The 144179-nt window shown below is 43.9% G+C and overlaps 1 protein-coding gene across 5 annotated transcripts; it reads left to right on the top strand.

Annotated features, from left to right (window-relative positions):
- Positions 1 to 36360: 36360 nt before the first annotated feature.
- Positions 36361 to 100806, top strand: LOC144678964 (uncharacterized). 5 transcript variants are annotated; one of them, XM_078539101.1, is made up of 7 exons: positions 36361 to 36467; positions 72289 to 72431; positions 79110 to 80614; positions 81646 to 81771; positions 84691 to 84845; positions 85402 to 85474; positions 99875 to 100806. In XM_078539101.1, the coding sequence occupies exons 5-7, from the start codon at positions 84807 to 84809 to the stop codon at positions 100186 to 100188; spliced, it is 426 nt and encodes a 141-aa protein (XP_078395227.1). In that variant the 5' UTR covers positions 36361 to 36467; positions 72289 to 72431; positions 79110 to 80614; positions 81646 to 81771; positions 84691 to 84806; the 3' UTR covers positions 100189 to 100806. The 5 variants fall into 5 exon arrangements, 4 of the variants coding, with proteins under 4 accessions (XP_078395227.1, XP_078395226.1, XP_078395228.1 ...); XM_078539100.1 differs by having other exon boundaries at positions 79110 to 80640; XM_078539103.1 differs by lacking the exon at positions 36361 to 36467 and adding an exon at positions 56075 to 56196 and having other exon boundaries at positions 79110 to 80640.
- Positions 100807 to 144179: the final 43373 nt, after the last annotated feature.

Genomic DNA, 144179 nt, shown 5'->3' with positions numbered 1-144179 from the left:
TTCTCTACCACAGAAGGCTGTGGAAGCAACGTCATTGAATATATTTAAGAAGGAAATAGAAAGATTTCTGGGGGAGAATTTTCTTCCCGTCAGGCAGGCCGGTCAGGAGCAGGTGTGGGAGGGTGTGGAGCTGATCACCGCCCACGATCAGCTGCGCACCGCCATTTTATGTGGGCAGGCCAATTAAGGCCCACCCAGCATGACGTGTGCCCAGTCCGCTACCTGTGTGGGCGGGGAGGAGGAGGGACAGTCGGGTCCTACACTCTTTTGCGGATGTGCGTGTGTGCACGGAAGAGCGTAGAAATCTCCCTGAGACATGGAGCAGCCTCAGGGAGATTAACTTCAGTTTTAAAGTTTATAATGAAGGAGGTTGAAAATCATTTACACATGTCCCCTCATGTGACAGCATCACATGAGCTGGGACATATTTATTAAATGTTTGAAAATTTTTTATTAATTTAATGAACCATTCATGAAACCTCACCCCGCCCGTGGATGAGGTTTCATGAAAAATACGAAGGTCACTTGGGCTCCTCGCCTGTTCGCCAACGTTAAGGTTGGATGGACAGCCCTGTCCAATTGGTTAATTAGATTATTAATGGCGTTAACAGGCCTTTGACAGTTCGGCGGGCGCACAGCCGACTCTGGTGCACGTCCACCGAACGAAAGGTCGGAATGACATGCGGTGACATTGGGAAGCATGCACGACATCACTGCGCATCATTTTACCCATTGGCGTGTGGGGGTGGGCCCCACATGCCAAACAGAAGATTCTGCCCCTAGACTCTAAAGATGTCAATGGGTATGGGGAGAGAGCGGGAGTATGACATTGAGATAACAGACCAGCCATGATCATATTGAATGGCAGAGCAGGCTTGAAGGGCCAAATGACCTACTCCTGCTCCTATTTCCTATGGGCAGAATTTTCAGGTTGGCGTGCAGGCACGCACCCGACCCACTTGAGTGTAAAATAGCACGTGATGACAGGCGAGCATCCCTATGTCATCCCGCGCTAGTGTGATATTTCGGTCAGCGGGCGCACGCAAAAATCAGAAGTGAGTCCACCAACAATTAAGAGGGCAATTAAGCCCATTAAAGTTGTAATTGTCCCCGATTTTTCACGGTCTGTCCAACCTCACAGTTGGCGGACGGGCGAATCGGCCAGGCGGCTTTTGCATTTTTCATGAATAGCCATCCAAGGTTGGGATGAGGTTTCTGTTATTAAATAAAAATAATAAAAATCTATGGACAGAATTTTTATAATGTATATGTTCAGGTGACTGTTTGTGATGCTCGGACATTTTTGTTCTGATTTTAAAATCTTTATTTTATACTTTTGAAGCCTTCAGTTCCCTGAGGCAGCCTTCAGGGAACTTTCATTCGGCGCTCCCCCACACCCATGCTTACGTCAGCGCTTGTCCTCCTCCCACCCTACCTCGGCAATGCTGAGCATTTCAGCGCGCGCTTCAGGCTAGCTGGCCGTTAACTGGCCAGCCAGCATGAAATTGCGGTCGGGGGCTGATCGCGATCAGCACTCACTGATTGCGCCCGCCCGCCAACCTAAAAATTCTGGCTTATGTTTCTAATTGAGTCTGTTTACTATTGATGCTCACTGTGATTGATTACTTAAGCCTGGATATGGACACAGAGACAAGTAAACAAACTGTCGAAAGAGCTGGAAGCCAGAGCTGAAGCATGGAGTAAACCTTTCAAAGAACTGTAAATAAAATCTGTTAAACACAGAGAAATTAGGTCAACTCTGCAGAGATATGAGATATAAAATGTACAACACACCTGAAGTGGAAATCCTACCCCGATAAAGCTGCCAACAGCAACAAGGACAATACTATTGAACTTGTATCGCAATCAGCAAAAAAAAAGTAACTTGGACATCACAGTAACATAAGAGCAGTGTCGTGTACAGAAACAATGGGGAGAGTTTAACATTGAGGAGCTCAGAGTTTAAGTGCAGGGGGTGCTATAAACGTAGGAAATGTGATCCTGTCTGAAAGCCGGCTCCAACTCACCAACTTTCACATTTAACTCAGATACATTTAGCTGCATGTGTGTAATACCTTCCAGAGAGGTGGTTAGTGAGTTGAATATTTAAATTGGTGTTTTGTGGTGGTATTTTAACCAGCAGGTCAATTTAAAGGTGCATCCACAGGTTTCTTGGCCTTCCAGAAACTCAACTTTGAAACTCAGGTGAGAAGAGAATGGCAATTCATGGGGCCCATTAAAAGTCAGGCAAATACTGAAAAAATTCTCAGTGCTCACAGAAGCCTTCTTGCCTCCCGCTGGGGAAGAGTTTGTTGAGAGTAAGTGTACAGACAGGCTAATTTGTGCTCTTTGGAAGCTTTGAGACACACAAGATCAGTTTGGGTGGCATTATGGTTGAATGAGGAGAAAAATGACCACCAGTAGCATCAACAGCTGGCTACGGAGAGACCTGTAGGTGGTCAGCAGAGAGGGAAGCAATGGATATCAGGAAAGCATCAGGAGAGAGGGGAACGGGAGAGGGGTTGTGGCGGGGGAGGGTGGGGGGGAGGGGGGGTGCAGCAAAGGTGTTGAACTCAAAGGAAGCATTAGACATCCAACAGGGTGCAGAGTGGTTCTTGGAAGCTGAAATTGTCGCATCAGTTAATTACAGCCTCCTCGAAGGAGACCTGCTCTCTACCGAACTTGGTGGGCACATACTACCTGTGAGAGTAACCATCAGCTTCAAAATTTTAGTTTCCAGGTCCTTCCAGGACACTGATCGATACATATCCAGGATCTCCCTGTCGGCTGCACATAAATATATGAGGCAGGATACTGAAGGCTTGCAATTATATTAACTTCATTTGTGATGATGCCAATCACAATGAGCGGGCATTTGTGTTTTTGTCTCTGGCTGGCTTCACATAGATTCTGGGCATCATCGACTGCACAAAAATGATGATCACCGCATCCCCAGATAATCTAGGTGTATTTATAAAACACAAGTCAATAGATGTTTAGCTCGTGAGCAACCACAAGAAAAGATTTATATGGCGTGTGTCACATTTCCAGCAAGTTGCCATGATGCTTCCATCCTGCAGCTAGAAGACAAAGGATAACGCCCCCTCACCCCCGGCCACTCCGCTACCCGCCCCCTACCCCCCCACCCCACCACTTCAACCTTGACTGATGATACCTATTAGAAACCCAAACAATGAAGCCTTATGATAACTGGATGTGTCACTAAGCAAGCAATTGTCATGCTCAAGATGTAATTAAGCTGCCTGGACAGATCTGTAGGTGCCCATCAGTACTCAGAAGCCAGGTTTTACAGCATGATCGTGGAATGCTCTGCCCTTCACAATATTGCATAGTAGTGAGGATTGGAGTTACGGGAGGAATAAGGCCCCATTCTCTATGCAATCATGAACAGCATGCATGGAAGGGCTGCCAGTATGTCACAGATTTTCTGCTGCTCTTTAATGATTCTCCTTTTCATCAATGGCCCCTGGGGTCTAACTCAGCAAAGCTTGGAAAGGGCTGTGTCCTCCGACATAGACTTTCCACTGTTCTCCCTGATTCCACCATCCCTATTGGACGTCGGGCGGTTGGTGGCGTGATAAAATTAGGGCTTCTATGTTATTGTTCACGGGAAGAAAAATATGTCTTCGTTCAGGTCAATGGACTCCAAAGGTTCGTGAAGCAGTGACATTAGTGAAGAATTAGCTTCCGCCTTCCGCAACAGCAGTAATAAATTCCAACAGCCCCTTCTGTTATCATTTCTTCCTTCTAGTAGACAGAAGACAGCCTGTATGCCTTCTTGAACAATGATGTACTGGGTTACTGTTACTAAGAAAAATGAAGAAAAAGAAAACATAATTCTTTTGGTATTATTTTTCCTGAGTTTTGATCTCCAACGCTGACGTCTAACTTCTTCTGCACACAGTATGAGTATTTTGGCTTCTAAGTGCTCTTGAGTGTGTATGATTTACATCTCCAGCTCAGAGTCCAAAGGAAAAGACTTGTGCTCGAGTTTTGTTTTTTAAGATAAGTCAGAATCTTCAAGTCACAACTACCCGTGTTTGACAGACAAGGGGAAAACACATCAAAAAACCAGCGGGCCTATAAGAAGAAAATATCTTTGAAGAAAGACCACTGCAGTATATTCAGTGATTGTTCAAATGTGCCTAAGATATTTTATGTCAGTATAAGCCCAGGAAGAACCATTTTTAGTGATGGGGAAAACACTGGAGAAAATGCCTAAAAGATGAATTTTGCACGACTGGTGAAAGCTTCCTGAGGGTACCAATTACATTGTTAAGGAACATGGCAAAAAAAAATTTGTCTTGGATGGGAATTTAAAATGGGTGGTATTGGATTGATTGCCTCTTATACTCCCTGCTTGATTTTCAATTTCAGTGACTTCAAAAAAGCAGAATCTCAAGTGAGGTAAATAATAGGTGGCCAATGCGATACCTCCCATTTAGTGCAATCACCTAAGAAAAGGTTTCTACCCCTTATGTATTTAATCTGTCCATCCTTATTCTCATACCCAATTTATTCCTTAAACAAGTATTTAAGCACATTTTTTTCTAACTCTTTTATCTACTGATTGTTCTGTCAGTCAGAATCAGCTTGTGCTAGCCATATATCTTGATAAATTTGATATCTATCTATATATCATGTCTTAAAAGCCTTGCATATTGCATACACTTACTGTGCATTTCACAGGATTTTCAGTTTGCAGTATATGAGCGCTACCAAAGTTATTTTAAAAACAATAGGGCATATTTAGATAATGATTAGATGTATAAATGCATGGCCATAGGTGTATCAAAGTTTATTTGCCATCGTTATCCATGACTATTGAGTCAATTATACCTGTTTCGGTGGGCAGGCAACAGGTGAAAGTAGGTCAGTTACCTAGTCTACATCCTGCTCATTTTTTCTTTCCTATGAAGTGAATGAAAAGGAAAATCAAATAGGGTGTAAAACAGGTGTTATACATCATGCTACCCATTTCCCCCTTGGCAAAAAGGTGAATATTAACTGCTCTATGTATAAACTTGTGCAAGGTTCCCTTTCAAGTTTGGCTTTATGTCTTTCTTGATCCTTTAGTATTACTGTTTTGTGGGAACAAAATTCAAAACGCATCTTTATTTTTTTCTGATAGCAACTGATTCAGAAAATCATCTGCAAGATTTACATATTATACAGGACCAACTACATTGACCTTGCTTTTAAATTACTGTACTGTCCTGAAGGATTTAACTTGGAAAATTCTGTGGGGATTTCAATATATAAGGATAATGTATGACATGTTTTTGATGTAATCCGTGTATATAACCCACACTTAAGAAATTGATGTTCAGTCTTTCAGAATTTTATTTCTGCAATATGTATTTCTTCTGCTATCCGAATAAATGGATGTATTAGACTTTAACTCTGATTACTGGCTAACATATTGTACCCTCAGAAAAATTGCTGGAGGAGATGAAAGTGATGACAAAAGTGGATGTTTTGTTTACTGTAGTTAATTTAAGCGCGGCACACAGTCTGGCATATAGGTGTACAATGGAACTGGAAGGACATTTGCAATAGGTTTATGAGATTGTTGCTTGGCATTTGAAGAATGGCCAATGATTGCAAATAAAGATTGATTTCCATTTTTAAAAATGAGTCGGTTGCAATTTGGGTGTGAAAAAGGTACAGTCTGTCTCTGTGCTTGACGATGTTAAGTGTCAGACTTACATTTTTCATCACGTAGCTCATTGCGGTTGCTGGACAACGCACTACATCGCTGCAGCATGCACTACCTTACAATAAGTAATATTGAACTTTTGCTAAACAACTCAAACATCAGAGGAGAATGTGTCACTAAACTAACACAGAATATAAACATGCCATGTCATTAGTCAATGAAAGATCTTTCTTTCTCTATTTTTTGTGTGGAAATCTGTCCCAATTAATACATTAAACTTCAGAGAATGAAGTTTTAGCTGTAATATCTTACTTTAATAGCAAACATTTCTGAGGGAAATACCCTTTTATCAAGAGAAAATGAATCTGTTTGTCTTCTACAGAGTATGTTTACACCTGAGCTAATGTGTCTGTATTTGTGTGCTATATTTTGATTGAGTGAATTACATGCTTTTCATTTTTTTTTGTAACACATGTTTGTTGTAGCTTTTTCTTGGCAAGTTCTGCTAAAGGAGACTCTATCCCCCTACTGGTCTCTTACGATAGATACTGCGCTAAAACATTTATATTTTAAAGCTGTGTGTTGCCTTTTTCCTTCAATGTGTTATTAAGGCTAAAGGTAAATTGATTGCATGTTCTAATATTATAGATCCTTCAGAAGCATCGCCAGCCATGGTGCATTTGCCAACCCCTCTCGAAGAAGATAGAGGCATATTATCATCATCATCATACCAAATTAATAAGAAAAGGTATCTAATATTTAGTAGGATATGAGGCACTGGCGAGCTCAGTAAGAATAAAAGAAACAATTAAATAATTCACACAGTTCAAAAAAGCATGACAAACACTATTTTTAATACTCATTTATACATCAACTTCGATGTCAGGACAGTATATTCTTTATGGCTGTACTAATATCAAATATGTGGTTTGGCATCAATAGCCTGACCTCTAGGTGACTTACATTGCTATTACCTCATACTACAACAAAAGGTATTGTCAATTATTTAAACTTAACATTTAAAAATATCTGAAGGATTATGATGGTTCATCATTAAATTTGTAATAACAAAAGAAGTTGACTATCTCACTAGCTCACTTTCCTAACTTATTAATTATTCCTGATGGCTGAGTTGCCATTTGTCCATTTTCAAACTGAGCTGACTGGAAATCCATAAATATCTATAAATATAAATATATAATATGTGTTTAAGCTGGAGGGTTGGGGGTAAAATTCAATTTCAGTGTGGATGCAAAACAGGGCAGTTGTGGATTGACTGCTCATTATACACCCAGCCTGATGTTCCTGTCCTTTGACTTCAGTTGAGCTGGTATAGAATGGGGAGCTCATCTACTGCAACTCATTTTGCACCCCTGCTAAAATTGAACTTCGCTCCCCATTCTCACTAAAGCCTTTTAAAATGAATATCCATTTTTTCTGTGTCTTATCATCTGATGTATTAATTATTAAAGCTCTCAATAAATTTTCATTACCAGAAAAATAATCATCAGAACTCACTCCAAAACAACAGTATAATACTGCAGATGCTGAAAATCCAAAACAAAAGCAGAAACTGCTGAAAATACTCAGCAGTTCAGGTAGCATTTGAGTGGATACTGGTTGACAGGCTTTCTCCAGAAACTGAGATACAGCAGTCATGGATGGGAGCAGAAGATTTGGTGATGGACCATCTGGAAGCAGTGAAAGTGCAGGGAAATTGGAAGTGAAATTGGTTACATTTTCCAGGCACGCCAAGGGCAGTAAGTGGCACCGATACAACCATCAATGAAATGGAACAAGAGGTGAGGGAGGAAACCTGAGTAGGACTGGACCAAAGAATGTTCCATGCACCCTTCACAAAGGCAGGCATAGCGAGGATATGTGATTTCTGAAATATTGCGTATTTCCAACATTTTCTGTTTCTTTATCAGCACCATTAATTCACCCCTATTCCAATGCTGCGCCCTGTTGATTTTTGACTTGACAAAAAAGGTGCTGATCATAACTGGTGGTCAAAGGCTAGAGAACAGAGTTCTGTGCATATATTGGAGTCAGTATGCATTGTGGGCATCTCCTTTCCCTGCTCAGCAACAATCTAAGCAGACATGATAACAGCACCTTATCCTCTCAAACATACAACCGATAGTGCACTGCTTAGTCCAGTGTAAAGTGTGGTATGAGTTTCTTAGGAAGTGATAAAGCTGAAGTGTACTAAAAATGGATGAAATGTATAGTTTCAGAAAGGATTCAGACTGAAGAGGCAATTGTGAATAAATAACCTGCCAGATAATAACACTGCTACAATTCCAATATGGTCAATTTCATTACAGAAGCTGGTGAGGACTTAAAAATATGTTCAAAAAAAATCAACCTGTTCACTTTATATCCATACATCCATAATTCTGAGCAAACCAGTATGGGGACAATCATTTGCTTGGGTGTTGCGAAGCCTGATATAAAGCCATGAACAGATACGAATATATTACGCTAACTGTAGACCTGATATACAATTTTCTTTAAAAAAAGGGCCAAAATAAATGCAAATCTTCATTGGGTCTGTTAAGTGGGAGTTTATGACATGCTTGCATTTCTTTTCAATTTTCAAAAAGTTACATTTATATTTGAATATGTGTATATTTATATATGTAATATAGTAGAGCCATTGTGCATTTTGGTTGCACAGCGTTTGCAAGAATTGTGTTAATCCATTGCGGAAATATTTTAAAAAACAAAAAAGTTTTTGTTTTGTTTATTAGGGATGCAATGATAAGTATTTTTAAAGGAAAGCATCTGAAAAGTCGAAGCTATATACATTTGTGAACAATAACACTGATGACCCCATTCACAGCCCTAATTGCTGTAATCAGGGAGAGCTCAGTGTCCTACTGACATGATAATATTGTCATAGACCAATTCATTATGTTATTCAAAGTGCCACTGGCACATAGGCTAAGTGTGAGCAATTAAAAGATTAAGAAGGAGAACTCTGAATGCTGGAAATTGGTATTGAAGACAAAATTGCTGGAACTGCACAGCAGGTCGATCACCAACTGAAGGAAGAAAGAAGTGACTGTGTCCTTTAATCCTTCATCAGAACCGGAAATATTAATTGTTTTTCTCTTCCCAATAACACTCAGCATGCTGTGCATTTCTAGTATATTTTGTTTTTGGGAAAACATAAATATATTTCAGGGCTAATTTTAACTTCTGGGTAAAATTCCAGCAGAATACACAGACTGATGTTCATATTCCAGGGCATGGTGCGAGAGATCTGCTTCAGTTTAATGGCGGGGCCTCATTTAAATGCAGCAGCCATTCCACTTGCCTAAAACAGTCATCCAGAGTCAGTTCACTGCAGTTCTGTCTATAGAACCATTGGACCATAGTAAAGTTACGGCACAGAAAGAGGCAATTCAGCTCATCGTGCCTGTGCTGGCTGAAAAAAACTAGCCGCTTATTCTAATCCCAATTTCCAGAACCTGGTGCGTAGCTTTGCAGGTTACAGCACTTCACGTGCAGATCCAGGTACCTTTTTAATGAGTTGAGGGTTTCTGCCTCAGCCATCAATCTGGGCAGTGAATTCCAGACACCTACCACCCTCTGGGTGAATTTTTTTTCCCTAATATCCCCCGTAATCCTTCTCCCAATCACCTGATAAATGATATCTTCGCTAGGGGAAACAAGTCTTTGGGGCCAGGATTTTCCAAGCGTTGGGCGGGCTTGGCGGGAGCGGCTACGGAGCTGACCGCCCACGATCGGCTCGGCACTGCGATTTCACATGGGCAGGCCAATTAAGGCCCGCCCAGTGTGGATCGTGAGTGGTAGTGCTGAGCGCTACCTGTGTGGGCAGGGGAGGAGGGGGAGCTGGGTCCAGCGCTCTTTCGCGTGCATGCGCGGAAGAGCGCTTCAATCTCCCTGAGGCAAGGAGCTGCCTCAGGGAGATTGAAGCGCTTTTTAAGGCCATTATAAGAAACGTTAAAAATTTAATGAAACATGTCCACTCATGTGACTGAGTGACATGGGATGGGACAGGTTTTTATTTTCAAAATAAAGTTTTTATATAATCAGTATTAGCTTCAGGAAACCTCATCTTGTTCATGGATGAGGTTTCCTAAAAATTGTAAAGGCTGCTTGGCTTTTTTGCCTGTCTGCCAACTGTTAGGTTGGACGGACAGGGTAGATTTGGAGTTAATTAGTATTTTAATGGCCTTAACAGGCCTTTCAATTATCGGTGGGCGTGCAGCTGACTCCGGCACGCGCCCGCCGAACGAAACATCGCGATGACGCGGGACGCACGCCTGACATCATCGCGCGTCATTTTACGATCCGGCATGTCCGTCCCGCCCCCGCACGCCAAATGCAAAATTCTACCCCCTGTCAACTCTACCTAGGCCCCTCATAATTTTGTATACCTCAATCAAGTCACTTCTAAGCCTCGCCTGTTCTAAGGAAAATAACACTAGCCTACCCAATCTTTCCTCATAGCTGCAATTTTCAAGACCTGGCAACATTGAGCAGAATTTCCATCCCTGCACGCCGACGTGTAAAATGATGCGCGGTGACATCGGGCAAGCGTCCCGACATCACCGCGCGCCATCGCAATAGTTCGGTGGGCGGGCGCACGATGATCTCCGATGCGTGCCTGCCATTAATTAACGGGCCACTTAAGGCTCTTGAGGCACCAATTCACGGCGATTTTTCGAGGCCTGTTCGATCTTCCTGTTGCCGTACGGGCACAACGGGCAGGCGGGTAGGACACATTTGCGTAAACCTCATCCATGGGCGGGATGAGAGGGGTCAGTGGGGTCGCGAATGTCCTCAGTCAGATATTTAATTTGGAAAATTGCTGATACTTAACTGTGTGAGCAGAAATACTTCAAAATTCATACCAGCTGCTTGGACAGGACTCACAACCTTCAGGTCAGCACTCTACAGTGAAGGTCCTTTTTGGGGCCTGCAGGTTTCAGGAAGCCTTCCCTTAGCCTGGGACTGGGAGTTGTGCTCTCCACTGGAGACACCTCTTCCGAGGAGGAATGGAGGGCCAGAAGGCGGAGGAGGCCAGGAGTCCACATTCAGCCTACAGGGGAGCCACCTTTGGGAGGAGAGTCACAGGCACAAGGGGCATAGGGCCAACAGGAAGTCTAAGGCAGAAGGGGCCGCAGAAGAAGCCACTATCCTGCTGCCAGGGTTTACAGATGGTGATAAAAACAAAAAATTACTGTGGATGCTGGAAATCCAAAACAAAAACAGAATTACCTGGAAAAACTCAGCAGATCTGGCAGCATCGGCGGAGAAGAAAAGCGTTGACGTTTCGAGTCCTCATGACCCTTCAACAGAACAGCAAGGGTCATGAGGACTCGAAACGTCAACTCTTTTCTTCTCCGCCGATGCTGCCAGACCTGCTGAGTTTTTCCAGGCAATTCTGTTTTTGTTTTGCAGACGGTGAAGCAGCTACCTCAATATGTCTGAGGTGCAGTGCCAAAGGAGGCTCCATCTCTCAAGGGAGACAGTCAACTGTATCTGTCAGATGATAGGGCCTGAGATCTCCACTAACTGTATGGGTGGACATCCCATGCCAGTGGCTCTAAAGGTCACAGCTGCCCTCAACTTCTATGCCTCTGGCTCTTTCCAGGGCTCGGTGGGTGATGTTTGTGGAGTCTCCCAATCAGCTGCCCACACTTGTGTCAAGCAGGTGACAGGCGCTCTGTTCAGCCGTGCATTAACATTCATCCACTACCGTTGAGACCAGGCAAGCCAGATACAGTGAGCCAGAGGCTTCGCTGCCATTGCTGGCTTCCACCGCGTCCAGGGTGCTATAGGCTGCACACATGTGGCCATCAAGGCGCAAGCGGGTGAGCCCAGTGCCTTCGTCAACAGGAATGCTTCCACTCCATGAACATGCAGATAGTGTGTGATCACAGGATGCTGATTCTACAAGTCTGTGCAAGGTACCAGGCAGCTCCCATGATGCTTACATCCTCAGATACTCCCAGGTGCCGGGGCTCTTCAGTGCTCCAGCCCGGCTTGATGGATGGCTGCTGGGTGACAAGGGCTATCCCCTCAGAAGGTGGCTCATGACGCCTCTCCGCCATCCAAGAACAGAAGCTGAGCAGTGATACAATAGGATCCACGGCTCCACAAGGGCTGTGGTGGAGAGAACCATCGGTCTTTTCAAGATCCGCTTCTGATGCCTGGACCACTCAGGGGGCGCGCTCCAGTACTCCCCAGATCATGTGTCGCTGATTTTGGTTGCATGCTGCGCTCTCCACAATCTTGTGCTGCAAAGCGGGGACGCTGTGGACGATGAAGATGTGGACACAGTGGCTCCGGCTGCACACGATGAATCCAGCAGTGAATCCAAGGATGAGCACACAGAGGGAAATGCTGAGGGGGTAGATGCTGACCTGGGCAGGGACATCCGGGAGTCTCTAATGCAATAAACCTTCAGCTAGAACACCACAGATGGACCCCCAACAAAAGCCTGTGCTGTAGGCTCCATACTCGACACCTGGGTGCAAAATCTGCCTGGAAAGGAACATTAACTAAGGGCCTTGTTAATAAAGTTCAATGTGACACAACTCACTCATAACATCATGGGTAACCATCTGCCTGTAGAGGAAAAGAGTCACCCTCAGCCATGGTCACATGTCTAAATTTAATGATATAACAAAATTAACTTAAGGAAACAAAATGACAAAGATGTTAAACAGCACACCAGCTAACCATGACCTAATTGTGGGGCAACACAAAAGCACCAGTGAGAAACCCGTGGTGTGCCTCAGGTACCTTAAATTTACACTTTCGGGTGCTAAGTCCAGGTTCTCCCCCTTCACTGGCGCCGGCATCCGAGACAGCCTGCTGACTCTGCTGTCCTGTTGGCCTCAATGACCTTGGCGGATGTCCTCTGGCCCGTGGAGCCTGTGCTGGCCCCACTGGGAGACAACAGCTAGTTCCACAGTTGGTATCTCCCCAGTTGTCACAGCCTCATCGGATGATACGGTCACAGGCAGAGGGGCGGAGAAGCTGCTGCCCTCATCCGGAGCGCCCTGGGAGGAGCCCGCAGAGATGATAGGCAGCTGCTGGCCGACATGAGGTCGCTTCAGACCTCCTTGCTCACCGTAGATGGATGGGCACCAAGCTGGGAAACTTTGCGCCCAGACCATCTCCCACACTGGCATTGACCACCTGAGACCAATGCCAATGTGTGGGCTTGCTGGTCTGAATGCATCCCCAGGAAGCTTTGATTGGTCTCCTGGAGAAGCCTCTCCAAGAGAGTCGCCACTCTCTCCATGGAGGACACATAGTGCTCGGCCATGAGGATCATTGCATTGGCAATGGTCTGCATGGACTCCTCCATCACGGAGACCAGGCCAAGCATAGCCTCATGTATCTCCGCCAGATCTTCCTGCACACTCTGCTGGACTTCCAGCATTTGCTGCCTCATGGACAACTCCAGAGGCGCATCATCAGCCACCAACTGAGCATGTACCTGGTCCCCTGCAGTCCTCGGACTGCTGGCGCCATGGACACTCTCTGTCTCTGCCAGCTCCTCCAGCGACTGTGAAGTGACCTCACCGCTGTACCCCAGGGCACTAGCCGATGTTGGGGTGCTAGTATCTGCGCTGGTCCCTGCCTGGCAGAGATGGTGTGATGCTGGTGGATCAGAGACTTCAGGGCCCTCAGGTGTGAGAGGGGGCCCCTGCTGCTTCTCCTCCTGGCCCTGATGCTGAAAAGAAGAACAAGGACATTTGATTAGTTAACATGGAGACAATGCCAATGTGCATCCCTGTCCCCTGGATCACTATGCGCTCATCCTTCCAATGGTCAAGCCTTGCTGCAAACTTCAATCACTGAACATTCAGCAGTGCCATGGCTCCTGGGACACCAATGGTGACCTCAGTGCTGGGCAAACATACCTGCGTGTGGCACCCCAGCCTCACCAACACCAATGGACCTGGGCGCATGGTGCCTCTTCAGATCGAAGGCCTCCTGCTCAAACCTGGTAATGATCCTCAACTGGGCCGGCCCTCCGCCAGTCCCTCAGCCGCTCAGTGGCATTCTGAGCGTTCTTCTCCTGAAATGGAGAGAAGAGCATTGATTAGTGCAACTTGTACCTGGAATCTCTTCGCTGCCGTCCCACCACAACCAGAGTGGGACATTGCAGGGCTCCAGTGCCTCCTCACTCCACAGCTGCTGAACACTTACACAAAGATACCAGGCCTGTCCACCCCACTTGGCCAAATGCTGCCTACATCACATTTGGCACCACACGGTCTAACCTTGCAAAGCAACGAGGCCCAAGCACATGGAATGCAAAGGGCAGCAGATGGATCAGTGCCTCACCACCTGGAAGCTCCTCTCCAAGCATGTCAGCACCCTGACTATGACATGTTTTGCAGTTCCAGCACTGCACCTAGGTGCAGATCCTCCAGGTTGCCCACAAAACAGTAATGTAGGTGTCAATGTAACACATGCTGCAGGTGCAGAACCCATCTCATCACCACCCTCTCACGGTGACCTAGGCATGGGCAATATCTGTTGGCCCACCCAGCGAAGGACACATGCTGTCAATGATTCAATGCAGTTACTACACTCAGAGTTGGGGGGGGGGTGGGTGGCCAGGGGGGAAAGCCTACCTGCTGGGTTAAGTGACCAATGCCAACTTGGTACTCACCCTTCCCGAGCGCAACAGGTCCTTGAAGCGCTTGTGACACTGGATCCAGGTGCGCCGCACCACATCGTGGGAGCTCAACACCTCTGCCACCTCCCCCCAGGCACATTTGGTCATGTGGGGGGGTGCCCTCCTCCATTCCCTGTGAACGAGGAGCTCTCGCCGTGCTGCCACCTCCTCGAGGAGGGCAGCAAGGCCATCGTCTGGGAAACGAGGGGTATAGTACCCCCCTGCCCTACCCTCCTTCCTGGCCTGCTCACCAGCAGCGCTCTGGGAAGCCCTTCTGCTGGCCATGATTGACAGCCTTTGAAAGTCTGCAGGAGTTTTTTTAAACAGGCCGCCGGGTCACCATTGGACCCAGTGGTCACAGCAGTCCCGCTGCCCACCCACTCCCACTGTCCTCGGGAGCCATGTTTCCTGCTGGGTGGGCCTTAATTGCCTTATTTCCCACCTTATCTACCTGTTCTGCCACCTTCAGGGACCTGTGGACATGCACTTCAAGGTCTCCCACTTCCTCTACACCTCTCAATATCCTCCTGTTTATTGTGTATTCCCTTGCTTTGTTTGCCCTCCCAAAATGCATTGCCTCACATTGTTCCAGAAAATCTTGCCCTGAGTCAGAGCTGGGCAGTCTCCAAGCCCAGATGATCTACACTCCAGACAGAGACAAAGTACTCTTTAAGAACGCTGCCCACATCTTCAGCATTAATGTACAAGTTACCTTGCACATCCCTCATAGGCTTTATCCTTTCCTAAGTTATTCTCTTGCTCTTAATGTACTGATTAAACATATTTGGGTTTTTCTTGATTTGACCTGCCAATATTTTTAATTTCCTCTCTTTGGTGTCCCGATTTGCTTTTTTACTTCACCTCTGTACTTTCTACACTCCTCTAGGCTTTCATTTATAAGAACTAGGTGCAGGAGTAGGCAATTCAGCCCCTCGAGCCTGCTCCGCCATTCATTACGATCATGGCTGATCTCATTTCGGCCTCAACTCCAATTTCCCGCCCTCTCCCCATAACTTTTCAACCCATTACTAATTAAAAATGTGTCTATCTCCTCCTTAAATTTATTCAGCATCCCGGCATCCACTGCACTCTGAAGTAGTGAATTCCACAGATTCACGGCCCTTTGAGAAAAGTAATTCCTCCTCATCTCTGATTTAAATCTACCATCCCTTAGCCTAAAACTATGGGCTTTCATTCTAGAATGCCCCACAAGGGGAAACATCCGTTCCACGTCTATTTTGTCTATCCCCTTTAGCATCTTATATACCTCAATTAGATCTCCTCTCATCATTCTAAACTCTAGCGAGTATAGGCCTAAACAGCTCAATCTCTCCTCATAAGACAAGCCCCTCATCTCTGGAATCAATCTAGTGAACCTCCTCTGAACTGCCTCCAATGCAACTACATCCTTCCTCAAGTAAGGGGACCAAAACGGTGCACAGTAGTCCAGGTGCAGTCTCACCAATGCCTTGTACAGTTGCAACAACACTTCCCTATTTTTATACTCCATTCCTTCAGCAATAAATGCCAAAATTCCATTTGCCTTCCTTATTACCTGCTGTACCTGCATACTAGCTTTCAACGATTCATGCACGAGGACACCCAGTTCCCTCTGCACTGAAGCATTCTGAAGTTTCTCTCCATTTAAATAATAAGTCGCCTTTTTATTCTTCCGACCAAAATGGATAACCTCACACTTATCCACATTAAACTCCATCTGCCAAATTTTGGCCCATTCACCGAACCTGTCCATATCCATTTGTAAATTTCTTATTTCTTCTTTGCAACTTACTATCCCACCTATTTTGGCGTCATCTGCAAATTTAGCTATAGTACCTTCTATCCCTGATCCCTGTATCCAAGTCATTGATATAGATTGTAAATGGTTGGGGCCCAAGGACCGAACCCTGTGGCACTCCACTAGTTACAGCTTGCCATCCAGAAAAAGACTCATTTATCCCAACTCTCTGCTTTCTGTTGGTTAGCCAATCCTCTATCCAAGCTAATATATTACCTCTAACTCCGTGTGATCTTATCTTGTGTGTTAATCTTTTGTGCGGCACCTTATCAAAAGCCTTCTGGAAGTCCAGATATACTACATCTACAGGATCCCCATTATCCACTTTGCTTGTCACATCTTCAAAGAACTCTAGTATTAATATTTTTCTGACTGTCATAAGCTTTCTTTTTCTGCCCTATTTTACCCTGTGCGCTTCCAGATAACTAGGGGGCTCTAGATTTGGCAGTACTGCCCTTTTCCTTATTAATTATTCATCCACTTGACGCTCAGCTGAAGCATGGGGTGAACTTTGGTTTGGTTTTGCAAGCCTAGAGATGAGAGGACTCCGGGGTGACAGTGGCCCAACTTTCTTTGTGGAGCTCGGAGGAGCACTCCTGCTCCTTTTGGTTCACTTTGGCCTTGACTGCTTTAACTGAATGAAATGCTCATGGTGATTCCCTTACTCACTGGGCCATTAATTGGCTTTGGGGTCCTACTTAACTGAAAGGACCCAAATTACATATATTCATGAGGTGAATTCCTATGTCAGGCACGTGCCTCAACTGTTCAGGAAAATGTTTGCATAACAAATGCCACAAGTAGAATCAAAATGGTAGGCATATCATTTTCATTTTAACTTCTACTCTGCTCCATTACTGCCAGTGGGGAGAAGTCTTTTTGGAGGCCAAATTGGCATTACTGATGGATTGAATAGAGTTAAAATACATGCACCAGTAATTTCCCCAGAGGTTCTCTTGAACTTCTACCATAACATTGCTTGCAGATTAGAAGAAACTCCAGAGAAATGGCTCAAATGGCTAACCATTCTGTTTTTCCTTGGTTTTGACTGATTTATGGTGAACGGAACCTGGGGAACGAAAAGCCCCAGCAGAAATGTTCTTTACACTAAGTTTTTAAAGATTACCTTTCCCATATAAAGCCTAAATAAATGATTAAAATTTAAATCAAAGCAGATAAGGAATATTTTTTTGGCAGATTGCCAGTGAATCACAGACTTTTAAAGGCACAGAAGGAGGCCATTTGGCCCATCGTGTCTGCATCGGTTATCCAAATAAGCATCATGACCTAGTGCCATTGCCCTGCCTTTTCCCCATACCTCTACACATTGTTTCTATTCAAATAAACATCCAATGCCCTCTTGAATGCTTCGATTGAACCTGCCTCCACCACACTTCCAGGCAGTGTATTCCAGACCCTAACCATTCATTGTGTGAAAAAGTTTTTCCTCATGTCACATTTGTTTCATTTGCAAATCACTTTAAATCTGGGCCCTCTCATTCTTGATCCTTTTACAAGCAGGAACAGCTTCTCCCTATCTACTCTGTCCAGCCTCCTCATAATTCTGAACATCTCTATCAAATCTCCATGTAGCCTCCTTCTCTCCAAGGAGAACAGTCCCAACCTCTCCAATCTATCTTCGTAACTGAAGTTTTTCATCCCTGGAACCATTCTTGTAAACTTCTTTTGCACTCTCTCCAATGTGTTTACATCCTTCCTATATTGTGTCACCCAGAACTGTACACAATACTCCAGCTTAGGTCTAATGAGTGTCTTATATAAACTCAGCCTAACCCCCTTGCTCTTGTACTCTATGCTGCTATTAATAAAGCCCAGGATACTATATGCTTTATTAACTGCACTGTCCACCTGCCCTGCCACCTTCAATGATCTATGCACAAATACGCCCAGGTCTTTCTGCTCCTGCACCCCCTTCAAAATTTCACCCCTTATTTTATATTGTCTGTCCATCTTGTTCCTACCAAAATTCATCAGCTCACACTTCTCCGCATTGAGCTTCATCTGCCACCTATCTGCCCACTCCACCAACTCGTCTATGTCCTTCTGATGTTCTACACTGTCCTCCACGCAGTCTACAAACTCCCAAGCTTTATATCATCTGCAAACTTTGAAATTGTCCCCTGCACACCAAGATCTAGGCTGTTAATACATATCAAGAAAAGCAAGGGCCCCAATACTGAACCCTGGGGAACTCCATTACAAACCTTCCTCCAGCCCGAAAAATATCCATTGACCATTACTTTCTACTTCCTATTTTTCAGTCAGTTTTGATCCACTTTGTTACTGTCCCTTTTATTCTATGAGCAATACCTTTTCTCACAAGTCTGTTGAGCGGCACTGTATCAAATGCCTTTTGAAAGTCCATGTACACCACATCAACGGCATTACCCTCATCAACCTTTACTGTTACCTCGCCAGCAAGTTAGTTAAACACGATTTCCCCTTTAGAAATCCATGCTGGCTCTTCCTTATCAACTCATATTTGTCCTGAATAATTTTCTCTAGAAGCTTCCCCATCATAGAAGTTAAACTGACTGGTCTGTAATTGCTGGACTTATTCTTACAATCTTTATTGAACAAGGACGTAATGTTTGCAATTCTCCTGTACTCTGGCACCTCCCCTGAGCCTAGGGAAGACTGAAAAATTCTGGCCAGCGCCCCCACAATTTCTATTCTCACTTCCTTCAATATCCTTGGATGCATCTTGCCCTGTCCCAGTGCCTTGTCAACTTTAAGTACTGACAGTCTATTCAACACTTCCTCCTTATCAATTTTGAACCCCTCAAGTGACAGAGTTTCCTCGTCTGTCACCATGTCGTGGGTAGCATCTACCTCCTTGGTAAAGACAGATGCAAATTATTTATTTAATACCTCAACCATGGCCCCTTCATCCATGTGTAAATTTCCTTTCAGGTCCCTAATCGGCCATACTCCTCCCTTTACCACCCTTTTACTATTTATATGTGTTTAGAAGACTTTTGGGATTCCCCTTTATGTTGGCTGCCAGTCTTTTCTCATCATCCCTCTTCGCTTCTCTAATATGCTTTTTCACCTCCCCTCTGAGCCTTCTGTATTCCTTTTGGTTCTCAATTGTATTTTCTACCTTTAATTAAAAATTACGTGAAGACATTTTAAAAAAAATGAATGTCGGAAACCTCATCCCACCCCTGGATGAGGTTTTCTAAAAAATCCAAAGGCCTCCTGGCTGGTTTGCCTGCCCACCAACCATAGGGTTGGACTGGCAGCGAAAAATGGCGGCTAATTGAAATTATAATGGCCTTAAAAGGCCTCTTAATTGTCAATGGGTGTGCTGCCGACTCTCATGCGTGCCCGCTGACCGAAATATCACGCGAGTGCGCGGTGACATCAGGACGCTCGCTCAACGTCATTGTGCGCTATTTTACACCCGATCAGGTCGGGCATGCGCACGCTCGTAGGACGTAAAAGCCTGCCCATAAGCTCAAAAAAACAACTGGAAAATAAGAGATTAATCAATTTTTTGGCTGAAGTTGTGAAACAAGTAGGAATGAATGTTCCATTCTTGAAACATAAACTTCCACTTGCATCACGACGAACTGCACATAAGAAGAAAAACAGAATGAGCATTATAGACGAGCTGCGAGTTTGTTCTCCCTGCAAGGAATGGGATAAACCAATGTCCATTGATAACACCAGATGGTGAGTTAAGAAGGAGCAGTTCAACTCCAAAGAATGAAAAAAAAGAATTAAGATCAACCAACCAAACACCAGAATGACCACATTCAAAACAACCTCCTATTCATCAAAATTTACCCAGTGCAACAGAGTCTACCACTCTCCCAACTGTTGTAAAGACAAGATCTGAAAGAATTATAAAGCCTCCAGACCACCTGAAACTGTAAACACAAAGACCTGAGGGTGGGAGAAGGGGTAAGAGAAGTAATGTAAATATGTTGGGTAAACAGGAATGCATTGTAAATATGATAAAGACGAGGAGGGAGGTGTAATGTAAAGGTCTGGTATATAAAGGGTTAACTTGGGATTGGCACAATACCGCCCACACTGTTTTGTAAAGGAGTGCATGACCTGAGTTCAGAGGACAGTCTTGGACTGGGCAGAGACATGTGTAGAGGCAAGCATGGAGACAGCTCCAACCCTAGACCTCATACTATATATATGTATTTAGTTACTCGCGGTTAATAAACACTTACTGTTAAACTGTACAAGACTCAGAACATCTTCATGAGTCCTATCGAACTACACACAACATCTTACAACAAAGGGAAGATGCCTCCTTCCTGGGCCCCTAGAGGCCAATTGAAGCCCCCCATGCTCACAGTTTTGCCTACTCACATCCACCCCTGTCCAAAATGCCTCTCACCCCCCTCACTGGGGCCTGTCAACCTGGCCCCAATGAGATCTCGGACTTACCTGAATATCTGGGTCCATCTTTGAATGCCACCTCCTTGGCCTGCCTGCCGTACCAGCAGTGGCTACCGTTCAAGCTTGGTGCTGCCGGTGTACAAAGCTGCTGGCATCTGATTGGTCAGCAGTTCTATGAGGCGGGACATCCTCTTGGAAAAAGATGGAAGTCCCGCCTCATACTAATTAAAGAGCCAGCCCCTGAAAAATTTAAACGGAACAAGCCAGCTAATTGGAGGCGGGCTTGACACAGAAATTTACTCTGGGATGTGGGGAGTGCACCCTCAGCATAAAACCCAGCCCATGGTGTTTCTCTATTATTCTCTATTTACAAGGACAGATTGAGTTAGACCTCTGATCTGAACCTAAGCTGGATAGACGTTCCACTCCATCACACTTAATCAACCACGATTGTGAATGTTTAGACAGGGATAGTCAACGCAGATTTATAAGAGGCAGGTCATGCTTGACTGCTGTAATCAAGTTCTTTGTATAATGGATTGAAGATTTGCCTTTGTTTTGTGCCTTTCATCTCCTCAAGATGCCTGAAAGAAATTCAGTGCCAATTAATTCATCTTCCGGAGTATAGTCACGATTTGTTATGCAGGCAAACATGACGGGTTGGTTGAAGGGTGAATTTAGTCCAGCACGTCAAGAGAGCTGAGAAAGGTGGATTTTTACTAGGTAAATGTGCTAAGGGATATGGAACTATGGCGGGAAATGGAGCACATTAGCCATGATCTAATTGAATGGTGAAGTAAATTCGATGGGCTAGATGGCCTAGGCCTGATTCTGATATTTTTAAGTTCCAATATTGTGAAAGGTAAATTGGTTGTATGGATAGAGGAGGACTAAATAATGGAAAACAGAGACATGGAGCAAATAGATCTAAAATGGGCACTATCCTGGCATCACGTGGCTAAACTGCTGATGCAAGCCAGGATTGGAAATTGGATCATGTAGGCCCAGCCCACAAACTTGTGCATCATTCAACAAACATCTGGCATGTAGCTCCAAGTTGGGACCTGAACTTGTGCTAATAAAGGGCGACTCCACAAGTTGCTGGTGACGTTTTTTCAGTAAGGTTTGCTTAGGCACAGTTGGTGGAAGCACTGCGTTGGGTTTGTAGAGATGCTTCTATTGCTAATTTCTGAATGTAGTCAAGGAAGAGAGAGGATTACCTGACCCAGTTATGGGGCAAATTCTTTCATTGCCTGCTGATCTGCAGCATGTCCAGGAAATGGAAAAGAGGAGGCAGAGAGGGGAAGCCGTGCAAGGAAGGAAGGATGAGGAGGAGGAGCATGGGGTGGTATGGACGAGGCATCCTGGATCCCAGATAAGTGGGCAGGCTGTGAGAGGGCAAATTGAGAGGCTCGCCTTTCTGCTTTCACAACTTTCCTATCCCAACATGGAGCCACTATTTCATACTATCCATCACAATCTTCTCTTGACCAGCATTGAACAGTAAAAGCCACCATCAAAAATCTTCACAAAATACCTTGATGGAATATATACAATTATACAAAGAACAAAGAACTAGTTACCTTGTACATTCCCTTCATGTCTGCCCAATAGGTACCTTTGCCTGGCTTAGTGTCCTGTGAGGCGCTACACCAGTGGCTGAAGTATGGGTGGTGGAAAACTGTTGATGTGATATTGAGGAAACTGCAAATGGCCTTGAAGGGTAACTTCAAGCAGTTCAGGATCTTGAGGGTCTGGCTTTGAAGTATGCCATTTTGGCAATGGTGGCAGCAGTCTTAGTTGGCTGGTTAACAGGAACAGTAAGGGGACTGGCAGAGTGGCAGTGGTAAGAGCATGAATGTTGCCATTCTGGGAGAGAACAGCAGGTTTGTTCCCCACAGAACCAGTACCTCAGCCATGGAATGGTACCTCAGCAATCATAGTAATCTGTTCCAAGACTGTTGGACTACTGGAAGAGCCTGCAACTCCCTTTGTGCCTGAGATCCATATCCATGATTGCAGGAAACTTTACCTGCACAGCTGCAACAATGAATCTCACAACTAAGATTCATTTTGAGTGTCAGAATGAGTCTGAGTCTCCATTGCAGCACTGAGAAATCCCAAAGACTGCTTGTGCTGTACAGGAAGCTGAGACAGTGACCACCAGATACTCCATCATGGATCGGTTCACCAGTGCTGCCATGAGGTTGGCCACCACTTCCACACTGGAAAAGATTGGCTCTAAACTCTATATGTTGCCCTCTGCCATGTTGAAGCTGAACTCCTCCATCTTCTCAGATAGTGACAGGTGACTGTCTGGCAGGCAGATCATTGCCCCAGGCATCACTGTGTTCATCCTCATCAGCCACCCTATTGAAGCCTTCATTTGAGTCCCCTTCAACAGAACACGCCTGTGACCTTGTCCTCTGGGCAGCTGATACACTAGCCACTCTTTTCCCCTAGCCTGGTTGCAGCCCTCTTGTGCCCAGTGACTCACCACTTGTGCATCCTGACTCTATGCTCCCCTTGAAAGTTTGTGGAATTCCACTATCTGAATTGGTGGCTGTGAGTGGCAGATTGAATGATGGTGCTTTCTCATCACTTGCAGTTCGTCTTCCTGTTCTTCCTGGCTCTGCTGAAGCTGTCTAACTGACAGGCCTTTGGTATCTGAAAGCATACAAACAGAAGAGCTGGGATGATGGATAAGTTGGTGGGGAGGAAAGCAGGAGTCTCAAGGCCACACCATTTAAAGCTTCCACTTGATGCCACATTTCAGGATGAAGAGGATGTTCAGAAGGGGGACATAGTCACTTACCATCATCCTGTACAATCTATGTGGTGCCAGATGCCATGGGCTATTTCAGCTCCAGCCCATACTCTCAAGCACTATCTTTTTTTTGGGCATAAGAGATGAAGTCTTGGGGCCTCCCCTACCTGGTTCTCTGGGTTTCCTGTTTGTTGGGCACTACTTTTTCCTGCAAGAGAGAAGACAGACTGTTAGTGATTGTGTGGCACTGTGCTTTTGGATAATATCCTTTCCACAGCTGAAAGGCTGGATACCTGTGGAGAAAGCGAGCGGTGGATGTGATGTTGACAATGTTGGAAAATTTGTGTTGGCAAGGTGCAGTGTGCGAATGTAAGGAGTGAGAACTAAGTGTGAGGGAGTTCTGCTGGGTTAGTGATCGAGGCATAGTGCATTGAGCGGTGCGAGAGGTTGTTGGTACAGTAGGTATGTGATTTATTGTGAGGATATTTTCCACTCATCTTGATCATCCCTCTCAGGTCACAGTACTTTTCATGGCACTACTACCATGTCCTGGGGGCGAGACTCCGGGCATTAGCCTCCCAAGTGATGTGCTCCTATTCCCTCCTCAGGATGGTGCAGGAGCATTCCTGCCCGCCCAGGCAAATATAACATACCTCCTGGAGTCCAGTTCACTCACCAAGGCCTCCTGGTTGATGAACGGGGAAGCGGCTCCCTTGTGTGCTGTCTCACTGTGGTTCCTGGAATCTTCCAGGTTGATTTTTTTCAGCAGCCTTCAGTTCAAGTGTGCACTTTGTGTTTAGTAGGGAATGAACCATTAAGGAGAACAGTGGGTGCACCAGGTGGTCTGGAAGCAACACAGCTTGGGCCCCCTGCAGAGCACAGAGGCTGCAGGCAGCATGGAGCAGAGAGAAGCAATGCAGGAACTGCTCAGGCCAACAGTACAAACATAGAAACATAGAAAATAGGAGCCTGACTAGGTCATTCGGCCCTTTGAGCCTACTCCAACATTCAATATGATCATGGCTGATCCTCTATCTCAATACCATACTCTTGTGCTCTCCCCAAATCTCTTGACGCCTTTAGAGTCCAGAAATCTATCTATTTCCTTCTCAAACATATTCAGTGCCTTGGCCTCCACAGCCTCTGTGTCGAGAATTCCATAGGTTCACCACCCTCTGAGTGAAGAAGTTTGTCCTCATCTCAGTCCTAAGTTGTCTACCCCGTATCCTGAGACTGTGACCCCTTATTCTAGAACCCCCAGCCAGAGGAAATACCACCCCTACATCCAGTCTGTCCAACCTGTCAGAATTTTATATGTTTCACTGAGATCTCCTCTAAACTTCAGTGAATACAGGCCTAGTCGGCCTAATCTTTCCTCTGACGACAATTTTGCCATCCCAGAAATCAATCTGGTGAACCTTTGCTGCACTCCCTCTATGGCAAGTATATCCTTTCTTAGGTAAGGAGACCAAAGCTGCACACAATACTCCAGGTGTGGTCTCATCAAGGCCCTGGACAGCTGCAGTAAGACATCCTTGCTCCTGTACTCAAGTCCTCTTGCAATGAAGGCCAACAAACCATCTGCCTTCTTAACTGTTTGCTGTACCTGAATGCTTGCTTTCAGTGACTGGTGTACAAGGACACCCAGGTCCCTTTGTACATCAAAATTTCCCAATATATCACCATTTAAATAATACTCTGCCATTCTGTTTTTCTGACTAAGGTGGATAACTTCACACTTATCCACGTTATATTGTATCTGCTATGTATTTGCCCACTCACTCAACCTGCCTATATCACCTTGAAGCCTCTTAACACCCTCATCATTGCTCCCATTCCCACCAAGTTTTGTGTCATTAGCAAACTTGGAAATATTACATTTGGGTCCCTCATCCAAATCATTGAGATATATTGTGAATAGCTGGGGCCCAAGCACTGGTTCCTGCCATACCCCACTAGTCACCACCTGCCACTCTGAAAAATACCTATTTATTCCTATTCTCTGTTTCCTATCTGCTAACTAATTCTCAAACCATGCCAATATATTACCCCCAATCCCACGTGCTTTAATTTTTTTACACTAACCTCTTATGTGGGGCTTTATTAAACCTTTCTGAAAAATTCAGGGGAATACACAAAATGTGGGTGCTGCCCAACTTGATCTGAAAAGATGCAGACAGGTCGTAACTAGCAACCTCCATATTTAAAAAAGAGGGGCAATCCAATTTCTAGCCCAAAATGTACTCTGGGGGGATTTCAATGTCCATCACCAGAAGTGGCTCAGTAGTGCCACTACTGACCAAGCTGGACAAGTCCTGAAGAACATAGTCAGTATATTGGGCCTGCAGCAGGTGGCGAGAGAAACAACAAGAGGGAGAAACTTACTTGATCTCGTCCTCACCAACCTAAATATCACAGGTGCATCTGCCCATGATAGTATTGGTAGGAGTGGCCACTGAACAGTCTTGTGGAGATGAAATCCCATGTTCGCACTGAGGATTTCCTCTATCATGTTGTTTGTTTTAGGCAGACCTAGCAGCTTAAAACTGTACGTCCATGAGATGCTGTTGGCCATTCACTTGCATTTCCCCTAACTTAGTCTACTGCATTCGTTGCTCCCAATGCGGTCTCCTCTACATTGGAGAGACCAAATGCAAACTGGGCGACCACTTTGTAGAACACCTGCGGTCTGTCCTCAAGAAAGACCCAAACCTCCCTGTCGCTTGCCATTTTAACACTCCACCCTGCTCTCTTGCCCACATGTCTGTCCTTGGCTTGCTGCATTGTTCCAGTGAAGCCCAACGCAAACTGGAGGAACAGCAATCTTCCGACTAGGCACTTTACAGCCTGCTGGGCTGAATACTGAATTCAACAACTTTAGATCTTAAACTCCCTCCCCCATCCCTACCCCCTTTCCGTTTCTTCCCCCTCCCTTCTGTTTTTTCCAATAATTTATATAGATTTTTCTTTTCCCACCTATTTCCATTATTTTTAAATCTATAACTGGAATACCCTGTGAGTCTTTCCACCCCACCCCCACTAGAGCTGTACCTTGAGTGTCCTGCCATCCATTTTTAATTAGCACATTTTCTTAGATAATATCACCACCTTCAACACCTCTTTCTTCCTTTTGTCTGTGACATCTTTTGATTATCTGTTCCTATCACTGCTTGCTTGTCCCTACAACCACACCCCCACCCCAACTTCTCTCCCCCCCCCCCTCCCCCCCCCCCCCCCCCCCCACCTTAAACCAGCTTATATTTCACCCCTCTCCTAACTTTACTAAGTTCTGCTGAAGGGTCATGAGGACTCGAAACGTCAACTCTTTTCTTCTCCGCCGATGCTGCCAGACCTGCTGAGTTTTTCCAGGTAATTCTGTTTTTATTTTAGCTACAGCAGAATTGCATTCAACCAAAATCTGTAACCTCATAGCCTGGTATATCTTTCACTCTACCATTACCATTAAGCCAGACAACCAAGCCTTGTTCAATCAGGAGTGAATTGAACTCCTGATTCAATCAGGAGAGCAGCACCATGCAGGCATACCTAAAACTGAGATGCCAACCCGGTGAGGCTACAACACAGACTACATGCATAGTAAACAGCAGAAGCATCATGCTATAGACAGAGCTCAGCAAAGCCACAACCAATGGATTAGATCAAAGCTCTACAGTCCTGCCACATTCAGTAGTGAAAGCTGGTGGACAATTAAATAACTAATGGTAGGAGGAGACTCCATGAACATACCCATCCTCAATGATAGTGGAGCCCAGCAACTGACAATGAATTCCAGGTTTAAGGTGAGAGCCACTGCCCTTGGCTTCAAGTCATGATTAGACTGAGAGTGGCATTAATGGGAATTGGGAAAGCACTTCATTGGCTAAAGTCATATCTAGCACAAAGGAAGGTGGTTGTGGTTTTGGAGTCCTTCAGGACTTGTCCAACTTGGTTAGTAATGGTGTTACTGAGCCACTCTTGAGCATTGAAGTCCCCCAGCTCCAGGACATTGCGGTAGGAATTTTTTACGGTGGTGTCCTAGGTCCAACCACCTTCAACTGCTTCATCAATAAACTTCCCTCTCTCATAAGGTCAGAGTGTAGATGTTTACTAATAGTTGCACAGTGTTCAGTACCTTTCGCAACTCCTTAGATATCCACTGCAGCTTGTCCACATGCAGTAAGACCTGAACAATATTCAGGCTTGGGCTGACTAGTGGCATATAGCATTTGCACCTCACAAGTGCCAGACAATGGCCATCTATAACAAGGGAGAATCTATCCACCTTCCCTTGACATTCAATCATATTGCCATTGCTGAATCACCCCCCACAATCAACATCCAGGCGTTATAATTAACCAGAAAATTAACTGTACCAGCTATGTAAATACTGTGGCTGCAAGAAGTTGGGGATTCTATGGTGAATAACTCAACTCCCCGAAGCTTGACCACCATCTGCAAGGCACAACTCAATACTCTCCACTTGCCCAGATGAGTGAAACTCAATCAACACTCAAGAAGCTCAATACCATACAGGACAAAGCAGCTGGCATGATTGGCACCCCACCTAGTACCTTAAACATTCACTCCCTCCATCACCAGCACACAGTGGGTGAAATTTTACGGCAGCAGGATTTTACATTCCCGCCAAAGCCAATGAGGTTTAGAATGCCTCGTTGCATTTTACGGCCCCGTCCCCACCAAAACGGGGCCATAAAATTCTGCCCAGTACGTACCATCTGCACGATGCACTGCAGCCACTCACCTCGACCCCTTTGACAGCACCTTCTAAACCCATGGCTTGTACCATCTAGGAGAACAGGGAAGAAGATGGATGAGAATCCCACCACTTGCAAATTCCCCTCCAAGACACACAGCATCCTGACTTGGAAATATATCGCTGCTCCTTCACTGCCACTGGGTCAAAATCCTAGAATTCCCTCCTTAACAAGTGTGCCTACACCACATGGACTGCAGCAGTTCAGGAAGGTGTGGCACCAACACCATCTCAAGGGCAATTAGGGAAATAAATGCTGGCCTAGAGAGTGACAACCACATCACATGAATGAATAAAATAAAGATTCTCACCCGATAGGTGGTGCCAAGAGTGTTCCCTCATGGTGGCAAGGTTGTGCAGAATGCACCACAGCAACATCTTGAGACCTGCTCAGATAAATACTGCAGGGCTCCCCCAATGGGTTTCAGACAGTGGTTCATTGTTTCAGCACTGCAATTGTCTACGCTCTCAGATTTCTTAAAGTAACATGGCTGTCATTGAATGCATGCTGAGCACATATGCATGGCTTGTGAACGGAAGCTTTGAGTCAGGTCAGTAGTAGATAGCCCTTGATACCCAGTAGTCACTCTTTGGTTTGCTGTGGTGGCTGAAATACAGCTGGCACAGCAGACTGCAACAGATTGAAGACATCATGACTGGTTCCAGGATCCCTGGCATTGATTTGTAAAAGGCACTGTCCATAGTCACACACAAGCTAAACCAGATCCGTAAATGTTCACCTCTGCAGCCATTGGCAATACAGTCTTTGCTCCTACTGTCAGGCTGGAATTGTGGATGCAACAGTTGGCAGATTTCAATGAGGACCTCCATAGTGAAGGGAAGACAGCTCAAACATTGGCCATCACTGAGATTCAGCTCTGCGAATTACTCCCTAAACACGTTGGACAGAAATGTCATTCTGCTGAGAGCACTTGTCTTCCTCCTCTCTCTTCTAGCAGGTTGTCCTCCTCTGCATTTGTCTCTGCTAATTCTCCCAGACAGGCTTGATTCCAAGGTGCCTTCTAGTGCACCCATTAACAATTGGTTTATGCAGAAGATTTAAATTAATCAAAAATTACCTCAGCATCAATCAAACCACACCACTCTCTGGAGACTCTTTGAAACTTGAAACAACTAGAATTCAATTCAATTGAGCAGAATTGACGCAACAGCCAGCAACTAACATGTAAGTTGATGATCCCTTTAAATAGAATTGGTTGGGAATCGGAGGGCATGTTTCTATATGTTGCTTAATGTTGTATGCAGCTTATGAGGTTAAAAATAGGCATTGGTGGGTGTGTGGAGCTCCAAAATGGCAGCATTAGTGTTAAAATTGGTTTTGCGCTCTTCAGAAATTCTCTAGAGTCATAGAATTGTTAAAGCACAGAAGGAGCTCATTCGGCCCATCAAGTCAGTGCTGGATCTCTGCTAGAGAAATTTAATGAGCCCCACTCACTCCCCCACCCTTTCCCGGTAGTAATACAATTATATTCCCTTCAGGTCCTTATCTGATTCCCTTTTGAAAGTCACAATTAAATCTGCCTCCACCACACTCTCGAACAGACCATTCCAGGTTGTAATCATTCACTACCTAAAATATTTTTTCTTCACATTGTCTTTGTCAATTACCTCAAATCTATTTCCTTCATTGGCCCTTGCACCAATGGGAACAGTTACTCTCCATCTACTCTATCTACTCTATCTAAACTCCTTATGATTTACCTCTATTAAATCTCCTATCAATCTTTTCTCCTCTAAGGATAGATTCTCCAATCTATCCTCCTAACTAAAGTCCCTCATCCCTGGAATAAGTCTCACAGGCTTGAATTTTACCTTTGGCGACGCATGCGATCGGCGGGCTTGGGCGCAGTCGGGAAATGGGCTCACGACCGCGATCGGCCCCCAACTGCAATTTCACGCTGGCTGGCCAATTAATGACCGGCCAGCGTAAAACGTGTGCTGAAAAGATCAGCGCTGCCGGGGTGGGGGCGGGCGATGATGTTTCCGCGGGTGCGGGTGAGCGCTACAAGAAAACTCCCTGGTGGCAGACAGCTGCCTCAGGGAGCTGCAGACCTGAAAATCATCAAATGAAGGTTTAAAAAGCTGCAACAAAATGTCCATGCATCACAATCAATCACTTGAAAATGTAGCTGATAAAAATGCTGTCCACAGATATTTATTTTAATTTTATTTCATAACAGAAATTACATCCCGCCTTTGGATGAGGTTTGATGAAAAATGCAAAGGCCGCCTGGCCGATTCGCTAGTCCACCAACTGTAGGGTTGGACGGGCCACGAAAAATCAGAGACAATTGCGCCATTAATGGGCTTAATTGCCCTCTTAATAGCTGGCGGTCACGCTTCCGACTTTTGCACGTGCCTGCCGAGTGAAATAACTTGCGAGTGCGCAATGACGTCGGAACGCTCGCCTGACGTCTTCTCGCATGATTTTAAGCCCTATCGGGTCGGGCGCGCCTGTGGGACATAAAATTCAGCCCATAAATCTTTTCTGCACCCTCTCCAAATCCTTCATATCCTTCCTAAAGTGTGGTGCCCAGAATTGAACACAATAATCCAGTTAAGGCTGGACCTATGTTTTAAAAAGGTTCTTCATGACTTCCTTGCTCTTTACTCCACTTGTATGCCATTTGAACCATTTTCTCAACCTGCCACCTTCAACAATTTGTGCACATATACCTACACGCCCTTTAGAATTGTACTGTTTAGTTTATATTGCCTCTCTTCGTTCTTCTCACTAAAACATATCACAGCACATTAAATTTCATCTGTCACATGTCCCCTATTCCACCTGCCTGTCTATGTTCTCTTGAAGCCTATCAATATCCTCCTCACAGTTCACAATATGTCCAAGTTTTATGCCATCTTCAAATTTTGAAGTTGTGCCCTGTATATCAAAATCTTCGTCATTAATATGTATCAAGAAAAGAAGTTGTCCTTGTAATGTCCTCTGGGGAACCCTACTATATACTTTCCTCCAGTCCAAAAAACAACCGTTCACAAATACTCTTTGTTTCTTGTCACTCAGCCAACTGCACATCCCTGCTGCCAATGTCCCACTTATTCCATGGGTTTCAATTTTGCAGGCAATCTGGTTACATGGCAGTTTATCGAATGTCTTTTGGAAGTTCATATACATTTTTATTTATAATTCTACATACTACTAACATGATCTGTTTGCTCTGCATAATTTTGACAGATGTTAGCTATGCACACAATAACCCCTTTACCAATATGGCATTGGGCATGCTGCATGTCAGAAGTGTGCGCGCACGAGACAGCTGACATTTTCCGTCTTAAGAGGGCTCAAATAGCCCAAAGAATGAGTGTTATTAAGACAAATTTCATCCTGGGGTGCTCTACATATCTTTATATCCTTACATCTTTCAAGGTTTTGATTTTCATCAATTTCCTTTTGAAAGAGTTAGTGCAATGTTAACTATATAAAATTGTAAACTGGAAGAAGCTTACTTGAATATGTATATATTAAATATATTTTACGCATTAAATAAATTATATATATATATATATATATATATATAGGTTATATTCTCCAAGAAACGTGTTTGTGTCCTCACTGTATTGTTTTCTTTAATTGTTCAGTTGTTTGGTGTTTGATTATGTATGTCTGTTGATTGTTCTCTGTGCTGTTTATCAAGCCTGTGGGTGTGGTTGCAGAGAAAAAAAAGCTGAAATTAGCTGCAAGCTTGTGACTGCAGGCCTTTTAAAAAGACATTTGTAATCAAGCTTCTGTTCACATATAGAACCTGGTGTGTGTCATCTCTGCATATCTCTGATGTTCAAAACACAATAACTGAAAAGAGGATGGAGGATAGTTTAAACTTGCCAACTCCAGCATCTTTCTTTTCCCCACTAGGTGATCCACCCATGCCATGGATTTGATGGATTTCATGGTTCAACACGTACTTGATAGTGACAGGTATGGACAGTCTACAGGTAGCAGTGATCCACACAAAGGCGATACTCAGCCATTGCCTCAGGGCAGAAGGCCAGTGAGTAATTAAGCAGTGGATAGAAGACACATCTACATTTGATATGGCACTAAGTGCTCTTGCAAAATGCTTTGAAGTAAAGAAAATTGTGAAGATTAAACAATGTGTATTCTGCAAGATATGCCAGGAAAATGGTGAGCCCATAAAACCATAGGTGGTAGGGTTGTGGCAGTTGACTTCCACATGTAAATTTGGCCAACAAAACAAGCCAACAAACTAATTCAGGCCCAACTTATTGAAAAACTTCAATTTTACAAATGAGCAAATGCCTACACATGGAGGGTGATGATTTAACCTTAGGAAAAACCATGACCTTGGATGTCTGAATCATATTCGCTATGTTAGATTCAAAGAGGTTACACAGAGATGCACCTTTAGACTCAAGGTAACAGACGCAGCTTATCCAATGAGTTCAAGTGCAAGGGTTATGGACAAAGAGACCTCAGCAGCCTCATCAATATTTATCCCATCATGGTCAGATATTCTAAAAAAATATGTGCCCTAACAGCACCATGTCCAGCTTGAGGGAAAAAATGTAACTCATGCTTAAAGGTGAATTATTTCACAAAGGAGTGCATGTCGTTGAAGAAGAAGACTTCATCAGTTTGACAAGTGGAGGAATTTATTTCCAAGAGTAAAATACAGCATGTGTATATATTTTTTAATTCATTCACGGGATGTGGGCTTGGCTGGCTGAGCCACCATTTATTGCCCATTGCTAGTTGCCCTTGAGAAGGTGGTGGTGAGCTGCCTTCTTGAACCGCTGCAGTCCATGTGGTGTAGGTACACCCACAGTGCTGTTAGGAAGGGAGTTCCAGGGTTTTGACCCACAGACAGTGAAGGAACAGTGATATATTTCCAAGACAGGGTGGTGAGTGGCTTGGAGGGGAACTTCCAAGTTCCATGTACCTGCTGCCCTTGTCCTTCTAGATGGTAGTGGTCACTGGTTTGGAAGGTGCTGTCCAAGGAGCCTTGGTGAGTTTCTGCAGTGCATCTTGTAGATGGTACACACTGCTGCTACTGTGTGTCGGTGGTGGAGGGAGTGAATGTTTGTGGATATGGTGCCAATCAAGCGGGCTGCTTTGTCCTGGATGGTGTCAAGCTTCTTGAGTGTTGTGGGAGCTGCACTCATCCAGGCAAGTGGAGAGTATTCCATTACACTCCTGACATGCCTTGTAGATGGTTGACAGGCTTTGGGGAGTCAGGAGGTGAGTTACTCATCACAGGGTTCCTAGCCTCTGACCTGCTCTTGTAGCTACGGTATTTATATGGCTAGTCCAGTTCAGTTTCTGGTCAATGGTATGCCCCCAGGATGTTGATAGTGGAGGATTCAGTGATGGTAGTGCCATTGGATGTCAAGGGGCGATGGTTAGATTCTCTCTTGTTGGACATGTCCTGCACTTGTATGGCATGAATGTTACTTGCCACTTGTCAGCCCAAGCCTGGATCTTCACAGATGAGGTCAGAAAATGTGATAGAAGCTGCACTCTCACAGTGCATTAAAGGAAGCAAACTACCAATTATGTACACATCATATCCGTTGTTGGAAACTGAATGCAAATACTCCCCTGGAGAGCAGGAAGCACTAGTTTCCTGCTCTCCAGGTGAGTATTTGCTTGTGTCTATACTTGTGGACATTGGCACATGTATCTCTATGGTAGAAAGTTCAGTCTCCGTACCAATCATCAAGCACTGACTGCATTGTTAGCATGTCAGGATCTGCTTATTGACCTCTATGCCTCACAGATTCACGCAGGTTGATGGATTCTTGATAAGCATGGGGGTGAAAGGTTATCAGGGGTAAGTGGGAATGTGGAGTCAAGGCTACAATCAGATCAGCCATGATATCATTGAATGGCAGAGAAGCTCGAAGAGCCAAGTGGCCTACACCTGCTCTGAATTCGTACGCTTGTATGTACGACCGAGTAGCTGATATGCTTAGCCCTACCACTATTGCAAACAGTGTCAGCCGATAGTGAAGTGACCTGCGACTTTGAGGACTATAAAATCACAATGATTTCACACACAACTGCAAATCTTGTTATGTGAAAGGTGTTGAAGGCAGTGTTGGATATAGACTGTGTGCTGCAGAAAGTAAGCTGATACCAAAAAACTAGTGGCTTCCTGAAATAGAGAAAGATCTGTTCCCATACTAAGAGTAAGCAATGAACTCGCTTTGTTTGATGACACTATATTGCTTGTGGAACTCGAATGGTTATCCTGAAAGCACTATAGCAACGTGTATTGCATCTTGCCCATGAAGGATAGCAGGGTGTTGTTAAGCTGACACAATAATCATGTGAAGCAGTCTACATGGCCAGCAATAGATTGCTGTACAGAAGAGTTCATTTGAAACTGCGTGGCATGTATAGTCAGTGAAAAATCTGTTAAACCATGTCTTGCACCTCTACAATCAACCCCACGGCCAACAAATCCATGGCAACAACTTCAAGGAGATATTTTTGGAGATGTGTAAACAGCTCCTACCAATCAACATTTTTTACTTGTTGTTCATTATCTACATAACAAATTCCCAAAGACTATCACCACATACAATGGACCAGAGTTAGTTTCCAGTCAGTTCATGGAGTTCCTAGCAAGCTGCAGAATCCACCACCATCTGACATCATGATACAAACCGCAATCAAATGGTGCCATTGAGAAGTTCAGCAGGGTAATAAAGGACAGTCTGAAAGCTAGCATGTCCAAGGGAAAATGTTTGAATAATCCACTCATATCCTACTTTGCACATCTCGATCCTTCCTACACTCTCTGACTGGAAAGACACCAGAAAACTTATGACTGCTCATAATTTTCACATACCACTGTCCATTCCTAAGTGGTCACCACCATCCAATGAGAATGTCAGAACAAAAGCAGAAGAAATCACAAAGCGACCAGGTAAAAAAAAAGCATACTTTGACAAATGAACACATGCTAGGAAACCACAATTTGAAGTTGGAGATTGGGTTTGCATCAAATGACCAAATCATGACCACAAATCAGGAGCAAAGCAGATCAAGGAGTTGCTCGATACCAATACTTATCTGTTGGATGACAACACAAAGTGGAATGTGAGATGCTTGATAGCGAGCAGAGGAGGATATTTCGGGGACAATGATTAGGAAGATACATTTCCATTTCTGATGTGTGACCACGATGTACATCATCTGCCTCATCACGCTGACCACGCAAACCATAACCTCAAGCTTGTAGATCTCAGTGATGTCATCAGTGGCCTTCATATCTCAAAGGATATTTCTGTGCTTAGGGAAAATGAAATGTTGAACTCTAAGAACTCAATGTACATATGACTTTTTTTGGTGATGGTTTAATTTAAAATAAGGACATTTGGTTTTACAAGGGGAAAAGAGACCTCCCTGTCGCTTGCCATTTCAACACACCACCCTGCTCTCATGCCCACATGTCCGTCCTTGGTATGCTGCATTGTTCCAGTGAAGCTCAACGCAAACTGGGGGAACAGCACTTCATCTTCCGACTAGATACTTTACATGATTTCACACACAACTGCAAATCTTGTTATGTGAAAGGTCTTGAAGGCAGTGTTGGATATAGACTGTGTGCTGAATATTGAGTTCAACAATTTTAGATCATGAACTCTCTCCTCCATCCCCACCCTCTTTCCGATCCCCCTTTTTTCCAATAATTTATTTAGATTTTTCTTTTCCCACCTAATTCCATTATTTTTAAATGTATTTCCGTCCATTGTTTTATCTCTACCTTTTAGCCTATTTTGATCCCTTCCCCCCACCCCACCCCCACTAGGGCTATCTGTACCTTGCTCATCCTGCATTCTACCCTTAATGTCACCTATTAGCACATTCCTAAGATAATATCACCACCTTCAACACCTCTTTGTCCTTTTGTCTATGACATCTTTTAGCAATCTCCATCTATCACTGGCCCTCTATCCAGCTCTACCTGTCCCACCCCCCCTTAAACCAGCTTATATTTCACCTCTTTTCTATTTTTGCTTAGTTCTGTTGAAGAGTCATACGGACTCGAAACATTAACTGTGTTCCTCTCCACAGATGTCATCAGACCTGCTGAGTTTTTCCAGGTATTTTTATTTTTGTTTTGGATTTCCAGCATACGCAGTTTTTTGCGTTTATCTTAGTGTGCAATTGTTCAATTGTTTGGTGTTTGATTATGTGTGTCTGTTGACTCTTCTCTATGCTGTGTGCTGTTAGTCAAGCCTATGGGTGTGGTTACAGAAAAAGAGAAACTGAAAGTAAGCTGGAAACTTGTGACTGCAGGCATTTTAAAGGCATTTGTAATAAAGATCCTGTTCACACATAGGACCTAGCATGTGTCATCTCTGCATTTCTCTGAGGTACAAAATACAATATGTATTACCTTATTTTTACCCATCTGTCTCTCTTCTATCATCCTTCTGTCTACCTTTTGGTTTGTATGTCTATGCACATAAAGTGTGAGAAGATGCTGAAATAATACACACTGTGCCAGTATACAAGTGATGTAGGTTTGTGGGCTTATCCTTGCTTGAATATCATATGCTTAAAGTGTGAATGAACAACCCTTTTAAATCTATCTTAAATTTAAGATTGTGATAATTGTCTTCAATTATCATGGACATTTGGTCATTAAAGGGCCTTTCAGTATGTCAAGTCTGTACCTCAGCTGGAGAGAACACTGCTCTCCTTCACCTTATCACATTATTATATCAAAAACATTGTGCAGATTATAGCACCTCTTGCAATTTTTGTTTTTGAGTGATTTTACTGTATATTTGTGACTTAGAAAACATCATACAAGAGTCACAAGACATTCGGTATAAGCAGTGTCACCCTGCAGTGTAACATAAACAAATTTTGGAATTTCACCAGTTGACAATGGGTTTTCTGTCAGAGCTTTGATAAAATAGGTCTATTTTGTTACCTTGTCAATACTTTTGACTGCACATTTCATTCAGGTGGTGAATACTTTTAATCATATAGTGGTCCTTGGAACAGGATAAGAATGGCGTTATCATTGAGTGTTAATATTGTACATTAATTTGAACCTGAAGTTTACAGCACATAAAGACCCCATTCAGCTTTTGAGTCCATGATGACAATTTACGAGGGCAATCTTCACTAATAATCTTCTATCTACCTCTGCTTCAAATATTTATCCACTTTTTCCTCTGAAGAAGCAATGTTCTCCACTTCAGCCATTCCCTGCAACAAAGCATCCCATGCTTCAACAGCCTTCTGTATAAAGGGTTTTTAATTTCTTTCCTTCTAATCTCTTTCCTCATTCCCTTTGTGACAATTTTAAACTGATGACTCCTTGACATGACTGCCCAATTCGAAGCGATAGCCTTTACCTATTCACTGTATTAAAATCCTTCTCAATTGTAAAAATCTCTATTGAATCAGCTCCTAGTATGCTGTGCTTCAGTGGAAATGATCCCATTATCGCAAGTCTCTCATCATAACCCTAGGGCTGAATTTTAAGAGGTAGGAGCCCATGGGTTTGAGATCAGATTAAGCCTGGGAAATTGACAGCATGTTGGGAAGCTAGCTCCAATCTGTCAATAGACACATTTTGCTGAGGATGTGAGACTAGGAGAGAGCAGCCCGCTTGGGGGAGGCAGGTTGTCAATTTCAATATGTCAATCGCTCAGTAATGGTGATATCAACATGGCTTTTGCAATTTAACTGTGGGTCCATGGGTTTCCAGGGCTTTCTGGAACTTGCCAGTGATAGCAAGCAGGAACTCAGTGGCAATGGAGCAGGTAGAAGACAATGATAAGCAAATATGTCAATTAGAATAACTGCTTTCTTGCTTGCTTGTGTGAAAGGCTTTGCTCACAGTACTTGTCTACAAGGTTACTTTGGCAACTTTGGAGGTTTGTACATTTGATCTCCGCTTTGGAGCTCTGAGCTGTCAGCTCAACATGGGTGCTGCTTGTGCTGTGTCACTTTGAACCTCAGGTGAGGAACAAGGTAACCAACAGCAGCACCAGCACAAGCTGGAACAGGACCAGCAGGAGCAGAGGCAGCAGTAGCAACAGCAGCCTGTGCCTCACAGACCTCCATCTCCACAGGAGACAGGGCGGCTGCAACTAGATGCCGCTCGCAGGAGGCTGTACCCAGCACAGAGGGTCAGCAGGCAGAGAATAAAACTTCCCTGATGTGTCGGACCACCAGTGTGTCAGAAGGTTCAGGGTGCTATGTCAGCTGGCGGCAGATGTTTGCAACCTGCTGGAATAAGACCTGCTGCCAAATGCTTGCCACAGTTCACCAGTGGCTGTCAAGCCCTCAACTCTTTAACTCTGGATCCCTCCAGGGCTCTACAGGAGATTTTTTCAGGAACTTGCAGTCAAAACCCCATAAATGCCCCAGACAGAGGACTTGTTAGCTAGGGTCGACAATTATGTCAACTTTACCTGTAATGACACCAGTTAGAAATGAGTTGCCATTTAGTTTTCCGCTCTAGCCAGCCTCCCACAGAGGCAGGGCATTATTGACTGCACATTTGTGGCATTTAGGCACCCTTAGTTCACCCAGGAGTCAACTGCAAGGCCTTCCTCTGCTGAACAGCAAAAGCAACATTTAAAAAGGTTTTCAACAGAGTCAAGTAAAAATATATTCTGCTAAAATATAAGGTCTAACTAAAAGCTAATGAATCACCATGGTAACTATGAATAGAGGAGAAAATTGAGAGTAAGGAAAGAGGCATACACAGCATACATGGACAACAGGGGAGAGCAGGAAAAGGGAGAGTGCAAAGAAATTAGAAGACAAATAGGAAAAAAATACAAGGGAGGGCAAAGAAGAACTATGAAATAAAATGATCAAGGAACATAAAACAAAATAGTCAAAAAGGGCACATTAATGAAAAGGGAAACAAAAGCAGAAAATGCTGGAACAACTCAGCAGGTCTAACAGCATGTGTGGAGAGAAAAACAGAGTTAACGTTTTGAGTCCATATGACTCTTCTTCAGAGCCAAAAGGGAAAGTTGTGATGAGAATAGGGTTACTTATTGATGGACAGGATGATATCACAGGCAATGATAGCGAAATTGCAAACATATGAAATAATTACTTTGGCCAGGATCCTCTGGCCCCGACGTCAACAGGCATCACCGCGAGTGGGATGGAAAAACCTGAAGAGCTGTTCGGCTCTCCAAATTTTCCCATCCCGCCTGTGACAATGCCCATCGGTGTCGGGGTCAGAAAATCCTGTCCTTTGTTACTATAGTTGTCAGGCAAACAGGTGGACATGATATCGAATGAAGAGATTAAAAATAAGTTAATTGCATTTAAAATAAAAAGAGGCAAAATATTAAATAAACTAATCAAGCCTAAAGAGGATAAAATGGAATACATCTATGTATTTTGAAACAACCTAAGGAAGAGGTAGCAGAGGCATTACTATGCATTTTTCATAATTTGTTAGAGAAAGCTGTAGTGTCAGATGATCTGAAGATGGTTAACGTTTTACCTATAATTTGAGGTCCAGGTAACTATAGACCAGTCAGCTTAACCTCAGTAATTTTTTTTTTGTTTGTTCATGGATGCGATGTGGACGTTGCTAGCTAGGCCAGCATTTATTGCCCATCCCTAATTGCCCTTGTTCAGAGGTAACTCCCTGCTCACCATTGATGGACGGGCACCTAGCTGGGATACTGGGTGCCCAATCCATCTCCCACACTGACACTGACCAGCTAAGGTCATTGCCTGTGTGTGGGCTTGCAGGTCTGAGTCCAACCCCAGGGACCCCTGATTGAGTCCCTGGAGAAGCCTCTCCATGAGAGTCGCCACTCTCTCCATGGAAGAAGCATTGCGCTCGGCCATGAGGGTCAATGCCGTGCTTATGCTCCGCAGGGACTCCTCCACAACAGACACCATGGCACGCATTCCTTCATGTATCTCCACCAGATCCTCTCGCACACCCTGCTGGACATACAGCATCTGCTGCCTCATGGATGACTCCAGAGGCTCATCATTAGCCATTGACTGAGCATTGTCCTGGTATCCAGCAGTCCCCAGCCATCGCCCTGGGCACTCCCTGCCTCCGCTTGCACCTCAAGCGAGTGTGAAGTGCCCTTACCACTGTGCACCGAGATTTTAGACGGCAGTGTTATGCCCACCGAGGTGCTGGTATCTGCGTTGATGCCTGCTTGGCAGGCAGGGTATGACACAGGTGTGTGGTGAGCATGGTGGTCCTCAGGGGTCAGGGGTGGGCATTCATGGTCCTCATGACAACCACCTGCTGGTGAGCTAAAAGGGAGAAGGACATGTCATTAGTTTAAGTCATGACACTGTCACTGTGCATGCCTGGCACCCTGGTGAGACAAAGGTATGCATCATGGTGCCCTCGCCTTTCCATTATCAATGGGGATTCCAGGTTCAAGGCTCACATCAATATAGAGACTACACTGGATTTTTTGCAATAACGGACATTCTCATTTCAGTGCACTGCACTCTTACCTTCGTCTGGCACCCCAACCTCACCACGGCCGCTTGACCGAGGTGCATGGCTCCTCTCCAGCTCCAGGGCCTCCTGCTCGTATCGCGAGAGGATGAGGAGGTGTGGGGGCCCCCGCCATCCGTGACCTCTCAGTATTGTTATGGGATGTCTTCTCCTAAAAGGAGAGAGGAGCACTGATTAGTCTACTCTCTACCTGCAGCATCATTGCAGCCTGGCCAACCCCACCTGAGGAAGACCACGCAGGGTTCAGCCGATTTGTGATGCTGGAGCCGCAAGGCACTCAGCCCAAACAGCCAGGGCTCAGCCCCTTGGCCAGCTCCTGTCTCATTAACATTTTTCACTCACATTCTAACACATTTGAGGTCCACGAGGGATGGGCAGCTCTTACCTGTTCGGCAAAATGACCCATGCCAACATGGTACTCATTCTTCCCGATCGCAGGAGATCATTGAAGCGCTTCCAGCACTGCACCCATGTGCACCTCGCCGCATCGTGGCTGCTGACCCTGGTGCCACCTCCTCCCAGGCCTTTTTGGTGAGGTGGGGGGTCTCTTCCTCCTGTCCTGGGGACAATGGGTTCTCTCCTCGCTGCCACCTCCTCCAGGAGGGCAGTGAGGCACTCATCCGAGAAACGGGGGGCCGACTGCCCTGCTGATCTGCCCTCCTGCCTGCCGTGTCCTCCCGCAACGGATTCGATTGTGCAGACTTCAGCGTCCTTCCATGGCAGCCTTCCAGGGGCTGCTGAGGCCACTTTTGAATCAGCCGCTGGATCGCCATTGGACCCGGTGGACATCATGTCCCCCAACCCCAAACTGCCCCTTCTTGATCATTCACAAGCCATGCTTCACACTGGGTGGGCCTTAATTGGCCCACGCAGTGTAAAATCGCAGTGCGCTGTTGATCGTGGGCAGCGGTCAGATTTCCAACTGCCCCCGCCGATCCCGCAAGCCAAGGGCAAAATTCTGCCCCAAGGTTACTGACAATATATTGGCAACATGGAAGTTTTTATATTATGAGGAAGGTACAGTTTCAAAGACATATGGAACAATAGAATTTACATATTAAATGGAGAGAACCATATATAAAAGAGAATGAAAGGCTATGTGTTTGAAGTCCACGTAAGATCTAACAGGAGTGTGTGAAATAGCCTTAATGAAGCCTCCAGCATTTGTGCATAAGTCTGCTATAGAACGAAACTGAAGTTGGGGAAAAGCCATTTGGAATTCCATTGTCCAGGGTATTGTGTTAACTGCTGATTTTGTTTTAAACCTAAAATCCATTCTGGACTGTTGCCTTAAAGGGAGTGTAATGGGAGGTCACATTAATTAGGGATTTTGGGAATAATTATAGTAGTAATTGTAGTCTTATGTATGTGCTTGAAGTCTTTTATATTTTGGTAATAAATATTTTAATTTAATTTTTAAAGTCTCTAAAGATCTTGGTGGACATATTACTTCTGAATTCAGAGCACACATTCTTATAATAATACAAATTGCAAAACCGTTGTGATAGTGCGACCAAGGTTTCCTTGTGAATTTGGTCCGTCTGGCACACATCATCTGCCATGTTATAACAGCATGCAAGATTCCCGAGTAGCTGCCATGATATTTTTGTCCTATGACAGTTTATCCTTCCTAATTGCTTCGCAACTCAAAACAGACTTGTTAACCGGTACTCAGAGACAAGGGATAACTGCTTAAAACAAGGCTGAGAATACCCATGAGGAACCCAACCAATGAGGCCAAGGGATGATACAACAAAAGCAATGTGAGAACTAGATATGTTATTGACATACTGAAGAGACACTTCAGGTGCCTGGACAGGTCCAGAGGTGCCCTTCAATACCCACCAGCTGTTCTCCAGAATGGTCGAGCTGTGCTGTGCTTTTCACAACATTGCAGAGCAGTGATATTTTAATCTGCAGGAGGAAGAAGGCACAAAGTCTCTTCAGGTGATTTCAAGGAGGAGGAGGTAGAGGAGGCAGAACAAGGTGTGGGCAATGCACCAGCATTGCTGCCTTGGATTCTCTGATTATTACAAAGTTCGCTTTGATTCCATCAGTCCACCCATCTGACAGCCACATGCAAAAATTACTCTCCCCAATACATGTCCCACCCCCACCACCTCCGTTCCTCCAACACAAAACAGTCCTGCAATAAACCATGCCTTCCATTTGCAGTGACCCATTAACCAAGGACCCGCACCCCCCATTCGCAGTGACCCATTGCTCAGCTTCAATTCATGTCTTACCATTAATCATGTGAAAAAACACTTGCCAGCCAGCAACCAAAAATGGGCAAGAAAGGAAATATTAATGTGCAGCAGTATACTTGAATAACACAAGATACACATTTACTTTTACAGTAAACAGCTTTAATCCTTCAATTAAAAGAAAACTATTACAGAATCACAGAATTGTTATAGTGCAGAAGGAGGCCATTTGGCACATTGACATTCGCTCTCCAAATGAGCAAACCCTTTGATGCCATTCACTTGCCTTCTCCCCGTAACCTTGCACATTGAACCAGAATGGACTTCATGTGAAAGATTGCACACCTCTTCAAACTTCTGTGTTTCATATCCTAAAAGTATAAATATGCAGGATGTTCTGGGTACTCTCTCAACTGTAAAATTTCTTCCTCGGTAATGGGGTCAAAACAAATTAAACTTCTTTACTTGCTAACTTTGAAAATATTTTTTACTTTCCAAATAAGAACAACAACGAGAATCATAAAAACACAAGTACTTTAAACTGGCTTAACATTTAAAATATTGTTAATTCTCTTGCTTCCAGAGATATGATGCGATAATGATCCATTTTCAAAAGCTAGGGAAGCACATAGAGCTGATGGGACTGTGTGATTAATTTTTCTGTTGAATAGCTGCCAAACCACATGTAAGCCACAACTTGCTGTCCCTGAGAACTAATGCTGCTATGACTCAATATCTAGACAAGGTGACTTCAACAGTGGGTGGTAAAATTACAGTCTGCTCATTTGTGGTGGTAATTGAACATGTATGAACCAATGCATTTCCCAGTATTTGCTCATTGTGTCCTTAGGTTTGTGCTTTAATAATGACTGTTACATTAGGGCAAGGTGTGATAATAATGATAGAGTAAATGGATCTTGCTTTTGGAGGGTGTGGAGGGAAATTGCACCTATGATGACTAGAAACTGCTTTGTTTTGTTTGCTAAACAGAGCCATGATTCTGAAAGCCAGACTGAAGTACTTATCATTTTGAAAAAAAACCCAGTATGTGGCAATGTGAATATAACCACATAAAGATGTTATAGTTAATAACTGTTAAAACAAAATGAAAAGGAAAATCAACAAAATGGCATGTGCGTGTGAAATAATCAAATAGAAAGGGTTTTGACAAGTCTGCTACAAAAAATTGTTTTAGGGATTATTTTAATACTGGAATAATGAACTGATTGCTGTAGTAAATGGGATTTCATATAAAACTCATTGTATTGGTCGTTTCTATAGTTACCACCTCAAGATGAAGTGGTTATGCATTACATGTAAAAATCAGTAATTACATTGTTCACTCTCAGGCATGTTTGAAAACAGTAATACCATGTAACCTCAAATTGAACAAGCAGCATATCATTACTTTGCTATTACAAATAAAATTCTTGTTTTACAAATTTCTGTGAAGTCAGATATTATTCACAATAAATAGAACATAGATACCAGGAGTTGTTCAAAATGTAAAACATTCACAGTTATCAGAACTAGAATTAAATTGTTGAAGTACAAATATCAAAGAATATTATTGCAGACAAAAAAGTCCATGCGAGCTCTAAAGAGCACAATCATGTTTGGTGTTCTGAGTTTGTAATGAACTTGATGTACTGGACAGATTTCCTACTTCAAACAGATAACTTTATTACAGAGCTCTTTTAGAAGCTACATGCTTGAACAAGATCCACGACTAGAAAGCTCCACCTTTCGGATTACCCACGCTTAGGGCTCATTTGTCAGTACAATCATGTGACCCCTAAAGGCAGTAGGAAAGGTTTTACCTACAATTACTAGATTTCCTCCCCCTTTAGTTTTTTTACATTTCCTATTTACAAAGAATATTTTAATCCACAACACACATACACACACAGGTCATGTGATTAAAGATTAAGTCTCTGAGGTGGTTTTCTAATTTGGTTAAAGCGGCGAGGGTCTACCACTTGAGATTCTCTCACTGGATCGTCATGATCAGGAACTGCAGCATCAGGGACATCCTTAGAAAGTGGCAGTTCAGGATTAGGATTAATTCAACAGAGACATCAGGTATGTCTATTCTTGGTTGATCTGTCACCTCAGGGACAAATGCTTCGACATTATAGGCGGTCTAACTGGTTGTTGGAATGTTTCTCTACTCTTTAAGTGATCCTAACAATCCAGTCTTCTACTTCTACTTGGAATGACAAGGGTCCAGCTTCAGAGACAATTATACCAGGAACCCAACTAGGTCCATTTCCAAAATTCCGCATGAAAACTGTTTCTCCCACAGTAAACCTTCGAGCTTTGCTCTGAATATCGTGATTCAATTTTTTGACTATTCTGGTTTTTCTCTACATTCCCTCTAAGTTTAAAAACACCAAACTTAACCTTGCACGTAGGTGGCATTTCACAATGTTTCAGACAGCGTTGAACCCATAGTTGCATGAGGAGTCGTACGATAATTGAGAAGAAACTGTGAAAGCCGAGTTCCTAGAGTACCTTTGTATAACCTATTCATGCTGATTTGAAAGTTTGCACTTCTCTTTCAGCTGACCCATTTGATGAGTGATGATATGGTGCTGTTTTAATATGTTTAATTCTATGTATGCATGAGTCTCTGGAATTCCATACTAATGAAGACAGTAAGACAGTACCGTTATCCGAAACAATGACTTCCAGCAGGCCATGTATATTAAAACATTGGTGCAGCTTTTCAATAGTGGCACACAATTTCGGTAATCTAACTTCATACACATCCATCCACTTAGAGTGTGCCTCGATGATAAAAAAAACATGGTACCTAAAAATGGATCTACATACTTTATATGTAGTCGAACCCAGGGTCGACCGGGCCACTCTCACAGATGCAGTGGAGCTGAAATGGGCAACTTCTGTTATTGCTGACACTGGAGACAGTGCTTGACCATGCTTTCAATGTCACTGTCTATGCATGGTCACCAGATATCGCACAAGCATCTTCATTTTCGAAATGCATGGACGCGCACTGTGAAGCTCTGTCAAGAGTGGTTCTCTTCCTTGTGAAGAGACAACAACTCTTAATTCCCACAACAAGATTCCATCTTAGTAACTTAACTCTGTTTTATGGGCAGGGAATGGTCTTATCTCTTCAGACACTGGTGAATTCAACCATCCTTGCAATACCAGGTCTCGGACTTTCAACAAAATTGGATCCCTGTTTGTCCAATTTCTCATTTACTTCACACAGATTGGTGAAGAGTTCAAGAAATTCAGCACATGCTCAACCTCTTGTGACAGTGGGACATGTACAATGCTATTTGGTAACGGAAGAAGACTGAGTGCGTCTGCATTTGCAATATGCACACCAGGACAGTGCATAAAGGTGTACACATACGCCTTAAAATCAAAGCCCAATCTTGAATGCTTGCTGAGGAAACTGGCAGAATGGCTTTATCCTCACTGAATAAACCCATTAATGGTTTATGGTCTGACACCACGATGAAATGTCGTCCATGCAGATATTGGAGGAATTTCTTCACTCCAAATGTTACTGATAAACCTTCCTTTTCAAGTTGTGAATAATCCTTCTCAGCTGCAGAGAGGGTTCTGGAGACATAGCCTATTGGCCTTTCAGAACTATCTTCCATCCTGTGTGACAATTCCGCTCCCATACCATAAGGAGATGTGTCACGGATTAATATTAATTCTTTTGATGGGTCATGATTTATCAGTAGGCATGATGAATGTAATAGCTTCTTAACTTTCATGAAGGCTTCTTCTTGTTGTGAATTCCATGACCAACGATGATTCTTTTTCCATAATAGGTTTAAAGGTGTTAACACTTTGACAAGTTTGGCAAGAAGCGACTAAAATAGTTAATTGTGCCCAAAAAAGACTGGAGTTCAGTGACACTGGAAGGAGAAGGTGCCTCTTTGATTGCCCTGACTTTCTGCTCTACTGGATGCAACCCCTTGGGCATCCACTTGGTGACCCAAGTAAGTGACTTCTGGCGCTCGGGATGTACATTTCTCTTTCTTCAATCATACACCAGTTTCCAAAAATCTTCTTAAAATCTCTTCTAGTTTGACAAATGTTTGGCTTCCATTGACCCTGTGATCAGGACATCATCCAGGTAAATTACTACTCGGGAAGTCCTTGCGATATGCTTTCCATGGTCCTTTGGAAGATTGCACATGTAGATGATACTCCAAAGAGTAGGTGTGTATATTGATACAGACGTGTTGATGGTTACATACCCTCTAGATGTGCTATCCAGCTCTAGCTGTTGGTATGTAAGGCTCATGTCCAGTTTGGTGTCGGATTTGCCTCCAGTTAGACTTTCATGCAAGTGTTCTATCCTTGGGATAGGATATTTATCTAATTTAGTAGCCTTGTTGACAGTCAATTTTTAGTCCCCACAGTTGTGAATATTTTGATCAGGTTTCATCACAGGGACTATGGGCACTGCCCATTCCAAAAATTGGATTGGCTTGATGATGCCTAGCTTCTCTAAGTGGCACAATTCTGCTTCCACCTTCTCCTTTAGGGCATAAAGCACAGGTCTGGCTTAAAGAACCGGGTGTTGCCTCCGAATCTAAGTATATTTTTGCTTGTTGGCCTTTTATCTTTCCCAATTCATCACAAAATACGCTGCTGTATTTCCTTTGCAGCTCAGGAACTCCTCCTGCTCTCATTTGAAATATTTCTGACCACTTCAGCTTAATTGTTTGTAACCAGTTGCGGCCCAGAAGACTAGGCCCTTCATCTGTCACTATGATCACTGGAAGCCGGGCTGTCTGTTGCCTATAGGACACAGGCACTGTGGAGATGCCCTTTACCTGTATGGACTCTCCAGTGCATGTCTTCAGCTGAGGCTGGTTTGCTCCAGATTCAGTGGCTTGGCACTTTCATTGACTAGAGGCTTCTCATTCATTTAAATGGTGACGGTGATTGGTTCAGTTTTTTCTGCTTTGACATTGTACAGTGAATAGATATCAGTATCAGCAGCTTCTGGTTCAGTTATATTGTGCACTTCATTCGTCTTGGTCTGCTGTCTGATGGGCTGTCTCGATTTTGCCTTGCATTGCTTTATAACATGACCTTTCTTGTGGCAGTAGTGGCATTCTTCCTCCTTGAATCGGCAGGTGTGCGGTGCATGGTTATCCCCACATCTGTAACAGATTAACTTTGGAGTCGCTGCTGAACTGCTTCCACTAGGCCTTTTTGTTTTCTGAGCAGCAGAGACTGTCTCCTACTTCACGACTGTCTCCCTGGTTTTTGCACCACGCCCGGCGGTAAGTTTGTGGCCCAACAGAAGAATGGAGCCATGTTGCACACTCAGCAAGCCTGTGGGTCCCTTTTGGCACTCTCCATTGCTAGTGACTATTTCCATGGTGCACTTCAAATCGATGTTAACTTCTGCAAGTAAACAGCACTGAATGGTGTCATCGTGCATGCCACAAACTAACCGGTCCCACAACATGTCATTGAGTGTGCCTCTGAAGTCTCAGTGCTCAGCCAACTGCTTCAACTTTGCAATATAAGTTGCGATGGACTCACCCAGGGCCCGTACACTGGAGTTAAACTTAAACCTCTGCATTATTACCAATGGCTTCGGCTGAAAATGCTTCTTCACAAGGTCTACCAGTTCATTAAAGATTCAGAATTGGGCGCGTTCAGAGCCGCCAGACTGTGGATGAGGTTATATGTCTTACTACCACAGACACTCAGAAGAATTGCTTTGTGTTTCTCCTCTGCGTTCATTTCATTCGCCACAAAATAAAAACCACGGCGCTCTACATACTGGCTCCAGTCGTCCATGGATGTATGATAAGGGTGGATTCTGCTGGAGTGGCATGACTGGTGAGTATACTTCTCTTTCTTTCCTTGAGAACTGATGTATTCACATTCACAAGACGAGGTGCAGCGTTGGAGCTATTTTACCCTTGTCACCAAATGTACTGAACTTGATGTGCCAGATGGGTTTCTTACCTGAAACAGATAACTTTATTACAGAGCTCTTTTAGAAACTACATGCTTGAACCAGGTCCACGACTAGAAAGCTCTGCCCCTCGGATTACCATGCTTGGGGCTCAATCATCAGTAGAATTCCATGACCCCTAAAGGCAGTAGGAAAAGTTATACCTACAATCACATACAGAGTTGTACTTTGGTTATAATACAAAGCAATGTTGATTGTCATTAAATCTTAAGAAATGCAGCTGTAAGTGGGAATAGAGGACAGAGTGACAGGGAAGGCATGAGGCAATAACTCAGTCCTCTATCCTAGCATGTGTTTCTTCTCCTATAATATATTTAATGCTCGAAGTCAACATAGCATCAATAATATTTTGATGTATGCGCTGGAGCTTGGAGACGGAATCCGCAATTGCTTCCAACTGCTCTACACAAACAACAGTAGAGCAGTTTCAATTAATGGGTGGGAATTGGAAAGTTTTCTGATTAAATCTTAAGTCAGCCAGGGTTGTACTCTCTCCCCTGTCTTGTTCATGTGCTATATCAAACCTTTTGCTCAGTCCATCAGGAAGGATGTGAGCATAAGATGGTGACAATGCCAGGCAGCAGAGGCACTCAGGTCAAAGTCTCCCTGTGCATGGATGATGTTGCCATCTTCTGCTCAGATCCATTGCAAGATCACAGACTATTGAGCATCTGTGACAGTTGAAAGTGTGAGCTGGCTTTGGAAGCCAAAGTAAATCGCAGCAAGAGTGAGGCCACATTCTTTGGGAAGTTGCCCGACCAGTCCATTGTCCTCTTCACCATCAGATCAGACTACCTGGAGATGCAGGGGATGTGGCTGTGGTGGGGGGAGGTGAGAGAGGGAGGCTGCAGGGTGTGCACCAAAAGCTGGAAGGAACCTATAGCCATGTTAAAACAGACATTGAGCATGTGGGACCAACACACCAGCCCATTGTGGGTAACAACCTGGGCATCAGGTGTGACGCACTCTCGGTGTTGCTCTATGTAGTGCACGTTTAACCTCTTGTGCCGTGGCGAGCACCTGAGCCATCTACCGCTTGACCGTGTCCACAGGGTCATGATAAACAAAGCTCTAGATAAAGGAGTAAAAAACACATCCAACGTCGTCCTCATCCTGATGGCCACCTTTGTGTGCGATTGCATCAAACAGTGCATAGACTCTCAGTAAACAAACACCAAGGACTGGATTTTTAGCGATTTGGGATGACTCGGGAGCCCTTTAAAAATGGCGGGCGGATCCCGATTCTGGGATTCCCGATCCCAATCCTGGCCTGTCTGATTTTCAGGAGTGCCTTTTAGGGGTGTTGGCTGGCTCGGATCAAAAGCCTGCACCCTGCATCCCAGCTTGGCCAGCTCCATTGTGGGGATAGGCATGTCCTATTCTTCCACAATTTTCATGGAGTTGGGCCAGCTTTTTAAAGGGTCGTGATTCATAGCCCCTCAAAGGAATCATGAACCCTAGCCTGCATGAGGGGACCTTTTAAAAGGTGAGTTCAAAAGATCCTTCTCATGTCCCAATGCCAAGTTGTGACCCCCACCCACTCTACATGCTTCCTCATGCCCCCATGCCAAGCTACGTTCCTCCACCCCTCCCCCCCACAGGCCAGTCATGCCCCCTATGTCATGCTATGCCCTTCCACCAAGCCCTAATGGCCCCTCATGTCCTCAGTGCCAAGCTATGCCACTTCCATGCCCATTTACATTCTATACGCTATTTAGTGGATGAACCAGTGAACCCTATAGTGACCATAGGGTGTTTAAAAACATTTATTTTAAAAAAAAGTCATTCATTGATTCATTACTTTCCACTATGTTAAAAGAAATCCTTTCATTACAGCCCAATAAAAGTTTCAATCATCCAGACCCTTTATAATATCAATAACAGAAACTCCAAGCCCTTGCAACCCCTTAACATTGTGTTAAAAAAAATTGCAAAATTGAGAGTAGGGATTAGAGAGCCAGAACTGTCAACCAAGCAATGTCTTCCCTGTGGCGCACATGTTTCATCAGAGTAATGGGATTTCTGGGCTCTCAGCCAAGCCTCATTATGTATGCTTGCCTCCATGATGAAAATCCAGGCCCAAGTGTCATTATGTGCTGAGCAATGTTTCCTCTAATTTTTTCCATCCATGTGTGGAATGAATTTTGTTATGTGTATCAAAATCAAGGTTATGACTGGATGTGCATCACCAGCAAAAACAAAAAACCTATAAGCATAATATATATTTTTTAAACAGCAATAATAGGTGTGGAATAAGAAGGATGAATATTGCACCCGGTCATTGATACGGTAATATACTAGAGCATAAATTATCTGATTTGCTGAATTCAATTCAGTTTGAACTCTAGGTTTTAAGCTCATTACCATAACCACTGCACTACCATACATGAGAGAGCCATTTGTTATTTTTCATATTGTAGATTGTATTTAGCCATTTGACAGAAGAAAAGTTGAATTGGTAGCAATGGCTCAAAACACAATTTATCCACTGTGTTGCTCCATGCTCCAGCATCATAAGATGCTTCTCATTGGTGAGACTGATTAATTTCAGGACTTGTTGTGGCTGATTTCCCTCACATCTTGAAGAAGAGCAGAGGAGCCCACTTTGGTGTCCTGCATCATCCTACTGTTTGTGGGAGTTTGTTATGTGTAAATTGGCTGCCGTACTTCATTGCAACAATGACATTTCAAGAAGCACTTCATTGGCTGTAATGTGCTTTGGGACAGCTGATGGTCATGAAAGGTGTTTTTTAATGCAATGTTTTCTTCGTTTAGCATGGCATCATGGAAGAAAAATTCAGTGCTGATCATTTTCCACTTTTCTCAGTTTCTCTCCTTCTCATATCCTGCTGCAAATGGACTGGAATAAACCATTCTACCCTCAGCACAGTTCTTGTCACTTAATCAAAAGAATTTGGCTCCTGAATGTGTAGGTGATCAAGAAAACCAATGTGCATAAGAATTTAAAGTCACAATATGTGCTAGGAGTGGCATTAAAGACATAAGGGCTTCTCTAGTGCATTAACTAGATGATGCAGTTAATCTGTGAAGTAAGAGCAGGACTGGGGAATGGGAAGGAGAGATAGGAATATCTGTGGAATTCTTTACTTCAGAGGGCTGTAGAGTCTCGGTCGTTAGTATATTCAAGGCTGAGATAGACAGATTTGTAATCAGTAAGGGAATTAAGGGTTAGGGGGAAAAGGCATGAAGGTGGAGTTGAGGATTATCAGATCAGCCATTATCTCATTGAATGGCGGAGCGGACTCGATGGGCTGAATGGCTTACTTCTGCTCCTATGTATTATGGTCCTATGGTCTTAAAACATGACAAAGATCTTTTGCTTAAATTTGACAAGCTCAAAATAAAAGAGCTAAGAAGGCTTGGCTTTTGAATTGACAGAAAATGTGGAAAGGGTAGCTTTTATTTTTTCAGCATATTGAGTATTTTCTTTACTTAAAAATGGTAAGAATATTGAAGAAGGTAGTACAGTAATTTCTTCACATCAGCAACATGATCAAGCAGAGGTAGATTTCTGGAAATTTAGAGAGAGCTTGGCTCTTGTGAAATGGACGGTAAAGGCGTGGCAGACAGAGTGGCTCAAATCTTCCTATGTCCAAAGCAGTGAAATCTGGGCTTAAGTTTGTGTTCTGTGTTGGGACACTGAGGAAGTCCTGACAAGTGCACATGCTTTGTAATTGGCTGGGAAGTTTAAATTTCCAATGGGCTGATTTGTGCTGCCTGGGACACTATGACAAAGTCTCCGACCCTGAGCTCAGGGTCAGACACTTGGACCAGATAAGCAGGACCTATCTGGATACTAACCCAGGAAATGTTAAGCCGGCTAATACCTTATCTAACTCCGAGATTTGCCAGCATAATCGAACTGAGCACCACAACAGACCACCCCCCCCCAACTCTAACCAACCCGCCTACCCCCTCTGACCCATTCATCCATCCAACACCCCCTCTACTTGACCACCCCAACCCGACCCGACTATCTATCCCTGCTGTCCTGACGAAACCCCAATCCTGAACACACTCCAACCCGTCTACATTCCTGACCCAACTACCACCCCCCACAACCTGACTAACCCCGACCCAACCACCTCCCAAAACGACCCGACCGACCCCCTGACCCCACCACTCCTCTAACCCAATCACGCCATGGCACAACCAGACCAAACCCCCGACCTGACCATGCTCCGACCCGAATGCACACCTGCCCTGACTCCTCCCTCACTCGCTCGCTCGCTCATTCACTCGCTAGCTCATTCACTTGCTCGCTCATTCACTCGCTCATTCACTCACTCACTCACTAAACCATACTCAATGATTAAAAGCCTTGAGGTCTTTATAAGCATACCTGAATCCAACAGCTGACGCTGTAAAAAGGAAGCATTCCCTCTCCTTCCTTCGACTCTCCTGTGCTCACTGGACTTACCCTGGAGAGGTTGCCCTGGCCCATTTCTGTTTCAGCTGGAATCAGAATTCCCAGCTGAAAATGGGCAGTTCTATTGGGGCACAGAAAATTTTGGAGCATTGCCACTGACTGGAACGCCTGGACCATTGTAAATTAAGTGAATATTGAAGGGGAAAACTATATCTGGGAACTAGGGAAGAGAGTGTTGTGGTGAAGGGAGAATGGAATCCCAGGACTGAGAATGACTGTTGAAATAATTTTTGGGGATGTAGTGGGATTTACATCACCTCTAGTTTTTTTTAGATTAAAAATCTATGAATTATGAAGTAAAAAACTGGTTCACCATTTTTAAAGTAAATTGTCTTTCACAATGCGTGCAGAAGTGAATTGGGGAGAGTTAGCATGTGAAAGTATGGACAGCTTAAAATGTCCCATGAGATATCCTCACAAGAACCTTTGCATTATTATTTGGAGATCTGGACTAGGAATCCAAAACTTTTCACAAACTCCCTGGAAATATCCTTGTGTTGTGTCAAATGTCTTTGGGGTCAATCTTCCTTTAATAATTCTATAAAACCAGTGGTAACTCCTCTTAATAACTCACAAACTCTTTCAACTTATCCCCTGCTCATTAGTCCCAGCCTGCCACTTGCCACTTCCCTCTCCTGAACCCTCATTGTGAGAGAGGGCTCGAGACAGGGGTGGCGAGATGGAGGAAGTGAGCGAGGAAGTGACAGCGTGCAAGTGGGAGGGCGGGGGAGGAAAGTAGTGAGCGGGAGGGCCAGTGAGCAGGAGGGTCTGCGAGAGGGAGGGTCGGTGAATGGGGTCCTGGAGAGCGAAGTGCTGAGTGATATCTCTGCGCTTCAGGAACTGACATGAGTGAATTTCAGCTATTAACTCCACCTGCTTAATCTTATTGGGCTAAATGCTTATCTGTTATTTTCCTGTCATGGAGGAGTCTATCGGTTCTTTGCTCATGGGTTAGAGTGACAGGAAAACCTCATTGAACCATTAGAATGTGAGTGGCTGGTGGAATGCTCTATTCAGTTAGACCATCCTGTACCACCTGTCTCTGGTGGAAATGTTGTTCAGAAAAACACCTTTGACCGCAAGTCCATCAGGCAGTGGTTGGCATATAATGTCCTTGATGCCCTGTGGGAAAAGGAGATGGCGGATATTGCCTGATGGTTCCCTGAGCAGACTGTCAAAGTCATCTGACAGAATGCCTCATTGTCAGAACTTTCAAACAAGCACCAAGCCATAGCTTGGCTGGTGGTGAGAAGGGCCCTACCTGTCAGATTCTTCCTGCATGTCCTGAGTCTCGCCCTTGCAGCATTCTGCCCTCGAGGTGGTGGGAAAGAGACTGTCATCCAGCTCCTTCTGAAATGCATCTTTGCAAAGAAAGTCTGGAAAGAGATGCAAGGTTTTTATTGAGGTTCATCCAGAGCTGCTGTGTAATGCAGGACTCTGTGCTCTACGGGCTGTTCAAGGGGTGCACACCAAAATAAACATGAGCTGCTGCTGGAGGACCATCTACTCGGTGAAAGATGTTTACTGGTCTTCCAGTGCAAAGAGCTGCCAATGATTGAGTGTTGCAAACAGGCACTTTCCAAGGTCCAGGACCAAATGCTAAAGGACGCACTAAAGCTTGGGGCAGCCATCACAAGGCTCAATGGGGAAAGGCCACTGGCTAAGGCTCTCGCATCAGAGGGGAGAATTTTCTGCATGTCGGGTGGGCCGGTTGGGAGTGGGCGTGGACGGGCGCGGAGCCGATCACCACCCGCGATTGGCTCCGCACCACCATTTTACGTGGGTGGGCCAATTAAGGCCCGCCCAGTGTGATTCATGGCTCCTGAGGACAGCAGGAGAGGGCGGGCGGCGGTGGGACTGCAATGTCCGCCGGGTCCAATGGTGACCCAGCGGTCTGTTTAAAGAGCGTGCAAGGCAGCGTTCCAAAGGCTGGCAACAATGGCCATAAGGGCTCCCAAGAGCGCTATTGGAGAGCAGGCCAGGCAGGAGGGCAGCTCGGCGGGACACTTTGCCCGTCGCTTCTCAGATGAGTGCCTTGCTGCCCTCCTCGAGGAGGTGGCAGCATGGCGTGAAATCCTCGTGCCGAGGGACAGGAGGATGAGGCCCCCCCACATGATGAAACATGGCTGGGAGGAGGTGGCAGAAAGGGTCAGCACACACTATGTGGTGCAACGCACCTGGGTTTAGTGCCACAAGCGCTTCAACAACCTGTTGAGATCGGGAAGGGTGAGTACCATGTTGGCATGTGTCACTTAGCACAGCAGTTTGGTTGGCCCCCCTGGTTCCCCCCTCCCACAATTCTGAATGTAGTTACGACATTGAATCATTCATGGCATGAGGCCCTCTCTGGGTGGGCCAGCATTTATTGCTCATGCCTAGTTGACCCTGAGAGGGTGGTGCTGAGCTGGCTTCTGTATCCACTGCATGTGGTAGACTTACACCCACAGTACTGTTTTAGGGGCGGCCTCAAGGATCTGTACCTAGGCGCAGTGCTGGAGCTCCGAAACATTTCAAAGTCAGGCTGCTGACTGACTGGGAGGGGAACTTCCAGGTGGCGCGGCGGCCATCTATCTGCTGCCCTTGGCATTCTACGTGGCAGTGCTTCCTTTCTTTGGAAGGTCATGTGTGGGTGGCAAATGTGATGGAGGCAGCTTCTGGGCAAGGGGGTCAGCCCTGGCTGCTTGGTGTGAGTGTATGGCTGCATCAGGGTCACGATTCACATGAGCCCTGTAATGTCCCACTCAGGTGGGGGTGGCAGGGATGCAATGGCAAACCAGGTGCAGGGTGGACTAATCAATGCTCCTCTCTCCTTTTCAGGAGAAGACAGCGCACAATAACGGATCGGACTGGTGGAGGCCAGGCACAGTTGGCTATTCTCACCAGAGACAAGCAGGAGGCTCTCGAGCTGGAGAGGCACCATGTGCCCAGGTCAACCGGCTGCGGTGATGTTAGGGTGCCGGGGGAGGTAAGAGTGCCGAGCACTGAGGTCACAATATCTGTCCTTGCAACGATTCCACTGTTGACTGTTTAGTGAATTCAGCATCCAACATGGGTTTCCCATTGATTATGGAAGGAGGAGCGCATCCTGATCCGGGGGCCAGGCGTGCGCACTAACTGTATCTCGACTTCAACTAATATCCTTGTTCTTCCTTTCAGCCTCACTGGAGCAGGCCCAGAACGAGGAGGCAGAGGGCCTGCCACTAACACCTGAGGGCCTTGACGACTTACAAGCACCAGCATCACACCATCTCAGCCAGGCAGGCACCAGTGCAGATACCAACACCTTGGTGGGGATAAGATCTTTGCCTAGTGTCTTGGGGCACAGCGGTGAGGGCACTTCACACTCACTTGAAGTGCAGGCGGAGGCAGAGAGTGCCCAGGGTGCCGGCAGTCGGAGGATTGCTGGGAACCAGGAACATGCTCAGTCAGTGGCTGATGATGAGCCTCTGGAGTTGTCCCTGAGGCAGCAGATGCTGGAAGTCCAGCAGGGTCTGCGGGATGATCTGGCGGAGATGGAATGCGTGCCATGGTCTCTGTGATGGAGGAGTCCATGCAGAGCATTTGCAATGCATTGACCCTCATGGCCGAGTGCAATGCCTCCTCTATGGAGAGAGTGGTGACTCTCATGGACAGGCTCCTCCAGGAGAACAATCAGGGCGTCCTGGGGATGCGTTCGGACCTGCAAGCCCTCACAGCGGCAATGACATCAGATGGTCAGTGTCAGTGTGGGAGATGGATTGGGCACCCAGTATCCCAGCTAGGTACCCAACCACCAATGGTGAGCGGGGAGGTCCGAAGCTACTTCACATTGGTGCACAAGCTGCCTGTCATCTCTGCAGGCTCCTCTCAGGGCACACGGATGAAGGCAGCAGCTCCTCCGCCCCTCTGCCAGTGACTGTGGGATCCAATGAGGCTGCGGCGACTGGGGAGATGCCAGCCGTGCCACTGGCCACTCCCTCACAGGCGGGGCCAGCACAGGCTCCATGGGCCAGAGGACGTCTGCCAAGGTCATCAAGGCCAACAAGACAGCAGAGTCAGCAGGCTGTCTCAGATGCCAGTGCCAGCAAGGGGGGAGCACCTAGATGTAGCACACAGAAACATAAGCGTAAGGCACCTTAGCCACACCATGGGCTTCTCACAGGTGGTTTTCTGTTGCCCCGGTATTAGTTGATTATTATTTGGTGTGCAGCTCAACACCTGTGAATGAAGTTTCTTCTCTGTTTTGTTTTGTGAAATCATTAAATGCTTTAGTTGTGAACAAGGCTCAGGGTGATTCCTTACTTCTGCAGGTGTATGGGAACCCATGATGTTATGAGTCAGCTGTTTGTCACTGAGCTTTATTGTCAAGGCACATACTTAATGTTCCTAACCAGGCAGATGTTGCTGTCAGGTGTCGAGTATGGAGCCTGCAGCCCTGGCATGTGTTGGAGGTCCATCTGTGGTGGGCTAGCTGAAGATTCATTGGATTGAAGCCCCCCCCCCGGATGTCCCTGCCTCCCTGGAGGTTGCCCTGGTTGGTGTCTATCCCCTCAGCGTTCTTCTGAGCATGCTTGTCCTCGGACTCACGACTGGACTCATCGTGTGCAGCCGGAGCATCTGCATCCAAATCTTCTTTCTCCACTGTGTCCCCCCTTTTCAGCGCAAGATTGTGGAGAGCGCAGCATGCAACCACTATCATCGACACACGATCTGGGGGGTACTGGAGTGCGCCCCCTGAACAGTTCAGGCATCGGAAGCACATCTTGAGAAGACCGATGGTTCTCTCCACCGCAGCCCTTGTGGGGGCATGGCTCCTGTTGTACTGCCGCTCGGCCTCTGTTCTTGGTGGCAGAGAGGCGTCATCAGCCACCTTCTGAGGGGATAGCCCTTGTCACCCAGCAGCCATGCGTCCTGCCAGGCTGGAGCACTGAAGAGCCCCGGCACCTGGGAGTGTCTGAGGATGTAAGCATCATGGGAGCTGCCTGGGTATCTTGCACAGACTTGTAGAGTCAGCATCCTGTGATCACACACTATCTGCATGTTCATGGAGTGGAATCCCTTCCTGTTGACGAAGGCACCGGATTCACCTGCTGGCGCCTTGACGTGTGCATTCGATTGTACCCTGGATGCGGGGAACCCAGCAATTGCTGCAAAACCTCTGGCTCGCTCTGTCTGGCTGGCCTCGTCCCGGCGGTAGTGCATGAAAGTCAATGCACACCTGAACAGAGCGTCTGTCACCTGCTTGACACAAGCGTGGACAGCTGACTGGGAAACTCCACAAAGATCACCCACCGACCCCTGAAAGAGCCGGAGGCAGAGAAGTTGAGGGCAGCCATGACGTTCAACGCCACTGGCATGGGGTGCCCACCCACACAGTTGGCGCAGATCTCAGGGCCTATCATCTGACAAACAGAGGTCACTGTGTCCCTTGAGAGATGGGGCCTCCTTCGGCACTGCACCTCAGACATATTGAGGCAGCTGTATCGCCGCCTGTATACCCTGGCAGCAGGATAGTGGCATCTTCTGTGGCCCCTACCGCCTTGGACTTCCTGTTGGCCCTGCGCTGTTGTGCCAGTGCCTGTCCTCCCAAAGGTGGCTCCCCTGGAGGCTGAATGTGGACTCCTGGCCTCCTCTCCCTTCTGGCCCTATCTTCCTCCTCAGTGGAGGTGCCTCCAGTGGAGAGCACAACTCCCATTCCCAGGGTAAGGGAAGGCTTCCTGAAAGCTGCAAGGCCACAAGAATGATGTTTACTCCAGAGTCCTGTCCTGAAGCCTGTTATTCCTGTACAAGCAGCTGTGAAGAGATTTGAAGTTCTCCTGTTCACACAAGCAAGTAAGAGTAGGTTTAAAAATTAAATGTCTAACAAATACAACTTGCAACCCCACTCACCCCTCTTATCCCGCCTGTGGATGAGGTTTTTAAAAATGTGTCCTACCCGCCTGCCCGTTGTGCCCGTGCGACGACCTGAAGGTTGCACGGGCTCCGAAAAACCTCCGTCTATTAATGCCTCAAGGGCCTTAAGTGGCCCATTAATTAATTGCGGGCATGCATCGGAGCTCCTAGTGCGCCAGCCCACCGAAATGACGCGATGGCGCGTGGTGACGTGGGCATGTCAGACCTGCCCCCACACGCCGACATCAAAATTCTGGGCATGGTATACTGAGGGGCTCAAATTTGTAAAATCCCTCAGGCTGTATGCACCAGAGAATGTTTGACATGAAACGTAAACATACATTGTAAATATAACTTGTAATGGCAAATGTAGTGAGGCTCCTCATGTACAGTATTGAAAGTAACTGATCTGTACTACACAGTATGGATTGTCAAGTTTGAACTGTTATGTAATGTACTTTTACAAATTTTATTTTTGGAAAAAAAGTAGGTAATATTTTCATATTAAATTCATTTTTAAGAATGCAGCTGAAGGCTATTAGCATCATTGACCAACCAGCCAAATAGATGTATTTTATGTAAAAAGATAAAAGCAAAGAACTGCGGATGCAGGAAATCCGAAACAAAAACAAAAATACCTGGAGAAACTCAGCAGGTCTGACAGCATCTGCAGAGAGGAACACAGTTAACATTTTGAGTCTGTATGACTCGTCACCAGAACAAAATGTTTTTCAAAGTTTTTCATCTCTTCTAGTATTGTTGGATTACCAAAACTGGATTATCCTGCTCCTCCAATTCAGGCCTCTTGCACATTTTCATCGCTCTACTGTTGGAAGCCTTCAGCTGCCCAAGCCCTAAGCCCTGGAATTCCTTCCCTGAACCTCTCCAACTCTTTCTCTCCTCCTCTAGGATAATCCTTAATTGCTTGTTGTATGGCTCTAGGGGAAGAAAAACCTTTTAATCTCTTGTAGGATTGCGTAACAAAATTTTCAATCTCTTGATTGGTTTATAAAGATTGCTAATCCCTTGTAGTATTGGTTGAGTTAGCAAAGCAAGGGATACATTTTAAAGGGAAAGCAATCTAAATTTCAGATTTCCAGCATTTCTCCAGTACTTGACTCTTTACATTTTTAATGCTCTTAGTTTGCCATTATTAAAGTGAATAAACATGTTGAGCCATTAGCGATTGGTTGCATGATCAGTGTCTTTGATCACCATATCATTAGACACAAAATTGCATGCGTTTTGTGTTTTCAAGTTCAATTAATTATCCTGCAAAATACTTCACCAGATGTCACCATCAGTTTAATTATAGAGCATAGAAACTTACTGTACAGAAGGAAGCCATTCAGCTCATTGAGTTCCAGCACCATCTGTGTGAACGAATTTCCCCTTAAATCCCCTCTAAACATCTTACCTCTCACCCAGGTTATGGACCCATCAACCAAGAGGAGGAGGGTTTTTCTATCCACTCCATCTAGACCCGTCATACTTTTATACACTTCAGTTAGATCTCCTCTCAGCATCCTCTTTCTGTTCCAAAGAAAACAGCCCTAGCCTATCCAATCTTTCACATAACTAAAATTTTCCAGTATGCAACATCTTTGTAAATCTCTTCTGTATCCTTTCAAGCAGAACCATATATTTCCTATAGTGTGGTGACCTGAACTGTTTGCAGTACTCTAGCTGTGTCCTAACCAGTGTTTTACACAGTTCCAGCATAACCCACCAGTTATTATATTCTATGTCTTAGCTAATAAGGGAAGTACCCTGTATTCCTGCTTGACCACCTTATCTACCTGACCAGCTGCCTTCAGGGGTCTGTGGACATGCACTCCATGGCCCCTCAGTTCTTCGACACTTCTCAGTATTCTATCATTCATTGTGTATTCCCTTGCCTTGTTAGCCTTCCCCAGATGTGTTACCTTTGTACTTCTCTGGATTGGATTCCATTTGCCAGTGCTTCATCCACCTGACTAGTCCATTGATATCTTCCTTCCATCTACAGTTCTCTTCTTCATTCCCAACCACATGGCCAAATTTTAGATTGTCTGCAAACTTACCCTCCACATTCAAGTCCAAAACCAGGATTTTCCGGTCCTGCCTGGGGCGGGAATTGTCATGGACAGGGTGGAAAATTTGATGGACCAGCCAATGGTCAGTTGACTCAGGTGTTAATTTCTGGTCCCACAGTGAGCTGGATTGGAAAATCCCAGCCTAAATCACTGATGTATATCACAAATAGCAAATATTGAGCCTTGCGAAACTCCACTGGAAAACAGCCTTCCACTCACAAAAACACCCGTTCTCCATTATCCTCTGCTTCCTGCCTCTGAGCTAATTTTGGGTCCTACTTGCCACTTTGCCTTTGATCCCATGGGCTTTTACTTTCATGACCAATCTATCATGTGGGACCTCACCAAAACCTTGCTAAATTCCATATAGGCTACATTAAATACACTGCCCTCATCAACCCTCTTGTCACATCCTCATAAAATTCAATCTTGTTAGTCCGACACAACCTCACTTTAACAAATCTGTGCTCACTGTCTTTGATTAATCCAAGGGCAGAATCTTCCATTTGGCGTGCAGGGACAGGCCCCACACACCGACGCGTAAAATGACACGCAGTGACATCGGGCGTGTGTCCCGATGTCACCACGCGTCATTCCGATCTTTCATTCAACTTTCTTTATTTCAATCTTTAAATCTGAAGTTAATCTCCCTGAGGCACGACGCTGCCTCAGGAAGAATTCTGCCCTCTTTCGCATGCATGCGTGAAAGAGTGCAGGCTCTGACTCTCCTTCCTCCCCATCCCCCCCGCCCCCACAGGTAGCATGTATTCCTGAATAAAAATGTGTCCTGTCCCTCAGAATTTTTCCAATAATTTTCCCACCGCTGAGTTTAGTCTGACTGGTTTGGAATTTCTTGGTCTATCCCTTTCTCCCTTTTTAAACAATCGTACAATGTTAGCTGGCCTCAAGTCCTCTGGCACCACAGATGTAGCCAGAGGGGATTGGAAAATTATGGTCAGAGCCTCCATTGTTTCTTTCCTTGCTTACCTTAGCAGTCTAGGGAATGTTTCATCCAAGCTTGTTTATCCACTTTTAAAAATGCTAAACCTCTTAATACTTCCTCTCTCACTATGTTAATTTCATCTAGTATTTCACACTCCTCCCGGATTGCAATGTCTGTACTGTGCTTCTCTTTTGGACATTGCAATACAATCCTTTCTGATAAAAGTAATTATTACATTAGCCAAAAAGAGCAAATAAAATCATTTTCCAAGAAAAACATGCAAAAATCAGAGAGCATTTTTGATCCAACTGCTGAAAAACATGCCTGGGAAATAACAAGAAATTAGTAATGCTTCAATATGGGTGATATTTTGTGGATATACTCACCATAAAAAAGGAGCAATTTTCCAAATGTAAGAATATTGTGAGGTTATGCATGAATGTAGCATTATTGAGCAGCAATGCAGTGCACCAGAGATTTGAAACATGTGGGCTCGTGAAATGCTGGCCTCCTGATCTCAGCCATGATTTCAGGGAAGGTACCTATTAGAACTCAGGTAGTTCCCAACTAAAAGGGCTAAGAAGTTGAAGAGCTCATCAGCCAGGGTCCCCATCTTCTTCCAGAGCGTCTTTCTCAATCAGATTATGAGGCATGGGAATGGAAGAAAATATATAATAAATATCCCATTTAGTGCTGTGAACAATGCTTGGATACCAAAACTCAATAATGGGCGAGATAACTTATCCTATCGTGGTCCTTACCTATTTATTGCTAAAAGAAAACTTCAAAAGTTGATGACTTTGTAGATTTGACATGGACATGTCAACTTTGATCTCTCCCATTGAATTAGCTTAAAAAACAGCCTCTCGAGGTAATCAGAGACCTTTCATTTTGGTGTGGATTGCACCCATCCTAAAATGGAGAATAAGTCAAGAAAATTTGTCTGATTTTTTAAAATTAGGGCAAACAGTACAGAATATATATAATTGATTACGCACATTAGAGATAAAGGAAAAGGAAAATTACATTCATGAAAGTAAAGAGCTAGGGAGGAAATTTGGAAGAAAGAATTAAAAGAAAAGACAGGGAGATCAAATGATTAAGCAGTTGTTATGAAGGTGTGGTCCAGCGCAATAGACAACCTAACTGTCCCCCTGCAGCATGAGACCTAGGAGATTTTAATTGTCATTTCTATGTTGGCCATTTGCACCCCAACCAAACTGGTCATGAAGCCCGAACTGGCCAGCAGGTTCAGGAGCAAGATTTCAGCCAGTGGGAGGCCATCAGCAGTGAACAGAGGGGATAGTGCTCAGTGCTAAGATAAATGTTTGGTGTGTGAGGATGTGTCTCGAAGTGATCACTGATGGGTGGGAAATGGATGCCCATAAGAGAAGGGTCAAATTTTCCTTCTGGGTTCTGGAGAAATACTCCTATTTACTGGACCTCTTCTAGCCCAACTATTATATGTTAATGAAACTCCTGTATACCTATGGCAGACACCTTTCCTAAGATTGAAAGAAATGCGGTAAAAATGTTCCTGGGTAAAGGGAACAGAGAGGGTATCAGGCAACAGCCATTTTAACCACTTGGTTACACTGTTCCCATTGGACAAGCAGGGTTAAAATCAGTCCTAAAGTATTTAATTTAAAATAAATCTTTACTATTAATTCTGTGGTACACAATAGTGTACTCTTTTATGAAGTATTTAAAATCATTTTGAATACTTAACATTTCAACTTGATTCCATGAAAAATGCAATAGCTTCATGCCAAACTGTAGAGTTGTAATATCTATTCAGCCATTTCTAACAGGCAAGCCTTCAAATTGATAAAAGTCACACAATCCTTGAAACTGAAAATCAGACTTTCAAATAAAGGAATGTCCTTTTATACCTATGTGCAATTCTTACCCAGGAAATTTGGTTTTGCAGTTGTTAAAGCTTGGTATTTTCCTATTTTTAAGTTCTTATGCAAGCATGTCAAACATATCTGCTTTGTATCACTTTAAACACTATTGTTATTTGAGATCATTGAACACAGATATTGCTGATTGAAAAAAAAAGCTGTCCATTTTTGTGTTTAGCCATAGACAACAAATCTTCTCAAAGACATTAGGTAAATGATGGCTGAAAGAAATGAAACAGGAAGTATAATGCAGTAGCCCTTGTCAGGCCAATGGTAATTGGTGCCTTTGAAGTCTCTAATGTGAGAAAAGATGAACATTAATCTTAAATCATGCTGAGTCTGGGGCCTTGCTTTCAGTTAAAGTAAGAATGTGCAGTTATTTGAAACTTGACCTCAGGCCTTTGAAAAGTTTGGCTTAGGTTGCCATAGTATGACCTTGTAAATGTAGACAGCTGCAAGTCTGCAGCTAAGAGCAAATTACTACAGCACTTGTTTTTTTTAACTTGAGAATAGCAAAGGGTGTCTACTTAAGCTTTTTGGGGTCAGCTTTCACTTACAGAAACATTTGGAGCAGTAAAACACTGTGAAGTCTCATGAGAAATTCTATCTTGCCTTAAGCTTGTTAGAAAGTGCTACAAAGTGACACAATGGGTTCTGGAATCCAGAAGTGCCATCAACTCAGTTTGTATTTGATTTGTTTTGAAGTTCTTGCTTTGAATTTACAAAAGGATCTGATCATTTAAAAATATTGGGATTTATGCAAAACAGCAGGAGTAAGAGAGAAATTATGAAAGTAATTTTAACTTAACTCGCCAAGTGGGAAACCGATGTGATCAGTGGAATACCAGTTGAACACCACAACCAATGGGTGGAATTTTACTGCCTCATTGTGGTGGGGATGGGGCCGTAAAATGTGGAAAGCCGTTCAAAAGCCCATTGGCTTCGGCAGGACTGGAAAATCTCGCTGGCGGGAGGGACCGTAAAATTCCACCCAATATTACTGCTCAGTGACTTTAATAGACTGTGTAATCAGATGAGGTGTAAACTGGTGTTCCACCTGCTTCCTGATGGGCAGGATAGGTAAAAATATTTTTCCATTAATTCCGGACTGGGGAAATATTTGGTGCAAAAGGTCTTCAGCTCCCAGCATGACTGGGATTGATTGTCTTGGTCTTGTAAAAGTTTGGATCTTTCTTATAGACCTCAATAGGGCTTGCACCAGCTTTCAGTTCTCAGCTGACGTGACTTCGATCAAGATCCTGATGGATGGTTTTCCCCTTGATATGGGGAGTGCTGGCATAAGATCTACCCCACTCCTCTGGAATTTAAACCACCACTGCAAATGACGCAGAAACCTGGCAGACCCAGGTTCTAATGCAAACCTCTGGACTCCCAGATGCAAAATTGCTTTCTGATTTCTCTTTCAGACTTAGAAACATTAGGGCCTTGCGTTATATTAAATTATGGCCACATGCACTGCCTGTGTAGGGAGATAGGAATATGAAAAAGCATGAGAACTGGCAAAAAGGAGATTTGGCCTAATGAGTCCACTTGTTCCACAGACCATGTACATTTTACCCTATCGCGAATTCGTCTGTTCCTGATGTAATGTTCTGCATAAATCCTCATTGGTAGTCAAAAATTATGAAATAAAAAATCATGAATATTCATCCTCATCCCATCCGCAATAGCACAGTACCAATCAGTGTAATCGTTTCTTTTTACATTCAAACAGTTTGCTTCCCATAATATTTTATTTTAACTCTTAAAATTTCTACTCCAAAATTTTCACATGAGCACGTCCGACATACTGGCCTGAATTTTGCCCTCGTCGGGCGGGCTCGGTGGGAGTGGGCACGGGTGGTTGGGGAGCTGACTGCCGTCTGCAATCGGCTCCACACCGCGATTTCATGCCTGCAGGCCAATTAAGGCCTGCCCTGTGTGGATCGCGAGCAGTAGCACTAAGCTACCTGTGCAGGCAGGGGGAGGAGGGAGAGTGGGCCTGGCACGCAATTCGCACATGTGCAGGAAAGAGCACTTCAATCTCCCTGAGGCATGGAGACATTAAAAATTTAATGAAACATGTCCCCTCATGTGACTGTGTCAAATGAGCTGGGACATTTTTTTATTTCCAAAATAAAGTTTTTATTTAATATGTATTAGCTTTAGGAAACCTCATCCCGCTCGTGGTTGAGGTTTCCTAAAAAATGTAAAGGACGCTTGATCTTTTCGTCTGCCCGCCAACCGTTAGGTTGGACGGGCAGCGTAAACTTCAAGTTAATTACCTTGTTAATGGCCTTAGGCCTTTCAATTATCGGCGGGCGTGCAGCCGACTCTGGCACGCCCACCGAACGAAATATTGCGCGAGTGCATGATAACGTCAGGACGCATGCCCGATGTCATCGCGCGGCATATTACATTCCAGTACGCCTGTACGCTGAAGGTAAAATTCTGGCCACTGAAATCAAAAACTGCAGTGGGATTAAATCATTTATAGTACTGCAACCATATAACTCAATGCACCCAGCTAATACAAACTTTACGTAAGTTTGCTCTTAGACAAGTTAGTCTGATATCATTGAAAAAAGTTAAGATCCATGGAATGTTCTGAACAACGTATCAAAGAGTGTGATGCAAAAAGATATATGAACACAAATTAGAGAAGGATACTTGGTGCATCCTCACAAGGATAGAGGGAAAGCAAAACGTGAACTCAGTTCATTGTTTTCCTGCTCTCTTGTTGCGGCTAATGTGAGTGAAATTGACAAAGGCTGAGAGCAAACATCAAGGAATAAAACTGTTCTAAAAAGTTCAGAGATAAAAACTTCAAAAACAGTTCCTCTGACATGTCCTCCTTCTTCCTTAACCGAGGTTTTCCACCCACGGTCGTTGACAGGGCCCTCAACCGTGTCCGGCCCATCTCCCGCGCATCCGCCCTCACGCCTTCTCCTCCCTCCCAGAAACATGATCGGGTCCCCCTTGTCCTCACTTATCACCCCACCAGCCTCCGCATTCAAAGGATCATCCTCCACCATTTCCGCCAACTCTAGCATGATGCCACCACCAAACACATCTTCCCTTCAGCCCCCCGGCGGCATTCTGCAGGGATCGTTCCCTCCGTGACACCCTGGTCCATTCCTCCATCACCCCCTACTCCTCAACCCCCTCCTATGGCACCTCTCCATGCAAACGCAAGATATGCAACACCTGCCCCTTCACTTCCTCTCTCCTCACCGTCCAAGGGCCCAAACACTCCTTTCAAGTGAAGCAGCATTTCACTTGCATTTCCTTCAACTTAGTCTACTGCATTTGTTGCTCCCAATATGGTTTCCTCTACATTGGAGAGACCAAATGCAGACTGGGTGACCACTTTGCAGAACACCTTCGGTCTGTCCGCAAGCATCACCCAGACCTCCCTGTCGCTTGCCATTTTAACACTCCACCCTGCTCTCACCCACATGTCCATCCTTGGCTTGCTGCTTTGTTCCAACGCAATCTGGAGGAACAGCACCTCATCTTCCGACTAGGCACTTTACAGCCTTCCGGACTGAATATTGAGTTCAACAATTTTAGATCTTAAGCTCTCTCCTCCATCCCCACCCCCTTTCTGTTTCTTCCCCCTCCTCCTTGTTTTTTCCAATAATTTATATAGATTTTTCTTTTCCCACCTATTTCCATTATTTTTAATGTATTCCACCGATCATTTATCTATACCTTTTATGCCCTTTCAGCCTTATTTCACCCCACCCCCACTAGAGCTACCTTGCTGGTCCTGCTATCCATTCTTAATTAGCACATTCTTTTAGATAATATCACCACCTTCAACACCGCTTTGTTCTTTTGTCTGTGACATCTTTTGGTTATCTCCTTCTATCACTGCTTGCTTGTCCCTACAACCACCACCACCACCCCCCCCCCCCCACTCCCCCCACTCTTAAACCAGCTTAAATTTCACCCCTCTCCTATTTTTACTTAGTTCTGTTGAAGGGTCATGAGGACTCGAAACGTCAACTGTGCTCTTCTCTGCCAATGCTGCCAGTCCTGCTGAGTTTTTCCAGGTATTTTTTTATTTTTTGTTCTAAAAAGTTCAGTTCTGGTTGAGTAAAATTAATCAGAATTGAGTTATAAATGAGGGTCTTACATTTCTTAAAGGCACAAGTATGAGGATTTTATTCATCCCTAACAAAGACAGGTTTATACAATGTGAAGGTCAGCAAGGACAAATTTAATTTAAATACCCTCCAAAAAACGAAGCCTAAAAATCTAAATTCCTATCGGCTGCTTGAAATAACTCAGTAATTAGTTCTCTTTCCTTCCACAATGGAAACTTGCTATTTTATGTTTTCAGACACAGCAAATGATATCAGCTCCTTGACAGTCAGTATAAACAGCTCAACAGGGACCAACACAGACCAACCATTGTTATAAGGCTCACATTGATCCTGGGGCACCTGAACCAGGAAATTTCAGAAGTAATGAGTATTGCTGTTACTCCTCAAAATGTGTTTCAAAAGTTTCTCACAATAGACCCTAAAATTCCACTACTGTTTAGTGAGAATTCCACTGCAAATTCAATGGGAATCTGCCAGAATGGTAGGAAACTATGCCAGGAACTAATGCCAAAGTGTTCAACATTCCTTGTAGAGGCAGTTTTTATCCTCCCTTTAAAAAGCCATTGACGTAAGGGGTGGAGACTGAATCAGGGACTCCGAATGTTGGAGTTTCCGCATCCGGGCCTTTTACGGGTCACAATGCATCGGCCGACCCATTGGCAGTTGAGTGGCATGACTAAGGACCCAGGGTGACATTAGGCCTGCACCCTCTGAATATTTGGACCCCTGTTTATTTCCTTTTATGAAAAAAAAAGCAGTTCTCTTAAGAGAGCACCTCCTCTTTTTTTCATGATTCATTGACTCAACATTCTGCCATTTTTAACTGGAGTTTGGGATGGGTGGGTGAAAGGCCCCAGATATGCCTAAATTCTGCTAATAGCACAGAGATTGTGGAGCCACTCACCACACAGAACTTTGCAAATTATGGTGTTATGATCCCCCTGGATTTGCAATATCATAATAGCGACCATTTGTGGGAATTACCTGGGGGAGAAATTTCCCCCATTGGGTGGGCTGGACAGGAGAGGGTGCAGGCGGACACACAGCTGATCACTGCCCACAATCGGCTGCGTGCCGCCATTTTATGTGGGCAGGCCAATTAAGGCCCACCCAGCGTGACACACACCTGGAAGCGCTCAGCGCTACCTGTGTGGGCGGAGGGAGGAGGGAGAGTCGGGGCCTGCGCTCTTTTGTGGGCGAAAGAGCGCAGAAATCTCCCTGAGGCACAGGGCTGCCTCAGGGAGATTAATTTGGTTGTGAAACATTGAAAAAAAGAATTAAAACAATTACTCACACATGTCCCCTCATGTGACAGTGTCACATTAGCTGGAACATGTCTATGAATTTTAATAAAAATTTTTATTGAAGTTATAAACCCTTCATGCAACCTTATCCTGCCTATGGATGAGGCTCCATGAAAAATGCGAAGGCCACCTGAGCTCTTCGCCTGCCCGCCAACCTTACGGCCAGATGGGCAGCCCTGACAAGTACTTCAATTAGTTGATAAATGGCCTTAACAGGCCTTTGACAGTTCAGTGGGCGCGCAGTGGAGTCTGCTGCATGCCCGCCAAACTGAAGATCAGAAAGACACGTGGTGATGTTGGAACGCACATTCGCCATCGCCACGTGCCATTTTACGCGTCGGCATGCGGGGCCCACCACTGCACACCAACTAGAAGATTCTGCCCCTGGAATGCAAATAAATCTTTGGACTTTCTTTGGAATTTCCTCAGGCCCATTACTGTAACTTTGTCAGAGGTTTGACAGATACTCTCTTTGCTCAGGTAAATGGGGTTTCCCCTTAATCATCCTCAGAAGTTACGGTGGCAGAATGGGAGAAGCCCCAAGAAAACGAAAGAATAATAACCCAAACCTCTGCTAATGCAACCTATCTGTATTCAAAGAAACGCATAACTATGTTACCATTGAAGCTTGCAAATATCAGTGGAATACATTTGCTCAACTAAATGGATACTCATAGTCCTATCATCTCTGAAAACATATTGATCATTACATTTAGACAGCAAAGGCTGGATTTTCAATCTAGGGTCGGGAACCCAAAAGCAGGGTAATTTCCAGGTGCTGGTCCTGCCAATGATATTACACAATTTTTGAAGGCAAAGGGCCGTAATTGGCCAGGTGACTTGTTTGGCACCCAAGTTGCAAGGCCAGGAGTGGTCTGGAGGTAGACCCTCATTATGGACGACGATTTTAAAAGACACCGCCTAAAGGAATGAAGCAGTCGGGAGCTCAGAGTGCCAGTGCTTGTCTCTTTGACATTGCCAGATGAAGTGACCAATTGCATCACAGAGACATCAGCAACACTCACACATGGGTCACAGTTGAACAGAGGGCATCATTGAGGAGTGCAGCAGCTCATGTGGATATCAAGCTGGAATGGGTGGGGGAGGGCAATCTTCTCAAAAATCTGACCCTCTTCACCCTTTAGGAGAAAAGATTGCATAATTCCAGAAAGATATCTTGGACTGGTGGTGGTGGTGTATCCAACACATCACAGAATCAGTATCACAGAATGTTACAGTGCAGAAGGAGGCCATTCGGCCTATTGTGTCTGCACCGGCTCTCTGACTGAGCATTATGACTTAGTGCCATTCTCATGCCTTTTCCCTGTACTCTTGCACATTGTTTCTATTAAGATAATCATCTAATGCCCTCTTGAATGCCTTGATTGAACCTGCCTCCACCACACTTCCAAGCAGTGCATTCCAGACCTGAACCACTCGTTGTGTGAAAAAAGTTATTTCTAACGTCACACTTGCTTCTTTAGTAATCACTTTAAATCTGTGCCCTCTTGTTCTCGATCCTTTCATGAGCAGGAATAGTTTCTTGCTATGTACTCTATCTAGCACCCTCATGATTTTGAACACCTCTATGAAATCTCCTCTTAGCCTTCTCCTCTCCAAGGAGCACAGTCCCAACCTCTCCAATCTATCTTCATAACTGAAGTGCCTCATCCCTGGAACCATTCTTGTAAACTACTTCTGCACTCTCTCCAATGCATTCACATCCTTCCTATATTGTGGCACCCAGAGCTGTACACAATACTCGAGCTGAGGTCTAACCAGTGTCTTCTATAAACTCAGCATAATCACACTGACCCTTCTGGTCGAGACAGCCCTGGAGATGGCTATGGTGACCTTTTGTCAAGTGATTGGTGTTGGTGAGATCATGCAGACAGAGCACAATCTGCAGTTGAAGGGCATGAAAATCAGTCCTGCCAATGCACGCTGTGGCTATACAAACACTGTCATCTATTGGGTTGGCTGTGCTGAGGCGCCTGACTAGGCTGAGTTCTCAGCACCACCTTCTTGTGCTTCCCACAAGGCCAGTTGCAGAGTGGGAGTAAGATGCAGCAGCCTCAGTTGTTGCCAGACTCCTTAGCCAAGTGAGATGTTCCTGAGGCTGCACGGTCATATGAACATATGAATTAGGAGCAGGAATAGGCCACTTGGGCCTTTGAGCCTCCCCCATTCAATAAGATCATGGCTGGTCTGATTGTAACCTCAAATCCACATTTCCACCTACCCCCAATAACCTTTCACCCACTTTCTTTTCAAGAATCTATCAACTCTGCCTTAAAAATATTCAAAGACTCTGCTTCCACCACTGCCTTTTGAGGAAGAGAGTTCCAAAGACTTATGACCTTCTGAAAGAAAACATTTCTCCTCATCTCTGCCTTAAATGGGCAACACTTTATTTTTAAACAGTGACCCCCAGTTCTAGATTTGCCCACAAGAGGAAACATCCTCTCTTACTCTTCTAAACTCCAGCGAATGCAAGCCTAGCCTGACCAACCTTTCCTCATGAGACACCCGGCTCATTTCAGGTATTAGCCTAGTGAACCTCCTCTAAACTGCTTCCAACATATTTACATCCTTCCTTAAATAAGGAGACCAATACTGTACGCAGTACTCCAGATGTGGCCTCACTAGTGCTCTGTATAACTGAAGCATAACCTCCCTACTTTTGTATTCAATTTCACTCGCAATAAACAATATTAGCTTTCCTGATCTTCTGCTGTACATGCATACTAGCCTTTTGCCATTCATGCACTAGGACACCCAGATCCCTCTGCATCTCAGAGCTCTGGAATGTCTCACCATTTAGATAATATGCTCCTTTTTTATTCAGGCGCAGCAGCCCACAGGCACCTCCATGATGAGGATGGAAGCCACAGGCATCTCAGCTGGATTCAGAGACATGGGAGTAGGCTGCCTCCACCTCATCATCAGCCATAGAGAGATTATCCCCATTTAATTGGATGTGAACTCAAGGTACTCAAATAAGTGCTTTGTGGGTCACCTGGATGATATTTTTCAAATTTGTTTGTTCATTGACTTATGCTTTTTTATATTATTGAGTATGACTGAGGGTAGGCTTGTGCGTTATCATGACTTGATGCCAAAAGGGCCATAGAGTGAATGGTAGGGGAAGGGGGTGTTCAGGTGATGTCTGGGGATTCGATTTCATGTGATTCCAAGGACTGTGTTGGGGGAGAATGTTGACAGTGGAGACCTGAGTTTCATTCAATCTCATGGCAATTGCTTACTGGGTAATTTCTTTCTCTGATGGAAGGTGAGTGATAGAGTCATCAGTCATACAAGCTGTGAACTGTTCAAGTGAAACATTGCTGAATTAGCATGGCCCTTGCAGCCATTGCCAGTCTGTCGATCACCATGAGCTCTGGGTTGATCCTGGTGAACTCCCCCAATGCCTGGGCACCGGGTTTCCCTGTTGCACCCATTTCGTCCTTCTCTCCCTCCTCTTCTTTCTCTTGCTTGTCCTCCTCCAAAGAAGAATGGCATTCCAGATCCTCCCTTTCACCTATTACCAGACCTCTTTGTATAATCATGTTATGCAGCACATAGCAGACAGCCAAAATACAAGACACCCTGACTGGTTTGTTTTGGAGGGCACCACCTGACTGACCAAGGCAATGGAAGCACATCTTCAAGATGCCAATTACTAGTTCAATGCAGGTGTATGTTGGGAGATGGCTTTGGTTGTAGCACCTTTCTGCATCCCATGGCTTGGAACCGGACAAATGTCAAGAGTCACCTCCTCAGAAGATAACCCTTAAACCCAGCCAACACCCACAGAGCCTGGATGTTGTTCCAGAGATATCCGCCAGCTAAGACTCTCGCAGGATAAAGGCATCATGACAGCCGCCCATAAGCAAATGCACATTTGCAAGATTCGCTTCCTGTGGTCACAGACCAGTTACACATTCATTGACTGGAAGTCTTTTCTATTCAGGAATCTATCAGTGCCTTGGTGGTGCAATCCCTTAGACCTGAGGGAATCCTGATAGGGGGGAAAACCTCAACACCCTCTGTGTCTGCACTGGCCTATTTGTCTGAAAATGGATGTATTCCCCCCGCCCTTTGGAATAGGGCATCAGTGACCTGCCTGTTGTTGTGATGAGTTGCCAACCAAGATATGCCACCCAGGTTTGCAGCTGACCCCTGGAATGATTTGAATGTATAGGAATTCAAGGCAACGCTGACCTTGATGGCTGCAGGTAGAGGCTGTCATTGGGGCCTTGAGGCCTCAGGTCATTGCGGAGAGAGCTCAAACGTCCACGACCATCTGCATGGATAGGCACAGTCTCTTACGGCACTGGCGCTCTGTCGTTTGCAGGTGGCTGACTCTTGGGAAATATACGCGATGTATTGGGTAACGCCTTCTTCCCCTGGCAGCCCCTTGCTGTGCTAATCTGGCCTTTTCCTGACCAGGAGAATATATCTGTTGAAGCTCCTCCTTGCTACTCAATGTCAGAATAACCAGCTCCCTCAGCTATTGGTTATTGCTTTACAGGGCCTCCTCTGCCCACCTCTGCTGCCAGCAGCCTTATGTCCCTCTCAAGGGTCCAAACACTCACTCTTCACAAATGTAAGCCTCTCAGCACCAGTGATGTCAACTCTGTGCTACTGGATGAGCATCTGAGTTTAAATCTCCCATTTCTCACAACTGTTGAATAATGCATTTATGGATCCCCTTTGCATCCTCGACAGCTGCATCCTAATATGTCTCAGACACTCCGCTTTCTCTGAGCTTCTCAGTTGAAGGTTACAAACTGGTGCTCCCAGACTCTTAATGATCTCCGCAACGAACTCAACAAACTGCTAATTAGAGGCTACCCCATTCCCGCCCTCCCTTTGAAAATTGCATTGTGTTCCAGAGGTATTGGGAAGTAGTGATGCCACATGAGATCATGGTTTCCAATGCATGTCTGCAGCCGACTTCACCTCCATGTGTGATTAAAAATCCAGTTCCAATTTCTGTTTGATGAACTGATTGAGATTGACTGAAAAATTTGGAAGTCAATCTTGAATTGCAATCTAACAGGTTGAAAGGTAGTGCTGGGCACCCGAGGTGGCAGTGTTCATAAGCTATTTTTAGAAAGCCACATGTCCAACTTGTGCTGAATGGCTAAGACAGAAGAACTGACCAGAAATGTCATCAGCCTTTCGCATGTGGCCTGTGTCTCTAACTTGATAGACTGATGGCTTCTGTCACTACATAATCCCGATTCCATAATAAAATGAGAAGGTGGATACCTGTCCAGAACATAACAACAGTTGGATAATTCATTCAGAATGTTCTTCCACCAGTTTGATGCTAAACAGGCCATGGCTACGGAGGGGATTTTGCCATTATAAACAAATTCTGAAGGATTGATTCATGTGATTGCAAATTGACATGGTGCGAACTAGAAAAGAACTATTATTCCCTTGAGAGTATATGTGGAAACAGGGACAGGAAAAATGGCAACCGAGGGGTCATCTAATAATAAGAATGAAAAGTACACCCATTGGCCATACCTGACTAATCAGCCTTTGTGCATAAACCTTGGGAGCTTTGTGTTCTTGCCTGAAGTGAAATGTATAGTACTGAACTGCCAGTAACCAATTGTAAGGTTTGACAATCCAATTCCCATGCTCCTGGGAGAAAGCCATGCAGTTTTTTAAATGTGTGGAAAAATCAGAAAGGTGCTTCACAGGAGCATTATAAAACAGTGACACCAAACCACACTGGTTCACTAAAAACTTGGTCAAAGAGGTGTGTTTTGAGAAGTGTCTTAAAGGTGGAAAACAAGGTCAAAGTAGTCGGCTTAAAGATTTGCAAAGTATATTGCTGTATGCAGAACAGTTGTCATAGGGGCGAGAACGCTTGACTATGCCAGCCGAGCTAAAAGCGCAATAGTCCAATATATCTGCTGTCAGTAAGGGCACAACTTGCTTCACTAGCAGTGCCAAATACAAATGTGATTCACACCCTTGTGATACCAAGCTACAACCAAGTGTTTTAGTCCATCAAACACGATAATTGTGGAAGCAGTTGATGGGTGAATTAGTCATCTGGGAGTCTCACAATAAAATGCAGACAGATGTAAGAGACAGATCTTGTGAAATCTCTAAATTACTTATGCACTTTCAGTAACTTGTGGGATCACTGTACCACTCTGATTAAAAATGCCAGCCTAACTGCTAGGGATTTAGTGCTGGCTGTGGCTTTTTGAGCAGTTAATATTTAAATTATTTATAACAGCAGCCCACACATAAAACTACTGTGAGATAATCATTTAAATAATAATAAAGCTCATTTTTAATGAAAATGCTGAAAGTGACCATTTAACACAGCACCAATCTATAGCTCTATATTTAAAACAGTGTGAAATATTAGCACAAAGAACTATAAATCAAAAGGATCAATTGGATAACCCGCACTTTAAATGAAGTTTTATATTTTTATGGCTTATGTACGGGGTCAACCAAGAACCATCTATTCCAAGAATCCCACTCCCACAGACCTTAAACTGGTCACCAGAAAGTGTGGATAACATTATATGGCTCAGTTATTAAAGACACCATTCAACTCAATTATTTGGAATATAAGGTCCCAGATTAGATTCCTGGTCATTGCTGAGTTAATCTCAGTTTGGTGGAAAGAAAGGCAACACCCTAGGGGTTACCATTGACCAGAAACTGAACTGGACTAGCCATATAAATACTGTGGCTACAAGAGCAGGTCAGAGGCTAGGAATCCTGTGGCGAGTAACTCACTTCCTGACTCCCCAAAGCCTGTCCACCATCTACAAGGCACAAGTCAGGAGTGTGATGGAATACTCCCCACTTGCCTGGATGTGTGCAGCCCCAACAACACTCAAGAAGCTTGACACTGTCCAGGACAAAGCAGCCCGCTTATTTGGTACCCCATCCACAAACATTCACTCCCTCCAGCACCCACGCATGGTGGCAGCAGTGTGTACCATCCACAAGATGCACTGCAGCAACTCACCCAGAATCCTTAGGTAGCACCTTCCAAACCCACGACCACCAGCATCTAGAAGGTCAAGGGCAACAGACACATGGGAACACCACCATCTGGAAGTTCCCCTCCAAGCCACTCACCATCCTGACTTGGAACTATATCGCCGTTCCTTCACTGTTGGGTCAAAATCCTGGAACTCCCTCCCTAACAGTGTGTGTGTATATTCTTAATTGTTAAGAAGTGACAAAACAGTTCAGTGGGTATACCTATACCACATAGACTACAGTGGTTCAAGAAGGCAGTTCACCACCACCTTCTCAAGGGCAATTAGGGATGAGCAATAAATGCTGGCCTAACCACATCTCATGAATGAATAAAAAAGAAGTTGGCCTCAGCCTTGGCCTGAAAACACTGGATCTCCAACCAAAATGGACTTCCACAAGAAATTGTGCTGGAGCCCTGGGTTGGGAAGACCTTCAATCCACTAAAATGTGGCCCGTGATTTTTTTAAAATTCTTTCATGGGACATAGGTATCATTGGCTAGGCTAGCATTTTGTCCATTCCTATTTGCCCTTGAAAAGATGGTGGTGAGCTGCCTTCTTGAATCGCTGCAGTTCATGTGTTATGGGAACACCCACAGTGTAGGTTTGAATGGTGCTGTGTAAGGAGCCTTAGTGAGTTGCTGCAGTGCATCTTGTAGATGGTACACACTGCTGCCAGTGTGTGTCAGTGGTGGGGGGAGTGAATGTTGAAGGTGGTGGATGGGGTGTCAATCAAGCGGGCTGCTTTGTCCTGGATGGTGCTATGCTTCTTGAGTGTTGTTGGAGCTGCACTCATCCAGGCAAGTGGGGAGTATTCCATCACACTCTTGACCTGTGCCTTGTAGATGGTGGACAGGCCTTGGGGAGTCAGGAGGTGAGTTACTCACCACAGAATTCCCATCAGCTGACCTGTTCTTGGAGCCACAGTATTTACATCGCTGGCCCAGTTCAGTTTCTGGTCAATGATAGCCCCAGGATGTTGATGGTGGGGGATTCAAAATGTCAATGCCATTGAATATCAAGAGGAGATGGTTAGATTCTCCCTTGTTGGAGATAATCATTACCTTGCATTTGTGTGGAGCGAATGTTACTTGCCACTTGTCAGCCCAAGCCTGAAAATTGTCCAGGCCATGCGACACATGGACACTGCCTGCTTCAGTATTTGAGGAGTCATAAATGGTGCTGAACATTGTGCAATCATCTGGGAAAATCCCCACTTCTAACCTTATGATGGAAGGAAGGTCATTGAAGAAGCAGCTGAAGATGGTTGGGCCTAGGACATTACCCTGAGGAATTCCTGCAGCAATGTCCCGGGACTGAGATGATTGACCTCCAACAACCACAACCATCTTCCTTTGTACTCAGTATGAGTCCAAACTCCAAGAGTTTTCCCCCTGATTCCCATTGACTTCAGTTTTGCTAGGGCTCCCTAATACCATACTCAGTCAAATGCTGCCTTGATGTGAGGGCAGTCACTCTCACCTCACCTCAGGAGCTCAGCTCTTTGGTCCATATGTGGACCAAGGCTGTAATGAAGTCAGGAGCTGAGTGGCCCTGGCCGAACCCAAACTGAGCGTCAGTGAGCAGGTTATTGCTGAGTAAGTGCCGCTTGATAGCACTGTTGACGACACTTTCCGTCACATTTATGATGATTGAGAGAAGATTGATGGAGCAGCAATTTGGCTGGGTTGGATTTGTCCTGCTTTTTGTGGACAGGAGATATCTGGGCAATTTTCCACATTGCTGGGTAGGTGCCAGTGTTGTAGGTGTACTTGAACAGCTTGGCTAGGGTCCGGCAAGTTCTGGAGCATAAGTCTTCAGTTTTATTGTCAGGTAGTTATCAGGGGCCATAGCCTTTGCAGTATCCAGTGCCTTCACCATTTCGTGATATCATCTGGGTGAATCAAATTGGCTGAAGTCTGACATCTGTGATGATGGGGACATCAGGAGGAGGCCAAGATGAATCATCCACTCGGCACTTCTGGCTGAAGATGGCTGCAAATGCTTCAGCCTTGTCTCTTACACTAATGTGCTTGGCTCCCCCATCATTGAGGATGGAGATATTTGTGGAGCTTCCTCCCCCAGTTAATTGTTTAATCGTCCACCACCATTTATGACTGGATGTGGCAGGACTGCAGAGCTTAGATCTGATCTGTCGGTTGTGGGATCGCTTAGCTCTTTCTATTGCATGCTGATTCCTCTGTTTGGCATGCAAGTAGTCCAGTGTTGTAGCCTCACCTCATTTTTAGGTATGCCCTGTGCATGCTGCCCTGCACTCTTTGTTAAACCAGGGTTGATCCCCTGGCTTGATGGTAATGGTAAACTGTGTGATTGCCCGGGCATTTGACTTGAAAGACCTCAGGGGTGAATGCATTGTGAAAGGAATTTCAGGAGTGAAATACAATTATCTGTATACTTATTGTGCGTATTCATTGCCTGGATATTGGTCAAGTGCAAAACATACTTTCAGAAAGTAATTTCAGTTTTCCAGGTAGTATGAGCAATATTCACTGTTCTGATAGATAATTCTTTTTGAGGAGCTGAACACTCAATTGCTACCAATTATTCTTCTAAAGTTGCTTGGGTGCAAGATGGAGAAGGGTTTATAAGTTGATGCTGTAACATTGTACTTTCAGGTTAGGGATCCTTAACAGAGGAATTAGACCTTTACCGTGAGGTCTTAAGAATATTGATGTGATTGAACAACAACCAATTCAAAACCACAGGAGCCACAACACCTACGGCAACTCATCAGTATTCCGTTGGTTGAACTACACCAAATATGCTGTGCTAGGGCAAAACTTTCCAGTATTTCATCAAAATTTCCTGTATTTAGTCAAATTTGCAGCAACATGAGGAAATAAACAGTTATATGGATGTAAATGAAGCAACAACAGAGCAGAAAACAAGCTTGCACTAACAATACAGTGTATGAATTATTTAGTGATGGGTGGCATGGAACAGCAGCTTAACTAGGCATAACAGAATTAGAGCGGCAACAAGGTTTAAATTTCTTACTTTTACTTAAATATGCCAATAACGTCTAATCCTCATGAATAACAAAAATGTTGATACTTTTGAGAACTTTCTAGAATCAATCTAAATGTAACTTTTACTAAAATACCTATAAATGTGGCCAAAAAGATAATAATAACACACTGGTGCGCACATTTTGTTACTCTGGAAAGCATTTGTTTGAATCTTTACATGAAGATAGCACTTAAACAAAATCAAGACTAGATATTATACAAAAATCTTGTTTGCTACTCGTACCAACCTAGTTGATTTCTGTGAAGGATTGCGTTATCATATCTCTTGTATTTCAAATTGCTCTTCTATTCTCACTCCTGCTCTTCTTCAGCAATGCCAATGATTTGTTACTCCATAGGGTATTTTAGGATCATGCTCTTCCATTAGCCTACTTCCTGGGAATTTCTTAGCTCGGTGGGGGGAAACTTTCCTTTGAGTGTTCACATGGACACCCAGCTGGGTACTTCCCTGCATCTATATGGTTCCAGGCAATCCGCTTGATGTATCTTAGGGCTAGCAGCAGGTGTTTTGGAATCATGAAAATGGCATCAGTTAGCCACTTGAAGATAAGTTATGGTCCATTTTGTGCTCACAGGAAATTTAAGACAAAGGTCACATCTGTTCTATTGGCTGTTTAGATGACTGCATCTCCAGGACTACAGGTTTGTCTATGGAACTCTGATCACAATTTACTACCTGCCTGTTTGTTAATTTATGGTGGTGAGGCATTTTATGAACAGTGTCCAATAATTTCTTCAATGTCTAGACATATTTGATGGCTTGTACATCCGTTCATTACAGGGTAAAGTCAATTGGCAGACTAATTTCTCACAAAAGCACCATCTCATTTGTTGTCGATCCAGCATAGTACAAACTCTCCATTAGTACTTCAGTGTTAATAGTGAGTCCCAATCTCAAAACGCTAACATAAAAATTAAAAACTTGAAACTCTCAGTCATGCCATATGATATTGAGGATTTAGGATACTTCTCTGGGTAAGCATGTCACTGATTTACTGGAACATGGCATTCTCTTCTGCTCCCTGGCACAGGAACCCTGAGGTCATTTGCTGGATCTTTACGAATTCTTCGAATAAGATAACAGAACACAGGTAGACAGAGGCTGAAGAGGCAGTGGGTGAGCAGTTGGGACTGGACGAGGGTGGTAGGGCTAAGTATGCAAAACACCCAAGTGCATCAGGAAACCAGCTCCAACCGACCGATTTCTGGGTTTTACTGAGGCAGGACGAGGAGGAGACAACCGACCCAATGCACAAATGTGTTAATATGGCTGGAAGCCTCGGAGTGAACTTGCTTGGTGGATTTAACTGTGGTTGGCCATGTTTCCTGGGTCTCAGTAAACCTGGCAGCTTTAGCAGGGTGAGGATAGCCTTGGGGAGAAGATAAGTGCCATAACAGCACTCTATGTGGGGTAGGTGGAACAGCCCACAAGCTCCCTCACAGCCAGAACACACCCATACAAACCCTGCCCTTTCCTCCCCCCTGGGACTATGCACCATCATGGGGCGGGTGTTTATATACCCTAGAGGCTGAACCACCTCGCCGCAGCGCCCCCCCCCCCCCCCCCCCCCCCCCACCCCCCCAACCCCACCACCACCCAGGCTCGGAAATTGGAACCTGGTTTGAGATCGGATTCTCTCCCAAAAAGCCACCACCAGCCCTGGATAGGGTATGAGACACATCTTGTGCTGTAGCCTCCACTGCAGTGGCCCCACCCAAGTGGAAACCAAGCCTGCTAATCAGGCTTATTTCTGGCTAAGAAGTCTGGCAGGGCTAAAAGTTGCACTCTATGGAGTTAAATCTCCACAACATATGGGGAAAGTGAGGCATCTGGGTTCCACCCCTGCTCCCAGTGGACCAGCAAGTTAAAATGCACCCCCTCCCCCTGACTGGGACCTTCTTGGCACATATGTTCAGCTTTACACTGTGGTGGGGGAAGGAACTTTATCACTAAATCATTGGACACCTGTCTCTCGACTCTCAATGAGACATCCTTCAGTTATCTGCTGGGCTACTGATTTACAATCAATAAATAACTTCAATACAGCTTTTATTATATAGGATTTTTAGTGATGCTTTGGGATCAAATTCCACAATTCTGTTTGTTTTTCCACAAAAACAGTAACTCTGTGGTCTTGGTCATCTGGTGAATTCATTTCCAGCTGTCAATATTCAGCAAGGCAGTTGTCCAGTTTTGCTCATGCTGGCTACTCTACCATCGACCAAATTAGTTGTGAGCGTCCTCATGGTAAGGTTTGCAAATTTCTCACATTTTAAAAAATTGTTTCTTCATTAAGATATATTAATCTTTGCTCCCTTTTCTAGATCTCACCTGTGTCCAGTCAAGTAACAGCCCACAACAGCATTGCTATGATTCATGTTAACAATCACTGTGAAGCACTTCCAGGGCATCATTTAATATGACAGATTGCTTGATTCCTATTATCTTGCAGAAGTCACAAGGGCCATCTGCACAGCAATTTAGAGCAAGAGCCCGAATAGAAGAGTAACTGCATGTAAGACTTCTTTCAGATTCCATCATCTCTATTAGCATCAATTTTCATTTGAATATAAAGCAATAAAAAGAGCAGAACAAATAAACTTCATGGTTACCCTGTGATAATAATGCCTATATTTGTTTTAGAAATTTTTAAATTAGAATTATTTTCCTCTCAGAGGATCATGAGTCTATGGAATTCTCTTCCTGAAGAGCAGTAAGGATAGGTCATTGAATATTTTTAAGGCAGAGTTAAATAGATTCTTGACTAACACAGGAGTCAAAGGGTATAGGGGGTAGACATGAAAGTGGAGTTGAGGCCACAATCAGATCAACTATGATCTAACAGAATGGCAGAGAAGGCTCGAGGGGTCGAATGGCCCACTCCTGTTCCTAATTCCTATGTTTGTATGGTATTCAAATAAAGATGGCAAACCCGAGCAGAAATGTAAGAAGATATCAAAAATTTCTACATACCTCAGGTTCTCTCTTCTATCCCCATATCCTTCAAAATTTACATTGATTTCCCAATGAATAATTGGCCTTATGGGAAAGCATTCCTTCAGGTCAACCTTTCTGACATTTCACCATCATTACCACTGCAAAATCCAGAGCAATGATTTTATTGGACTTGGTTGGGATCACACATCCATACAAGTACAAATGAACAGTGTAGGTGCAGCTTTAGTTGAATTTATACATTCTCCTCTGGTGATTCTGGCACAAATTGCATCTAAAATTATGCCCATTTTTTAATGTATTTGTTTCCCTCCAGTTTTTGCTCAAACTCATTTCATTTCACTGAATGCAAAATCTGCCATGAACCAGAGCAATCAGGTTGGAGAATGTATATTGGGAATGCTAAAAGGCCAGAATTAGAGAAACACAAATATCTCGGAGGGTTGTGAAGTTGGAGGATATTACAGAGATAGAGATAACACTTAACATCCAGGTACTCCAATTCACCCTCACACACCTACCAATGCTGCCAGTCTCACATTGGCCTCTCTCTGCCTCTGCATACCTCTAGTTATTCAGCTGTGGCAGGCAAGTTGATGGCATGTTCCTGCCTTCTCAACTCTCAGGCATTCTTCATCCTATTATCTGGCATGACGAGCAAGTTGCTGATGGTGTGACCATAGTCCTCTTCCTTCCCACACCACCTCCTCCCTCACCCCAGTCTTCCCTTTCTGAATTGCTGCTTTCAGACATCAAAGAACTGCTGCCTGACCAGCCAAGCAGCCCCAGGAGGAGGAGGAGAGAGAACAACACCACAGCACTAATGAAGAGGCCCCTTCACTTAATCTGACACTCACAGCCACCAGCTCTGATACTGGCACTGCACGTACCTTGGAGGCAAGAATTGATGCAAGAGTTGGAATTAGTACATAGTGAATTATGCGGGCATGAATGGACAGCCAGGTCAGGGGAAGACCATAGTTAATTTGCCAACCCACTGGAGGGCAAAGCTGTGGATGAATTCTGCTGCAGGAGACTCAGATGAGGACCTTGATGGGATGGCATACAAATGAGTGCTCATGGGCATGCACACCAAGATAATGGGCGCATTGGCTGGCCTGCCAGAGAGTCACCTGTCACTGTCAAGGACCATGGAGGAGTTGGGCATCAACTTGGCAGGGGTTTTCATGCAAATATTTCCCTCTCCATAGCCTTCACTCCACCTCGCAGTAGAGTTGCAGATCCAGAGGCACTGCAGCTGCTGCCCCAATACCTGTTGAGTCTTAGTGTGCACAGGCCACATCCTCCTCTGCCCACATCCCCTCCCCTACACCCTGAGAGGATGCAGCAACATTCTTTGCTGGGAAATCACCATAGCACCTTCTAAAACACTCCAGAGTACTTCCAGACACTTTGCAGTAGAATAAGAAAATCAGCTTACCAGCAATTTGGGTGCCTGGTCCCTCATGTGAATACTCTATTGTTGGGTATATTTGGGGCTTAGGTAGACAGATTTTTGGTCTCTGAGGAGATTAAGGGATATGGGGAGCAGGCAGGAATGTGGAGTCAAGCAGAAAGCCAGTCATGAACATACTGAATGGCAGAGCAGAATAAGGGACCATGTGGTCTGCTCCTGCTCCTTATGTTCTTATGTCTAGTGCAAGGCCCATCTCTCAGCAGACTACTTGTTTGCAGGGTAATCTATGAATTTCTTACCGGGCCAGCATTGCACAAATTAGGGATTGTGGCATCACTCCAGCTGGTTGGGTTATGTGATGTCAGGATAGCATCAAATTCTCCTGGTGCATGTTGGGAGTGGCTTGTATGCTCCCTTCTCCTCGCAGAACACCACACTGGCTTGAAGAAACCAATTAATGGGATAAGGCACCCCTTAAAAGTGGAGCTACAGGATTTCATGCTGCAATAAACTTGGTGTACTGGACAGGTTTCTTCTTAGAAACAGTTAAACTTCTTTACAGAGCTCCTGAAGAAGCTACATGTTTGAACCAGGTCCACGACATGAAAGCTCCGCCCCTAAGATTACCTGCACTTAGGCTGATTCGTCGGTACAATCACATGATCCATAAGCAGTATGAAAGGTTTTACTTACAATCATTACATGCCACCCCCTTTAATTTTTTTACATCTCTTATTTACAAGAATATCTTAATCCATAACATACACAAATATACACGGTCCATGCGATTATAGATCAGGTCTCTCAGGTGGTTTTCGAATTCGATCAGAGCGATGTAGCTCTACGACTTGAGATTCTCCCACTGGATCGACTTGATCAGGAACTACAGCATCAGGGACATCCTTAGGCAATGGCAGTTCAGAATCATTTACTTCAACAGAAATATCAGGTATGTCTATTCTAGGTTGATCCGGCACCTCAGGGATTAAAGGTTCAACTTCAATTTCAAGTGCAGTAACTGGTTGTCGGAGTGTCTCTCTGCTTCTTAGATGATCCACATGTTTTCAAATAATCCGATTTTCCACTTCCACTTGGTATGACAAAAGTCCAGTTTCAGAGACAATTATACCGGGAACCCAACTAGATCCAGGTCCAAACTTTTGCGCAAAAACTGTCTCTCCCACAGTAAATTTTCGGGCTTTACTGTGAATATCATGATTCACTTTCTGACTACTCTGGTTCTTCTCTACCTTCCCCTCTAAGTTTGGAAACGCCAGACCTATCCTTGTATGAAATTGGTGTTTCATTCGTAATTCAGATGGTGTTGAACCTGTAGTTGCATGAGAAGTCCTGCGACAGTTGAGAATAAATCGTGAAATTTGTGTTTCTAATGTTCCTTCGGATAACTTCTTCATTCCTGTTTTAAAAGTTCTTAATGCTCCTTCTGCTAGTTCATTAGATGAGGGATGATATGGTGCTGTTTTAATATGTTTATTCCCATTTAGGTTCATGAGTCTCTGGAATTCCATACTAGTGAAGACAGTGAAACAGTACCGTTATCTGAAACAATGACTTCTGGTAGGCCTTGTATATTAAAACATTGGTGCAGCTTTTCAATAGTTGCCCACAATGTCGGTGATCTGACTTCATACACATCCATCCACTTAGAATGAGCCTCGATGATAAAAAAAAAACATGATACCTAAAAATGGACCTACGTGTATGTAGTCGAACCCAGGGTCGACCAGGCCACTCCGACAGATGTAGTGGAGCTGAAATGGGCAACTTTTGTTGTTGCTGACAATGGAGACAGTGGTTAACCATTTTTTCTATATCACTGTCTATACTTGGCCACCAGACATAGCCTCACACAAGCATCTTCATCATCGAAATGCCTGGATGCGCACTTTGAAGGTCTGTCAAGAGTGGTTCTCTTCCTTGCAAAGGGATGATGACATTTGCTATCCACAATAAGATTCCATCTTGTCTACTTAATTCAGTTTCATGGGCATAGAATGGTTTTATCTCTTCAGAGAGTGGTGCATTCAACCATCCTCGCAATACCTGTTCTCGGGCTTTTGATAGAATTGTATCCCAGTTTGCCAATTCTTTATCTGCTTCTGGTGAGGAGTCCAGGAAATTCAACACAAGTACAACTTCTTGTGGCACTGAAGCATATATAATGCTATCTGGCAAAGGAAGATGACTGTGTGCTTCTGCATTTACTATCTGCATAAAGGTGTACTCATATACCGACAAAATCAAAGCCCAACGTTGAATCCTGGCAGAGGCTATCAGCGGAATTGCTTTATCTTCACTAAATAAACCCATTAGTGGCTTGTGATCTGACACTACGGTGAAATGTCAACCATGCAAATATTGATGGAATTTCTTTACTCCAAATATTACTGATAAACCTTCCTTTTCAAGTTGTGAGTAACCTTTTTGGCTGCAGAGAGGGTTCTGGCGACATAGCCTAATGACCTTTTGGAACCATCTTCCATCCTGTGTGACAACACCACTTCCACACCATAGGGAGATGCATCACAGATTAATATTAATTATTTTGATGGGTCATAATGTATTAGCAGGTATGATGAGTGTAATAGGTGCTTGACTTTTGCACAAGTTTCTTTTTGTTGAGCCTTCCATGACCAACGATGTTTCTTTTTCAGTGGTAAGTGTAAAGGTGCTAACTTTGTTGATAAATTTGTCAAAAAGGCTTGAGTTCAGTGACATTGGCAGGAGAGGGCACCTCATTGATTGCCCTGACTTTCTGCTCTACTGGATGCAACCCCTGGGCATCCACTTGGTGACCCAGATAAGTAACTTCAGTCACTTGGAAAGTGCACTTCCCTTTCTTCAATCGTACACCAGCTTCCAAAAATCTCCTTAAAACCTCTTCTATGTTGGTCAAATGTTCGACTTGCATTGATCCCGTGAGCAGGACATCATCCAGGTACACTGCAACTCCTGGAAGTTCTTGTAGTAGGCTTTCCATGGTTATTTGGAAAATCGCACAGGCAGATGATGCACCAAAGCGTAGACATGTATATTTTTTACAGGCTGTTGTGTGTGTTGATGGTTACTCATCCTCTAGATGTGCTGTCCTGCTCTAGCTGTTGGTGTGCATGGCTCACGTCCAGTTTGGTGTAGGAGTTTCCTCCAGCAAGCTTAGTGTACAAATCTTCAATCCTTGGGATAGGATATTGATCTAATTTAGCAGCCTTGTTCACAGTTAACTTGTAGTCTCTGCAAATGCAAATAATTTGATCAGGTTTCATCACAGGGACTGTGGGCACTGCCCATTCCAAAATTTGTACTGGTTGGATTATGCCTAAATTCTCTAAGTAGCACAATTCTGCACCCATCTTCTCCTTTAGGGCATAAGGCACAGGTCTGGCCTTAAAAAACTGACTGTTGCCTCCGAATCTACATATATTTTTGCGTGTAGGTATTTCATCTTTCCCAATTCATCATGGAATACGCTGTCAAACTTTTTTAACAGCTCAAGAATTCCTCCTGTTCTAACTTGAAAGATTTCTAACCAGTTGAGCTTAATTTCCTTTAACAAATCGCAACCCAGATGATTAGGTCCTTCACCTGTTACAATAATCATTGGAAGCTGCGCTGTCTGTTGCCTGTAGGATACAGGAACAGAGGCAATGTCTTTCACCTGTATTGCCTCTCCAGTGTACGTCTTCAGCTGAGCCGTGGTTTGCTTCAGATTCAGTGGCTGGGTTCCTTCACTTAGGTATTTAAGAGTGTGTTCTCCCACCACTGTGGGCAATACCCCTGTGTCAACCTCCATGATTAGAGGCTTCCCATTCACTTGAAAGTTTTCACTGCCTTAATATTGTATAGGGAATAGATATCAGTATCAGTAGCTTCTCGTTCAGTGATATTGTGCACTTCGATCATCTTGGTCTGCTGTCTGATTGGCTATCTTGGGGAAGGGTTTTGAGGTCGTTGGGTGGGCGCGGTGGGCAGGCCTGGGAGCAGCTGGGAAACGGTCCATCACCCGCGATCGGTCCCCGACCGCGATTTCACGCTGGCAGGCCAATTAAAGCCCACCCAGCTTGAAACGCGGCTCGTCACTCGTCAGGAAGGCTGAGTGGGGGCGGGTCCTCTGGCTACGTGGTGGCCGGTTTAAAAACGGCTAGGTAGCCCTTGGAAGGCTGCCACGGAAGAACGCTTGTTGTGTGTTAGTAAACCCAAGTGATAGTATCGAGTGTGGCTGGAGATGTCAGGCAGGAGGGCCGGTCGGGTGGGCACTTGGACCCATCTGAGAGACTCAGAACTGTGAACGAGGAAAGGGATTTTGGTGTTCATGAACGCATATCATTAAAACTAATGAACAATTGCACAAAATAATCAAGAAAACTAATAAAATGTTAGCCTTACCTCATAAATTTTGGAATTGAAAAGTAAGAAAGCGATACTTTGTTGGACAAAGCATCGATCAGACACCATTTGGTTTACTGCATTGTTTTGAATACTGTGTCTTAGGAAAGTTATATTAACATTGGAATTGGTACTGTATTGATTGATCAGAACGATACTGGAGTTTAAAAGATTAAATGATATCATTTTAAAATTACATAACCCTCACTTGCTTTCCTTTGATGTCAATATTTGAGGGGTGATCAAATCAAGATGGTTATGGTTGTTGGAGATCAGTCATCTCAGCTCCAGGACTCACTGCAGGAGTTCCTCAGGGTAGTGTCCTTGGCCCGACCATCTTCAGCTGCTTCATCAATGACCTTCCTTCCATTATAAGGTCAGAAGTGGGGATGTTCACTGATGATTGCACGATGTTCAGCACCATTTGCAACTCCTCAGATACTGAAGCAGCCCATGTGCAAATGCAACAAGACCTGGGCAATATCCAGGCTTGGGCTGACAAGTGGCAAGTAACATTCACACCACACAAGTGTCAGGCAATGACCATCTCCAACAAGAGAGAATCCAACCATCGCCCCTTGATGTTCAATGGCATTACCATCACTGAATCCCCACGATCAACATCCTGGGGGTTACCATTGACCAGAAACTGAACTGGACTAGCCATATAAAATCTGTGGCTACAAGAGCAGGTCAAAGGCTAGGAATCGTGCAACGAGTAACTCGCCTCCTGACTCCCCAAAGCCTATCCATCATATACAAGGCACAAGTCAGGAATGTGATGGAATACTCCCCACTTGAGTGCAGCTCCCACAACATTCAAGAAGCTTGGCACTGTCCAGGAGAAAGCGTCCCACTTGATTGGCACCACATCCACAAATATTCACTCCCTCCACCACCCGCACAGTAGCAGCAGTGTGTACCACCTACAAGATGCACTGCAGGAATTCACCAAGGCTCCTTCGACAGCACATTCCAAACCCACGGTGACTACCATCTAGAAGGACAAAGGCGGGTGATAGATGGGAACACCACCACCTGTAAGTTCCCCTTCAAGTCACTCACCATCCAGACTTGGAAATATATCGCCGTTCCTTCACTGTCACTGGGTCAAAACCCTGGAGCTCCCTTCCTAACAGCACTGTGGGTGTACCTACACCACATGGACTGCAGTGGTTCAAGAAGGCAGCTCACCACCACCCTCTCAAGGGCAACTAGGGATGGGCAATAAATGCTGGCCGAGCCAGCGAAGCCCACATCCCATGAATAAATAGAAGAAAAGGTATTTAAAATGATTTTGGTATTTGACAGGTTAGATACAGAAAAATTACTTCCTCTGGTGAAGGAATTCAAAACATAAGGTCATAATCTAAAACTGGCCATTTAGGATAGAAATCAGGAAACACCTCTTCTGCAGCGTATTCCCCTGAAAGACTGTGGATGCTGAGTTAATTGAAACCTTCAAGACTGAGATCAATAGGTTTTTGTGACTAAAGGTAATGAGATGTATGGAATGAAGGTGGATAAATGAAATTGAAGTGTAGGTCAGCCTTGATTGGATTCATTGGCAGAGCAGGTTTGAAGGGTGAATAACCTACTACAACTACGTCTTTGTATCGATAATTTTTTGGTTATCTTAGACTAGTTTTCCACAACAGCAGTAGTGTTATCCATGCCAAAATAATTATTTGAGCTGCTAGTTGCTTAGTTGAAGTCTGGTTTGAGTGCACTGATATTCCATCAGTTGGTGATAATCCAGCACTGACCTGAATGAAGTGTACCTCAGTGCTAGACATAACTTGGTAACTTGCTTGACAAAGGGAAAATAAGCCATTTTGTTTTCAATTCAGAAAGCTTGGCTTTAGAATGCAATTACATATTCCAAAAGGTTTAGTTTGGCTCATCAGAATCCTTTATTGAAGTAAAAATGCATTGTGCAATACTAATAAAGCAATGTTTTAACACAGAAATTCCACTGTCTGCTATTTAATAGGGATGTTCAGGTTAACACCTCTATGGTGGGCTTCAAATGCTATTATTGCACAATGGGATTTCTGCTCACATACTTTTAGAATGGAAAAGTTAAAGCCAATCTTCATGAAAGAATCAGAACAAAATTGACCTCAGAGGAACCTCAGAAACTCATCTCTGATCATTTTAAAAACCTCCAGCTGAGCAAATGACTACCGCAAGGCATGCCACATCATGCATTGGCTTGATATTTATAATACAAGCTTTTTAATGCATTTTTGTTGATGGCTAACTGTGCACTATTAAATAAACAATTGTATATCAATACATGTATGAAAAGTATATTAAGAAATGTTACGCCTGGATCATAACTTATGGTTAAATTGGAGGTGAAGGAAATTCTGTAGGAAATCTCTGCGTAGATTAGGTATGCATTAATCCACATCTCACTGTATGTTTTTTGATCAATTGATTTCATTTGTACGTCTTCTTCAGACGTTCTCTGAGATTAGGCTGAACAGCTTTGTAGTTATGCCAAAAAAATTCCCAGTATGAAGCACTTATTAATTATTAACACTTTGTCCTTTGGAAGAAACATTTACTTCATTTATTTGTATGTTTATTTAATGTCGAATGTAGGCATGTTTACATGGTGAAACTTCAAAAGCTTGCTACACACTAACTCACTTCAAGTTGACTCTAGTCCAGCAGTTACACTGCACAAAACATCAAAGCGAAGTTGGAGTAAACAGATGAATTTGCGCTTTGATTTACAAAAAAAAAACTGAAACATGTAACACAGTCTGGGAATGTGCCTCTCTCCAATTGATCAGCTTTGTGTATTTAAAAAGCCATGAAACAGTTCTCCCCCTTGATACTAAGAGAGATGCTTCAGACTAATTTATATGAGTGCCTTTAGTGTCAAGAAGTGATTATAAAATGACCTGTGCATATTATACCCACTGCAAAAAAAGATGTTTTAACTGTAAACAATAGATCAAATCAAGATCAACTATTTTTTTTCATGTATTTGGTTTACTTGCTTGGAGCAAATGCAATGAAGTCATATGAAATTGAGCTTTTATGCCATGCACAGCCTAAAGAGATATGGATGCAACAAATATTTGGATATCGTAAATATTGACATCATTGGGCAGATTGTAGTTTTCAGGCATGCATGAAAGAAATATATTGTTCGTATATTTTGTGTTTCAATGTTCTGAACATGCACTGTTATTAACCATTTAATTCAAATACATGTTAAATGTTCAGTGATATACCATATATTTTAATGTTGTGTACTGCATCCTATATAGTGTCCCTATGGTGAACATGTTTTACCTCATTACTGTAAAGCACTAGGGGTTGATTTTGGCTTTTGGGCAGCTGATTGGAGGATAGAGCAGATTAATGCGTGGCTGGAGAGATGGTTCAGGAGGGAGGGCTTTAGATTTCTGGGGCATTGGGGACATTTCTGGGGGAGGTGGGACCTATACAATTTGGATGGGTTACATCTGAACAGAAATGGGACCAACATCCTCGCGGGGAGGTTTGCCAATGCTGTTAGGGCGGATTTAAACTAAATTGGCAGGGTGGTGGGATCCTGAAAAGTAGTTCAGAGGGGAGAGAAGCTGAGATGGAATTAGAAATTAAAACGTTAGTAAGTGGAGTCTGGAAGGCAGAGGAAACATAGGCTAGATAAGAAAGAAGTGAGTTTAGCAAGGCTAAACGGAATATAGCTTAATGCAAGGAGCTTGAGGAATAAGGCAGATGAGCTGAGGGCACAGATAGGCACGTGGGAGTATGATATCATAGCTATGACCGAGGCTTGGCTAAAAGAAGGGCAGGGTTGGCAGCTCAACATTCCTGGTTATAGGGTATTCAGATGAGATAGAGAGGGGGATAGAAGAGGAGGGGGGGGTCGCAATATTGATCAAGGAATTAATTATAGCAACGAGGAGGGATAATATCCTGGAAGGATTATCGAATGAAAAATTATAAAAAACACAAAAGGGGCAAATACGCTGTTGGGTGGGTACTATCGGCCCCCAAACTGTCAGGGAGAGAAAGAGGATCAAATATGTAATCAAATTTCAGAGAAATGTAAGAATAATATGGCAGTAATAGTAGAGGACTTTAACTACCCAAATATTAACTGAGATAGTTTTAGTGTGCAAGGTAGGGAGGGAGCAAAATTCTTAAGTTGCAACCAGGAGAACTTTTTTAGCCAATATGTAGAAAGCCCAACAAGGGAGTGGGCAGTTCTGGACCTAATATTCGGAAATGGGCCTAGGCAGGTGGGAGGCATATCAGCAGGGGAGCATTTTGGAGATAGTGACCATAACTCAGTTGGATTTAGGATAGTTATGGAAAAGAATAAGGTTGGGCTCGGAATAAAAGTTCTAAACTGGAGAAAGGCTAATTTTACTAAGATGAGATACGATTTGACCCAAGTGGACAGAGAGCAGCTACTTGCAGGTAAAACTGTCAGAGCAGTGGGAGGCATTCAAGGAGGAAATTGTGAGAGTACAGGGCAAATATGTTCCCATAAAGACAAAGGTGGGGGAACAAGACTGGAGAACCCTGGATGTCAAGGGGCATAAAGGTTAGGATTAAGAAAAAAAGAGAAGCTTATGGCAGATACTGAGGGCTCAATACGGCAGAGTCCCTAGAGGAGTATAAAAAGTGCAGGGGGAACTTAAAAAGGAAATTAGGAAAGCTAAGAGAGTGCATGAGAAAGCATTGGTGGGTAGAAAACCCAAAATGTTTTTTTAACTATATAAAGACTGAGAATAACTAGGGAAAGAGTAGGGCCTATAAGGGACCATTGAGGTAATCTGCGTGTGGACACGGAAGACATGGGTACAGTCCTCAATGAATACTTTGTGTCGGTCTTCACAATGGAAAAGAATGTGCAGATATAGACATCAGAGTGGAGACTGTGATATATTAGAGGAAATTAACAAAGAGAGAGGAGGTACCAGCGGGTTTAGCGTCCTTTAAAGTGGATAAATCCGCAGACTTGGATGAGATGTATCCCAGGCTGTTGAGGGAGGCAAGGGAAGAGAGATCTTGGGCCCTGACAGTAATTTTCAAATCCTCTCTGGCCACAGCTGAGGTGCCAGTGGGCTGGAGGACTGCTAACATTGTCCCATTATTTAAAAAGGAAGGAAGGGATAGACCAGGAAATTACAGGCCAGTCAGTCTAACCTTGGTGGTAGGGAAATTACTAGAAAGAATTCTGAGGGACAGAATATATCTGCTCTTAGAGCGAAACGGATCAAACAGGGATAGTCAGCATGGATTTGTTAAGGGAAGGTCGTGTTTGACAAATTTGATCAAATTTTTTAAGGAGGTAACCAGGAGTTTTGATGAGGGTAATACATTTTATGTGGTCTACATGGACTTTAACAAGGCTTTTGATAAGGTCCCTCATGGTAGACTGGTCAAGAAAGTAAGAGCCCATGGAATCCCAAGGCAAAGTGGCATGTTGGATCCAAAATTGGCTGAGAGGCAAGAAGCAGGGGGTGATGGTAGAGGGATGTTTCTGTGACTGGAAGTTTGTTTCCAGTGGGGTTCTGCAGGGCTCACTGCTGGGGCCCTTGCTGTTTTTGGTGTGCATAAATGATTTAGACTTAAATGTAGGGGGCATGATCTAGAAGTTCATGGATGACACGAAAATTGGTCGGGTGGTAAGTGTGATACCTGTAAACTGCAGGAGGATATCAATGGACTGGTCAGGCAGGAAGAGCAGTGACAAATGGAATTCAACCCAGAAAAGTGTGAGGTAATGCACTTGGGGAGGGCTAACAAGGCAAGGGATCACACAATGAATGGTAGGACCCTGGGAAGTACTGAAGATCAAAGGGACCCTTGGTGTGCATATCCACAGATCCCTGAAGGTAGCAGGGCAGGTAGATAAGATGGTTAAGAAGGCATATGGGATAGCCTTTATTAGCTGAGGCATAGAATACAAGAGCAGGGAAGTTATCCTGGAACTGTATAAAATGCTGGTCAGGCCACAACTGGAGTATTGCGTGCTGTTCTGGTTATCACATTATAGGAAGGATGTGATTGCACTGGAGAGGGCAATATTCTATGAAACTTCCCTGATTGGAATACAAGTTCACAGAGGCCAACATCACAAACTCTGCAATTGGACTCCTAGCTCTGTCTGTAGGACCCAGATTTACAGAGAAGTAGCCCAGGCAAGTGGTTTAGCCTCCAAAAAGTGAAAGTCACAATGGACATTCATCAGGATAAATGGAGTGGTGTGTTACTTCCCAATTCTTAGGCCCTTAATACCCCATGAACATCAATTTTCCCTAAGTCAAAATCAGTTCCTAAAGTTTTGGATGTTATTTGGTGTTAATGGACCTATTGATGTGATTGTATGAAAATTTGCACAATGACCCAAGGTCTTGGCTGTTTCATTCTTTTTAAATATTAATTTTCACTTTTTTCACTAAACATGATTCTACATATTTGATATGATATATTGGCTGATACTTTTCTCAGAGTTGCTGTTGTTCTGCTGCCATAAATTTTGCTGAAGGTGCAGCATAAACTCCAATTGCACATGCAAACGGACTTTCAGACACACAACAGGGGATTTATCGTGGCGATGCAAGAGCAGCTACAAGGAAAATCCAAGCCATTGCATTTGCTTTCCATGAATTTCCTTCATAGACTGTTTCTGAATAGGCTAACCACATTTCTGTAATCAAATTTAAAACTATATGTTGTAATCCTTTAGCCTCTATTGAGCAGTATGTAGGTGACCTCCGACAATATCCTTGCCAATGTCACTGTCATTCTTTTATTAATGCTTTTCTGCCATTTGAAAACCCCACGCTATTTTAAGAGTAAATAAAACGACTGAGAAATCAACATTTTTTGATGTGAAATTGAGACTCTTGTGTCCAGACATTCATACATGCTTCTTATCTGAACGACAGAGCTGTACATTGGTAAGAACCAAGGCGGAATGACCCCCTCTCCCCAAAGTGTCACTAGAGGTATAGCTGGAGTTTACCCAGATGAAGGCCAATTAGTTATCAGCACAGACTATTGGTAAGCTTGCCACTGGTTGCCCAGTTAGGTCAAATCTATCATTTAGAATATTGCCTTGTTGCTCAGTGTCATCAACATTTTCACATTAAGCAAGCAAAGCAAAAATAATAATGAATTAAGAATAAGAAATGAATTAATAATAAACCATCAGAAATAATAATGAATAAATATGTTTAGTTGTATAACTAATTTTTAAATCAAAATGGGACTCGGTTGATTTTTTTATAACATGAAAACTGGGCCTCAGACGCAAAAACAGTGAGAACTCTTGTATTAGAATGCTGCAGATCTCCCTTGCTTAGGTATGGAATTACCAAGCCACTACGAAAAAATTAACTTGGGGGGGAATCTTCCCAGATTTGCACTAAGTGCGGTAGCAGGTGGGTAAAACAACGTTTTATCCATCGGCCGTGATGGTGGGTTTTCATGCCATATCGTCGCAAATCCGCCACATTAGTTATGTATTCCCGGGAAACACGCCACTTCCATGGTGGGCGGGGTCTCATTCGCCCGCCCGCCATCACCTCGCCGTTGCATCACGCCGGGCGCCATAGTTAAAGTCCAGCCGCACGCACACATCTTGGTGCTTCCAGACCACAACTGCTGCAGGGAAGATGTCCACGAAAGGCAAGAAGACTGCAGCCGCCAGGTTTAGCGACGTGTTTGTGGAACACATTTTGGATGCTGTGGAAGCCTGCCGCGATGTCCTCTTCTCCTGCTCTGGCTGCAGGATAAGCAGTGGCATTACCAAACAGGCTTGGGAGGCTGTGACAGCGGTGGTCAGCGCCAATACCCTGCTAAAGAGGACAGCCACCCAGTGCTTTTTTAAAATTCATTCACGGGATGAGGGCCTCGCTGGCTGGGCCAGCATTTTATTGCCCAACACTAGATGCCCTTGAGAAGGAGGTGGTGAGCTGCCTTCTTGAACCACTGCAGTCCATGTGGTGTATTTACACACAGGACTGTTAGGAAGGGAGTTCCAGGATTTTGACCCAGCGACAGTGAAGGAACAGCGAGATATTTCCAAGTCAGGATGGTGAGTGACTTGGAGGGGAACTTCCAGGTGGTGGTGTTCCCACCTATCTGCGACCTTGTCCTTCTAGGTGGAAGTGGTCGTGGGTTTGGAAGGTGCTGTCTAAGGAGCCTTGGTGAATTCCTGCAGTGCATCTTGTAGATGGTACACACATCTGCCACTGTGCGTCGGTGGTGGAGCTAGTGATTGTTTGTGGATGTGGTGCCAATCAAGCGGGCTGCTTTGTCCTAGATGGTGTCCAGCTCTGACTCATCCAGGCAAGTGGGGAGTATTCCATCACATTCCTGACTTGTGCCTTGTATATGGTGGATAGGCTTTGGGGAGTCAGGAGGCGAGTTACTCGTTGCACGATTCCTAGCATTTGACCTGCTCTTGTAGCCACAGATTTTATATGGCTAGTCCAGTTCAGTTTCTGGTCAATGGTAACCCCCAGGATGTTGATCGTAGGGATTCAGTGATGGTAATGCCATTGAACATCAAGGGGCGATGGTTGGATTCTCTCTTGTTGGAGATGGTCATTGCCTGGCACTTGTGTGGTGTGAATGTTACTTGCCACTTGTCAGCCCAAGCCTGGATATTGCCCAGGTCTTGTTGCATTTGCACATGGGCTGCTTCAGTATCTGAGGAGTTGCAAATGGTGCTGAACATTGTGCAATCATCAGTGAACATCCCCACTTCTGACCCTATAATGGAAGGAAGGTCATTTATGAAGCAGCTGAAGATGGTTGGGCCTAGGACACTACCCTGAGGTACTCCTGGAGTGATATCCTGGAGCTGAGATGACTGACCTCCAACAGCCGCAACCATCTTTCTTTGCGTTAGGTATGACTCCAACCAGCAGAGAGTTTTCCCCCTGATTCCCATTGACTCCAGTTTTGCTGGGGCTCCTTGATGCCACACTCAGTTAAATGCTGTCTTGATGTCAAGGGCAGTTGCTCTCACCTCACCTCGGGAGTTCATTACTTATGTCCATGTTTGAACCAAGGCTGTAATGAGGTCAGGAGCTGAGTGGCCCTGGCAGAGCCCAAACTGGGTGTCAGTGAGCAGGTTATTGCTAAGCAAGCGCCACTTGATAGCACAGTTGATGACCCCTTCCATTACGTTACTGATGATGGAGAGTAGACTGAATGGGTGGTAATTGACCGGGTTGGATTTGTCCTGCTTTTTATGTACAGGACATACCTGGGTAATTTTCCTCATAGCCGGGTAGATGCCAATGTTGTAGTTGTACTGGAACAGCTTAGCTAGGGGCACAGCAAGTTCTGGAGCATTGTCTTCAGTACTTTTGCCGGAATGTTTTCAGGGCTCATAGCCTTTGCAGAATCCAGTTCTTTCAGCCGTTTCTTGATATCACATGGAGTGAATTGAATTGGCTGAAGACTGGCACTTGTGATGCTGGGGATCTCCGGAGGAGGCCAAGATGGGTCATCCACTCAGCACTCCTGGCTGAAGATTGTAGCCTTATCTTCAGCACTGCTGTGCTGGGCTTCTCCATCATTGAGTATGGGGATATTTGTGGAGCCACCTCCTCCAGTGAGTTATTTAATTGTCCACCACCATTCACGACTGGATGTGGCAGGACTGCAGAGCTTAGGCCTGACCCGTTGGTTGTGGGATCGCTTATCTCTGTCTATCATTTGCTGCTTATGCTGTTTGGCATGCAAGTCATCTTGTTTTATAGCTTCACCAGGTTGGCACCTCATTTTTAGATATCCCTGCTGCTGCTCCTGACATGCCCTCCTGCACTCTTCATTGAACCAGGGTTGATCCCTTGGCTTGATGGTAATGGAAGAGTGGGGGATATGCCAGCCCATGAGGTTACGGATTGTGTTCGAGTGCAATTCTGCTGCTGATGGCCCACAGCGCCTCATGGATGTCCAGCCTTGAGTTCCTAGATCTGTTCGAAATCTATCTCATTTAGCACAATAGTAGTGCCACACAACACGATGGAGAGTATCCTCAATGTGAAGGCGGCAGTTCGTCTCCACAATGACTGTGCGGTGGTCACTCCTACCGATACTGTTATGGACAGATGCATCTGTGGCAGGCAGGTTGGTGTGGATGAGGTCAAGTATGTTTTTCCCTCTTGTTGATTCCCTCACCCCCTGCCACAGACCCAGTCTAGCAGCTATGTCATTTAGGACTTGGTCAGTAATGTTTCTACCGAGCCACGCTTGCTGATGAACATTGAAGTCCCTCACCCAGAGAACATTCTGTGCCCTTGCCACCCTCAGTGCTTCCTCCAAGTGATGTTCAACATGGAGGAGCACTGATTCATCAGCTGAGGGAGGGCAGTACATGGTAATCAGCAGGAGGCTTCCTTGCCCATGTTTGGCCTGATGCCATGAGACTTCATGGAGTCTGGAGTTGATGCTGAGGACTCCCAGGGCAACTCCCTCCCGACTGTATCCCACTGTGCCGCCATCTCTGCCCTGCCAGTGGGACAGGACATACCCAGGGATGGTGATGGTAGAATCTGGGACATTATCTGTAAGGTATGATTCCATGAGGATGACTATGTCAGGCTTGACTAGTCTGTGAGACTGCTCTCCCAATTTTGGCACTAGCCCCCAGATGTTAGTAAGGAAGACTTACAGGGTCGACAGGGCTATGATTGCCATTGTCGTTTCTGGTGCCTAGGTTGATACCAGGTGGTCCATTCTTTTTTTGGTGTCTTTGTAGCAGTTTATTACAACTGAGTGGCTTGCTAGGCCATTTAAGAGTCAACCACATCACTGTGGGTCTGGAGTCACATATAGGCCAGACAAGGATGATAGATTTCCTCCCCTAAAGGGCATTAGTGAACCAGGTGGGTTTTTACAACAATCAACAATTTTCATGGTCATCATTAGACTTTTAATTCCAGGTTTTTATAGAATTCAAATTCCACCATCTGCTGTGGCAGGATTTGAACCCAAGTTCCCAGAGCATTACCCAGGGTCTCTGGATTACTAGTCCAGTGACAATACTATTACACTGTCGCCTACCCCGATGAATGGTTTCCTCCGTTCCGCCTGGATAAGTAACTCCTCTCAACACTCCCAGCTCACACACTCACAAACCCATCACACATCCACAGGGATCTCACACCTCAAGGGGCAACACCACTAACTCTCACACACACCCTCACATCTCCGTCAGGCTCATATCCTCTCGAGCTCACATCCTCATTCCTGTCCATGGCTCCGCTCACCACACAAACATTCCACGCGATGCCATATGTCCTGCTCACACTCTCTCCATCAGTTTTCATGCAGGAGAAGCTGGGTCACAGCAGCAGGGAGAGGTCCCAGTCCAAGGGTGAGGTGGCCCACATTAGGCCCTTCACTCATTTTGAGGAGTGTGCCATCGCGCTGACTGGTGAGGATGTGGACACAACCTGTGGCGATGGTGATGTCAGCGGCAAACACCCACTTGAGGATCCATTACCACACCATCCCTCTCTCCTGCTTTTGACTCTGCTGCCATGCATTAATTATCTCTACTTTGGTTCACAGTGAGTTCTGCCAACCGACCGACGCTCTCATCTAGCCATTGCCTCAGCTCCATCCACATCCTCATCTGTAGCCAAGAGGACTCCACCTCCTGTGAAGAGGTGGAAATAAGCAACCCCGAAGACCCATCACTGCAGATGGAGCAGAAGCCTACGAGTAATTCTGGAGGGAAAAATGTGTGTGTCAGGGCCTTTCGGAGCCTTGTGCAAGCACTCTCCCATGCACGTGGATCCTTCACGTTTCATACTCATCTCAATGTCCAGAGTATTTTGAATGCTGCCTGCTGGGGTTCACTTTCAGTTGTCCATCAGAGCTGAGCTGCATCTCCACCCACCCACTGATCACATCCCCATGCAGCACATGATCTCGCCCAACACAACTCTCGATTCACTTTTGATTTGGGCAGCATGGTGCTAATTCGGTTTTACTTTCGCTCCCCCATCCTTTATCCTCCCCGAGTCACCCATTTCCTCTCTCCCATCACAGTTGACCCACACATCATCACATTCCACCTCCCCTCCATGACCAGCCAGCCACAACCCTTTTCCTTTGGGGATGTCCAGGTGAACATGCACGTTCCTTTCCTTCACGGAAATCCCACTCCTGTCCACATTCACCTCCCTGGCCTCCTCCTTCTTACACTTAGGGCCTGTGTCTGTCTCCGAGTCCCCATGAATCCCCCTCACTGTCCCTTCTATTGCTACCGTCGAGCCCTCACCCTCCCACCCAGCACCTCTCTCTGCCTTCAGTTATTCTCACCATTCCCCCATACCACGCCCACCCTCACTTTGCTCCTCAAGAGGCAGACATGAACCCATCAGAACCCTCCTGTGCACGTTCACCTGCACATCCCCCCCTCCCCTTCCCCACTTCGCACCTCCTCTACCCTTTGTACCCATTTCCGTCAGAACCGCTTCCCACCCCCCCCAAGTCCTTCCGACTCCTCACCTAGACTCCCTACCACTTAGTATCTCCCCTTTCCTGACTCCTTCCTCCAGCCCCTTATCTCTTGCACGCCCCTTAGTCCTTCCCCCCTCCCAACTCCTTCCTCCAGCCCCACCTCTTCCTCCAGCCTCACTTTTTCTTCCAGCCTTACTCATACCCCCTTCCTGACTCCTTCCTCCATTCCTACTCCTTCCTTCACCCTTACTCCCTCCCCTCTCCTTGCCCCTTCCTCCCCCTGGACACCCTCTGCACTCCACACCCCTTCCTCCACCCTTACTCCCTCCCCTCTCTGCACTCCTCCCTCTCTCTGGACACCCCCCTCTCCGCACTCTTTCCCTTGCACCCTCCACCCCCCTTACACCTACCTCCCCAGTTGCTGTCTTCTTCCCCATTACCCCGTCTTCCCGTGTTTTCCCACCCCCTTCCAACCTCACCCCGTCCTGACACCTTCATTCCCCTCCTCCCAACCTCACCTCATCCTGACACCTTCATTCCCCTCCTCCCAACCTCACCTCATCCTGACACCTTCATTCCCCTCCTCCCAACCTCACCCCATTCTGACACCTTCATTCCACACCTCCCAACGTCAACCCCCCGACACCTCTTCCTCCCCCAGCCAATCCTAGACCTTCCTCTCCCACTCCCTTGACCATCACCCATTGTGAGCATCAATGGTGATTATCCAACTGTCGTGAGCTGTTTTGCAGCAGAGCCATGTCCATGAGAATCCACCCAGTATGCCATGGACACTCCTCCAATGTGCTGTTGGTGTTGGGCTCCAGCATCTCCTGCTCCTCGGATGTCCGCGATATGAGCAAAGCCCTGGTGATAAATCCCGACTTCTGCACGTCAAAGTTGTCAAGACGTGTTCTACACTAGTGTGTTTTCCAGCCAACGTGGGTGGACGATCTGGTGGGGGGGAGCGATTCTGGTGGGCAGGCCTAATAATGATATGCTGATGTGCTGCAATGAGGTTCCCAACATCCGATGGCGGAGAACGTGGCCCGCCATTGGCGGGCTAAGCGGACAATCACCAACTGGTTTCACACCATCGTGAAACCGATCGCACCATATTGTCTGCTCGCGCCACCGAAAATGCCGGAGACAGGCGGGCACAAAAAATCCCGGCCTAGGTTTCAATTCCCAATTGTCAGGCACACCTCTTTGAAGCAAATTTGAATTCAATTCCTCCACTACCCAAGGAGAATGGTCATAATAGTCATAAGGGCAGTGGCAGTTTGAACTTAAGGTGAATTACAGGTCAGACAATTTCCTCCTATTGGCACAGTGAGCACCGCCACTTATTGTAAGTGTGAGTGCTTTGCTATTGCAGTCAAGTGCAACATGGGCACATCAGTCAGTGGATCCACCTCTTGAATGTGCAAGCCTGTTGAATAATGAATTACCATAAGCTGAAGTATAATAGGATAATATTCTGACTTTGTGGTGCTAACAGGGACCATCACCTGCCAGCAGTGCATTTTAGACTTGCTCTCGCACAATTTTTTGACCTTTACTTTAAAAGGGTAGAAGACTTTAGCAGCATATGCCCATACGTCAACATGCATTTCCAGCAGGCTAAACTCCCTCGCCATCAGCAAGTCATCAGAAAATCACTCCATGTATTCTACATAAATATTGCAATTCCATAACATTAGTTGCACCTAGTGATTTTGTATTATTGTAGGTAATGATTTGCTATGATGTCTGTTGTTTCCTTGCTTCAAGTTAATTGGAAACCTGCAAGGCTGCAGGAACAAACATTTGCAACACTTATACATTGGTTGAAATACCTACAGGAAATGGCTTTTAATGTTTATCTATTAAGGAGCCAATCTCTTTCTGATCCAAGCATCTTTTCAAAGTTTATACCAAAGGTACAATCTCTGTTTTGGTGATTTGACCCATGGCTAATTGATTGCAGGGAGATGGAGAGTGACAGGAGAGAGATAAAACCAGCACCAGGAGAAAGGACAGAGCTGAGAAATAGTGAGTCATTGAACCAGAACCAGCAAGATCAAGCTCAACATGAAAGATTTATTTATGCTGCATTCACATAGCATAATTACGTCTAATCGAGTTTAGTTGATTAAGATAGTGCATAAAGGACCAGATTTTAATCAAGGAAATGGGCATCGGGAGTCGGAAATTTCCCCAACACTGCGATTCTGCATCTGTCCTGGAGGAGCCTGCCCCATTTTCATGTCAGGGAGGGGGTCATGGGCTTGAGACAGGCTCCCCTCCTCTGGTGGCTGTCCCGGGGCAGTAAAAGAGGTGAATGGATGGAAAGGCTGGCAGGTTGGAAGGCTCACCTCAATTTACTGAGACATTTGCCCAGTTGTAATTGTCCACATAGAAACATAGGCATTGAGAAACCTCTCCAAAGAAAGATCAGGTTGTTACAAGATAACTATCAACAAAATCAATGGAGTCCCATTTTGACTTGGGTCTAGGGTCCTTTTATGGGGTTCTGTGCACCATATCTCTGAGCAAAATGGGCCCAATTTGAGCAAAATTGCAGGGGGTTTGAAATGCACATTCTCGCAATGTAACTGGCAAGGGCGAGAGTGCTACATGTGGAATCACTACCTACTCTCTTATCCCATGCTTGCAAAAATTATTGGAAACAGGAATGGGATGGGTTCGCCCCTGGAATCGGGTCCCACCTGCCATTTTTAAAGCTTTTATGCCTCTGTCCCAACTTGGATGGAGGCAGGAAAATCTGGGCCAAGAATAGCTCTTTGGACAAAGTATCAGAGGGCCCTCAGTACAAGTGGAGGCACACACTACCAAAACCTGTACCTTCAGGCAAGAAGGGAGAGAAGTTTGTGGGAAAATGTATAATGACTGAGAATTTGAAAAGTCAGATTAGCAGTGGCCTACAGTCACACTCACCCAGCATTCCATGGAGAACAGCAATTGCACGTAGCTGGTTGGTTATGCTCAACACTGAACCAAACAATGACTGGTAAGCATCACCTGGAGGTAAAGATACCCACAGCCCTGTTATTTTGTTAGCTGCAGGCATTGATAGCTAATAAAGTATGCACTCTTTAACAAAAGCAAATTGAGCAATAATTATTGGTTTCTCTGGGTGCAATGTGAGGAAATTTTGGTTTTTTGATCTGGAGATGATGGATATGAGGATGAAGATGATAATATGAAATTTACAAGAGTGGTTGTTGAATGTCTTAGATGAACAACGTTAAGTATGTTGGAATGATCCGCCTCAAATTATAGTTGGGTAAGATATCAGGAATGTTGGCTGCTGTACTAGGGAAAAGGGCATCCATTATCACCATTATTTCAGGGAAATACTGTCTTGGCTCAAAAAGTACACTGTCGCAGATAGACTGACAACTTATTTACAGCCTCATCTGCTTCACAGTAGGCTGGAAGTAGACCAGAAAGTATGAAATGAATTTAGTCACTCAATCAGCCACCTCAGCATCCACAACAAAATGGAATACCCGCTGAGCTAAGTACAGATCACAATGGAAACCTAGGAGCTTATTCCATCAGAATTGCACAATTTTATGTGCTACTAGCAGAAGAGATTAAACAACAAAAAACAACACTTGTACTTTCTAGACTTGATGTTTTTATTTCACTAACAACTATGGGAAAAATAGTCTGGCCTAGACATCTGCTGTATCTAAGATAATGTCCAGACTTTAAAACACTGTTACACAACAGAATTATAACAACACTATATGTAAAAATAAAAGTCATGTCCACAGAATGATTTCACAGAATAGAATGTGGACTGTGGATAGGTTTGTTGCTAAAGTGATGTTACTCATATTGATCTGTACTTCTCCAGTGGTCACCACCATGGTAAGGGCAAAACCAGTCAAGGTTTGTGGTTACCTGGCTAGCCGTGTTCTTATGCATTCGCACTGCGCATAGTCAGTGAGAGCGAGAGAAAATAATTGCTCAGGCTGATTAATAAAAATATTTCTTTCCCTTTTATTCCACCCGGCAGTGACTGTTAAAGTCTGACAAGGAAGCAATGAGACTCCTGTCAGATACTGTACAATGGTTATACCACAAAGGAAACAGTGCAGAGGAATCTGGATAAACATGTGCCTGGTCCAGACATGAGAAACTCATTGGGCAGAATTTTCCCCCTGTCGGGGAGGAAGTTCAGGAGTGGGTGCGTGCAGGTGCGCCTCCGATCCGCGCCCCCGATTGGGGGCACGCTGCCATTTCACGTTGGCGGGCCAGTTAAGGCCCGCCCAGCGTGACGTCCGCCAGGAAGCGCTATGCGCTCCCTGTGCGGGCAATGGGGAGGGAGGAATTCCCTAAGCCGAGAGGCTAAGTGCTATCTCAGGGAGATCAGCGCCAAATTCAAAACTGTTAAATATAAAAAAATTAAATTTCCCTGACATGACCCCACTCATGTGACACTGTCACATGAGTTGGGACATGTCCATCACTTTTAATTAAACTTTTAAAAAAACTACATGAAACCTCATCCCACCCGTGGATGAGGTTTCATGCTTTTTCTGAAGCCTGCTAGGGCTCCCGGCCTGCGCGCCAACCTTAAGTTGGAAGGGCAGGTCCTTTAACTAGTACAATTACTTTTTAAATGGCCTCAATCGGCTGTTTACAGGTCGGCGGGTACACAGCTGATTCGGCTGCACCCCTGCCGACCTGAAAATTGAAATGACGCGGGGTGACATTGGGAGTTCCGCCCGACGTCATCCCGCATCATTTTATGCGTCGGCGAGCGGGTCCCACCTCCGCACGCCGACCGGGAAATCCTGCCCATGATATAAAATCTTGATGCAAACACAAAATGTTTTGGAAACATTTTCTTTTAATTTTCAGTATGCAATAAATTATTTTATGATTTTATCACTAACACATAGTTGACATTCCATTCAATGTGTTGCCCCTGGCCTCCACCTAGTTCACAAAACTGTTTTCTTTTGATTGTTTTTTCTTCAACTTAATTTTAATATTTGTACAGCACTGGGAAATAAGTTTATGGTAGATCTGTATTGACACATGGAGTTGAAAAACATGAGCACTTTAAGAAAGAAACAGCATAACATTTGATGACAGGCATAAAATTGAAAAAACAGTGTTATTCATTGCACAACCTGGGGACCCTTGCAGCTGAACTCCCATTTACATGTGGCCCTCAGCACATCTGCAAGTGCCTTTAGGCCTATTTTCACAAATGTCCATCTGTGGGATGGTGCCCATCATGTATTTTGTGCTGGTTGCTCTTCTTTTCTTGCATCCTAGAAATGAAGGCAAAGAACAAGTGTTTTCATACACCAAATTAACATAGAAAGCAGAGTTTTCCATTTGGCAACTGCCAACAGCGATGATAACTTTGGAATGAAGAATTCACTGAGCCGATTTTGATATTTGTTGTAAAATTGGAGGTTGGCAAATGGTCTGCGCCCATGACTCACAACTGACCACTGTAGAATCCTGTGCAGGGCAGATTGACTCCTAATTTACATGAGTAAAGGCCCCAGTCCTAGACAGTACAGTATATGTTTCTGAAACTATTTGGTGCATGAGCAACCTGCATGTTATACCTGCGAGTTAGTCATTCGGAGTTATAATGGAGATTTTCACCACATGAAGTATCTCTGGATCTGCCTTATAAGATGTACATTAGCTTTAGGCACAATGGCAATTATGGTCCTTCTATTAAGAACAACATTTGAACAATTGCCTTTTAAGTTTTGTTAATGATTGCACAATGCAGAATTGGCTGTAAAGATTTGGACAAGTTACAAAAAAGTATATACATGCTGACAGGTTTCAGACTCTTTGAGACATAATTTTTTTCCCACAAGTTTATCTTGGAGCAAGCCTCCAAAAGACAGTTACTTAGCTGCCTCTTTTCTATGCTGTTTTCATACCATTTCCTGACAGAAGGAGAGCCAAGTGTATTATATTTTAAAAATACAGTTTTGACTAACCTGGATCTGTGGACTCAGTTCTTTCTTTATGATGGTTCGGTACTTCATCCTTTCATCCTCCTTACAGATTAACGTTTCCTAATTTATTACATTCATATGTCTAAGCTCTTGCATCTCAGTGGGAAGCAGTAAAAATGAAAGTAGCATACCGAGGCTACAGACAAGGCTGTACACTACCTTCACCTTGAAGTAATAAGCAAACCCCAGCAATTCTCTTTGAGGAGGATGCTCTCATTTAAAAGACCAATGGGTTTTCAATTTGTAGAAATATAAACACCTACTAAAGTTTTGTTTAAAAAAAAGATTGATTTATTGCAGTGAATAGACTAAAATTGTTATTAAAAACAGTATTTGAGTTTTTACATGCATAGGATATGTGGCACAGAAACAGGCCATTCGGCCCAAACAGTCCATGCTGGCATTTATGCTTCAGTCAAACATGCTCTTGCAGTTTTCAACACTCGTGATATTAAATTTGCGTCTCATGGTTACATGACTGTATAAAGTTGGCTTCAACCTGTCAGAGAAGCATTTTGAACTTCCAATTAATCCCTTTGGTTAGATTCTTATGTTGCACTGCTTTTGTACCTTCAAAAATTCCTTCTATGGCTGATCAAGTAGATTCAAAAGCCTTGCAGCATGATACACAAGTAAACTTTCATGGCACCTGCTTCACCACAAGGTGTCTAACAAGCTGTACCATTGATAAGATGGGTTTCTAGAGGTGGCACAATCAAAATGTGAGTACTTTTTAAATGGGTTATCATGCTACATTTTAGTTCAGAAATCCAATTGCATTAAATTTAGTAATAAAAATATCGGAAATATGTACAATAAAGTGCATTTTAATTTTGAGTTTTAGTCTATCTTAAAAATTGGAAACAAATTATATGTATTTTTCTGTCCTCAATGTAATAGTCTACTTTAAACAATTATATGAAATTCTGTTTTTGGCATTATTTACAATTTTTTGGTCTTATATTAGGTATGTTATCATAGAATAACTTGCATTTACATAGTAGATCCCAAATCATTTTACAGCCAATGAAGTACTTTTGAAGTTTAGTCACTGTTGTAATGTAGGAAATGCAGCAACTAATTTGTATATAGCGAGCTCCCAAAAACAGCAATCTGTTAATCAACAGACAATCTGTTCTTGTGACGTTGGTTGAGGATTAAATATTGACTAGGCACTCCCCTACTCTTCTTCAAAATAGTGTCATGAGATCTTTTACATTCACCTGAGAGGGCAGACTTGGTTTAAGGTCTCATTTTAAAGCTGGCCCATCCGATGGTGTAGCACTCATTTAGTACTGCGCGGGAGTGTCAGCCTTGGTCTTTGTGTTCCAGCCCTGGAGTGAAACTCGAACCACCACCCTTCCGTGGAAAGGAGGGAATTTCCAACATGCTGGAGAAGTGTGTAAATGGAGTTCAGAATAACTAGGAACGGATATGTCTATTAGTTTATGACAGTTTCTGAAACCTCAGATGTCCTGCCTTTTAATGAGGGCTATTACAGACAGAGGGCTGCTTTAATACCATCACAACAATGGGAAATTGTGGCCGAGTAAGATCTACCTACAGCTTCACCAAATAGCCAAAGACATATTGGGCTCTTTAAGGAAGACCTGTTTTAAAACAAAAATAAGAAAAGACACTGATCAAAATATGACTGCCATGAGTCACCTGATGCCTGGTACTGTAAGTGGACCATTTTTCTAGGAAGCTTCTATTTGAATTACACTGCTGACCTGTCGCATGGAACTTCACACCTGGAGGGTGTCAAGGTCCATTTCAGACAGGGACTCTCTTGAGAGGAAGGCATTAAAAGTGCAAAGTGCTGGACTTTGATCAGCTATAGTCCTATCAAGACAATGGGAACTGCTAATCAGCCAGATACTCATCAGACATTCAAAACCCCCTGTGGAGAATGAAATAACCCCATCTCCTGCTGATTTACATCTTGAAATGTGGCAAAGGTTTCGGAGAAAAGGTCAAAAAATGGAATTACTTGGTTTGTAACAATGACTGCAAGACATGCTAATCAAATTCCTTTCTGGGAATATACAGGCAGGAGTTTTAAAAAATGGTTCTGCCAAGCAGAATCAGTCAGAGGACATAGAAACATCAGTCACCTGAAAACACTGCTAGAAGAGAGCAGTAAAGATCTCTCTCTCTCCCTATCTGAAGCTGAAAGAGTGTCTTCAAAAAGTATAGACCTGAACAAGTCAACTCCAGAATTCTACAGGAAATCTATTAACTTCAAATGGCTACAACATCCAACAATTTACACCTCAAAGACAAGCAAAGGGCTAAATCACATATTATTTTAACTTTTCATTGGACTCAAACTTTCTCACTTCTGATATATGTGTGTGTCATCACGTTTTAATTTTTTTTCTCGGGTTTAGTAACTAATAAACTTACTCTTTCTTTGACTCAAGGAAACCTGGTTAGATTGGCTTTTTATTAAAAAATAAATACATTTGGATTGAAAAAGGCATTTACGGGGAAATTAAAATTTTTAAAACCTTTGTTGTGACCACCTGAGGGGGCTGAATAGAGGGTTAGCCAGCGCACTCCTCCTCGCTCGGTCATAAAAATATTTATTCCTCATTACGGGCACTATCTTGAAACTTTTTTCTCCAAGTATAGGACCATTTTTGTGCAGAGTAGGATCCATATTTGGGCATGCAATCATTCACAGGATCAGTACTTATACTTTTCATAAATCATTGCTGCAAATATTTCAGATGATCGAAGCTGAAATTTAGGAAAAGTCATGATGCTGTCTTGACCTCAAATACTGTAGCCTAGAGGTTGCCTATGGCAATATTAGCAGATTAACACTTTACACATTTGTAAGAAATTCCTTTTTCTCCTATTATAATGGAATAGTGGAAAAGAGGTGTCTCAGATAAAAATTGCAACTTCAAATTCAGAGTTTCTTTGATTCATTTTATTCAGAGGATGATCAATAGGATTCACAAAAGCATATCCATGTAGTGTAGGATCTAATGCTTTGTCTATTTCTCTAAAAATGCTGTATTCTGACACAAGTCCTGAAAACATCACATGGTTCCATATTAACATTTTATCCATTTAATGTCACCTCTAGCACGCTCTGTGTACCAATTCCATAATAGTTCAAAGATTCTGCTGATGTTTTTAAAGCAAAATGCTGTGTACATTATACAAATAATAACAAATGTCTGGCAATTACTATATAATTACAATCCACTCCTGTGGTTCTACTAACATTCTTTTCACCTTTGTGCCATGTGACATCCTCAGATCTGCTCAATTGAATCATGGTCTTATAACTCAGTGCTATGTTATCTTACATTTGCTCAATGGTCTGTGTATAAAGTATGGCCCAAGCTATTGTAGTATTTTCATCCAGTAATTCTGCATTCATAATCATATTTTCTAAATTTCAGGATGCTACATTCTGTGCAGGCAGCTGTTTATGTAACCAAGACATATGTATATGCTGTAAGAGAGAGTGTGTACGCATCAGCAACTTGTGTACAGGAATCCATGTGCAGATTTTGCTGAATCAGGGGCTGTTAGTGTACATCTTAGATGAGTGCAATATCTGGTTTTCTCGCTCGTGTCTTAGTACAAATTTTACAGGTTCTTCCATGCTCTCAGTAACTGTCAGTTAACTTTGTAACATGTCTACCCCTTGTAAATTGCCTCCAGCTACACCTTGTCATAAAGTCATCTCTGCAACTTTGTTTGCTATCCTGGAGGGATTAAGGAGTAGTTCTGTAGAACTGACTCTCTGGAAGTTAATTCAGGTGGTGGAGTCCAGGATATGGTAGATTGTAGATGGTCTGTAGAAGGTGCGGGTTTTTCAAAATAACTTATATATTAACTTTTGATGAAGCAGTGTACAATAGGGATTCTGAAATTTCAATTGCATTGCTATAATGAAGGAATTGCTAGCAAGTAAATGTTATGATAGACTACTTTTGATTGTAAGAATAAATTTATAACATGTAGTCATGTAACCAGTGCATGTGTAGAAAATATTTTTCAGTTCACATTTGGTACTAATCGTAATCATTTGTGCTGCTTGGATTTTTGAGTATATAAAAAATGATTACATACTGATTTCACATCACAGCAACGTTAATCTTGCTCTTTTTTTCTATCCACTTCAATCAAGCACTGCCTCACTGACAGTGCTAACTTCTTTTATTCTCATGGAATGTGGGTGTTGCTGGCTAGTCCAGCATTTATTGCCCACTCCTAATTGCACTTGAGAAGGTGGTGGTGGGCTGCCTTCTTGAACCGTTGCACCCACAGTGCTGTTCGGGAGGGAGTTCCAGGATTTTGACCCAGCAACAGTGAAGGAACAGTGATATATTTCCAAGGATGGTGAGTGGCTTGGAGGGGAACTTCCAGGTGGTGGTGTTTCCATGTATCTGCTGCCCTTGTCCTTCTTTCTGCCATTAAACAAATTTCAGCCATTGCAATCAATGCTACTGCCAGAGAAATGACTGCCTCTGCCCAGTTTCTGAGCAACATTGTTTCCAGTTTTGTCTCGGCTGCTCATGGTTTCTTGAGAGCATTGTTGCATATATCAGTTGTACGTCATTTCTCTGATGCTATGGATGGCTACAGTGCCATCAGTGAGTTAGGGGAGGGAAAATTGATCATGCTTCCAGTTCTGGTCGCTATGCAACAACCCATTCTGGAAATGTGCACATCTGGAAATTGAGGACAAGGTCACAGCCCAATTGCCTCCTGGCACTCAGGATCAAGACTCAACCATGCATGTTGGCTAGTGGGAAGGTAGCATCTACAGGCTTATGCCATTATTAGGATAGCTCTCCTATAGACTAGAAGCAATATAGTCATACTCATAGAACAGCAAAGATGGTGGTATTAAGGTAGCAGACCGGAGAAGGTGGTCAAGGGCATCCTCAAAATTCACTCCAGGCCTCATAAAGTCACATTGCAACATTACACCTGCATTACCACAGTGACTGTACTTCAAAAGTAATTAATTGACAAGAAAGTGCTTTGGAGCATCCTGATGTAATGAAAGGCACTATATAAATATTTAGAAGCCTTTCTTTTCCTCTATTCTTTCATGGTATTATGGGCAAAGGAACCTCCTGCTGATTAGCACCTACCATCCTCCCTTAGTTGATAAATCTGTACTTTTCCATGTTGAACACACTTCGAAGAAGCAGAGGGTAGCAAGGGCACAAAATGTGTTCTGCATGGGGGACTTTAATGTATATCATCAAGAATGGCTCAGCAACACCACAAGTGACCATGCTGGCTGAATCCTGAAGTCATATCTGCCTTTCTGGGACTGCAATCAGAGGTGGGGGAACAAATACAAGTGAAAAACCTACTTGATTTCATCCTCATCAATCCATCTGTCACAGATGCATCTGCCCATGGCAATATTGATAGGAGTGACCACCGCACTTGTCTTTGTGGTGATGAAATCCCATCTTCACACTGAGGTCATCCTCCGTTGTGTTGTTTGGCATTACCACTGTGCTAAATGTGATAGATTTAGAACAGATGTAGCAGCTCAAACTGGACATCCATGGGGCACTGTGGGCCATCATCAGCAGCAGCATTTTCTTCCTCTTCGTCTTCTTCTTGAGTTCTCTACCTGAAGAAAGGTCTGCCAAGAGTGCCATGACCTCCACCATGGGTAGGGCAAGAAGGCAGATCCAGAATCCACCCCAGGTGGAATGGGGATCAAACCCTGTGCCATTGGCTTCAATCTGATCCACAATGGCCGTCCAGCTAACTGAGACAACCAGGCTCCTAAGGAGTCTGAGTTGTTGTGGCAATATACACTTTTGCATGCATGTTATGACCTGGAGCTATGGATAGTGATCTCCATCACATGCCTGACCAGGAATCACTCCCACTTTTATTGTCTACCATAGGTGTGTGTTGGAAGGATGTGAAAGTTGATACACAACCTCTGACCACGTTACAAATGCAATTTCCTTAGCCAACAAGTCCTAGAACAGGACTCGAACCCAGAGCTGCTAGCTCAGAGGCAGGAACACTACCCGCTACTCATAAGACTTCCCTTCCAAAGAACTGTATTCAACCATAACCTGTAACCTAAAGGCTTGCCATACCCATCATTCTATCATCAATCAACGAGTCAACTATGATTCAATGAGGAGTGCAAGAGAGCATGTCAGAAACAGCACCAGCCATACCTAAAAATGAGGTGCCAACCTGGTGAAGCTACAAACACAGGACTATATACATGCTAAACAGTGAAAGTTGCATTCTATAGACAGAACTAAGCAATCACACAACCAAAATCATCAGATCAAAGCTCTGTAGTCCTGCCACATCCAGTTGTGAACGGTGGCAGACAATTCAACAACTAATAAGAGAGGGAAGCTCCATGAAATTCTCATCCTCGACGATGCCAGAGCCCAGCACGTCAGTGCAAAAGACAAACCTGAAGCATTTGCATCTATCTTCAGTCAGAAGTACCAAGTGGATGATCCAGCCTGTCCTCCTCCTGAGGTCCCCACCATCAGCATCAAAATGCCAGTCCTCAGTCAATTTGATTCCCTCCAGGTGATATCAAGGAACAGCTGAGTGCACTGGATACAGCAAATGCTTTGGGCCCCAACAACATCACGGCTGTAATGCTGAAGACTTGCTCTCCAAAACAAGCTGCACCTCTAGCCAAGCTGTTCCAGTACAGCTACAATGCTGGCATAAAGTGGGAAATTGTCCAGGATCGTCATACTGACAACAAGCAAAACAAATTCAATCCAGCCAATTATCACCCAATCAGTCCAATTTCAATCATCAGCAAAGTGATGGAAGATGTCATCAACAGTGCTATCAAGCAGCATTTACTCACCAATGAGCTGGTCACTGATGCTCAGTTTCGGTTCTGCCAGAGCCACTCATCTCCCAACCTCATTACAGTCTTGGCCCAAACACAGCCAAAGGAGCCAAATTCCAGAAGTGAGGTGAAAGTCACTGCCTTTGGCATCAAGGCAGCCTTTGAGTGAATGTGGCATCAAAGAAGCCTAGTAAAATTGAAGTAGATGGACAACAGGGGCAAATCTTTCCACCGGCTAGAGTTTTACCTAACACAAAGGAAGATGATAGTAGTTGTTGAAGGCCAATCATTTCAGCCTTAGGACTTCACTGCAAGATTTGCTCAGGGTAGTGTTCTAGGTCCAAATATCGTCTGTTGATTCACCCATGACCTTCCCTCCATCATAAGGCCAGAAATAGCCATTCTGCTGGTCATTGCACTGTGTTCAGTTCCACTCACAACTCCTTAGGTAATATGGCAGCCCATGCTCACATGCGGCAAGACCTGAACAACATTCAGGCTTGGGCTGATGAGTAGCAAGTAACATTCGTGCTGCACAAGTGCCAGACAATGATCATCTCCAAAAGAGAAAATCTAATGACTGGCCCTTGACGTTCAATGACATTGCCTTTGCCAAAACCTCCATTATCAACATCCTAGGCATAGACAAGAAACTTAACTGGACCAGCTATATAAATTCATCTGGCTACAAGAACAGGTCATGGGCTGTGTATTCTGTGGTGAGAGTGACTCATCTCCTGACTCCCCAAAGCCTTTCTGCTATCCACAAGGCACAAGTCAGGAGTCTGATAGAATACTATCCACTTTTCTGGATGAATACAGTTCCAAAAACACTCAAGAAGCTTGACACCATTCAGGAAAATGCAGCTCATTTGATTGGTAAGTCATCCACCACCTTAAACATGAACTCCCTCCACCACCAGCACAGCCTGACTATAGTATTTGTCATCTACAAGATTCACTGTAGCAACTCGCCAAGGCTCCTTCAATAACATGTTCTAAACCTGCGACTTCTAGAACCTAGAATAACTAACGCACCAGGCACGTGGGAACATCAGAGCCTGAAAATTCCCCTCGAAATCACACACTATCCTGACTTGGAAATATATTGCCATTCCTTCATTGTCACTGGGTAAAAATCTGGAACTCCTGGAATGGCACCGTGAGAGTACCTTCACCATCAGGTCTGCAGTGGTTCATCACAACCTTCTCAGCTATGGATGGGCAATAAATCCTCATCATACTAGCAATGCACATATTCCATGAATAAACAAAATCACACAAGTACCACCCTAGTTTTCTGTATTGTGTGAGGCAAGTATTCATTTTGTTCATTGCTGTTATACTGGCATCCAGTGCCTCCACCAAGTTGGGCTGTTTAGTTCCAGAGACAGAGGTCCCTGAGGGCACCTCCTGGCCCATGGTGAAATTCCAGGACATTTCCTGTGTCTTGGATAACCATATGTGCAGTAAATGTCGTCAGGAGCAGCAGTTCCAGCTCTGGGTTTCAGAGCTTGAGCAGCAGCTGGCATCACTGTGGCATCATCCGTGAGGTTGAGATTTTTATAGAAAGCACGTTTATAGATGTGGTCACTTTGCAGCTTAAGATTATGCAAGGAGAGAGGGAATGGGTGACCACTAGGCAGTCAAAGAAGAGCCAGGTAGGTAATGCAGGTGGGTTGGGGGGCGGGGGGCAGGAAGAAGACTGGAAGAACAATAATGATAGGAGATTCAATAGTTAGGGGAACAAATAGGAGCGTCTGCAGCCACAGTGGTGAATCCAGGATGGTATGTTGTTTCCCTGGTGCCAGGGCCAAGGATGTCACTGAACAGCTGCAGAGCACCCTGAGTGGGGAGGGTGAACAACCAGTGATCGTGGTCGACATCAGTATCAATGACATAGGTAGAAAGAGGTCCTGTAATCAGAATTTGGGGACCTAGGTAGGAAATTAGCAAATTCCTCAAAAAGTAGTAATCAGTGGATTACTCCAAACCACGTGCAATTGAGTATAGAAATAGGAGGATAAAGCAGTTGAATGCATAGCTGGAGAGGTGGTGCGAGAGGGAGGGCTTTAGATTCCTGGGACATTGGGATCAGTTCTGGGAGAGATGGGACCTGTGCAGGCTGGATGGGTTGCACCTAAACAGAGCTGGAACCAATTTCCTTATGGAGTGATTTGCTAATGCTATTGGGGAGGTTTCAAACTAACTTGGCAGGGGTGTGGGAATGAAGAGTTATTACTAGAGAGGAATATCAAGATGAAAAGAATATTGGGAAAAAGAGATAACAGTAGTATAGGAAACAGTAAGGTATTAGGTGGGCTCAGGTAAGAGGGAAAGTAATGAAGTTTAAATTAGGGTTACAGTGCATGAATGTGAATACACAAATATGTTTGGTGAGTTACAACTGCAGATAGCCATGTGGAAATATGATATTGTGGTAATAACAGAGATTTGGCTTGAAGAAGAGAAGAACTAGGTATGATATAGTCCTGGATAGATGGTGTTCAGGAAAGATAGAAAGGATGGAGCAAACTGACCATGGCAGCAGAGAGGGTGAGCAAACTGACCACGGCAAGTGGGGGGAGGAAATAAGTACGTAGTTCTGGTAGGGGACGGTATAAATAGGGAGATAGATACTGTTCTCTATAGCCATAAGCATGAATCCCAAAGGCTGTGTTGCCTGCCTGGTGCCAGGGTTAATGACATCTCCTCAGGGCTGGAGAGGAGCTTGGAGTGGGAGGGGAGGGATCCAGTTGTCATCGTCCATGTTGATACCAAAGACATTGAAAGGGCTAGAAAGGAGGTTCTGCTGAAAGAATTTGAACAGTTAGGAGCTAAATTAAAAATCAGAACCTCCAAGGTAATAATCTCAGGATTACTACCTGAACCATGGGTAGACCGGCATGGGTAAATAAACTCAAGGAGCTAAATGTGTGGCTCAAGATTGGTGTGGGTGGAATGGGTTTCAAGTCCATGGGGCACTGGCACCAGTACTGGGATAGAAAGGAGTTGTTCTGGTGGGACGGGCTTCACTTGAACCATGCTGGGACCAGCATCCTGGCGAATCTAATAACTAGGGCTGTAAAGAGGGCTTTAAACTAAATGGGGGCAGGGGGAGGGTTCTGGAGAGGGAATATGTACGCTTATGAAGCAAAAGGATATGGCAGCATTGCAGGGCAGCTATTTAGGTACTGATACCCTGAGCATGAAGGGAAGGTACAGAGTGTACAAAGATAAAAGATAGTAGCAACTAGGGTCAAAGGGGGAAAAAATGGTATAAAGGCAAAAATAATTGCTCTTTACCGCACGTAATATTTGGAACAAGGTAAATGAATTAACGGCACAAATAGAGGTTAATGGGTATGACCTATAGCCATTACAGAGACATGGTTACTAGGAGATCAAATCTGGCAACTAAATATTTAGGGGTATGGGACTTTTCAAAAGGACAGGCAGGAGGGAAAGGGTGGTGGGGTAGCTCTGTTAGTACGAGATGGAATAAGTACAATAGCAAGAAATAATCTTGGATCAGAAGATGTAGAATCCATATGTGTGGAGGTAAGAAATAACAAGGAGAAGAAGACACTGGTGGGAGTAGTCCGTAGGCCCCCTAACAGTAGCTATACTGTAGGACAGAGAATAAATCAGGAGATAATGGGGGCACGTAAAAAAGGCAGTACATTAATCATGGGTGACTTTAATCTTCATGTAGATTGGGAAAATCAAATTGCAGAGGTAGCCACAAGCAAGAATTCATAGAGTGTATTTGGGATGGTTTCTTAGAATAATATGTTGTGGATCCAAACAGAGATCAGGCTATTTTGGATCAGATAATGTGTAATGAGGCAGGTTTAATAATGTGTAATGAGGCAGAGTAAAAGGTCCCCTAGGAAACAATGACCATAGCATGATAGAATTTAGCATTCAGTTTGAGAGTGAGAATCTTGGGTTGGAAACAACTGTGCTAAACTTAAGTAAGGGTGATTACAAAGGAATGAGGGCAGAAAGTTGGATGGCGTGGACTGGGAAAGGAATTTAGCAGAAAAGAGGGTTGATGAACAATGGCAGACATTTAAGAAAATAGTTCATGACTCACAACAAGGATGTATCCCAGTGAGGAAGAAGGATTCTAGGAAGGGGATAAACCAACCATGGTTAACCAAGGAAATTAAGGATAGTATCAAATTGAAAGCAAGAACATACAATGTGGCAAAGATTAATGGTAAGCTAGAGGGTTGGGAAAGTTTTAAAAACCAACAAAAGATGAGCAAAAAATAATCAAGAGGGAGAAAATAAACTTTGAGTTTAAACTAGCAAGCAATATAAAAACCGACAGTAAGAACTTCTTTAAATATATAAAACGGAAGAGAGAGGCCACAGTGAACATAGGCTCCTTAGAGAATGGGGCTGGGGAAATAATAATGGGGAATCAGGAAATGGCTGAGGCATTGAATAAATACTTTGCATCAGTCTTCACGGTAGAAGACACTAATAACATTCCAAAAATACGAAATAACCAACGGGCAAAAGTGGAGAGGAAATAAATACAATAACTATTATTACAGAAAAAAAATATTAGGGAAACTAATGGGGCTAAAGGCCGATAAGTCCCCGGGGCCTGATGGGTTGCATCCTAGGTTATTAAAGGAAGTAACTACAGAGATAGTGGATGTACTGGTAGTAATCTTCCAAAAATCCTTAGATTCCGGAAAAGTCCCAGAGGACTGGAAAACTGCCCAATGTAACACCCTGATTCAAAAAGAGAGGGAGACAAAAAACTGTTAAGTTAGCTTAACATCTGTAATTGGGAAAATGTTAGTGTCTATTATAAAGGATATAATAGCAGAGCATTTAGAAATGTGTAATATAATCAAGCAGAAACAAAAACAAAAATTGCTGGAAAAACTCGGCAAAACTCCCTTGCACTTCCCTCTATTTGGTCTACTGCATTCGCTGCACCCAATGTGGTCTCCTCAACATTGGAGAGACCAAACGCAGACTGGGTGACCGCTTTGAGGAACACCTTTGATCTGTCCACAAGACAGATCTGTCCACCCAGACCTTCATGTCACTTGCCATTTCAACACACCACCCTACTCTCATGCTCACATATCTGTCCCTGGCCTGCTGCAATGTTCCAGTGAAGCTCAACACAAACTAGAGGAACAGCACCTTATCTTCCGACTAGGCACTTTACAGCCTTCCGGATTTAACATTAAGTTCAACAACTTCAGATCATGAACTCTTTCCTCCATCCTCACCCCTTTTTGATCCCCTTTTTTCAATATTTAATTTTCATTTTTAAATATATATATTTTTCCCACCTATTTCTATTATTAATTTTAAAATGTATTTCCTTTCATTGTTTTATCCCCACCTTTTAGCCTATTTCGATCTTTTTTCCCACACCGTCCCCTCCCCCCACCCCTCTCCCACTAGGGCCATCTGTCACTTGCTCATCCAGCTTTCTACTCTTAATGTCACCATTAGCACCTCCTTTAGCCAGTATCGCCACCATCAACACCCCTTCGACCTTTTGTTTATGACATCTTTTACAATCTCTCCTTTGCCTCCACCTATCACTGGCCTTCTATCCAGCTTCACATGTCCCAGCCCCCCATAAACCGTATATATTTCACCACATTTCTACTTCCCTTTAGTTCTGAAGAAGAGTCATACGGACTCGAAATGTTAGCTCTGTCTTTCTCTCCACAGATGCTGTCAGACCTGCTGAGTTTTTCCAACACTTCTTGTTTTTGTTTCAGATTTCCAGCATCCACAGTATTTTGCTTTTATATAATCAAGCAGAGTCAGCATGGTTTCATAAAGGGGAAATCATGCCTTAAAATTTATTAGAATTCTTTGAGAAGGTACCAAGCAGGATAGATAAATATACTAGTAGATGTAATATATTTGCATTTCCAAAAGGCGTTCAATAAGGTACTGCACACTAGGCTACTTAATAAGAGAAGAGTCCATGGTGTTGGGGGTAGTATATTAGCATGGATAGAGGATTGGATAACTAATAGAAGACAGAGTTGGGATAAGCGGAAACATTTTCAGGATGGCGACCTGTAACTAGTGGAGTGCCACAGGGATCAGTGCTGGGGCCACAATTATTTACAATATATGTTAACGACTTAGATGAGGGAAGTGAGCGTATATTGCCCAGTTTGCAGATGACACAAAATAGGTGGGAAGGCAAGTGGTGAGGATGACACAAAGAGTCTAGAGAGGGATATAGACAGGTTAAATGAGTGGGCAAAAGCTTGGCAGATGGAATATAATGTGGGAAAATATGAGGCTGCACTTTGGGAGGAAGCATAGAGGAACTGAATATCATTTAAATAGGGAAAGACTGCAGAAGGCTGCAGCACGGAAGGATTTGGGGGTCCTGGTGCATGAATCACAAAAAGCTAATGTACAATATCAACAGGTAACAGGGAAGGCAAATGGAATGTTGGCTTTTATTTCAAAGGGAATGGAGCATAAAAATAGGGAAGTTTTACTAAAACAATCTAGAGAAGGTTCATTAGGTTGATCCCAGCTATGGAGGGATTTTCTTATGAGGAGAGGTTGAGTAGGTTGGGCCTGTACTCACTGGAGCTTAGAAGAATGAGAGGCGACCTTATTGAAACATATAAGATTCTTAGGGGGCTTGACAGGGTAAATGCTGAGAGGTTGTTTTCCCTTGTAGGAGAGTTTAGGACAAGATGGCATAATCTCAGAGTAAGTAGATGCCCATTTAAGACAGAGATGAGGAGGAATTTCTTCTCTGAGGGTTGTGAATCTGTGGAATTCTTTACCAGTGAGGGCTGTAGGGGTTGAGTTGTTGGTATATTCAAGGCTGAGATAGACAGATTTTTAATCAGTAAGGGAATCAAGGGTTACGGGGAAAAGGCAGGAAAGTGGAATTGAGGATTATCAGATTGGCCATGATCTCATTGAATGGCAGAGCGGACTTGATGGGCTGAATAGCCTATTTCTGCTCTTACGTCTTATGGTCTTATAGTCTTATAGAGAGGCAAGAGTTCTGACAGTGTGTTCAGAATAATTTTCTACTGCAGTGTGGTTCCAGTCCAATGAGAAAAGAGGCACTGCTAGACCTGATCTTTGGGAGTGCAGTGGACCAAGTATCAGTGGAGGGAACATTTATGGGAGAGTGATCATTGTTAAGGTCTATGTTAGCTTTGGAAAAGGTCAGGGAGCAGTCCAGAGTCCGAATAATTAACTGGAGGCAAGCCAACTTCAATGGGGTAAGAATGGATCTGGCCCAGATTTATTTTTTTATTCATTCATGTGATGTGGGCGTCGCTGGCTAGGCCAGGATTTATTGCCCATCCCTTCTCAAGGGCAATTCAAGATGGGCAATAAATAAGGAAGGTGTTCATTTTGGCTAGAAGGAACAGAATAATTTACAAACCGTGTTTAGTCAACATAGTTATAACCCATTTGTGCATTGTAATCACTGCTTCCACACCACAACTGTGGTTGCGACATGGGCAAATATTTAGATTCCACGGCGCATACATTTATTTTCCCCCTTTTTATTTTTAATGTGAATTATAATCAGTTTCTGTGTTAATGTTTCATTTATAATGTCATTAAAAATTAAACTTTGCAGACTTAACAAAATACCATATACTGGTCATTGCTTTTCATTCTTTTTCAATTATTTAAGATAATAACTAGGGTTAGTGGGTTTAATGATATTATATTTATATCACCAATAACCATCGCATAGAAAAGATATTAAAATCCAGTTAATCCAATTTTGCTTAGGAAAGGGTAATTAAGACTATTAGAGGGGGAAAGACTGGTTCCTATCCTCTGAGCACAACAGCTGATCTTACAATAGCAGAATAAATTAGCAGCTTCCTTAAACACAGGACACATTTCAATTTCATTTGAGGTCATTTCTGTCAGCTTGGTTCCATTTAACCTACATTGTGTTTTGCACTTTTGATCACCTAAAAATAAAATAAGGAAAAAGATGCATAGATACATATATATATACATGTCTCCAAACATATCCTTTCATTCTATATTTCTATTCACACTGAGAGCTGCAAGCATTCAGATGGTGATTGTTTCAGTTTGCTGGTATATTTATCTTTCTCTATTGTCGCTGTTGAGTAATTTTTCCTGGGGATAAAATGAGACAAATGTTCATACAAATATGTGACTCAGTGATGGATCCGTGAATCTACTCTCCTCAAAGCCAACTATAGAAACAGAAAGATTTTACTGTTGGGATTAAAGTTACAAATCTTTGAGTAAAAATATACCAACAAATCATCGATATTCCAGTTTAAAATAAATATATAATGATATCTTATATGGGATGCCAGCTCTCTTGTTTAACAATCCTGGGCCAGAGGCAGTTGAATGATCATTTAGATGGGTTGACAGATACTGCCAATAGTTGCTAGTTTGACTCTATTTCAGCTGCCATGCTGTGAGGTATCTTAGATTGGAATGGGTTAAATTCATAGGGCTCAGGTGAGTTCATTTTCTTACTCAGTTCACTGCACATCCTTAATGATTATTAACAAGCTTAAAATACTTAAGGACCTCTGGGAGTTTGTGGCTAACAACTAAGAAGTAGATGAGGTGGGAAATCATTATGCTAATTAGGTCAGTATAATAATTTTCAATCACACACAGTTTCCAGACTAATCCTAAGGGCTTTAGATAGGTCACTGGGTCTTTAAAGCATTAAACACTTTCACGGGATTCTAATTTTCTCTTTATTTAATGGAAAGAGCAACAAAGTGAGTTAAAATGTGATTCATTCAAGAGTTACTAATATGTGCAGTATTATGTTACTTTCTATTTTTGTTCATAGAATTTTAATGACCACACAATGAAACAATAAAAAATGGGGAGAAAAAAATTGCATGACAGAAAACTGAATGGAGAAGGCAACAAGAGCATTTAAAAATGTTAGCACAAAAGATTTTGAATGACTGGCTGTTCCATATACACAGATAAATGCTATGTAGAAAAATCAAGTATCTTTGATTACAATGCTGAGTCTTTTAAAATTCATATTTAATTTCTGTAAGAATACAAATTAAGTGCACAAATTTTAAATTAAAGAATATTTAAATAAAAAGTATGGAATATTAGTATTTTTCATTTTAAGAAAAAGCCTCAGCGGTATTCTTTGTGAGACATCTGCATCTGACTGGGAATGTTGTGAAATCTGTTAGATTGCGGAGAGATTCATGTCAGCACTGTGAGTGGCTCTCACAGCATCTTAGAATCTTAGTATAGTTACATAGAAGGTCACATTTAGATTGTTTAATTATATCTTTTGTGCATCCTGAACCGGCCGTGCTGGAGCTGTTGTGAATAACAATCATTATAGATTTAAAGCCTATATAAGCGAATTATATATATGTATAATATGACTTGAAAGCTTTATTTTACTAAAAACAAAGTATTATTATTGTAGGAGGTTAAAAAATGGGAACACAATAATGAACTTGAAGGAATACATATGTAGGGGAATACCATATCAACGATGGTTGTAATAATCAGCGTTTCCATCTAACAAAAGAAAATTGTAAAATCTCCTATGTACAGGCTCCTTCCCACTCATTGTTGTTTAATTAATGTACACAATTCTATGTGTGAACTGTTGAACATCATCAGGCTACAGACAGTCAGCTAAAGGGTAACAGTCTTACACAGGTGGAAGCACATGATCAGTATACCATTAACCAATGTCAAGGCATCTCACAATGGCAACTGAAGGCAGCTCCAATTATAATGTTAGCGACAATATGACTGGCTTACATTAAAAGCTTAAATATTAAGTCCTGGATAGTTTAATCTTTCAAATTTTGTTTTGAACCACACTATGGTTATACTCAGCAAGTGTGAAGTTCTCATAGTTGAGACTATCAACAGACTGTGATCTCACAACACATTCCTAATTAGGTTTGGGTGAAATTACGTCTCAGTTACACTATAAAGCATTGATCAGCAAAAAGTCAAAGCTGTTTTGTGTCAAGACAGTCCTAGTTATATAACTGGCCTGTAACAAACAATACTTTGAAAATGTCATTAAGACATCTACAAAATGGCAAGTTCATGCATTGCATGTCTCACCTGCATTAAGGAAGATTCATAATTATTCTACCAACTAGTAAGGGAGACCACGGAACTTGTACCAGCTTCCTGGGTACTCCATCTCAGCAGAACCTGGCCTTTTTCAGAGTAGTATATACATTCAGTGTTTTGTGTACAGCATCGAATTGATGTTACAGTAAATTCTACAGCTAATAATAAAATAATCTGAATTTACTGAAACTATATACAGATGTAGGTATTTCAGTGTGGTAATGATTTGACAGCTCCAAGTGTGAAGAAAAAGTTCCATTAGCTCATGCTGTTACAGAACAATGCTATAAAGTGACAACAACAAAAAAATTCTTCCAATTAAGTCTTTATTTAATTATTCAGAAACCGTGTGGCTCAAAAAATGTAAATAAAGTTTTAAGTCTGTCAGCTCCAGTATATGCTCCTTTAAACAATTACAGATGGTGAGGTGCTGGCTGCAATTGACAGTGATATCAGCTTCAGAAACTGTTTTGACAGGTTTCATGGTACGATGATTAATTACTGCAAGCCTTCTGTGGGCTTTCCAATTTCCTTTCTCTTTGGGCCCAGGGCTGTAGGTGATAACTGTAGATCTTATTACTCTGCAGCGGGAAATGTCTTTTGCTGCCCTATCCTAGAACTGATCAGAAAGGAAGAAGTCAGCAAAACAAGGCTCAGCGTGATATGTCTTCTTAACACTTCCACGTGGTTTGAATTTGAACTGCAGCTCCCGATGTCAAGTTTATCATTTCCAAATGAATATTCTCCATCATGGATTTACTACTCTTTAGATGTACTGTGGACTTATCTGGCGGACAGCATGTATTGGGCATTCAGAATTCAGGCAAATTTTAACTCCCCAAAGGGTGCTGATGAGCATGACCTGTGTTTGCCCGCTACTTATTTGGGTGCCTGGAAATATTCCTTCAGCTGATGTTGCGCTTGCCATGCAGCCTGATTGGCAAGTGGTAAAGTTAAACTGTATTCCATTCATTATTTACTTCATCTTTATTCCTCAGAGGGTAAAGATATTGCTGAATGTGTTTTATTGTTACATAACCTTGTAAGTGGGCTACGATTTTGAAAATCTCTAAAGAACACACTTTCTGCTCAATTTCATCTATTGCAAATCAGACATAATCAGGTCATTTTGAAGCAATTTGCTTTAGCCCTGTCCAATACAAGCTACTTTAAAAGATGGTAAGCCTTCTATTAGCTTGGATTTTATAAGGCGTACACAGCTATCAGCAGTGGTTTATAAAAATAAAATAAACTTTAAAGCTGGTGTGAAGAACCCTTATGATCCTCCATATTGGGTGTGCCATAATGATTTGTTCATATGTCAATTTACGAGAAGCATCGTGGATTCATATCTTTTAACGATCAACGCATTACCAAGATATTTCATTTCACATTGAGACATTTGGCACAGATGTATGCAAAGATTCTCCTATGCCCCCACATTCCTCTGTGTAAAGAAATCTCTCCTAACATCTCTTCTCATTCTCATTCGTAGCCCCAGTATCGCACGTCTTTCCTCATGACCTGAGTTTCCCATCTTGGCATTATCCTGGCAACTTTTTTCTGTAGATTCTATAGTTCTTTCTACAATGGGATACACCAAATCATCACACAATTTAAAAATAAATCATTTACGGGATGTAGGCATCGCTTGCTAGGCCAGTATTTATTGCCCATCCCTAATTGCCCTCAAGAAGGTGATGGTGAGCTGCCTTCTTGAACCGCTGGAGCCCATGTGATGTAGATACACCCACAGTGCTGTTAGGGAGGGAGTTCCAGGATTTTGACCCAGCGACAGTGAAGGAATGGCGATATAGTTCCAAGTCAGGATGGTGAGTGGCTTGGAGGAGAACTTCCAGGTGGTGGTTCTAACTGTGACCTAATGAGTTCATCATTATTTCCTTACTCTCACATCTATAATCCTATTCATAAAACTCTAGGAGGCAAATGTTAACTTAAAAAGATTGTGGGTTGTGTCTGGTGAGGGATTAAAGTCTGAAAGATCTGTTTCCGAATCCAAACCCGCCTCTAGCCCACCCACTTGCGACTTTAACTAAGCCTCAAAAGGGGTGGGGGAGGGAGGGGTCCGGGTGAGCGTCATTGCCATTTAATTTTTTTATCTTAACTCTGACCTGCCAAGTTCCCAGCTTCATCGAGGTGAGGACTTGGAAGCTACAGGAGGTGACAGCCTTTACACCTACCTCCTCTTCCTAGGTGTCTACTTGAGGAGCCATCTTGATTGAGCACCCCATCCCCAATGGCCTTCCTCTTGCGGCCTCCGATCTCAACATAAGGCCTCCACCCTCCTCCACCCCATCTTGGATAGACTGCAAGGCTTCCAATCCCACAATGAGGCCCCCAAAATCTCAACATGAGTCTCACTCCCAGGTCATCAAGTCCCCTCTCACCAGCTGGTCCTGAACAGACCTACCTTGTATCTTTCACCAGCTGACTCCCCCACCTAATTGGGAAACAAAGCCATCCTTCAGGCTTGACTGCAGAATGGGGAACAACACGTGCATCCTGTGGCCGGGGGAATCCTGAATTCCAGGTCCCCTCTGATTGACTAAACACACCCCCACCACCCCACTCCCTGTCAGTCAGGTAAATAAAAAAAACCTCTATTCATCTACTTATACTTTAAGAAAATTATGCATTTGACTACTAACTTTCTGCACATCCACATGCAGTGTCTTTCTATCAAGTGTAAACTCCCATTCTTGTTTTTTTTGTCAGAATGCATTACCTTCCACTTATCCACATCTGTCATTTGTCTGTCCATTCTGCTAACTTGTCTGTCTTCCTGAAGTCTTTTACAGTTCCCATTTTTTTCACAATATGGCTGAAATATTTAACAAACCTGCGTGATAGGCCTTAACAAACACCTTCAAAAATGCATAGACCTTACATCTCATGCAATGCCTGTATCTATCCAGTCACTTCTTCAAATCTCTATTAAATTTATCAAACACAGGCTTGCATTTAATAAATCTGTGCAGTTAGTGGAGAAATAGATTGTAAATCAGAATAAGTTGTATTGTTGCTGTGCCAAGTATTTTCAATAGGGTAGAGCAGACAGTACTGATTACTTAAGACTCACCCTTGAAAAGATGCAGATGCAGGCAGTGAAAATTGATCCATGGTTTCAAGAATTTAAGACATGAGGAAATATTTTCTTTATTTTGTAGTAAGTTTTATTAAAATCTTTCAGATCATGAAAGGGATTGACAAAGTTGATACAGGCACACTGACCACTATAGTGAAGAATCCAAGTAACAAGGGAAACACTAAACAATCGCGAGTGATGCAGGAAGTTAGGACATTTCACACAAAGAGTAATAGGGCTCCGTAATAAGTAACGGAAAATAATATAAATAGTTTCAAAATGTAATCAGACACATTTCTCTTTAGAGTTAAGAGTTTGGGGGATCTGGTGAGAAAATCATCAAATGGTTTGAACAATCAAAAAACGGAATGAGTTTGTTTGATCTATTGGCCTTTCACTGTTGCTAAAAATAGTTATGGTCCTAATGCTTGTTGGTGAAATATGATCACATCTCAGTCAACCCCCATTACAGCCAATATGCACAACACATCTAGCCTTTCACTACCTCTCAGGGACAACAAAGGAACCTTTAAAGTAAGTGTTAAGTGGCAGTTGACATTACCTTCTCTTCTTGTTCTACTAACCTTGCCATTAAATATAGATGGTCCCTGTTTTCTCGGTTAATGTTTTCTTTTTTATATCGTGAACGAAGCCAAGCTTGGGAGCAACAAAACTCTTTGGTGAGACGAAGAGAAAACAAAAACACGTAATTTTTCACAAAAACACAACAATTGCCTTTGAAGTAAAGCTGTTATCCAAAATGTTGTGAGATTTAGCCTTTGAACATACCTGTATCAGGCATTGTTTGTCAACAATTTTTTTATAAAGTAACCAGACATGTAAAATCCCCCAAAACAGTGTCTTACAAAGATTTATGCACAACACAAAAATCTTAACATTAATTAGAATGTTTCAATATGTCAGATAATACTGGCAGTTTATGATTCTGTATTCAGAGATTTCTTTTTTTAATTAAAATGCATTTTAATGCGTGTTTATTAAAAAGTAATTACTAACAGGGCTCTACAATAATACTCCTGTAGTTACTGCTGCTTACCATAATGTTTTTTCAGGACTAGCCTGATGAAAGGAATCATTTAAAATAACAGAGTAGATACATTGCAGGTAATTTTAGAAACACTGTCTGCTTTTGTACTTTTTCCTGTAAGAGCACAAACTGGCTTTAGTACCAAACACAAGCATGAGTATTGTGCCAGGGTAAAAAGACATTTGTTTTCTAAATCATATTTTCTTCCTGATTCTTTAAAAAATTATATAAAGAGTTCTTGATAATAAATTGCTAACATATTTCCCTGGTAAAGAATTATATTAACTTTAAATGCAATGGTCCACCGGCCTAAGGGCTTGCCAGATGTAGTTAGCACGGACAAAGTTATTAGATCAATTCTATATCTACAACAGGTCTCAGGACTGAAAAGACCTTAGCCAAAGAAGTGCTACAATCATCTTCAGCATCACTGAGTGGAAAAGAAGGTCTCTAAGTTCCAATTCTGTTAGCCATCCATCCACCTTGTCTGGAACTCGTATGCATGGGTGTTCAGATGCACTGGACTCAGCTGCAATGCCTTCCACAATCAAATAACCCATTGACAGTTACTGCCTAGCCTCATCAGTGAAAAATGACCACTAGGGTGAGAGACTGGAGGGCCACCAGGGGCAGTGAAATCTTACCCAACAAGAATTAGCAACTTCAGCACAGGAGATGAAAAGGTTGGGGGGTGGGGGTGGGGTTAGGTGTGGGGGGGGATGTGGGTGGAGGGGAATAGGGAATGAAGATCTAGCTCCTTTGCTTCTGACATGTTATTAGCCCATTACACCAAAAATGGAATGTATCTGTTGCCATGAACCATCTAGTTCCTATGTAGTTTTGGTGATTTGAAATAAACATGAGTAAAATGATCATGCAGACATAAATGTAACCACTGCGCATTCTCTGCACCGAAAGCTGCTTTTATTTTGTAATGCTTTTGCCAACAGCAGACATAATGTAATGCTGTAAGGTAAATGAGGCAGTGCTGCCTCCTCCAGTTCCTCTGAAAACAAATGCCCCAGTGACAGATATAAATGCTGTGCCCAGGGTACAGACTGCTTTCTTTTTGGATACTTAATGTGATTCTGTAACATAATCATAATAATAAATATCAAAATAGGGTCTCTTATCCTGACTTCAAAAGTTACATTATTATGATCTAGGATCTGCAACCATCATTGGTATGTGTATTTTTGGGTTTTTAGCAAACACTAATGTTTGCAGCCAGCAGCAGATAACCTTATTTTATTTATCAGTAATAGATGATTTTACATTATCTACATCTCTCTCCATTCTCCTGTTGATCCTTATTCTCCTCCATCAGGTTTATGGGATTGGCTCCTTCTCAGAAGTAGGCCCCAGTATTTACTGCAGTGGGATATTCAAGTCAGTGGGAGGAGATCTGGTCAGGCCCGAACACTGTGGGGTTTTAATGTTTCTTTTAAAAGGTTCACCGCCTGCTTAACAGCCTTGGCCACAGTGCAGGAGCAGGTAGGTTTCTTGCTGCTCAGGGTAGAGGTTGTGAGGGGTGTGGTTTGGAAGATTGGGGGTGACTGAAGGGAAATCAAGAGAGAAAGATGAGGGGGCCGCAGGGGCTTGGTGATCACCAAGATTCAGGATTCCCAGGTTTTGAGAAACCCTGCAGCTAAAGGAAGGTGGGAATGCGTGTACGCCAGGAGGAGCAGGAATGCATCCCTCACCCCCAAGCAAACCTGTTTCCGTTGCAGTCAGACCCGGGAGTCCTGACAGGTTCAGATTAAAGCTGGAAGAGAGAGAAAATCTGAGACATGCAGCCTGATTAAAATATTTAAAGGAGAAACGCCTCCTGGGAGCAGGTTGGTTGCCCACCCTCATCCCATCTCCATTAAAACTGGAAGTGAGTTTGAGGTGGGTTTGATTTGAGTCTGAGAAATTTTACAATTTTACATCCCACCTGGTGTAAGCCCATTCATTTTTGAAGTTAAAATTACTACTCCCCCCTCCCCATGTGGCAAAACTGACTGAAGTCACCCTCTAGGCAGGGAATGTGTAAGTAAAAATGACAATTGAGACCACGATTCAATGTCAAGTCTCCAAGGGCTGGATTTTTTTTTCTCTATTTGTAATCGAGAAGAGTGTTATTGGCAAATATTTGCTATTTTTTAAATTGATCTTATCGTTCCCTCCAGGTTTAAATTTTTCTCTCTGGGTGTGCTACTATAGAGTCACTGCTGAGTCTGAGGAAAGGAGGCTGAATTGGTTAATAGGGATCATTCAGTAGAACTATTGATCTGTCACCTGACTTTTCATTTAGATAACAATGTCAGAGATAGGTGCAGGTAGAGATTAGCCTTATCTTAGCACAAGTGTAAAAAAAGGATTTGCAGGATCCATCTTTAATCAGGCATGAGTGTTCTCAGCAGGCCAGGGGTCCAATTAGGTGTCACTCTTGCAATCAATGGGGCTAGTATTTTAATCTTTGTGAGAATGCTGCTTCCTACTTAGAGAATATGGCTTCTACTCTGTCAGTGATAGCTAAAAAGGAAACAAATGGCTACACGACACCAAGGGGTCTATATTTTTGTAATCCATTAGAGAAAGATGCATTGAATCATAGAATTTTGCAACACAGAAAGAGGCCATTAGGACCGTCTTTGTTCGAACAATCCAAAACAAATGCCACTGCTCTCTCCCCATGGCCTGTATTTTCTTCTTTTCAAATGCTTATCCATTTTTCTCTTAAAAAACTCAAATGTGTTTCTCCCCAACCACTCTTCCTGACAAAACATTCCACACTCCAACAATCCACTGCTAAAGAGATTTCTCCTAACCTCTCTGAAGGTTAATTGTAAATTGATAGCCCCTTGTCACTTACTTCTCAACCAGAGGAAAAATGGTTCCCCTTTCAGCATGTGGAAACCTTCATAATTTTTAAACCTTCAGCTGAAAAAATTGGTGAGAAAATCTAATGATTTCATAAATTCACTTTCAACTTTTTAATCACACAAAGTTGTTTATGTCCTGTTTGTGCAGTGCTGCCAATTACTTAAATGTAACCGAAAGAAACTTCTTAAAGCTTTGTTTGCTGCTTATTAATGTTGATAATATGCTTATTAGCAATTTTGTATTGAAAACAGTTAGCGTTTTCCTCAACAACAATTTGAAGAATTGGTACTCTCATCTAGTCAACCCTGACCTTTGCAAGTGAAGCTGTCTAAGGAATGTTTTCCTGTGTGTGAAGTTATGAGGACAGATATTCTTTTTATTGTACCTCAGAATAAAGGATCGTTTGGTCAAAGAACAAGGAGCAAAACTATGTTGAGTAAGTTGCAGACCCGTCAAAATTTCCTTCTATTAAATTAAATGGATAGCAGATCTGGCAAGCTCTGTTACATGCATGTGATACTCCTCACCTATACATCTAGCTGATCCTTTATGTTCAAGTGTAACTATTACAATGTTTATCTTTTTTTAAAAGAACTATTTACACACGAAAAACATACCAAGTCTTAAAAAGACATGTCAAAAAATGTTGCCTTTCAACTTGCCCCACAAATGCCCATGTCAAAATGTCATACAGCTTTACGTTTCTCTCACTGTATCTTTTTTTATTCATTCATGGGATGTCTAGGCACTGACTAGGCCAATATTTATTGCCCATCCTGAATTGCCCTTGCTCAGAGGACATTTAAGAATCAACCACTTTGCTGTGGGTCTGGAGTCACAGACCAGACCAAGTAAGGACAGAATTGACAAAAGAGATCACAGAAAAATAGCTTATGAAGCTTGGCTAATTGCCCACTTTAAATGCTTGGTGATTGACACTTTTATAGGGCTGTAGCAACAGAAGCCTTTTTAAAGAAAATTATGCCATTGTTACTATGGGGTTCATTGGTTCTGTACAGAATGCATACTGGGTAATTGTGCATGGAAGTGCCATGAGTTGGCATGGAGGGTATAAGAGCACATTGGGTGGGTGGGGGCATGGGTAAGACCTTTTAACCTTACCTTTCCAAAGGTCCCCTGAATCCAGGTTATGGTTCACAACTCTTCTGAGGAGCCATGAACTACAGGTCACAGAGAAGCTGGTCCAACTCCATGAACATTGTAGGGGATTAGGAGATGTCTACCCCCACAATGGAGCTGGCCAGGTTGGGAGTGGCGGGTGCAGGCTTGCTACCCGCACACATATCCTGCTCGAGTAAAAATTGGGTGACCGGGAATGGGGGCAGGAATCCCGGAATCGGCTCCTGCCCAACATTTTTGAATGGCTCTGGAGTCCTTATGACTTTGTTGAAAATTTGGCCCATTATCTCTTTACATGACTCGGAGTCATCATATTTTGTTTTGTAACGTGTCAATGAGGCACATTAGGGCATTTCATTACGTTAAAGGTGCTATATGGATATAAGTTGTTGTTGCTTAGCAGCGAAGTGGAACTGAGGTCAAAGATCAGCCATGATCTCGTTGAATGGTGATGCAGGCTCCAGGGGGCGCATGGCTTACTCCTGATCCTACTTATGTTCTGTAGGGGGTGTGGTGTGTGTGTCAGCTTCACCTCTGACTTCTGAGTGGTTCGAATTGCTCCCACTCCCTGGGTTCTAGACCTTGGACTTATTTGGGGGTTGTGACAAAGTGCAGCAGATAACTGGTTTTGGTGCAAGAAAAAAACTGAGTTTATTGAAGTCACAAATGAACTTATAATGTTAGGATTACACTGAGATTATACAGACTTACAAAGTACACTTAGTTAAGAATGGGGAACACATGGCATAATGAGGGAAAATCACGCTACTAACCCCCTTACCCTTGTCCCACCCCCAAAACCTAACTAAATTGAACTAGGAGAGGTCAGGGATCATGCTCACCAACCAGGGATCCTTGATAGTTTGAAATCCAGCCAGGTAAGCTGGTTGCAGTTTTGGGGTACGCTCTTTGTGTCCTCTGGGGCCTGTTGTCCCCACATGGTCCTGGTCTGTGGAATCTGCAAAGGTTCTTCAGTTGGCTGGAGGGCGCGGTTGTGGGTGGTCGATCTTCGTGGAGGGCTGCAGTTGCGGCCTTGTTGTCTTCGGTTGAGCCTGCCACCCTGTGCCCCTCGCCGTGATGTTGCCTGCAGGCCTGCAAAACCTCCAGATCTCCTTCCTCCGCTTGGCTCAGCTCTCTGCTTAAACTCAGCTTCAACCGCTTCCAACTGCTCACTGCCCTGTGTCAGCTTTCAAAACTGCTCACCCTTCTGTGTCCCTGCCCAAAACTGCCTACCCTTCTGTGTCCCTGCCCAAAACTGCTCACCCTTCTGTGTCCCTGCCCAAGACTGCTCACCCTTCTGTGTCCCTGCCCAAAACTGCTCACCCTTCTGTGTCCCTGCCCAAAACTGCTCACCCTTCTGTGTCCCTGCCCAAAACTGCTCACCCTTCTGTGTCCCTGCCCAAAACTGCTCACCCTTCTGTGTCCCTGCCCAAGACTGCTCACCTTTCTGTGTCCCTGCCCAAGACTGCTCACCCTTCTGTATCCCTGCCCAAAACTGCTCACCCTTCTGTGTCCCTGCCCAAGACTGCTCACCCTTCTGTGTCCCTGCCCAAGACTGCTCACCCTTCTGTGTCCCTGCCCAAAACTGCTCACCCTTCTGTGTCCCTGCCCAAGACTGCTCTCTATAGATCTCCTGGCCCAGTTATACTGTTTTTTTTTGAATTTCTTATCTCAATCCAAATCAAGGTTAGTTCTTTGTTTGATTTTGGTGGGCTTCCCCAGGTGATTGTTGTCTCATTTTTAATGGGCTCGCATGATGTTTATCATTGTCTTCCTGCCCCCCGTAACTAGTCTTGAACTGAAAGCCATTGTACGTGTGGAGTATTGATGGGTTTGCATAATTGCATTGATTGTGATCGTAGTTAGTAACGATTATTTATGCATGATTTTGATGGGCTTTGGTTTTGTGTTGATTGTTTTAAAGGGAAGAATGTGTATTCTGTCTCCTCTCGTTGTCTGGTTTCAGGTAAAAGTCCAAAAGTCATATCCTTGTTGATGATATGAAAAATGTGGAAATTTTGAGAACCCTTCAGCTCTTATGATTTGTGAGCAGCGCATTGGTTGATATTGCAGTGCGAGTCGTTAATGAGCCTTAAATATAACGTTGAAGGAAAAGCTATTCTGTGTTGTAATTTGCCTGCACTTGTCTTTGCTACAGAGGGGCAGCTTTGTAACTTGCACCCTACTGGGTCACAGGAGGCTAAAGCAGTTGCCTTCACAGCAATGACTAGCCAAGATGTGCTGTTCTGTCTGGTATATTCTCCATTTTTTGCCATCTAAACAATGAAACATTGTATTTGAAATATTTTTTTTTAATTGCCTTAAGGAATTAAAAAAAGCCTCCCTCAATTTATTTTCTAAAACATATATGAAAAATATTAAATATTAAATATATTTTTAAAAACTAATAATTAAAATGCATGGAAAACAAAGAAAAAAATAACAACCAGGTTTTTTATCACTTTAATAATTCCTGCATATAGGGAGCATTCTTCACTGCCATTCCAAATGGAAGCTGAAGGCAAGAAGAGCAAAGTCTATGTTCCAGAAGCTGAGCACGTTTACGTTGGAGAAGGGAAAACTGAGAGGATCGCATTCAGCTATTGAAGAACATTAAGGGTGACAACCAGTTCAACCCTGAGAAACTATCACTGTCTCCCAGAAAACAAACGATGAGGAGCCGTAGGATAAAGCTGAGGAAAAATGAATGAATGTATCTGATATAACTATTTAACATCTCTGTCTCCGCAGGAGGTGAGGAAGGAGGTGGAAGGGCGTGAAATTTTGGTGAGTTTACATCGGGACTGATACCTGAAGCCTTCCCGCCTCCAGTTCTGGGCAGGAAGGCTGATAGTCAACCTTTCTGCCTCACCTCCACCTGAGACCCTTGAGTGGCCAATTGACCACCACTGAAGGACCCCTTCCTGCCTCCACTTCAATTTTGTCAGCTCCAGGCAAGCCTGCACGACTGATCAAACTGGGCAGGCTGTATGTCAGCTGGCAAGGAGGTTGCTCGACCTGCACATGACCAAGGCACTGGCATGGGGTAAGGGGCTGGCTGCCCTTGTTTCTGAACCCCGGGCCCTCCTTTCCCACCACCAAACCCCACCCTGAGAAACCCCCTACCTCCCATTGCTAATCTTTCTCCTGGGTTCTGGGACTCTAGGGAGGATGCTGTTCTGCCAGCAGCCACGGCATCCTCCATGGCACTGTCGATCACAGGAGCTGCCAGCCTCAGATTGGCCAGAAGCTCTTGGCAGGTGGGACTTCCACCTCTGGGGACTTCATTCTGAAGGAAGGCCCTTTGATGTCCCCAGATCTGCCTGATTGGTATAAGATCCAGTGGGCCTTCCAACGAAGAGGCAGGGTGCGTCACTCACCTGCCCTTCAGACAGCAGGCGAGACCCTCACTGCCAACAGAAGATTCCGCTCAAGGAGTGATGAGTATTACGAACAAACTGCCAAGCAAGGCAATCAAGACTGATACAGTAAAGCTAAGAGAAAGTTGCACAGGCATTTGGCAAATAATTATAATGAACTCTGGGACTGGTCAGATGGACCAAAAAAGTGCTCTGATCCGTTAAATGTCTTTGTTCCGTAATGCCATACTTTGATGGCGTATGCTATTTAAAATATTTTTAGCATGAACCCCGAAGCCTTATTGAGTCTTCTATTCAGCACCATTGGCATTTCCCCACCACATTTTACCAATAGATGTAAATATGAATAATCAACACCTGTACCTCAGCAGTGCTTTTGTGCATTATCGGTTCACAGTCATTTAAGAGTTGATTTTTTGAGTCCTTGCCTGCCTGTGAAACATCAGACCAGCTGTAAGAAAAGATCATAAAATCATGGATGTGATGCAATTTTCCTGTTTGTTCTTACAGGGACAAGTACTTCACAATTGATTAGGACATGGACAATGTACCCTCTAATACTACTTATTGTAATCAATCATCATGCTTCTGCTGTTCGCTTGCAGTATGCTGATAGATTCTGCCGAGCTTTTACTGGGCTGCAATCAAAATAATTAATCAAGCTGGTCAATATGCAGGCATAGCCCAAATAAACACAATGAAACACAAACTTAATGGGCCAAGTTTGTAAATCTGGGACACGACACTTCGAAGAAAAGCTTCTGTATGTAAATAAAGCTCAATACTGCAGATGCTGGAGATCTGAAGCAAAAATAAAATGTGTTGGGGGAGAATTTTCTCCCCGTTGGGTGGACCAGTCGGGTGCGGGTGGGCGCGGAGCTGATCGCCACCCGTGATTGGCTACACGCCGCCATTTTATGTGGGCGGGCCAATTAAGGCCCGCCCAGCATGATGTGCACCCCGTAGCGCTCAGCGCTACCTGTGCGGGCAGGGGGAGGATGGAGAATTGGGGTCTGCGCTCCTTCGTGCACTCGCATGAAAGAGCGCAGAAATCTCCCTGAGGCAGCACCGTGCCTCAGGGGGATGAAGTTGAATTTGAAACTTCAAACTAAAAAAAGGTTAAAAATCATTTGCACATGTCCCCTCATGTGACAGCATTACATGAGCTGCGACATGTTCATCAAATGTTTTAAAAATATTAATTAATTTAATAAGCCCTTCATGAAACCTCATCCTGCCCGTGGATGAGGTTTCATGAAAAATGCGAAGGCCGCCTGGGCTCTTCGCCTGCCTGGACGGGCAGCCCTGTCAATTTGGTTAATTAATTTACAAATGGCCTTAACAGGCTTTTGACAGTTCAGCAAAGAACAAAGAGCAAAGAAAAGTACAGCACAGGAACAGGCCCTTTGGCCCTCCAAGCCTGCGCCGATCATATTACCCATCAAACTAAAACATTTTGGACTTCTGGGGTCTGTATCCCTCTATTCCCATCCTATTCATGTATTTGTCAAGCTGCCTCTTAAACACCACTATCGTACCTGCTTCCACCACGTCCTCTGGCAACGAATTCCAGACACTCACTACCCTCTGCGTAAAAAACTTGCCCCGTACATTTCCTCTAAAGTTTCCTCCTCTCACCTTAAAGCTATGTCCCCTAGTAATTGACTCTTTCACCCTGGGAAAAAGCTTCTGACTATCTGCTCTGTCCATGCCACTCATAATTTTGTAAACTTCTATCAAGTCGCCCCTCAATCTCCGTCGCTCTAGTGAGAAAAATTCGAGTTTCTCCAACCTCTCCTCATAGCTAATAACCTCCAGACCAGGCAGCATCCTGGTAAATCTCCTCTGCACCCTCTCCAATGCCTCCATATCCTTCTGGTAATGTGGTGACCAGAATTGCATGCAATATTCCAAGTGTGGCCTAACCAAGGTTCTATACAGCTGCAGCATGACTTCCCAGCTTTTATACTCAATACCCCTGTCGATGAAGGCAAGCATGCCATATGCCTTCCTGACTACCTTATCCACCTGCATTACCACGTTCAGTGACCTGTGGACCTGTACATCCAGATCCCCCTGCCCGTCGATGCACTTAAGTGTCCTGCCATTTACTGTATAATTCCTACCTGTATTAGACCTTCCAAAATGCATTACCTCGCATTTGTCAGGATTAAACTCCATTTGCCATTTCCCTGCCTAAGTCTCCAACCGATCTATATCCCGTTGTATCCTTTGACAATCCTCTTCACTATCTGTAACTCCTCCAACCTTAGTGTCGTCTGCAAACTTACTAATTAGCCCAGTTACATTTTCCTCCAAATCGTTTATGTATACTACAAACAGCAAAGGTCCCAGCACTGATCCCTGCGAAACTCCACTAGTCACAGCTCTCCATTCAGAAAAGCACCCTTCCACTGCTACCCTCGGTCTTCTATGACCAAGCCAATTCTGTATCCATTTTGCCAGCTCACGTCTGATCCCATGCGACTTTACCTTCTGTACCAGTCTGCCATGACCAGTCGCCCGCCGAACGAAAGATTGGGATGATGTGTGGTGACATTGGGACGCACACCCGGTGTCACCGCGGATCATTTTACGCATTGACTTGCAGGGCCCGCCCCCACACGCCAAACATAAAATTCTGCCCCTGGAAAAACTCAGCAGGACTGGCAGCATCTGTGGAGAGAGAAACAGAGTTAATGTTTCGATTCCAATATGACTCTTCTTTGGAACTGTGCACTGAACTGAGATGTTCTGCAAAGTAGTCACCCTGGGCAGAATTTTCTGCCTGTCAGGCGGGCGGACCCAACCCAATCTCCGGTGGGTGGGGAGACGATCCCTGCCGGAGAAGCATGTCCCGCGCCATTTTACGTGGGCGGGCCATTTATGGCCTGCCCAGCCTGACATCTGGCGGGAAGCGCTATGCGCTTCCTGTGCGGGCAGGGGTGGATTCCCCAAAAGTGAGAGTGCGCTCTTTTGAAAGAGAGTAAGTGCAGCCTCAGGGAGATCGCTTCCACGTTGAAAAATATTAAAAATAGAAAAAAAAAATTCCTTAACATGTCCCCCTCATGCGACAATGAGAAGGACATGTTCATAATTTACCTAATAACTTTATTAAAATTTTTGAAACCCTGCATGAAATCTCATCCCCCCACTGGATGAGGTTTCATGTTTTATCTATTTGCCACCGGGGCTCCTGGCCTGCCCGCCAACCTTAAGGTTGGATGCGCAGGACCTTTAGTTGTAGAAATGATCCTGTCAGTGGCCTCAATTGGCCATTGACAGGTTGGCGGGCCCACAGCTGATTTTGCTGCGCCCCCGCCTTCCTGAATATTTAACTGGGGCGGGATGATGTCGGGGGTTCCACCCGACAGCATCCCATGTCATTTTACGTGTCAGCGAGCGGGCCCCGCCCCCTGCTCACCAACGGCAAAATTCTGCCCCCTGTGTTTGGCCTCCCCCTCCCCGTTGTAGAGGAGACTGCATTGTGAAAAGCAAATAAAATAGACTAAGTTGAAAGAAGTGCAAGTAAATCGCTGCTTCACCTAGAAGAAGTGTTTGGGGCCTTGCACAGTGAGGAGGTAAAGGGGCAGGTGTTACACCTCCTGCGATTGCATGGGAAGGTGCAGTGGGAAGGGGATGAGGTGTTGGGGGTGATAAAGAACTGGACCAGGGTGTCACAGAGGGAATGGTCCCTTCAGAATACTTGGGGGGGAGGGGAGGATCTGTTAGATGGTGGCACCATGTTGGAGTTGGCAGAAATGGCAGAGGATAATCCTTTGAATGCGGATGCTGGTTGGGTGGAAGGTGGTACTGGGAGATGTGGGAAGGGTTGAGGGTGGAATTACAGTAAATGGCTCTGAAACTGTTGAGGATCCTGTCAACCACAGTGGGGGGAACCCTTGGCTGAGGAAGAAAGAAGACATGTCAGAAGTGCTGTTCTGCAAGGTCACATCATCAGAACAGACGCAATGGAGATGGAGAAACTGGGAAAATGGAATGGAGCCCTTATAGGAAGCAGGATCTGAAAAGGTGTAGTCAAGGTAGCTGAGAGAGTCTGTGGGCTTGTAATGAATATTCTAGAGAAGAGCCATATTGGGCTCAAAATGTTAATTCTGATTGGGATTTTCAGACCCCGCTGTGGTGGGACCTGCTGTGGGGGGTGTAAAGGGCCAGCCAAACATCCATTGACTTTTGCCGGGACTGGAAGATCCGAGCAGTGGGCAGTGGACAGAAAATCTGGCATCGGTTTCTGTCTCCACAGATGCTGCCAGAATTGCTGAGTTTTCCCAGCACTTTTTGTTCAGCATGTGAAATGTTGTTTCACACAATTGATTCTTAGCAGCAACAGACAAACTCATTCCTTTTGAATGACAACTGAAAATTTGACATTTGGAGTTGTTTGTTGCCCTTCTTTCAATTGTGAGAAATAGTATTTATCAGCTGAGTCTGAGCATTTTGTACACTTTGCATTATTACTGTGGCCTGTGCATATTCACTGCCAGTTCTTACAAAGTGGATGACTGTATTGAGAGAATGTCAATGACTTGGGAAGCTCAAAACTTCCTACTTCTTCCACGTACAAGACTATAACGGAGCAACATTAGCCTGTATCTACATCTACCAGTGCTCTACCTTGGGGGCTCCAGTTCCAGCACTGTATCCAAAACTTCTTTAAAGAGAATTAAATATAAAAAATCCCTCCAGCTCTCACCCTTCTCACCCCTTCACCACCCCCTTCCCCACACCACCTCCCCATTCCTCATCCATGCCCACCTATGCCACTGTACCCATCCCCCATGGTCCTTTATAGCCCCTATGCCAACTTAGTTCCAACTCATGTCAATCCATGCCCCCTCTCCACCCAACACCCTTTGCCCTTACACCTACCATGCAAATTCACCCAGTTTACACCATGGACAGACCTCAGAACCCATGTAGAGATGGGATAAAATAAAGTTCTATATAATAAAGTTCCAAGTGTCTATTGCTGACTTCGCTATATTGAAAAAAAGCACTCTCATTCATAAAAACCCACTTACTACATTTACATTCCTTCAGCTACATAAAACTTTATAACAATAAACATTTCATTCAATTGCACCTTCCCTTTTAACAACATAGTCCCATTTCAAAATTCCTTGACCACTTGTAACTGTCAAACAATCTGTGAAATGGCAGACAGCCTACTGTGATAATGAATGGTTGTGAAATCAGTCATGCAGCAGTAATCTGGCAATAAAAGTCCTGGGGTCTATGTCAACAGACAGAGTGAAAAAGTAAGCAATGATTTTTTTTTAAACACACCAGACATTTTTTTTTCAAGATTTAAAGGGCAGGACTTTTAAATGCCTTGACAGCTCCTTTTGACAGTTGCTCTTGACATTTTTGACAAGTCCTCTTGACAGTTCCTCTTGACAGGCCCTCTTGACACTTTTCACAGGTCCTCCTGACAGTTCCTCTTGACAGTTAATTTTTGGAAGATATGTTGACTGTTCCAATGAGCTTGAAAGTTAATGAGCTTACACACGTGTTATGCACATTCATGACTACTTATAGCAATACCAAAGGGTACCTGACCTCAGCAAAAGGACACTTTACCTCTCCGAAAGGGGAACCTGACCTCCTCCAGAGGTGTCCTGGGACTAGACCCAAAGGGGTACCTTACCTCTCCAAAGGGGTATCCTGGTGATACAAAAAAATGCACAAAGTTCAGATCTGCTCTTACCAGGTCTACCCTGCACACTTCAGGTTTCACACTCCTGTGCTACCAAAATCTGACTTGAGTGGAGGCAGCTGATTTAAATGGCCAACTGCCTCCATGAATCATGCAGGCATGAAACGTGAACTTCCCTCATTCTTGCCCCAAGGAAAATTGGGAGTGTCATGTTCAGGGTGCGGAGCCTGCAATTTCCGGGCACTTCCGCCATGATGGAGAGGCTCTCTGTTGTGTCGAAAATCTGGGCCATGGTGTTCACCAAGGACATTCACCACAGAGGTAGACCATTCAGCCCCTTGAGCCTCTTCCACCATTTAATTAGCGTATGACTGATCTGCACCTTAACATCACTTACCCTCCTGATGAGGCTCGGCCTTTCAACAAAGCAATCACCAAATTGTGCCACTGAGGCTGCCAACAATACTTTTAAGCAGAAATCATGGTAACTGCTTCTCTGGATATTCATACCACCAACAACCTTCAGGCACTCATGAAAAGCTTGACAGCACTCAGCTGTTATGCAGTGAAACAACATGATTATTAATGTGATTTGACTTTCTCTATGAAAAGTCACACCTGAAGGTAAATTAGGAGAAGGAGGCATGAATTTGGAGCATAACAGCTGGTGCACATGTTCACCTCGTCCCCAGATCAAGGTTACTTTCCACAGTCTCCTACTGATGTAGGTCAGCGTCTTTAGTCGAAAGATTGTCAAAGACTTTTTTGTGTTGTTGCTCCTACTGGTTCCACTGGAGATCCTGTTATGGTACATTTTTTCCCTGTGAACATGGCATCAGTGGATATTATTGGCAGAGTGCATTCAGCAAGATTCATGTAATGCTCCATTGGAAATTCAGTATGCTCATAGAATCATATAGCACAGAAGGTGCCCATTCAGCACATTATCCCTGTGACAGATCTTTGAAAGGACCAGTTAGTACTACTCCCCTGCACTTCTTTATGGCCTACAATATAAATGTCATGAGAATTTTTTTTTTAATGCATAACATTCCTTCTGACTCTTTAGAACACATCTGCATCAATAAAAGAGTAGGTCTAGTTTCTAATGTCAAAGTTTAAAACAGACTGTATTTTCCCTTTCTTCCACTCCACTATCAATGACAGAGCCTTTAACTGTATCAGCTGTACTCTTTGAAGCTCTTTCCTTAATCACAAATATAATCACTAACAGATCAGTAACAAATTTAGGAGGAATTTGATACACAGAGTGGTAAGAATGTGGAACTCACTGCCAGATGGCATTAATGCATAAGGGAAGGTTTGATACATTCATACAGAAGAAGGAAATAGAGGTATATGGGGCAGGGTGGGGAGAGTTAATTAGAATGGGTGGAGCCTCTGTTGGACTATTGACCAGTTGGGCAGAAAGATCTATTTCTTCATTGTAGAGTTGTCAGCTATGTTATGCCTTCCCTTTGCTACTTCCCCCCACACCTTTTAAAACCTTTTCAAGATATTTTCATCAATGCTTCAGACCATCTCTTGTTACTCAACATGCACTTCTCCTCTGTGAAACATCCAGGGGTGTTTACAATGTGACAGGCACTTTAGAAATGTACATGCCTACATGCAGCAAGATCTGAACAACATCTAGGCTTGGGCTGATAAGTGGCAAGTAACATATGTGTCACACAAGTGCCAAGCAATGACAATCTCCAATGAAAGACAATCCAATGAAATCCCCTTGACATTCAATGGCATTACAATCATCAAATCCTCCAGCATCAACATCCTGGGAGCCACCATCAACCAGAATCGTAACTGGACCAGCCACACAAATAGTGTGATTACAAGAGCGGGCCAGAGATTGGTTATTCTGTGGCAGGTGACTCACTTCCTGACTCCCCAAAGCTTGCCCACTGTCTACAAGGTGCAAGTCACGGGTGTAATGGAATGCTCTGCACTTGTCTGGCTGTCTAGATCTCCAAAAGCACTCCAAAAGGTCGACACCTCTGCCTCTCTTCATGTAGTGTCCTTGGTTGTCTGAGGGTTGCTAATCACGGCTCAATTATACCATGATATCACAATAAGGCAAGTAGAAAAGGCAGGCGCGAGAAACTACCTCAGCCGGTATGGGGATTGAACCCCTGCCGTTGATGATATTAATCACCATAAGCTTGACACCATCCAGGATAAAATAGCACCGCTGATCATCACCATCCTTAAACATTCACTCCTCCACCACTGGTACACTGTGGCTGCAGTCTGTATCATCTACATGATTCACTGCAGCAACTCACAAAGGCACATCCCAAACACTTGAACTCCACCACCTAGAAGGACAAGAGCAGCAGATGCATGGGAACACCGCCATCTGCAAGTTCCCCTCCAAGTTACTTACTGACCACCGTTACTTCACTGTCCTTGGGTCAAAACCCCAGGTAGTTATCAGGTGTTGTTGGGGATTGTTTCTTTCAGTGTTGGCTCCTGTTTTCAAGCCACTGCAGCCACTGATCATCATGGTGGCACACACCAGCCCACAGGTAATGCCATCATTTCCCTGTGTCATTGCCTAGTGTCTCCAAGATGTGAAAATTTATGTTTAGCGCCTTCATGTCAAGGTTGCAAGCATCCTTAAAGCAGAGCTTTGGGCATCCTACTGGTTTTCTGACTCCAGCTACCTTGTCATACAGAAAAACTAATATGTATGACACAAACAATATCAATAAAATAGATTATCTGGTCATTATCATGTTACTGTTTGTGGAGGATCCTTCTTGTACACAAATTGGCTGCTGCATTCCCTACATTGTAATAACTTCAAAGACACTTCTTTGCCTGTAGGGTTTTTTGGGACATCTTGACATCATGAACAGCACTGCACAAAATGCATACTTTCTTTTTTTGCCCTTTTTTCTCCAAACAGTTAACTTTGTTTCACATGCACATCTTCAAAAAGGACATTGTAATCATGGTCAGAAAACAGGTTTACGAATGTTGTGGATGCCTATTGCCTGTGCACTTTTATCTCTTCACTGAACAATTATGGTCTTTCCCAAAGCACACTAATTGTTTGAGAAGAGCGCAAATTAGCACCTACACAGGAATCTCCTTTGTGTCTTGAATCTGCCGGACAAAATTAGTGAATTTATGAGGCACCAGAAAAAACATTGGGTACTTTTGCTGCTGTTGTTCCG

This window comes from Cetorhinus maximus, chromosome 3 (genome assembly GCF_964194155.1).
Source record: "Cetorhinus maximus chromosome 3, sCetMax3.hap1.1, whole genome shotgun sequence".
In the NCBI taxonomy this organism is placed as follows: domain Eukaryota; kingdom Metazoa; phylum Chordata; class Chondrichthyes; order Lamniformes; family Cetorhinidae; genus Cetorhinus; species Cetorhinus maximus.
Note: the sequence above shows the minus strand (reverse complement) of the source record. Positions and strands in the feature narration are given on the sequence as shown.

Excerpts from the sequence above, each read along its gene's own strand:
- LOC144678964 (XM_078539102.1), top strand. The coding sequence starts at position 84,807 with ATGGCAGTTCAGAATCATTTACTTCAACAGAAATATCAG. Across the intron at positions 84,846-85,401 it reads TACTTCAACAGAAATATCAG|GTTCATGAGTCTCTGGAATT; the intron begins GTATGTCTATTC and ends ATTCCCATTTAG. Across the intron at positions 85,475-99,874 it reads ATCTGAAACAATGACTTCTG|TGAGTTCTGCCAACCGACCG; the intron begins GTAGGCCTTGTA and ends TTTGGTTCACAG.